The sequence below is a fragment of the Epargyreus clarus genome, unplaced genomic scaffold, assembly GCF_041222505.1.
Source record: "Epargyreus clarus isolate Ecla_fem2 unplaced genomic scaffold, WU_Ecla_fem_2.2 ptg000009l, whole genome shotgun sequence".
In the NCBI taxonomy this organism is placed as follows: domain Eukaryota; kingdom Metazoa; phylum Arthropoda; class Insecta; order Lepidoptera; family Hesperiidae; genus Epargyreus; species Epargyreus clarus.
Window position 1 is genome coordinate 2,813,425 of NW_027332217.1, and position 144,179 is coordinate 2,957,603.

General features: G+C 35.5%; 1 protein-coding gene across 2 annotated transcripts; it reads right to left on the reverse strand.

Annotated features, from left to right (window-relative positions):
* Nucleotides 1-2,824: 2,824 nt before the first annotated feature.
* Nucleotides 2,825-84,442, reverse strand: LOC140744765 (uncharacterized). Of its 2 annotated transcripts, XM_073076418.1 has the most exons (10): nucleotides 84,279-84,442; nucleotides 83,688-83,839; nucleotides 53,315-53,602; nucleotides 33,519-33,619; nucleotides 20,598-20,803; nucleotides 15,299-15,439; nucleotides 14,175-14,377; nucleotides 8,873-9,057; nucleotides 6,901-7,024; nucleotides 2,825-4,907 (listed from the first exon to the last, which is right to left on the reverse strand). In XM_073076418.1, the coding sequence occupies exons 3-10, from the start codon at nucleotides 53,501-53,503 to the stop codon at nucleotides 4,797-4,799; spliced, it is 1,260 nt and encodes a 419-aa protein (XP_072932519.1). In that variant the 5' UTR covers nucleotides 53,504-53,602; nucleotides 83,688-83,839; nucleotides 84,279-84,442; the 3' UTR covers nucleotides 2,825-4,796. The 2 variants fall into 2 exon arrangements, with proteins under 2 accessions (XP_072932519.1, XP_072932518.1); XM_073076417.1 differs by lacking the exon at nucleotides 83,688-83,839.
* Between the last annotated feature and the right edge of the window lie 59,737 nt (nucleotides 84,443-144,179).

Below are 144,179 nucleotides of genomic sequence, written 5' to 3' on the forward strand. Positions count from 1 at the left end.
AACTTCGGGAACTTTGGTCACGAAACATCATGGCAGAGTGTCGTTTGTTGGAAAGTTTTTATGCCTAAATTCTTTATGAGACCCATCTGTATTTCGTCGCCCGAACTTTTAGCTAAGGGAGTCGTCAGCTACAAGATGTATTATTTTTAACAACATTGTTGTATTTTATATTCTTATTTCTGGTTTCTTGTCTTATAATAATGGTAGAACTCGTCGTGTTGTGACTATGTCATTTTGCAGGTCACCATCATCAAAGAATATCAGTCTACTGCTGCACACACGCTACTCTCAAGGTGCACCACTGAGCCCGATCTTCTTATTTTCTCGTCCAGATACTGACGCATCTCGCTATGTGTTCCAGATTAGCAACACAGTTGTGACACACCAATTAGGATTTCTATTCTGAATTAATAAGAACTCGATAGTGATCACTTACCACAATTTATTACTCTGCCGAAAAAATAGTTAAAGAAATTAAATATGTGCTTTTCTGGATGTTTAAAACTCAAAATATTATTACGAGATCTAGAAATATTTTACGCTTATTATTACGAGATCATAACTCAAAACCCCGTTATAAAACTTTTGCTTATTTGTATGGGCTCAACTCAAATCCCAAGCGAATGAATTTGACAGGATTTTTGCAAGGAGGTAAATCAGATTGTTATGAGGATTGGGTTGAGGAAACTCATCAATGCTAAATACAACCGTTTTTGATATGATTGAACTTAGAAAAATCTTTTATGAAATATATTATGTACGTTAAATGAAAAAGTCGCTGAAAGGATTTGGCAGGGGAAACTGTTTGAGGAGCAATATAATACCAATATTAAACCCATAACATTACTCAAAGGCTACCGTAAGCTCGTAATATGAGATTCATAATACTAATATCCCTTTGACAATATTTGCCGAAAGCATCATTAGGTGGTATCCAAAATCAAAGCGTAAGAAATGTATTTTCATCGACTTTACCTTCATCCTGGCTCGTTTTAATCGGTAAATTATTTGGATTTTGTAAAACATTGGCAGAATATGTTATCTTTTCATCTAATTTTTCAAGTGATTCATTCGAGCGACGTCGATTTGCCTTCACAAGATCACAATCTCGCCGAGAATTCCAATTATGGGAAACGTGCGTGAGAAGAATGAGGCTTACCATTTTGTTTGAATGAACGTATTATGGAGAGACATTTAGACTGAATAGAAAGTTGTTTCATGGACCATTATCATCACATATTATAATCTTGTTTTCCAAGAACTTATTAAATATTCAGTTTCATATGGTATTCTCTTCATTTACAAGATCGATGTAGCAAACTTATTGATTATGAAGTTTACCTATTACGAGTCATTGAAAGCTACAGTTGTCATAATCCACACTCTTAGCTTCCCTTATAATTATAACTTAGAATAATTTTTCTATAATTAACTACATAAGGTAAATATTTGAAGAGAATGGTAATGACGTCACTGTTGTCAAACCACAAGATTTCAACATTAATCAAATTCACTATTATTAGTAAAAATAATTCTCAAGGTCATTCCTTTCGCCATCTATATTCAAGACCAAAATAATATATATTAACTGCTACCAGAGGTCATGCCAACTCCTAACTATTTATAACTGGATTCCTCTAGAATTCCACAAAAGCCTACTAAATCTGCCCCGTATTTATGCCGCGGACGTGCTAACAACCGCCGCGTACGGCAATTTGTTGGATGTCTGCTTAAGTGCATATGGAGGACATAAAACCTACCCGCGGGATCTCATAAGATTAAAACAATAGGAGAGAAACATTTGGCTCTTTTATTGTATTTTGAATTTATTATGTCTGACTTTTTCTTGGAGTTCTTGTTCGTAGCTTGTAGCGACAATGAGTTCTGGGGTTTAGATGTAGAGCACACATATTTACTACTTTGAGTATCTTACATAGACAAACGTATCTTTAGCCTTAAAAGATTCCCTACAGTTGCATTTCCATTTGTAAGCATTTCCTTGTTGGCTGGTTAAGACGTGCCTCATCATGTGCCTCTGCAGTCAGCGGTTACTTTCCTAAGGTCCTCAAACCTCGACTTCTTGACGACTTTTCTTACAAAATAAATCTACATTATAGTAAGCATTAAGGATTAAAAGTGTTTTTTACTTATTTTACGAAATCACCTCTTGGGCTCGCCAACTATTACTCATTTTTCTATGGTTACATGTACGTTCTCCATAATGATTTGAAATATATGTGAAGTTTGCTAATCCGCTCTTATAAAATTGAATTACGTAGTGTGTAACATATAAATATATAGCATGTATTTACCACTGTTAATACAACTATACACCCGCATAATGGTTTAATAGATGCAGTGAACCATGTTATTGTATGTTGAACTTTATTACATAGAGCCCGCATGATGCTCGGATCGTATAAATATTTTTTGTCTCTTTATACAACTGTACCTATATCATATTTTTTGTAACATTCAGAACTTTTCAACTGTTTTTTTATTATGAATAAATTGTGTACTTTTATTAAGCTTTTAGATATTTAAGATGTTAAGGGAGGTGCTTGTCAAGTGTAGATCATTTAATGTTTTGACGTAAAACACAAAATTTACATGTTATCGTTATTAAGATAACTAAGTGAACGTTTAACAAATTTGGTTCAATAAATTAATAAACATACTACTTGAAACAAACTGCCAAGTAGGCAAAGTTAGTTAAAAATCATTTGCAATAATTTTCTTGTACCAAATTAGTTTTTCTATATTTCATTACATTTTCAACTAATCCGTAAGTAGGTATATAGATAGGTGATAATAAAACATCAAACATAATTATGTATCGTCTTTATTCACTTATTCAAGAGAAATATAAACAACAGTTCCTTTATAACATCGTTGAAACAAAAATAGTACAACACTAAGAGCTATACTAATTTTAAACATTGAGATCCTGAAAATAATCACAGATAAAAAATAAGTCCCACGCTATCGTCTGGAGAGGTAGATTTCGAAAATTTGTGATTTTATTTTTTGAACATAGCGAACAAAAAAAATTTTTTTTAGAAAAAGCTTTCTATCGCCAAATTGTCTTCACACATCCCCAGGGGATGCTAGGGTTTCAATACGTCTTTTATGTTTTACAATAATTTTATCTAAACATGCTATTTTCGGGCTGATTCTAAAAATAATAAGCACATTAGCATATACACGTATTTCTGAAACCTTTATACTAACTTGCTTGACATTCGATATGGTGTGAGCTGTGACGGTAAATTTTGGAAATCTACCTAAAAGTAGCTAAACATTGTCTGACCACATTAATTTACAATACTTTGATTTCACTTACTTTATGAATATAATACTAAATCGTATTTACAGTAGGCCAACTATTTTGTAAGAAACACTATCATTAATCAAATAATTATTGTACTAAAAACGTTCAATTTAACCACAGATTAATAAATAGTTACTAAGTCCGCAACGAAAACGTACAGTACATTTTCATTATAGGTACTTATGACTTTACAAGAGAGCTTGCATCAGTCATTGTGCGTACGAAACAAAGAGGCCAACACAAACATTGTCGTACGACCAAAATCGTGTAGTATGTAAACAGCCACATGCAAAAGATGACAAGAAATTCATAGTAAAATCCATAGATCAACATGGTTGCACAACCGAGAATTCTGACTTCTTATTTAATTCTTCTCGATTACCGCAATATGATAAATAAACAGTAAGTTTTCGGTACAATAGCTCTTGGTGTTAACTATTTCTACTATAGTTTATATGCATTTTAAATGTACACTTAAGATCTTATCATGGAAAGTGGCGAACATATTCTGACACTTAGTCGTAGCGATCTGATGAATGACCAACCGATAGAAGAGGATATCAACAAATTAAAACCGAAAAAGATTTTAAAAATTATTGATAATGTTATTGAATATTTTTTTTTTTCTTATATTCTAAATCAATTATTATTAAGGTGGTATTTGTTACTGATCAAGTACAATTAAATAATACAGTAATAAAAAGCATTTACAAATCAATAGCAAATAAATATTCTACAATCTGGAGAAAATAATAAATATAATATTGGATGTTATTACTATTTATGAAAAACACACAAATTTTATCATACGGTTTGTTCGGATTATACTTTAAGGCTCTCTTAATCAAACAATATTCAAGTAATACTGTATCATAATTCTAATCTAGGTTACATTACCCAGTTATTTGTATTTACAAATATCTAAAATTCAAAATAAATGTAATGAAGATGATTATGTAAGTTACAGTACCAATAATTTCCTTACAGTTAGAAGTTTCAAGTATAATTACAATCCATTGCTTACAAAATTTACGTGCTTTAAACAATTTTCAATATTGTACGCCCGTACTCGTGAATTCATCCTTTGCAGCCTCTTCCCGATTCGCATTCATATGGCACGCATGACAGGAAAACGATAAGATGCAAGTAGCAGGCTTGTGAGTGAGATATACGTGACAGGAAACATGTCCTTATAGTTTTTGTTAAAAATAATATTTCATTTTTTTTTAATAATATCTCATTACTGATTAGATATTAATAAACTTACGCGCATACTATAGACAAGTTGTATAGCGTCTGCTGTAAAGTAGTAAAGTCGTAGCATGATAATGTTTGACGTAATATTATAGCGGCTGTGTTAATTTTTAACGTGGTAACGTTTGTCGTGACGTTGGAACTTTTATCATTAAATAACTTTAATTAACTGTTTGAAAAACAAAATGATCTTGATGATGATGACAATATTCTACGTGTCCTTCAGTGTTACATACGGTGTCGCCAGTCCAGTCACTTGACTGGAGCACTGCTTGTGGGCTTGTCCTGCTTTGGGCACGAGTACCAGCTGTTCAAGATCACCCTGTTATCAAAATAATTTATTCATTAGTCAACTAAATATGTCAGGAAACTAGTAATATTATCAACTAGCATATGTGCGCTTTTCTTGTCGTGCGTGTTTAAGCCCACTCACGCGTCCCACCTGCGCTCTTGAATTAACTAGCTGCAGTCTCTTAGCAGCCCGTTTGCATTACTTATAAAATGATTAGGATGCACGTGGCATGCCTAGAAGTGGGATATGCGTACAGGCGTAAACACGCGTGACAGGGAAAGAGCCCTATTAAATGGTATAATATGGCTCAATATAAATTGAAATATAATCTAATTGGTGATTTTTTTTTCACCTATTGTTCGTTTTTTATAAGTCTTGTATAATTATTATATATAATGTATAAGTATGTGGCCGAACAACATATACGAAAAATAATATTTTCAATTACAATATTTACAAGTAATAGCAAAATGGGGAAAAGTTAAACAAGCTTCAAAAAAATTTATAAATAAATATCTATATGTAAAGGCAGTAATACTTTATTGTAGCAATGTAGCGTTACTGATTTTACTTTTCTTCAAAATATATTTTGTGTGTAAACTCAGCATTTTATGGCTCTGTGAAAAAACAAATAACGCCTCGGGCGTTTGAAAAGCTTTTTATTTCAATATAATTCGGGCACAAAGAAGCATTGTGTACTTACTTTCGTAGTATGTTTATTTACTACGCTTTTTTAATAAATATGAATTACCTTTTTTATTAAATGTGTTTATATCATGCAATAAATTACAATAAATTTTAAATCAGGATTTATTTTATTTGTATGAAAAGTTAAAATTAATAAATATGCAATAAAAATGTCAAATATTTTTTGAATCTGCAATAATTGGCGTAAAATCGAAGACATATCTCGAGTAACTTGCAATATCAAACGTAATGGTAAGTGGCTACTACTGCCCATGGACATCAGTAATTAACCCCAAATAAGATTAGGTTCCTACCTAAAGTCGAACCAAAGTTGTGTGGATACTCCTAAAGACTCTGTTGGATCGCCTCTGGTAAGTATGTTTCCCTTATCACATTAAATATCGTTGTTATTCAGTACAATTAGATGTACTGGTGGTGTCTTCTGAGTGGAATGAACAAAAGGTTGTACTAACTTCAATTATTAATAAAGGTACAAAGTAAGAACTTTGATTTTCCTTATTTTGTTTTTTGATATTGCACATGTTCTTATATTTTAATCACAAGCGATAAAACAAACGAGTTTTTATACTATCTCATTTTTTATGCTCTGAAGTTTCGCCAAGTTTTTTTTTGCAACTATAAATTTCACACTGAAACCGCGTTTTATGGCCGTTCTGGGACAAGTTATAAAACGAAATCCGCGGACACTACTTTAAAAATATCAGGTTTATGAACTTTTACATCAGTAAAAATAATCGGTGTTACTGAATTATTACCTGCACAAGAAATATAAATAGGAATTACACCTATCATACCGACAGAAAAAGTACATATCAAGAAAGAAACATAAAAATTGCGGTGTACGAGTAAATGGCCGAAATTATTGGATGAAGTAATATTGTATGCATTGGACGTAAAATCCCATTCCATGTCCATTAATATTTTTCATTAATAAAAACAAATCTTCTTTTTGAAAATGTTTTATAAAGACATATTGAATGGAAATCTTTTAAAATCCACAAACATTTATCCGTACAAAATGTTAGACAAACGATTGAAAACGACACAAAACAATTTAAAGGACAAGAAACAATTTTCACGTACACAGGAAAGCAACAATATTTTTCACAATACCCAAACCGTTCATCCTTCATAGAGCCCGCATATCAAACGCTTGAAAATACAATTTCAAACGAGAACGAAGAAAAAATAACATGCAACAAAAGCGTCGACAGACGTGAGAGAGTATTGAAAAATTTATGGGTCCTCTGTAAATATTTGCGATGTCCCTTTTTTCGGTCCGCTTGAATTTCTATTTAATAAAGCTACCACTTACCGAGAAGAGATAGCCTATAATGAGATCAGCATCCCTTGGAGTGTCCAAAGCGTCCTTTTCAAGGACGTCGGTCCTCAGCCAACGACAATCTACGTATACCCGCACGGTGTCATCGTCGTGAACGCTAAAACAAATGGGATTTGGATTAATTTAATGCTTTTAAAGGTTCTTCTAACTTTTATTTTATTTTATCAACTGATCACTGTTAGACTTTTTAAACGGGAAACCTAAGTGCTATTATTAGCAAAAGAGTATCATGATTAGTATTTGTCACAATTTAGACACATGATTGTCACACGTGTTTCATACAATTTTTAAGTTTTATTTTAAGCTAAAATTAGTGAACCTATTTTGCAATGTTTTAGGTTGATAAAGAAGACTTTACAATACAATACAATACAACACAATACAATACAATACAATACACTACACTACAATACAATACAATATAATACAATACAATACAATGGTAACGTCGATTTTGTCAAGGTTAGATTACATTTAGACCCAATTTATAATCCAGAAATGATGACCCTTCAAAATCAAGTTCTATTTATATCTGCGCGATTACTTAAAATAGACGAACTCGTAAAATTTCTTTTGAAGACCCAATAAATTCAGTGGATACTAATGGCCTATTAAAGGCTCTAAGGGTGTTTAAACGTTTAGCATACTTTGATTACAATCCTTGTAAAAGTTTCGAACTTTGAAAACTTTCGGGTATCGGTAAAGCGCGAATAAATCCATAAAAATAACTTAATTTGCATCAGATTTCATGTTTCCAAGAATAATTTGTTTTCCTCCATCATATTGATTAAATCGATGTGGGTCAGGACCCATATCAAGAAAGGGTTGGATTTCCCAAAGGATTTGCTGAGTCTTCGCCAATGCAATATGTGGTTGCAGGTCCCTAAGGGTAATCTGAAGAATCTCTTTTTGATTGCTTCAATACTTAATCAGCCATTTTTGATATTAAGAGTATTTAAAGATTATTTAACGGTGTATTATATATTTGCATCAAAATTTGTTGAGAATATAGTTGATAATTACTATTACTTAATTAAGATTATTTTACCATCTGTTTCACTATGGTCTCTTTTGTAATTGATTAAGTAATACTAATACTTACTCCTAATTCAATATGTACGTCGTTTACTTCGTCTAACAAAGAATAAACGTAATAAAGCAATTTTGTTTTTGATGTCTCCTCAACTTCACGGTACTCTACCTTGTGTCTGAAATTAGGCAAAGGCTTTCTCTCATGTATGCTAATAGGCGTAAGTACGCGAACGCACATTATACTCCTGTAAGGGCTTTAATTAAACATCGCGAACAGTTTAATTTTCTTTCATGTTGTCAATTTCAGTCAGCTCAAGATTGAATTATTCTCATGACTGATTCGTAATTGTAAAATGGACTTGCGCGAACTGACATTTAATCTATCGTGAAATTAAATTGCATAATATGAAAATATTTAATTTCGGGCAAGTCAAAATGGTCGCTTCATGCTGAATAAATTTTATATTCTGGCTTCTTGGTGAATTAACCTTTTGGAGAAGAGTATCAAAATTTCGGGTCAAAGTAATTGAGCCTCGAAATAACTTGTTCATTTTTATTTGTGAAGGATGGTTTGTCTTTTTTTCTTTTTATGGACACTTTGTAAAGCTAATTTAGTTGAATCTGGGTAAGTTATTTCTGGATTACAGTATTCAAGGTCTTTTTTATTCGTTTCGAGTTGTTGCTTTTCTCCTCATCATGATATTATATTTTTACATCAAAGTAAATTTATTTATTATATCAACATCAAATGAAGCTAAAAAAATTGAAGTAATAACACAACTTAATCTAGCTAATAGCAAAGTAGAATCTTTTGTAATAAATATATCGTGATATGGAAAATAATAGAACATATAGAACGAAATCTAGCAATTAGGCGTCATTTGCAAAAAATGGGTTTATAAAACCAACATACCTGATAGCAATATGATGCCACCTAAAGTCATAAAGTGGTACAGCCAGGTATATAGACCGAGAGGTGCCTCCGCCAGCGTGCACCAGCCTCGCAGCGCCCCGACCAGCAAGCTCCAGGGAGAGAAAAGACCCGGAACGCCGACGGGAACGTAAGGAGAATAATGTGCCTTGCCCATAGCCCCCACTCTGAGGACAAAAAATAAATGTTTATAAAAACAATTGTTTGAATAGTCGTACATCTGATCACCCGATCTCCATGAGGGTAATATTTTCAAAACATTAATAAAAAAGGACAACAAAATAACAAAAGAGATATGAATTGGATCAAACCCAAAAATTGTGATTCCTAACCTAACGTTTTCTAAATGGGATAAATCCTTCAAGGTTTCGACTTCGCTAGCATTACTATTAGGTATATGATATCCTACTATTAGTATCTTATTGTGTTTAAAGGAGTTCTAAGGGTAAGACACTAGGAATTTCCAACTTAGCCCTTTCTATAAGTAACAACGCATAAATTGTACTCGTATACCTACAATGTAACTATTACCTTTACTTTACTATTTGTCCTCTTTTCATTTGGGTATGAAATTCATTGGGGTGAAAATGAATTAATGAAATATTATTTAGGTCTAAATGGAAGTGTAATTAAAAAGAAAGACTTGCTAACTACGTAAACATGCTTCAGCAGACTAATGTTTTTATTACATAATCACATTATGAAGGTTGACCTCGTCACATTTTTTAATTAAATTTTCATCTTAGTAACTAGGCCAGTTGTACTACACAGTCGGTACAGAATTACAAAATTAATTGAACAGCTTATAACTTATGTCCAATTTTCAGGGTAAAACTTTGACATTTTGATATAAAACGTAGTCGACTGTCTGTCGTTACAATCGTGGTAATATTACTAGACATTTTCAAGAGAATCATGACTAAACCTTAATTATGATTTGGTAAATCCTTAGAGACTGTCTAAAATTGTCTTCTTTATTCGCATAATTTTATTGATGTCTAAGATAGAACAGAGACGAAAAATACAATAAATGACGTTGTAAAGCGTTTCTGTATACAAGTTTAAAGGACGTCCTGAGTTATGGAAAACGTTCCAACATTATTCCCTAACAATGCCTAACAATCCCTATATGAGGCTGATTTCTATGCAACAACTCTGCATGCTTATTTGCCATATAAAAATAAATTTACGATACCTATTAAACTCTACCAACTATATAACATCACATTATTAAATAATGTGAGGTGTATCCTCAACATACGGTAAACATCAGAATTTCGGCTGCGTCGTAACAAGAAGTCATATCTAGCGATTAATGTTAGTGACATAATGTCTTACGAGTCTACATTACATTTGATTAAAACAATGTCTAGACTTCTTGTCTAGATTAAACTTGAATTATGTAGACAAGAAAATAGTTGGTAATGTTAAACCAGCCTAATGTGTCATACAAGGTCATATCATAAGTTCTCTAAGGAAAGATCTATCATAATCTACTTAGACTTGTTTAGTTGAGTAATAAAATAGTTAATAACTGTTGGAGTTATAAAGATCTTAATATACAGAAAACATACTTGGTAATCCCAGACACGTAATATGGCGATAAATTTATTTCAAAACTTCGGGAGCTAATCTCATGGGATGTTGTGTTATTCTAAACTTATCATTAGTATTAATAAAATAAATATATACCTCTAAGGACACTCTGGTCACATTGGCTTGATATACAGATAACCTAAGTTCGTTTGCCAGCAACGCAATTACCTGATCAATTTAATGCCATGGGTCACAAACGCTAGTGGTTTTATAAATTGGAATGTTTGACGCCATCAGTCAAATAAGCAACGCCAAGTCAACAGTGCTACTTGGTAACTATCAAGACCCATTAAAATTTTGATACATCATAATTTCTCAGGTATCCTCCGAACAAACAATTGATTGTTTAATTTTCGGAATAAAACCAGAGTAGCATTTAAGGATCAAATGGAGAAGGAAAGAGTAAGCGAAAATTGGAACGAATTGACGGTCGTTTGTTGTCATGTTGCTAGTTTACTTCTATCACACACATTTCCATTCCTACCCAGAACAACTGCTCGTTAATCATGGATATGGCAGTCGCCACTCTCTCTCTACTACTCTAACACTCACCGTCTCTGCCACTTTTCAAACTATTGTCTCAACAATATAAACTCTGGGCATAATTCAGGATACCTTCATATCCCGACAGACAGTGCTACATCTTCCGAGCATGTTTAAGCAGTAATTAGTATTCCCGGTTTCCAGCACTACATCCTCAAGTTTAGATTTGGCTTATGTCTCGCAAGCCCGAACACGTAATACTGCTAAATTAATTCAGAACTTATGATTCAGATCTCATTTCAAGTTTTGTTAACGTGAACTTGGCACCGCTTCTTGTCCTTGAAGTATTTATGCTTAACAAAACTTGGATGAATTCTGGTTATTCTGGTTATGAAATATAATATTAAAGCACGCTTTTTTCTTAACCTACAGTGGTACAAATGCCACACCGGTTTTTTAGTGGTTGTAAAAATCCAATTTGCATTCGTGATAGTAAGTGGTCACTTTGCTCGAAGGACGCAGATTGTTGTCCAACCAAATGTCTAATAAATCATATCACACTCATCCAAATTGTAGCTACATTGCTAGTAAGATAGAAATTGGTATCATGGAGGTTTCATCATAAGCGAATATTTTTAAACTCCACCTTCCTTTTTTATTCACAAATACTTAGACTTATGGCTTATATAGATTTACTTCTGCCCCTTGTTAAAAATAAACAATCTTTTCAATATTAGCCTAACAAAGATGAAATATGACAATTTATAGTAGGCAAAAATTGTCAAACGAAGGCGAAAGATTGAATGGTTTGATTATTAAAACCGGGCATATATTTTTCAAATAGTTGATGTAACGTGCCCTAAGTGTCTTTTTACATAACCTAATATAAACCTTCATTTCAATCATACATAATATGTGTTGGGATTACGGCCAATTTTGTAACTGCTGATTAAAGCGATTGAACCGTGTTTAAATGTATGTAATTAACGCCAATACGAACTAGTGTGGTTCATTAACTCAACTAGGAATATTTTATTTTCGTTGTTATGTATACTTACTTCATGTTAATTGTTAATTAGTTAGTTAAATACATTATTAAATAATACAGGACAAAAAGTATTTTTTCATTTTTGTTTTATTTGTATTAACTCCACAAAGTAGTTTTTCAAGATCATTAACAATGCATTTATTACAGACTCATATAGATTCAAATTACATAATTATGCAGGTCAATATTCATTATTATTAACATTAGAATTATGAATGTATTACAACAATAATTATTCGAATTTATCATACAATTTCTTGCCATTACTTAGATAATTATCCAGAAAAATAAAGTAACTAAAATAATGAAAACAAAGGGAATCGACAACCCTATACAAAAGTACCGTTTACCGTATTCAAAGGGTTCTTTGATATTTTTACACAAAACCACCCGTACAGTATCTAAACGTACGTCAAACACAGTAACGTTATCTTTATGTAAAACAATTTATCATTAGCCAATTTTGTTACAATTAGGATCTTGTTTTACTGAAATTGAACAACGACTAAGAGTGAAATGAGAAATTGTAAATTTATAGAAGTTGCGTTGTGTCGTACATGATATTAATTTACTCGCTTTAACAGCGATGCAAAAATATTTCTTTATGATGATACAGAAATATGCAAAAAAATAAAAAGGTTTTATTTTTACAAATTGTGAGAATCCTGAGAAAGTAATGAGAAAGTGTGACAAGACTACTAGTCTGTGTAAAATGGAATATAAATAAATGAAGGGGTAAAAGCCCTAGCCAGAAGGCCATATTAATTACTTGGTGCACCCCAGTTAATACCAAGATCTAATAATACAAGGGATAACATGTTAATATTAGAAATCTAACTCCTTCATAATCCCTTTTAATCCAAAATATATTTAAAACTAAGTAGGTCTTGGCACTTATTTTCATAAAACATGTTTCATAAAAATTGTACTTGTTAATTAAGCTATATTAATCACTTCTGTAGCTTTTCGCCGAATATACGACAACAAGACATCGTCACTAAGCAATTTGGAAGCAAAACGGCTACAACAAAAAACTGCTCATTTCATAAAAGGTTTTCAATTACACCGTCCGCTGTCTGTTTTTTTAATTTTCAGGGTAGCCTTAGGACGCTTTATCATGACGCGTTTTTTTTTTTTAATTTTGAGCGTAAAAATACATGTGTGTGTATGGGCATATATAGTTTGCGTATGTGAGCACGCGTTTGTTTGCGTGATTGTCTTTTTACTTATTTTTTATTATTGGTCATTATCTCCTGGCCGCATTATATTGGTCTGGCATTCAGAAAATTTAGACTAATCCAAACCAAATTTACCTTATAAGTAAGAAAAACGTTCTCTTTTTCAGTTGGATAAAAACACCGCTTTGGATTGTACTCTCTAATAAAATAAGCTCTATAAAGATAACATATTGGAATTAAGGTATTAGCTAAGGTAAGGTACTAGGCTCTTAATTTTAAAGAACCCATTAAAATTACTATAGCGTTCCAAACGCAAATTTGAAAAGGGCCAAATCATTTAAAATTACAAAGCGTATTTACCGAAAGTAAATTCGCCGAATCCAAAGCAATATATTACAAAGCATTCTTTGAATTAAAGCAAATTGTTTTCTGTTTACTTAATTACTTATTAAGCTACGGCGCCATCGCGAGCTTAATTGCGTTTAGGTTTTTTAATTACTTTCATCGCTGAACACGGAGCTTTGCTCAGGTCATAAAATAATAATAAAGTATTGTTACATTTTATTAAATTTAAGTGGCAGTCGAGCATACCTGCTGATAAGTGGTCATTGTGATCCACTAAACCCCAATGGAATAGTAGTTGAATTGAAGTTGAGGAGTAAGTTGGAATGCCTTGTGTAAAAGTAACTATTGCTAGTGATAGTATTGTTATCTTAAAACCAGAACGTACCGCACCGGTGGTGCCTCTAAAGACCATGATGTAAATTCTGATAGAAGGCCGATCTCGTGTACGTTGCACGAAGGACTTAAATTATAACGCGGCAATGTAGTAAAAAAGACTGTACTACATTCTTCAAACAAGAGAAAATACTTTTTTTTCTGCTATTTTGGTCTACTACTTGGTAGACCAATTTGACAAGTATGTTACTTATGATGTTGAATCTAAACTATACATTACTTACGATAAATATACAATTACCTCTGGCCGTAGCCTCAATGAGATGAACAACGTAAACTCCCTCGGGAACGTCTTCCCGGCTGCGAACAGTTCGGATGACGCAATCCAGATGTAGGAATTCGGTTTCAGACTGAACGCGTGCAGTCTGTCTGGCACCGGGCCCCATCGGGCCTGTGCTGGGTGGAAGTTGCGTCTGGCCCCTGGCGCTAGAGGGTTGATTGCACCTGAAAAAAAGGGATTGGTTACCAAAGACAAGTACAACAGTAAAAGTTATGATCAAAACAGTAATGTAGACAGTTTGCAAATAGATGCAATAACAAATAGAGTCTTCGAGGAGAATAAAATGCTGCATGATTCTGTCGACCTACTAGGTAATTTAGTTATTAAGCTACTAAGACTTAAAACTGATAAATAAAATCTGTGACCATCATGCGTAAATTCTATGACTACATAAATACTTCTAAAAGTCTTCGCTTATTTATTTGAACTGTGCTTATAGATCTCCATCAATTTGAGCTAAATATTATTCCAGGTTTCGCCACTTGTGTGGGAAAATCAATGCCCAACAATAGGATATGAAAACAGTCCAAAATACTGGAATTATGGTCACATGACTCACATGATGGCACATTCCGGCTATCGTCCAGAAGAATATATTCAATGAAGCTAATACAATATGTAAAATATAACAAAGCAAGTAATATGATAAACGTCCTACTCCGCTAAAGATCCTCGTTTATTCAAGCTGTAACTTAGGTCACATCTGGTGCGGCACAATTTATTGGAATAGCATAAGAGAGTCATATTAGATTCCAGCCAGATTTGTAGTTCACTAACATTTTGAATGCATGGTTTAGCTTGAAAATATAATATTCATAACATTTTGGGTTGTTATGAAAAACATTCTGATATTTTTGTCTTAAAATGTATATTAAGCCCGATCACTATAAATAAATCATTATCCCTTGAGATTAAATATTTAGGAGTGAAAAAAATCCAAATCTTTTTTCCTTTCTTGCATCCTCAATTCGGGTAGACCTACGATATATTCCGCTACACTCCACCATTATGTTGAGTCATTGATAAAATTAGTGAGACAGATCACTAAGCAGTGTTTTGTTTCTGTCAAAAAACAAAAAACTCACCTTCACACTCGAAAGAGTTACATGACCGCTCCTGTTCTCCAAAGCCTTCACAATTGCCTTTAGAGCAGTATCTTCGTCTAGTCTGTTTTCCTCCCCCACATGTTCTGCTACAAACACCCCATTCGCCCCAACCTGCCCACCCTGTGAACAAAATTTAACGTTCAATTCAAAATCTAAGAGCAATATTTGATCCGGGTACATCGCAAATTAAATACTTTTTTCGGCATTCAATTAATATCAACAAATATTTAATCTCTCTACTAGGAACGGGTTTCCTGTACGAACAAGAAAAAACTTAAGGCACGAATAATCACATAGGCGAATGCCTTACATTATGGAAAATTCTTTGACATACAAGATTTTGCATTGCAATTATTTCAAAGTCTAATATTAAATCCTCAAAACTGTGTAATGAAGTGACAGGCGCCTCAAGAACATGCCTGGACTACATTTACAAAAGAAAGAAACCTTAGTTGGTCTACTTATGGTAAAAGCCAAGCCAATATTTCACAAGGGTCACATAATAAAATGTTGCTCTTTTAAGAACCAAGCACGATTTCTACTATAGTAAAAATTGCGAAATCCTGAAGTGGCAAGGTTGCAATGTCACTGCAAGTGTAGGAAATTCTAAATTGGACACTTCCGCGAGTTCTCATGTATTTTATTGTACCATTGCAATGTCCTTTATTATTGCAACTATTTTGTGCGACTGTTGGCCAAGCACGTTAGACCAAATTTTGCGTTACAAAAGTGAATTTTTACTCAGTAGCAATTGTAATTTTATCGTAGAGAATTGTAATTGCTGTAAGTTTGATATTTAGTCAACTGAATTACGCATGAAGAAGATGTAATATACAAAAATCTTTTATTATTAGACAATTTCATTTCGTCTTTTTTCTCATTAACTTGTCCGTCTTAGATAAAATGTATGTTTAACACGTTCGCTGCGTAAAAAAAAACAGTAACTTTCAGCTAGTGCGACGGCAGTCCAAAAATGCATCCACTTGACTTTCTTATTGTGCGTGGCAGGCCTTTTCGACCCGACACCTCTGGGTGGTATTGAAGCCCTATTATCTTAGTCAAGGCGCATTTTACATTATAAATTTTTATACTTTTAAAATCCTCATGAATCACTTGTCTATACATTAGTCCCGCCCCTGGCTCCTCCAAATAGAAAATTAGAAATTAGCAATCAAAAATGTCTGGTCGATAAGGCCCGATACCGCACTAGAGTGTAATTTCTGTAGTGATGGGATAGTAAAAGAAAAGAAAATATCGAGTCATTAATTTTATTAAATTTTAATAAACACAAGCCGAGCCTTTTTAATGTGTTACACATAAGTCAAAAATAGTAATTATAAAGGTAGACCAAAATTTTATATAATTACAAAGATTTTTCTTAGGGATTTCGAAATATGAACCACCGTATTCTTCTTCGTTATCACTATCATTTTCTAGTACTATTTTGTTTTTACAATGCGCCATTGTAACGAAGCTTGCAGGAAACCGAGTAGCGCGAGCGCGTCCTCCTCTCGAAGCTAGCACAACACTACTAGCGGGTCAACGCGTACGCATCTGCACAGTGCGGCAACAGGTCGCGAGCGGTCATCCACCAAAACAGGCCTGCCCCCGCACTGAGATAACTTTTTTTACGTTCTATGCGGCGGAGGTCGAAAAAGGCCTGCCGTAAAAATACCCAAGAAACAGGTTTCGCACTAGCGAGAAAGACCTATTTTTCCTGTGCGCATATTGGTTTGGCACCGCGTCGGGCCGATTGTGGGTGAACCGCAGTGAACGTGTTAATAACAACATAAAATAATATTTCAATTCTAAGAAAATTTTGTACATTTTGAATCTTATGTAAAACATTCAATTTAATTCTATAACACGTTTATCCCTTTGTTAGTTCCAGTTTATATCTTTACTGAAGTAGCAACTTTAGAATTTCAGGGAGAGAGCCAAGCAGAATATTCTAAGAAGGCAAATATTTAATCCCGGCTTAAAGTCGTTGCATAGCACTCGTCCCCTCATCGTGTTAAGAATTGCAACAAGTGAATATGTGGCAGTGGACACTTAATATTACGAGGGCACGCTTGTTTTCTGCTTTCGTTATGTAAGAATACACTACTTATGTAAGAATATTGAAGGTGGTAGAAAACCCTTTGTGGGGCGACTCCGGCAGCACCACCGCTACACCTATTTCTACCTAATAACAGCAGTGTAAGACGCTGCTGTGTTCCGGTGTGAAGGGTGTGGTAAGGGAGACAGACTTTTCCGAGGCGTTCCAGCTTAGTCCTCAGGGGTAGCGGCGCATCTGTGGCCGACCTCAGGTAGGAATATCTAATCCTATCTGGGGTTGATTACAGATGTCCATGGGCGGCAGTGGTCACTTACCACCAGGTGGACTGTATGCTCGTCTGTATCGTATACTCCAATTTATATTGTAAAAACAAAAAGAATAACCTCATTTATTATTCGTAGAGTTGTTTTAATTGCATGACCAATAAATACATATTCGAAAAAATACAAATAATTCAATAGCTATAAAAACTAAAAATCATCTCATTTTAGTCCAGAGTGAGTTATACGAAGTATTTCCAATAAAAGAGCAACGAGGAAATGATTCAGCAGTTAGATAACGTGATCCGAATGCGCGGATCGCAGCCTCCATCCGGTATGAGCACAGGCCGGAAGCCGTAGGTAAATAGCGGAGTATTGGGTTGTAAGCGAAATGAACTCTCGGTTTACGGATGGGATTTTCGGTTACACTATTCATAAGCGGAGTACTTTACTGAAAAAAATACATTCAGTAGACGCGGATAGATGAAAAGCCAATAGTGTTCTTTTCAATCTTCCTCCCTGAAGCTGTTTATTCAAACCTCAACTCTTTTAATTTTTCGAAGCTGTTTGCGTTTTAGAAATAAATTATAACTTTCTTTTACGGTAAAAAAAACTTTCTTACATCCCTATCCATAATGTTAAAAGAAGTGTAAAGTTTATCAACCCGTACTTGCCGTGGACTAAAAAATAAAATCCTACTTATTTTCAAAGCAGACTCGTGCCAAACAGTAGGGTAGTCATAATCTGGTGATAAAAAATTACAAACTTAATAACGAGTAGTAAGGATTTTTAAATGTAAAACAGCGGATAAAAACCTACGCTTGTCTTTTTATTGATGTCGATGAGTCTTATATAAATACAAATTATAAATATTTGGAAATAAAGAGAATATTCGAAATAGAAGACCGATCTATGCTAAATTATTTATTAGTTAGATAATAATCCGTTATAAGCACAAACTGAGAGCGAATAGATATAAGCGAAATGAATTTTCGGATCAAATACGAAATTTCCGGTATGCTAACAACGGTTACTGCTAAACTACTGCAACCTAAACATTATATAAGCTGTCATATAATTATACGAGTATCATCGCCCCGTTAGTTACACTAACGTGTTTATATAAGTCGGCACTGACTTATATATAAAAAAACTCCTTAAAAAGTACCAAACTATTTTGAATAACATTTTAAAAGTTTTGCATTATTACCATGAAATCAGCTAAATTAAAGTATTGTTAAAGCGAGTCAAAAAAATACGCCTGATTTATACGAATCGATTGTGTGGCACTTACGTCTCTGTAATAGCAACGGTACGATATTTTCTTTTCATGATGTTAATACTACTAACGATGGCATTAATGATTCTACTCATTTTTCGACCTTGACATGCATTGATCAGAATTTTAGAACCAAAAAGGGACTAAGACATTTGAATGATTTTCCGGAATAATTTAGATAGGCACTATCATAACATACTTTAGCAAAATATTAATGGCGTGAAAGCTGATCTGAGTATCTCGTTCAATGTTTTTGCATAATTCCCGCATTCACTAAAGTCAGCGTCAATTGTTACTCGTATGCTCCTGGATACTTTATTATCTGCTATGAAAAGCGCAGTATTTTCAAAAGACAAAGATTGCTTCAGATTTCAAAGCAGATTTTATTTCCGTTCTCAACTTTCCCCCATTTCCAGCGGGTCCACGCCCGGGGTCCGGCAATATTGATAGATGAGTCTCCCCACACCACGGTTATTGCGATAGTTCTGCAGTTGTTCAGTAGCCTCGAAAAGTTGCGGATCGCCAATCAAAATGGTCGAACTCCATTACTGCAACTTTATTTTGCGAGGAATATTTTTGTGTTAATCCCGAAATTTTGTATCGTTCTATTGATATTACACGATCACTCAGTTTTCAACTCTCTCAGGGCACAGTGACCTTTATCATGTGTAACGATAGATACTAATGGATAACCGATCAAAAATAGCAAAATTCAGAGCAGACTTCAGAAATTCAGAAAACTTCATTCTCCCGATTTTACTTGAAATGTCAAGTACATTATAAACTAAGTTGAAACTTGAACAAGACAGCGACAGCAGAAATATGGCAGTGGTTCTTCTGCGGTAAGAGCTCTACTGCTTTCAAAAGTTGACTAGTCTGTGAGTAATTAACATCACTTTGTCTTTCTGTGATAATTGTTCAAGTGTAGTTTTACTAGCAAGAGAAATTCTCTGCCGTTAAAACAATTTTCATAATAAATAGCGTTGTTGGAATCTGAATAATGCAGTGGCGTAATCATAGCGAAATTATAAATTTTCTGCAATGTTCGTGCGTCAAATGCAACGTGCATTGTTGCTTTGAAAAATGACATAGTTATAATCAATATAGTATATAATAATAATCAATATAATATATAAGATGTTTTCTTTCTTAACGTTTTTAAAATCATTTTCAGTTAGAATAATAGTCAGCAGGCTGTAAATCATAACGTTTCTTCAGAAATCCATTTCAACTGTTATATTTTTAAACAAGTACTAATAAATTTTACTTAATTTATAAAAACGAACTTCAATACTTTTCTGATCGTTTCTATTATATTTTTTAGACCTGTTTTACTTTCTATGTATGGTTCTAAAATAGCGAAGGCTTGATTCTGCAGGTGTATTTTTAAGAATTTAAATTTCACTTAATGTAAATACTTAAAAATACGACTATTAAATATACTTTTCATGTACTGAATCTTAGATGTTTTCTTTACATTAACATCGCACATAAAAATTATTTAAATAAGCGACGACAATTGACATATTTTTGAACAAGATGATTTGTTAAAACACTCGTGGCATTCTGATAATCGGAAACATTAATTTGAAACTGGAACTGCCTTCGGAAGTTTAATGATAATAATAATAGCGCCCAATATTGGGTATTGAATTTCAATCCAAATAAATTGATGCTTACCAACAGCATTCCATATAGCGATGTCGACACCCACGCTCCAAGGCACGGCGGCTGCTGTGGCTTCGAGCCAGGGTCCATCTGGAGGAGTTGTCTCCAGGTCCACTGCTGGGTCGCTGACCCTCGCGAAGACCACCAGCTCACTCTGCGGCGCCATGCTCCAGTTAAAGCAGGCTTCCAATTGTGAACTGATTTTTAGGTTCACCTGTCTGAAGATAAGATAGGTTAATTTTTGAAATAGTTTAAAAAGATAATTCATACTTTTAATTCGCTTGGACCAACACTTTAAAATATTATGATTTATTTGTGATAGGCAAAAATGACCAGTCTATATTTGGAATACTGTTACTAGGCTATTTATATTAGATAAGCACACATACATATTTTTGCTATACGACGAAGTGGCGACAGCTACGTTAAGTTTGCCAAATATGGTCATTTCCTACAAGATATTTTGCCATTGTCACCGCGCTTCAAGTTGCTTGTAAGGGACAACTTTACAATAATTTCGGACGATGCTGCTGATGCTGTTCATTCACCTTCAACGCTACCCATGAGATAAAAGGAGGAAGAATGGAAGCAAGGTAGAGAACGAAATAAGAGCAGAAAGAGAGAAGGACAGACAATGGGACAAAGCAATCGAGCTATAAATACACGCAAAGAGCGAGAAAAGGAATTGTATTATTCTAGAATATCATACGGCTCATGTATTTATCACGCTATGAGTTCTGGCATTTATTCTAACAAAAGAAACGTATTCAAGATCTATTTTGTCCTACAAAAAACCTCAAGAAAAGCAAATAGGTATTAACATAGTAAAATATTGTAAGGAAATGTGCACGCTAACGATAAAAGCATGTATGTGTAACCCGTCAATCTCACGCGAAACGCTAATGCGAAATACTTTTATGGCTGCGAAAGAGAAAAGTTCACTGAGTGACGCAAATGTGTTTGTGTGTGGTTAGGTGTGTTGACTTCGTATACTTTGTTCGAGTAAAATAAATTAAAGAGCCCGTCTATTATATACATTTGTTTATAAATTGAAAAAGCTCATGAATGTTGATGATTTTGTAAGTGGAAACACAAAGACAAGTGTTAGTGGATGAAGATAAAAATCTATGGAATTTTAGGACATAATAAAATTAAAAAAGAAGGAGATACTCGTAGAAAGAAATTGCAACATTTTAGTTAAACGATATTATAAATAGACTAAAGTAGAAAATGAACCTACAGTTCATCTGATTGATGAGATTGAAACTGAAACCATGGAAACCATAGCATGGCGATAAAAATGTCTATGATCGAAACACGAACATTTCTATTGTCATTTCCCAACCTCACCTTTCACTTTATAACAACAGATGGCGCCACATATCCTGAATCATTACCGAAGTTTTATTCACAGCCTCCAAATCGAGGTACAAAAGACCCTTCTAATCCTTCAAGCGTACCGTCATATAAATTCATTCCAGTCTATTTGAACACGTATCAACTATTTTCTGAATTAATCGGATTATTCGACCCCGTGCTCCTTTACAAACACCGATATCCAATCAAAACAGAACATTAAAACGAACGCACAGATGTTCAGGATTACCTTCATCCTAATTCAATAAGTTTTATGGCAAATTGACGCTGCCTTAGTTTTGATAGCGAATTGAGAGGGACTGCTAATAAAGTTTGTTTAATTACTTAAAATCTCACTTTAACTTGGATGATTATCTCAATAATTCTAAGCTGATAAGTAACCTTAAACATAACTGAAAGTCATAAATATCTCCATGGTTAATAGTAAAGTTTGCTTCAATAATAATTGATGGTCTTGGTCTACTTTATACAGTAAAATCTATTTTTTTCCGACTTGGTGCTGCCGTGCACCAAGATCTATTCTGCACACCTATTTCTGCCTAATAACAGAAGTGATAAGCGCTCATAGTGATGACCATTTTCACTATAAGTTTCATTGTCTGTTCTATTTCCGTAATCCATTTCCGTAACTCCACTAAGCTTTAAGCCCTATACATAAACCTTCATAGGATGTGCCGATTACCTTCGTCCTAATTCAATAAAAGCTTTTACGCAAATTGACGACGCTGTTGTTTCATTAATGAACTGAAAGGGATCGACTAATTGGATTTGTCTAGGTACTCGATTGCTTTCATTGTTTACAATTAATAATTAAACACCGATTCTGCTTTTAAGTGGTCTGGATAACTTTCTCAAACGAATACATTAATAATGTGATGTTAGGGCAAAACATCCATTAGCCACTTTTTGCTTCGGTTATAAATTGTTTTTGATGAGGAACAATAGCACAACCAGTATTAGTTTTTCTATCCATAACCTTGTAAAAGTCTTCGCTAGACATTGACCATCATTCAACCAAATAATCAATGTTGACTCTGTATTAAAAGAAACACTGTAACTCGACATGCCATTTGATCTAAAAATATTTTTAAAAGGAAAAAAAAACGTAAGTTCCGTGAGAAGAAAGTTTGGTACTTTCTCTTTGAAATAATTTAAAACATTAGACCACAAACATTTGATCATGTGCGAAATATTTAATTAAAAAATGGCGGGCACTTAACTGCCATCCTAATATACTCCATTTGCCATGACATTACAACTCATTGCATAATGTACACGTACATTGTCAGCTTCAGTAAGATACGAGTAATGTCAGCAAGAGATAATATTTCAGGCCATTTCCTCAGTAATGAGATGGCCCATCCAGCTAACGATAGAAGGATGTGTTTGCACTCCATTTTCATTATGAAAATGAGGTTTCCAACTTGAATTTAATTTTTTAGAATATTTATAACTATGACATGAGGTCCTATGTAGTATGTTAGCAAGCAATCTCATAATACATTATGAGACATATATAATGTTAAAACCTTCTATTACGTCTTGAGTAGAAAATCCTTACTTTATTAATAAGGACTGGCCACCTTATTCAAAGGAATAGCTACCAATAAAATATTTATTTTGTAATATTTAAGTATCATGCAATCCATGTAATGGTAAGAATTAGCCTCCGCCCATGAACCTCCATCATTGGTATCCTTGAGACTAAGTTGGAATGCCTCACATGAGTGCATCTTTCTTAGCGCAACAAATGTTTGAGGTCTTCAAGTGTTCTGACACTTTAGTAGATTTTTGAGAAGTAGCAAGTAGCACAAGAGCCTACCGCCCATAAAAATCTGTAAACAACACCAGATAAGATAATATTCCTGAGGTTAACCACAGATGCATTGCTAGCTCTAAACACTAAGTTGGAACTCCTCGGATAAGTACTCGTATGTCTGCTTTACCACAACTTTCAAACCGTAACACAGCAATGCTTGACACGACTGTTATTAGGCAGAAAAAGATGTGCTGGTCGCCCGGAGGCCACCAGCACATCTTTTCTACGGAGAGTCTTGACGGTTTTTCCACCTTTAAAGGAATAGATAGGGAGATAGGTTCTATAGGACAATGCTTGAAATGAGAGCATCCTTACCACGCAAATGTTACGTGTCACTAGGTCTTTCGACACCTTGTCCCTGTAGTACCGGGATCAGAATAGGGCTACGGTATCCCCTGCCTGTCGTAAGAGGCGACTAAAAGGGGGCTTCCGGGGTTGCGGGCGGCAAGAGTGGGAGCTCGAACCGTCCAGCAAGCAACCCCGGGAAGGACGACGGTATGTGTGGTCGCATACCGACGTAAACACCAGACAGTTTGGGAGGAGCCAAAAGTGCTCCCCCAGGGCAGAGCCCGATCAAAAGGGCAAAAAAAAAAAGGTCGTTTGACACCTTTGTAAGATATTTGTAGTTTTATTAATTCTATAAATCTACCGGGCAACTCAGACCAATATAATTTACATAACGACTATATTGCCACGTTATTCGTCAGTAAATAGGTCAAAATAACGCGTGAATGTAATTCGGGTTTCATTTGCATATTCTGAGGTCACTATAGAAATAATTATATGGAAACGGCTGAAATTTTAATAACTTCTAGGGCTGGTAGGGGATTAATGTTAGTACTTTTTCGTAATTACTTTTAACCCTTTTGTTTACTGTGAGGTAGGGTAATACTGTGGTACCGTTTTAGGTACAAAATGTATGCCAAAATTAAACTACCTGCTCTCCTCTAAATTACAATTACTTTTGTAAGGCATTGACCAATTATTATAATATGATTAAATATTCCACCTAACAGAATTCTAAGAAAACTTTGAGAACTCAAATTTAGAATCTGAAATTAAAATTAGGTGAGGCACTTGGTAGGAATGGCGATCTGAGATCAATTCATCGAAGAATCGATTTTTTTAATCGATCGTTCATCCTAGAAAATCGAAAGTCGATCTTTTCGAAGATTGAATGTATTATAGACATTATTTTCTTGTCCCTGTTCCGGGACCAAAATAGGTCTACGTTATCCTCTGCCTGTCGTAAGAGGCGACTAAAAGGGGGGTTGCGGACGGCAAGAGTGGGAGCTCAAACCGCCCGGCTAGCGACCTCGGGAAGGAAGGCGGTATGTGTAGTCGCATACCGCTATGCACACCAGACGGTGTGGCGACCGTCAAGCTCACCTGGGCGGAGCCCGATGGGGCAACACGCTAAGAGGACTCCGGTTGCGTTCCTTTAGAGATCCCGGAGTCCTCTACGCAGCGCCGAGGACGGCCACCGGAGGGGTTTTAGTGCGGTAAGAGTCCGACATAACCCCGTATCGCTCCCACGGCACCGGGTACCTTTTGAAGGTTTCCCCCTCGTTAACAAAAAAAAGACATCATTTTCTGACGGATGCGTATGCACTTTTTAGCCGAAAAGATCGAAGATCGATTTTCACTTCGATTCGAATCGATTCATGAATCGATTTATTTCGGAAAGAATCGCCATCCCTAGCACTTGGTGAGACGAATAAACTAATCTAAGCTTACATTACAAGCGTATTTGATTATACAACTCCTAACAACTAGATCAAAGAACTTTTCTTCCCGGAACAAGAACCTTTTACTTCCAAATCGTATTTGCGCGGGTCTTAGACGAGGTAATCAAATACACTCCAATTACATGACACACTTTCTGGTTATATGAGTCGAATGGGTCCAGTAAGTTTCAGTTCTTTTTTTCTTTTCACGCTCTTTTGTGATATTGCCTCTCCTTTAATCCTCTTTACTTTTTCGTTATAAAGTGTTAGGTAATAAAGGCTTAAAATATATCCCAAAAGAGACTTTACGTTTTGTATAAACCAACCAACTAGGTTTTGTATAAAAAATGTTATGTCGTAATAGTATTTCCATTGCGGTTAAATATAACCTGGCAATAAAACTGTATAATAATACAATTATATCATATTTATATTATTGTTTTTAGTCTTAAAAAGATTTTTTATTTATAGTTAAAATTAAAATTAAATACATAATAATATTCTTCGCTTTTTTAAATTTGTTTTTAATTGTACTACGTAATTGTATTTTTTATACACTACTGTCTTTATATTTTAAGTATTCGAAAGTGAGCGTGCCTGTTTTTTAAGTGAAAACTTCTGTAGCAGCGTTGTGCGCGTCAGGACACGAGGCCGGATCGAAAAATCGTAAGACGCAAAGAAAACTGCAAAAGTGAAAAATATATATGTGGAGTGTATTTCCTTCTTCGTCAATGGCGACGCGAATGATGAGGGAGCCGCGAGTTGCGTGGCGATTGATTAGCAAGTGTATCATATACAGTACATTCACATCACGCAGTACTTTTGCTAAGAAAATTTAATTATACGGACCGCGATCCCGGCAAACTTTGCCCGTTTAATTGAGTTTCACACTAATCTTTAACTTGCTTCCAACGCTTGTTGTGTGGTATTGCGTACGAGCGATAAGCGAATAAGTGAACGTAATTAAGCGATTTTATTTTGGCACTAATATATTAATCACCTAAAATATACACAGGTTTTTTTCTGCCAAGTGAGGAAAAGTCGAAAGTATTACAATTTAACGCCAATACCAATCAAACCATATCAGTGTTATTATCAGAATTTTATTAATTAATTGAGGCAACAAAGCCACAAAATTTTGAGTTCTCAGATATATCATATTCTCCAGAAAAACTCCTGTACTCCTCCTCCCAATCTTCTTAAGAGGTTTGTTAACCTTTGCGTATTTATATCCATGTGATATCATGTTCAAATAGAACCTCTTATTTTCTAAACGTGTACGCCGTAGCTACAAGCGCCTAAATGGGCGAGGCTTTACATTTGCCGAGCGTACTGACTACAGCAAAACCTTGCAATGGTAGGTACATCCAGTCGGATTCATAAGACCCGTTGGTTCGATTAACGTACGAAACAAATGTCTAAAGCACCATTACTAGCCCATTTTACCCTCATAGAGGCACACAAAGATTGGTTGCCATGACGCGGGTGCCATGAACACAAAGAAGAATACACAAACACCCAGACCCAGAAACTCAAATCATTTTGATATCTTAACGACCGAGCAGCTAATCCAGAACCTTCTGCGTGTCAGATCTTTGCAGTCCTTTGCACTTTCCTTAACTGTGCTACTGGCACTGTGCAAAAACAAACAAAATCGCTCCCACTCCTCTCTTGTGACACAAGTGTTTGAAAAGTTGTGTACCCAACACTCTAAGCGAAGTTGAGCGCTTTCAATACCGCGACCATCGCCATTGTTGTTCCGCTAACTGTTTTATTTACTCGTAGGTACACCTTTTTATCGGATGGAAGTGGCAAACTTAGTTCTTAAAGATGGCAACTTATATGTTCAAGTTTAAATAAGACTCTTCTTGTATTTAGAGATTCTATGACATCGTTATCAACTTATTATTGACTCGCTATTGAGAATGAAAGCAGCGATAGTTTAGTGCTAGTGATTTTTCGAAGTTATGTGCGTATTAGAAATTAATTATCACTTGCTTAAATGATGAAGGAAAACATCGTGAGGAAACCTGCATACCTGAGAAATCTACAAAAAAAAAAGTGTGTGCGTGTCAGCTACGACGCACGATTGGAGTTTACTCCTTACGAACGATAATTATGATATATATCGAATAGAAAATACCAATTAACCGCATCCATGTGTTTTTTGGATTCTTCTTCATTATCATCTAAATCAATTTCTTGCATATTTTCAAATATTTTTTCAACTTTAATCACTTGATGATTTGTTTAATCCTTACTAATATTATAAATCCGAAAGTAACTCTGTCTGTCTGTCTGTCTGTCTGGTTGTCTTTTCTTCACGCCTAAACCACTGTACCGATTTTAATGAAATTTTGTACAAAGATAGTCTGAGACCCGAGAACGGACATAGGATAGTTTTTATCCCGGAAATCCCACGGGAACTAGGGATGGCGATCTAAGATCGATTAATCGGAGAATTGATCTTTTGGACCAAAAAGTCGATTATTTTAATCGATATCCTTACTAATCCACTAATATTATAAATCCGAAAGTAACTCTGTCTGTCTGTCTGTCTGTCTGGTTGTCTTTTCTTCACGCCTAAACCACTGAACCGATTTTAATGAAATTTTGTACAAAGATAGTCTGAGACCCGAGAACGGACATAGGATAGTTTTTATCCCGGAAATCCCACGGGAACTAGGGATGGCGATCTAAGATCGATTAATCGGAGAATTGATCTTTTGGACCAAAAAGTCGATTATTTTAATCGATATCCTTACTAATCCTTACTAATATTATAAATCCGAAAGTAACTCTGTCTGTCTGTATGTCTCTTCTTCACGCCTAAACCACTGAACCGATTTTCATGAAATTCTGTACAAAGTTAGTCTGAGAACCTAGAATGGACATAGGACAGTTTTTATCCCAGAAATCCCACAGGAACTAGGGATAGCGATATTAGATCTATTAATCAGAGAAACGATCTTTTTGACCAAAAAAGTCGATTTCTTTAATCGGTCTCCGGTAATGGATTCTACCTACGTTTGTGAGTCTTTTGGCATACTCTAAATAACCAATAGTTTAATGAGTTCTTGCAATCGGAGACGGTTGCAACATTATATTTGTTTATATAGATTTATTGGAATTATTGGAATTATAATAGGGGTGGCAATTCTTACCGGAAAAGATCGATGTTTGAATCGATTCGAATCGAAGTGCAATAAATCGATTCACAAAAAATCGAGGCCCTAAGAATCGTCCTACTTCGATATTTTTTCGAGGTTAGCAAAAAAAAGGTTATCAGGATCAAACAAGCACTGAAATTATGTATCCGTCAGCAAATCCTTACTTCCTTACTAATCCTTACTAATATTATAAATGTGGAATTAACTCTGTCTGTCTCTTCTTCACTGGTGTAGCCGTGAACCGATTTGAATGGAATTTTGTACAAAGATAGTCTGAGACCCGAGAAAGGACATAGGATAGTTTTTATCTCGGAAATCCCACCAGAACGGATTCCAGTAATGGATCGATTCAGTGAATCGATCTTTCAACCCAGAAGATTGAAATTCGATTTTCGATTTTACCTACAGTTACTTTGACAGTGTCACTTAGCGATTAACCGTCGTAGAGTCAACTTACCCTGATGATGCTCCGTTTTGGAGCGAAACACGTGTTGGTGGTGGTATGTATGGTGGTGTATATTTTTAATTTTTGCATCTGCATGCATCCTTTGAGGGAGGGAGGGTGGTACATACTGCATGGTTTAAAATATATACCATCATACATATTTGTAGCGGATTGTTGCGAAGTAGTTTTAATCTTAACTTAATTACAGTTACTTTACTTATCCATTAGTTGATCATGTATCTATTGATATAAAAATGAATATTTGTCTATATACATTTTATAGAATCGGAAACTATGCATTTGATCAAGTGATGATCTTTTGCAGAGTTGTTGTCCAAGAGCCCACGAAGGTTTGGGAGTTGGTAAGACTATATTTCGACAGATGGCACCACTGTCATTCCAATGAAAGTACGAATTTTCTGTTTTATGTATGTCATATTATATCTTTAAAATGCGGGCGAAGCCGCGGGCACCACTAGTAGTACATAAAAATACACGTATAAATGCATAGAAGTACAAGAAAACTTTAAAATCAAAACATTAAGACTTGATGGTTAGGTTGCTGTTTATGTACGTTGTATATAGATGTATATATGGGCGCATGGGTATAATAGCGCCATCTAGTGGCAAGTTTTATAAATTGTAAGTTTGCAAGTTTATCAATCTATGTATTTTGGTTCCAAATATTATAATGGTAACTTAATATAATTGTTTATATTAAAGTAAATTTTAATATAATATAATTATTTATATTTAAAACTATGTTAAACGTTTTATAACTTAAAACTTAATAATTATAATTTCTTTGTCATCTATAAAATATCCTTGTTGCAATTTACGGATGCAATTTATATGAGACTCAATAAACATGTTATTATACGTAATTTGGATTGTTTCTGAATGTTTTATAATTCTAGAATTCATTTAAAACGTATTGCTAATTTTATATACCTTATTTTGAACATAATTCATTAGCAATAATTCTGTAATAAATATTAAATAATACTGTTTCGATTTTGCCCTTCATATCGTTGATAGATGGTGCTGATCAATAATGCATCCATTTAAATAAGTTAAATTAATATATCAGTAACTTACAAAAGCCTCTTTATGTTAAAAACTTATTTTGCTAATATTATATCTTGTTCAATTGCTTACTGATTTTTTATGTTACTCTTCTTTAAAAACGTTCTTAAAAGATTGTTAATCATATTATGGCGCCAATGTTCATATTTTTCACAGTGTTTATAAATGATCAAACCTATAACTTAATTTATGCAAAAATGTAAACAAATTAGTTAATGACGTTTTAATGTTTTATATATTGCTAATTATTTTTATTGTAATAATTACTTTCATATGGGATTTGAACTTACTGTATTTTAAATTAATAAAAGCACTCTTGATTCATATTTTGGTAAAAAACGCTACTTCCTTTTTGAGAGGATATGATGATTGTAATAAAAAGGAGGGATTGTAATGGATCATTAATATATTCGTATTTGGCTTATTTTAAATTATCTATGTTTTATTTGTGGCTAAAAATACTTTTAATATGTAGTCTGTGAACCTATTTTACCGATACAACGCATTCCTTCACGTCACTAGTACAAAAAAATAAAATTATGACATTTCTATTCAGTGACTTCACTGGTGTTGCGCGTAAAGTGTGTGTTCAATATTCAAATTTGTGTTCAATATTCAAATAATTTGTATATGATAGTTCCGTAATATTAAACTAGATGGCGCTGCTAAAACAGCCGTTGAATCACGCTGTTGAGAACCTTTCGTAGATACTATAAGAGGCCCCTTGTAAATTTATTAATATATATTCAGTGGAACATATAAGTGTGTTTTTTATTCAAGTGTGGTTAGTAACAACCCCTCAGCCCCCTCACCTCTCTCCGAATTCGAACAGTGTGGATATATATGTTTGTCTCTTTCTACGTTACGCCTCAACTTTTCGTGTTACACTTGATTTTACTCCTCATAAAATTTCCGTACCGGGCCTTATAACTCAAATCGTTTCTTAAGGAGAAACTCCAAAAAATTCAAAGGTATGTGAAGTCTACCAATTCGCACTTGGCCAGCGTGGTGGACTATGGCCAAATCCTTTTCATTCTGAGAGGAGACCTGTGCCTATCATTGGGGCATTAATGGGTTGATGATGATGATGATGATATTGAGAATGGGTTTCTTCTTAGAATTAAAAGGTGGTAATACCCTTCATATTTAGACTTTGACATTACCGCTATACCAGTTCCCGCATATGCGCAGTGGTAAGCGCTACTATAATTATTTCATGAAATTCAAGTAACAGAAGAATATGCAGTCCTCTTGGTGGCAACCTGTTTTTTTTTATAATATAGGTGTAGCAGACGAGCATGCAGTCCACCTCATGGTAAATAGCTACTATCGCCCATGGACATCTGTAATCAACCCCAGATCTACCTGAGGTCGGCCACAGATGCGCTGCTACCCTTGAGGGCCAAGCTGGAGCGCCTCGGAAAAGTATGTATCCCTTACCACATCCTTCAAAACGGAACACAGCAGCGCCTAGCACTGCTGTTATTAGACAGAAATAGGTGTAGCGGTGGTGCCGCCGGAGTCGAACCACAAAGGGTTCTACCACCTTTATTGATGACCCTTGGTCATCTATAAAAATGAAGCCCAGTGTTGAAGTCCAACCTGAGTTCACTCACATAATCATTGCTTGAAGACTAAGTTTGGAATCTTCGATTTAGCGCCCTCCAAACCAAAACATAGCAGCCCTTACCATGGCTGGTATGAGGCAGAAATAGGCAACGGTGCACGTGCACTAAATTTAATATAATAAACTATATCAAATTTCTACACCAATTAAGGTAAAACCCTCATAGTTTAAAAATAAAAAGTTCACAATTAGTTTAAAATTTCAACAAATATTGAAATTGATAGCTTTACGTATTTCAACTGCCAATAGCTTTTATAATATGACACGCGAAATAAACTAAAAATAGAATAGAATCGAAATATTAATTCGAAATTCCACGTGTCATTGCCCATTTTGAGCGGCATAAAACAATTAAAATATAGCCTTCAGCACTACGTTATATTTTTACGGTTGAGTTTCTACAAAAATAGGTTGAGTTTTTAATTGATTGATGTTTGGACGAGTCAAGAGTGATCGCAAAGTGAGCGTTCGACAAACGATGCGTTACATAAATTCTATGAATGTGTTTGTATGGAACCAATTCAAAAGCCATATTATATTTCTACTAGCCATTGGTTCAGTTTGGCTTTGGAAATTTTATCGAAAAGTACATTTATATTGAGCAGGGCAACCATGTTTGCAGTGAAAAAAAACCGGTTAACGGTATTTACCTAAATATAACAATTCTTACGGAAGGATATAAATGTATCAACACAACAACGATATAAATTACGCAAGGGCATTTACATCGACTTCAGAAATATGTACTAAACCAACATTTGTTTCAATTATTTTTTACTTAATAGTGACATAGAAGTCGGTTATATTTTTCTGCAAATTTTTTTACGGTTGAGTGTCTACAAAAATAGGTTGAGTTTTTAATTGATCGATGTTTGGACGAGTCAAGAGTGATCGCGAAGTGAGCGTTCGACAAACTATGCGTTTTCATAAATGCTCTGAATGTGTTTGTATGGAACCAATTCAAACCCCATATTATATTTCTACTAGCCGATGGTTCAGTTTGGCTTTGGAAATTATATAGAACAGCACATTTTTATTGAGCAGAGCAACCATGTTTGCAATATGGAAAACGATTAACATTTTTTTCTCATTTCAAAAAAATGTTAATCGTTTGTAATCTATATAATTCGGTAAACATAGTTCTTAACTATGTTTACCGAATTATATAGATTACACCTAAGTTTCCCTTTTTATATTATAGAAGTAGCATGCAGTCCACCTGATGTAAATGGTTACTGCCGCCCACACACATCTTTAAACAACCTCAAATAAGTGTGTCTCCCTTACCACGCCCTTCAATCCAGAACACAGTAGGTACAGCGTATAGGCTATATTTTTTGGCAGTCATGTATTTAGTTTTCATAATAATTACATAGTTTCTGTTATTTTTGTTTGAAGATAACTTATGCTATGCTACCTATGCCTATCCCCTCCTAGCAATTTGATGAATCCACCGACACATCCAATGTTTAATTCCATCAATCAAAAGTGGTAAAGAATGGGATATACATATGCCACAAAAAAACATTACGCTCCTTTTGAGGCTTTCGGGTAAAGACTGGTGACAGACAGCTTTAATTAGTAGAGTGACTATATTTTGTATTAGCACTTAACATATTACACACCACACACACCACAATAAGATTCCATCAGTAATTAATGTGTACTAAGTAATAACTTACCTATCTGTAGTATTGTAAGGTGAACCGGAGTACTGACTGACTGATGCCAGTTCCATGCCCCCTCTGTATATAGATACTAGAGCTAAGTCTAGTGTTTTACTCTGAAACAAAGAACATAATAATGTTACTTCATTAGCTTTAACAATGTCATAATAATGTCGTTACTTTATAGACGGCCCTTACAACTCGGCCATGGATTTGGGCTAAGTGACGAGCGGAGCGACAAGCGGCGCGATTTTTAGTCGCTCTCGCGCACGCTCATTGGGCGCTTCTTTATTGGGACGACGACACGGCACGGCAACGGTAAATCAACACAAGTGTATGTACTTTTGGTACTAAAAGGTATTTCGCGTATCAAAACGTAAACCAAAGCTCTTATAGATAACAAATTGTACAGTAATGTACAGTCTGTTATTGGTTTTTTTAATATTACCTACTATCCAAAGTGGACTTTATTATAGTGGTCACAATTTAATAGGCCCATTTTGATACATGCCATCCTAATGGAAAATGTTTTGGACTAACTTTGTAGTAAGCAGTTTACAACCATTTACGGCTAGAACTTGCGGTTTCAAACCATTCGGAAGCAACCATAATCAAATAACTTTCATATAATCGAAACATAGAATTAATTATTCATCCCTTTTTCATCAAACAACATAAAATAATCGAGACTATGTTACTTTTTGAATGATCAAATGAAAAAAATAAATACAGGTTACGATACGAACGATGCTTTGATATAAGATTAACTTCTGAAAATGATTACAGTTTTAAATTACAGAATGATTAATATTATTTTCTTCTTTTTATTAAATCTTTAGATGATTTAGAAAAATATTAAACAAATATTCTGTTTACAAAATATTCAGTAATCTATACAATACGATACGGAGTTGTAATCGATTTGTCGTAAAAATCTGTTTCTTTGGTTAGGTATCGATCTGTATATCACATGCTTAGTGCCGTAGCGATGGCATGTGTCAAAATGTGATGACTGTAGATCGATGCAATGCTGAGTATTGATTAGAGTTTTCGATTTATCTATCTCTCTAAGATATTTACAAGATTTCAAGACATTCGATGATTTATCTCAGATAGTTCTCCTTTGTAAGATCAATAAGACAAAAAACTGGCACGCTTGATTTCATACATATACGTCGTTTTACAGGTTAGTTTTACATCTAAATAACTTTGTGTCTACAGCTGGCTCTGACAGACCTGACAGTTCTGACAGCATCCGTACCTTGTCGTACCGTTGTCGTCCATATAAATAAGCGTCCAGAAGTAGCATATTATTATAATCTTTTAGTCTAACTTATTTCTTAGTAGTGGCTACAATCCATAAAATATTTATACAATGATACAACAAAAGAGCTTAAATAATTCCCACTTCAGTCAAAATAGACGTCTTCACAAAATAAAATACGAATAAAAAGAAGATAATATAGAGTTCTTCAACTACAAAACCCTTCGAAGTAAATAAAGTTGAATTTATTGTAACAGTGAACGTCGCATTACAAAAAGGAGCAATTTATTTCACAACTTCGAAACCCTTACTTACCGCTTGGTCTTTTGTACCCAACAAAGAAATAAACTACACGGTAATATTACTGTAGATAACGGAATATAAGAACAGTGGAATCCGCAAGCGGAAAGATATTAAATATGTGATGCTTGGCGTATCTGCGATGGTCGCGTTTAACCGCTAGCGAATAACACAAAAATCTAAGTTGTGGGTACTTTGTACCCTGGATGGAAACAATTTATAAAACGCTTTAGAAGGCATATTTAGCAAGAACGCGGTAATCCGTTCTCGAACCACTTTAAGCAATATTGGGTGAAGTCCTGCCCACAGTGACCGCCAGTGTCTAATATACGCGCGTCCATATTTAGTAGGTGCGTTTATCGGTTATTTTCGTTTTTACCACAATTGTACCCTTGTATTATATATGCAGAGAACTTAAAAATGTCGCTGCCTAATGCGACTTAAATACATTCGACACAATCAGTGGAACTCTTTTCTCTCCATACCTCCTCCACAATACATCTCTATCCTCAAAACACACCTCCTGTCGGTTATGAGAGAGAAAGAGATCAACATCCAGAAATGTAACATAAAAAGGTTGGCAGCAAGATCCGGTAAAAGAAATATTTCAAAAAGTAACATGTGGTCTCAAAAGTAAATTAGGTCTACATTTTCGTCAGGGCTATCCACATTAATGATGAACTTAATTATCCATTCCTGTCTCTACAATTATCTTTAGATTAAATTATGGCAGGACGGAAACTGATTGACAAGTACTGGTGATAGATTTATCTATAGACCCTATGCCTAGTTCGTTTTTGTTTTTTGTTCATTTTCCAACGGTCAATATGTCATCGGCTCCTCCCGACATCGTAGTTTCATCGTGACCACGATCAATGCAGCGAGTCGAAATATGGACAATAAAGAAACGGTGTATAGCAAGTATAGATTTTTTTTTAAGGTGGTAGGACCCTTTGTGGTTCGACCCAGGCGGCATCACCACCACACCTATTTCTGCCTTATAACAGCAGTGTTAAGCGCTGCTGTGTTCTGGTTTGAAGGGTGTGGTAAGGGAGACATACTTTTCCGAAGCGTTCCAGCTTAGACGTAGATTAGCGTAGCGGCGCATCTGTGGCCGACCTCAGGTACGAATATCTAATCCTATCTGGAGTCGATTACAGATATCCATGGGCGGCAGTAGTAGTTACATATTAAAATATGTAGTATTTGTATGTAATAACACCCACAACACAGTAAATCTTAAGAGATGAGTATAAATCATTAAACCAGTATATTACCTTTCTAATAACTAATAACAAAGAAGTCTTAACAAGTCGTAATCATATAATATTCGGCTCGGAAAGCCACATGTGGGCAGATATTTAATATGAGGGCGAAACATTATGTAACATTCGGTAGGGTTGGTGAATTGATGAAGGTCGATCTTACCTTTACTTAATGCGGAATTTAAAGCGATTCTTATTAAATTTATTTCTGTTTTGCACTAAAGTTGTCATGGTTCTTTATAGCTATCGGTGGTTACATTTGTTACAATAAATAAATGGATACTTCTCTTAAGTAACCGTGCTTGTCCTTCAATTCTCTGTGTGTGTGTTTTGGATATTTTATTAAAAACATGTGCCGATACTGCGAAACAGAATAGTAATATAATTCTATATTTTCATTATCATCGCTTAATCATCATAACATCATTTTAATTCCCCACTGCTAGACAAAGTTTTTGAGAATTTATGGAATTATCTTAAATATTTGTTATTTCCTACACCAGTTTGTCTGTAATTAGTTATTGGATACGGCGTATGTACCTAACTTTAAACAATAGGATTTCCTTTACAGAATTTGAATCCCAGACAAAGTGACTGTTGTCTAATTCATCATTAGATCTCATTTTATCTTTACCGTATCGGAGAACGAACTTGGAATCGCCCGCGTAATAAATCCTTATGATGAACTTATTCATAAGTGTTAAGCTGATGACGTGTTTAATACTTCAAAATTTTTTTTGTTACGCAAATAGTTATAATACCTCTCATAAATAACTAGTTTACGTTCAAACAATCATTCCGTTAGTATGAATATAAATCGAATGTATTACTACGCGAAAACACAATACAGCCCATTTACGCACGATCAATACAAATTATACTCTCATTCAACCAACCTTAAGTAGAACTGAAAACGAAATAAAAAATATATCGAAGACATCTTTATTTACGTCGCACATATGAATAATTCAATCAGCCTCTCTAACCCACATCTTTGTCAAATTGAACTGACAACCCTGCGTCATATGAAGTTCTCGTTACGAAACACCCGAATTAATATTTCCCGCGTCCCTTTTAGTTAGGGTAACGAAGCGTTACCTGACACGTCGATATACCTTTCTAACAGGTTTGGAGGATGCATTAGTGCGGTACATAGTGTCACTATAAAGCTACGTTATTCTATATATGTTTTAAAGGTAGAACCCTTTGTGGTTCAACTCCGGCGGCACCACCCCCACACCTATTTCTACTTATTAACAGTAGTGTCAAGTTGCTGAGTTCTGGTTTGAAGGGTGTGGTAAGGGAGACATACTTTTCGAGGCGTTCCAGCTTATTCCGCAGGTAGAAATATCTAATTTTATCTGGCGTTGATTACATAAATTCATAGGCGGCAGTAACCACTAACCATCAGGTGGACTGCATGCTCGTATACTATATGTCTTATATTGATATAAAAAATGTATTATTTGCTAGATTTTTATGTTTTGATCATACATTAATGGAAATGGCTTATGCTAGATTCGGTTTTATAAGAAATTAAAGTAGCAATCAGGCCTGTAGTCTTCTTAATAGCAATTAGTAACTGCCGTCCGTGAATATGACTTAAACAACCGGGAATAATGTTAAGGTCATTTCGGACTGATGGGTTGGAATGCCTCATATCCGTGTGTCTCGCTAACAAAAACCTTCAAACTAAAAGCAGCGTTTGACTGTGCTATCAAATAGACTCTCGGAAGGCAAATCATGAAGGATTCTATCATATTTAGACACACCAACTTTAATTATAGAACTATATCTAGTTATGATGTCATTTTATAAATCTGCATGCTAACCATGTACCAAGTCCATACCCACGACATAACTTCAATTTAATTAAAAATGTTTCCATTTGCCTGTCATATTTTTCTCTGTACATTGGAGACCTACTTACATTATTATTTCCAACTCAATATTACATACAAAAAAGACGTTGCGCTCTATTTCTCACTCGACTCAGCGAAATAATAAATAATCTTACGAAGGTTTTATTATTGTGTCAAAGTATTGTAATTTCGTTATTGGGTTCTTACTCAGCTCTCAGTATGTTCTTATTCTTACTTTATATGTACTTTTCAGAGACTATTTTTGATGGTAACGGAAAACAGTAAATAATGAGAAAACAATGAAATTCGCTTCACCCAATGAAATTTTAACAAGATGACAACAAAAAACATGGAAACAAAGAACAATGGTAATATACAAAAAAAAAAAATTTCTTATACAAACATTTTGTAATGTTTTAGACTTATTTGATTCCGCAATAAGTACCTTTGAAGTTTTTTAATTCTATGAATAAATCCGATTTTTTTATTTTAATCAAACATACATTTTAGTTAATATTCAATAAATAATAATCTCCACTATATTTTGATGAAATAAGACCTTTGTACATACACGTGCCACCTTCTAAATCTGCGTGCGTAGTGTCACGTAACGGAAAGGTCTCGTTACGTAAGGACCCACATTAATATTTCTCAAATCTCTATTACCTACGCACGAAAAAGATCATATTGCTTTTCTTTATGCGTCCTGTACATCGTGGCATAACGTGACAGTATTTAAATGAATGTGCTTTTTATTAAACTTTTTATGGTTTTACCCTTTTTACTCGACTGGGGAGGGCAATGTTTCTTAAGCGTATCTTATCTTATTCATTGACATTGAGTCTTAAAGCCCAAAGAGTTTGCAGATTTTAACAAATTATGAGTTGTCGTCTGAATTGTAAGAGTAACTATTATCATGATCTAATATAGTTAGTGCAATCTTTAGTAATATAGTTAGTGCAAACGTTAGAGTAACATATGCTATGTTTTTAAGCACTCAGATTTTTCTTGTTTTTCTTTTTACAACAATTCTCTACTTTATTACTCATCCTATTGAAGAGACATACTTGGAAATGAGTATTTTAAAACCAGTGACACAATATTTTTACATTATGTACTTATAGTTTACTCTATAATTACAAAAACTTCTGGGAAAATTTTGACTCTTGCATAAATTTAAATTAATTAATTAAAATTAAAGTTTGCACTAACTATATTAGCGATACAAATAGTTCTTTTTAAGTCAAAATAAGGTGTTGTAAGCTTGTTACAAACATTTCGAAAACCAGTTGAGTCAATTGTGGCGGACTTTGCACACACTTAATATGAAATAACAAGATCAAAATTTCCTCTGTAAAATTTCAAAAACCGCTCAAAGAGGTACACACGTTTTATCAAACGTACTCTTTAAGGCTTAGGTCTTTTTTTATCAAACTCTGCACTAGTGGGCAAATAAAGGTTTTGTGCAAACTGCGAACACGATGGCCGTACGCTTTTCAGTGAGAAAATTATATCGTACAAAGCCGGGGCTTGCTGTGGTCCATTGTTACCGTTGGATGTATTTTTTATCGTACCTTCCTTGTATCTTTCTTGTTTTTCGTGAACATTAAGGTGGCTTTGTTCCATAATTCCTCATACTTGGTTTATTTAAATGCCTGCTCTACTGAAGTTTTAAAGTACTAGTAGATCATGATATTACTTGTATTAGTAATTAATCATAATCATATCAAATTATTAGTAAGTCAATTTTATTGTTTTACGGGCATATGCACAGCGATTTACTATGAAACTACACAAGTGGTATATTCTAATAAAATATACAATCTCATACATAAAGTTAATAGAAAATCAAGACTAAGATTATGTAAAATTAATTAGTGGATTTGGATCTGATATTTTTTTATTAAAAATCCTATATTTTTTTTGCTTTTTTTGCCGATTTGCATTCATGTTGCATTCGTAACGAAATGTGCATAACGCATAATGCTATATATTTTAACAAAACTCCCCTTATTTCTACCTTAGGTATCGAACGAACAATTTGGTGACCATTGGTGATCATTCAGTAAATAAAAAAGTTTTGTAAACTCTCCAACAACTGGTCGGTTCAGAAAATTATATTTTGTATAGGGGTCGGGCGTGTGGTATTGTCACATGTGAGCTCTGTTAGGTGCGTGTTTGTTTACTCCGAGGCATATGTGGGCTTTATTCCGCGAACATTTTACGTTATAAAGAATTTTTAACTTTGCAAAAGTGTATGTAGAAATACTGACGGATAAATGGAACACCTGAAAAACACTGAACACAAGTGATCCTTGTCGCTAATTGAAATATGGACATAATATAACTTATGGGCCAAACATGTGTCACTACCCTTGAAGAAGCCCGTTTTTAATAATCAATCTATCCAATGTTTTGCTTATCAAAATTTGACATTTAACTATTTCTACTTACGAGCAATTGTCAAATTTCGGAGCAAGTCGGAGCTTCTGGAAAATTCTCTTCTTGTATGTAAATGTACCATAAGATGTAGGTTTTTGTTATTACAAAAAATCATACCACATAGATATACCAAGTTATTTTACCCTTGAAGGTTTCGCATAACAACGAAATCATTCAATATGCAGGTAAAAATAACAGTGCATTTCAGAACCACAAATAAAAAGGATAAAGCCGACGATTAGATACGATTACTTTCCCGATCCTTTCGCCACCATTTTAGAATTATTTTCAAACCAAGTACAACTCGGGACGAACCGCACTGAAAACTCGGCTTTTCAACAAACGCTTTTTGTTCAACCCCAACATGTTTTGTACCACTCTTTTGAGGCTCTTTTTAACAAACACTTCGTGCTGAGCTCAGTGGGATATGTTTAACAAAAAGTTCATGCGACTAAAGCGAGGTGGGTTTACTGAATTATAAAACTGGTACATTGTCACGGTGTTTGTTTTGTTTTGAGTTTTTTGTGTGTATTTGTTTTTAGTGTTTGAGTTTTGTGTGGACACTGAGGAAAGGCCGTAATTTCGCTGTTTACCTTGTACAGTAAGTGGTAAGCAGCTCTTAGTATTTCAACTCAGTGGCAAGACTGCCACACCTATTTCTGTTTAATAACATCTCTTCAACGTTATTACATTCCGGTTTAGAAGGCATTGTAATAGGCCATACTTATCCGAGGTATTCCAACTTATCTATGTCTGACCTCAGATATTACTCTAATCTTGTCTAGGATTGATTTGAAATATCCAAGTGTGGCAGTCACCACGTCGAAAAGCAAAGAATTATTTTTAAATGTCCAAGTTTAACTCAGGAAGAACCGCAGTGAAAACGTGCCTGGCTTTTCAACAAACGCTTTTTATTCCACCCGAACATGTTTTGTACCACTCTTTTGAAGCTCTTTTTAACAAACACTTCGTGCCGAGCTCAGTGGGATATGTTTAACAAAAAGTTCATGCCACTAAAGCGGGGTGGGTGTACCGAATTATAAAACTGGTACATTGTCACGGTGCTTGTATTGTTTTCAGTTTTGTGTATATTTAGTTTTGTGTTTGAATTTTGAGTGGACACTAAGGACGTGTCGTGTTTTCCCGTTCGCTTTGTATATTATGAAGGTGTAAAACTTTTAGTGGTTCAACTCCGGAGGTATACATATATATTTTTAGCTAATACCATCATCGTTTCCACTTTGAAGGGCATGGTAAGGGAGACGAACTTATCCGAGACGTCGCATGTCTTCAGGCGTAGCAACGTGTCTATGGCCGACCTCACATAAGTCTCTAATTTTATTGGGAATGATTACAGATGTCCATGGATTGTTGGTTTGCTACTTCATTATTATAAAAAAAAATGTATCAGGTGTATTCTAGCGCCGCGCTAGGGCGTTAGCGCTAGGAGTAAATCCTGACGCCGCCGAGTTGTATTGTACTGAGTTACTAGTAAGCAGTCACACAGAGCGCGTACGCCTACGCGCGTACTCGTGTGCCCGCGCGTAATTTTTCTCATACAATGACGCTTGTACGCAAATCTGTAAAAAGTACAACGCCCGGCGACAAGAACGCCGAGCGCCGTATGACAAGCGTACGAGTACGCGTACTCTGTGGGACCGCTCAGTAATAACCCAGTACAACACAACTAGACGCTAGAGCGTGACGTCAGGATTTTCTTCTAGCGCTAACGCCTAGCGCGGCGCTAAAATGCGGCGCTAATTATGTAATTTTAATTTTGATGATTCCTGTATGACATATATTTGACTTTCCATGTAATAATGAACAAGATACATAAATTTTGCACGCCCAATGTGGTAGAACATAAGACAATTGTTATAGATTTAAGATCCTTGTAAAATACTATGTTCTTGCATAGATAAATGATTTGATTTGATTTGATTAAAATACGCGTTCTGTTTGGCGGGGCCTTTAGTGATTCAACTCCGGTGGCATCAGACTGCTCTACCCATTTCTGCCTAATAATATCGATGTCAAACACTGCTTTCTTCTATTAGGAATACCCTAAAAAAGTTATGAGACTAAAACGAGAGGTGGGCATACCGCATTATAAAGCTGGGGTAAACTGTGGTATTGTCACAGTGTTCGTATTGTTTCGAGTTGTTTTTCTGTTTGAGTTTTGAGTGGGCAATGAGGACGTGTCGTATTTTCCTGTTTGCATTGTAAATGAAGGTGGTAAAACTCTTAGTGATTTATAACCACTACATGGCCGTATTTCACTCAGCCTAATATCAGCAGTATCAATCATACATTTTCATTACTTTTGTATGCAGTTTAGAAATAAACACAGAGGTTACGTAAAAGTGTGCAAAAAGATTTTTTTCTTTTTACCAACGCACCTTAGCAATATGTTATTCTTGGAATGTACATTATTTAATTTTGGCAAAAAAATGTATGTTCAGACTTTCTCTTTTACATAGTACTCAGTTTATCTCATGAAAATGGCTGAATTTTAAATTACTATACAGAAATAATAGAAACATATAAATCGCTACGCTATCATTTCAAGTCTCTCTAGCTAGGCACAGGCTATAATTTTCTAGCCGCATTCGAAGTAGAATTTGTGGTCCTCAGTAGAGAAATTGCAGCGTAGCTTCAGGTAATGTTGGTAATACCTGAACAAATGGCTTTCCTAAAATCCTAAATAAATTGCGTTTATAGCCAAATCCATCAACGATGTGCCAATAAATAAGAATCTAGAAGCTTGGACCTGCCCATTTATTGTAGACCGAGATATTGAATACGTAGCATCTATATAAATTGTGATAATAAAATTGGTTTCCAAAACGGATTCTTTGTGTGTTTTTCGATTGCATGATTGTTTTCGTCATAAACCCTTCATATTTTATTATGAATTGACAGCACAGTCAATTCGGATTAAAACATTTATTGAAACAAGTTACGCCGCTCTTTGTTCTGGGTATGTGTGGCATGCGCTGCTGTTTTCTTGTTTGAATGATAGGGTTAGAGCAATTGTCCCTGTAGTTTCGGGACCAGAATAGGGCTACGGTATCCCCTGCCTGTCGTAAGATGTGACTAAAAGGGGGCTTCCGGTGTTGCAGGTGGCAAGAGTAGGAGCTCGAACCGCCCAGCCAGCGGCCCCGGGTAGGACGGCGGTATGTGTAGTCACATACCGTCGTACTCACCAGACGGTGTGGCGAGCGCCAAGCTCACCTGGGCGGAGCCCGACGGGGCAACGCACTAAGAGGGCTCCGGTTGCGTTCTTTTGGAGATCCCGGAGCCCTCTACGCAGCGCCGAGGACGGCCACCGGGGGGGTTTTAGTGCGGTAAGAATCCCACATAACCCTACGTCGCTCCCACGACACCGGGTACCTTTTGAAGGGTTCCCCCTCGTAAACAAAAAGAGTTAGAGCAATACGCTTGCTTAAAGCTTAGTCCTTAGGAATAAAGACTCAACTGTGACCGACTGAAGCTAGAATTTCTGTCCTTTTTGGGATTAATTACAAATGTCAGTGACCACTTACCATCAGATAGAATTCATTCTCGTTTACTACAGTTTTGATCTACCAAATAGGTCACTTTTAATAAAATGTGTTGTTTAAACCACTTCGTATTTAATCAGATATGTTGTTTCATAAATTGAAACAAACTCCATTAGTTCCCTTGCCAAAGATACAGTAATGTGGCAAATGGGTCTTTTCATGTTAAGCACTGAAGTTAACTTTGTGATGTAATTGCGGAGCGGAATAGGCAGTTAAGCTTGTCGCTTGGTTAAGTGCCAATATCTGGTTTAAGAGCAGTTACGTTAAATGTATAGTTTCATTTACCAGGATTTAACTGCAGCGTTGTTAAGTGCTGACGTTAATTTCAGATGTGGATAATATACAATTTAAACAGTAAAGGAGATATACGAAGCATGTTAACTTAAGTCGTAAAGAGAAACAAGGCATCTATACCGAACTCAACCAGAACTTAAATCCTATGTTGAGTGGATTATGGACATAAACACTGGTCACTTTCTGTTAAGTGACCTACGTGATGATGATACCTATTATCATAGGTATGAATAAGTAGAAATCAAATAACTTTCATGCTATCCATACATTTTTAAAACCAGCACACAGTAGATTAATATCACTGCTATAAGGCATGTACGGTGGAAGGGTATACCGCCTGAGTTACAAATGAAGCGGGAATCTTAGTCTTCAGAAATAGAAACCGCACCCGAAACAAAAAGTGATAGGCAGAAATGCTTCGCGCTTGATGGGTAGTACTTCCTTGGACAAATTGGTTCTACCACGTTTAAAAAAAATATTGATTTTTTAAAAAGATATCTGAAACTTTATTCAAGAAATTCAGGTATAACATAAATTTAGGAATTCCTCTTTGAAGGCCTTAAATATAAGCGTGTTTCAAAGCTTATTACTTCATAAATAGTCACCAAAGCGACCCGATCAGCTATAAATAGGAAATTCTGGGAACATAATCCGTTGTGACTTGAACGTTTATTATTACGAAAATTGTTATTGGCATTTTGAGGCGAATAAGTGAATTTTGAGGCGAAATAACTTTGAGAAAGTCGACAAAATTACATTCCACTGTGTACTCACAATATTTGCAACAGAATTTCATTAAGTTACCAAAATTTGATCGTCTTTTGTTATGGCATTATCTGTGAACTATGAAAAATGTTTTGTTTGCGTATGTTGATATTTTAGGGCAAAATCGATATAGTTTATAAAAATGTCAACCATCCTTACCAAATTTTACCAACATCGTGCTAAATGACATGGGATATGGCAATTGTTACGAAATTAAAGAATCTTATGGTCACCAAAAGAAAAAAAAAGATCGTACAAAATGGTTATTTCTGAATACAATGCATAATATTCCGCTAGTAATATAATATTAGGAGTATTCTGATTCGGCGACAATTGGTGCAATTTAATTTCTACCTGGAAACGTATGGCTACTAGATTTTTTTTTTTTTGTTGACGAGGGGGAAACCTTCAAAAGGTACCCGATGCCTTGGGAGCGACACAGGGTTATGTGGGACTCTTACCGCACTAAAACCCCCCCGATGGCCGTCCTCAGCGCTGCGTAGAGGACTCCGGGATCTCCAAAGGAACGCAACCGAAGTCCTCTTAGCGCATTGCCCCGTCGGGCTCCGCCCAGGTGAGCTTATCGCTCACCGCACCGTCTGGTGCGTACGACGGTATGCGACCACACATACCGCCGTCCTTCCCGGGGCCGTTGGCTGGGCGGTTCGAGCTCCCACTCTTGCCGCCCACAACCCCAGAAGCCCCCTTTTAGTCGCCTCTTACGACAGGCAGGGGATACCGTAGCCCTATTTTTGTCCCGGAACTACAGGGATAAAGCCGTTGCCCTAACAGATACACTAATAATGACAAGGTTCTAATATCTTGCTTCAAATTATTAAATAATAAAATATTTTTACTTGATCCTCAATATCTTTTATAACAAAAATTCCCAATAACCAAAGTAAATAAAGTCTGTGGTTCTTCCATAATTCATACTGCGAAAGTTTGTGAAATCTATTAATCCGAACTTAATCAGTGTGCTGGAGTACGGCCTGGATATTTTTTGTCCTGAGAGAAAAACGAGTTGATGATAAATTTTGTAGCCCAGCAATATTTCAATAGTGCTCATAGCTACATTTATTTTATCGTCATAAATACAATTAAACTATAGTTGCCAATAATATCACGAACAACAAGTTTTATGGCCAATTCACCAGCACCTTAAGCTTTAAATTTTCTATTTAAAGTACTTACTTTCTTCTTTGTTCGTTCTTCGATCTTCTTTTTTCACTTTTATCTTTCTTTATTGATTCGTTCAAAAGCTTTCTTAGAATTTTATTCTTTCCTTTCCCTACTTTCGGTTAACTTCCGCAGTTGTTATTAATTGAAGTTCCATTTCACTTCCATTTATTCCTTCTTTGGAATTTTGTTCCAGAGAGCGGAATAAAAGGTGATAAATATCTTCGCTTCGTGTCAAGTACATTATTTAACAGAGCGATTTAAATCGTGAGATAGGTCGAGTAAAAAATTAAGAATTAATTTTTATTTTCGTGCATGCATTAAATTAATTTTGATGTAGGTAAACTCTACATAGAACGCATAACATAACGGTTAATGTCGAAAAAGGCCGAAAGGTTGTTGATAAGATTTTCTGATGAAATAGAACTATTACTAATGACTTAATTCACGTAGCATAAAGTCAAGACAAGTATAAGAAAATGAAACACTAAATATGTTTACTTTTTGTAAACATGTAAATGATAAAAATGGAACCCTCAATTGATCTATACTATTCAATACACGGTATAGTAGAGATCAATTAACATTTTGTTTAAATTTACATTTACTCGTATTTGCCAATTAATGAAGATTATTGATGGTTCAAATTGATAGAGTAAGCTAAGCTATTTCTGGTCATATATTTAATGCATGTACGGAAATGTGGAGATTGACAAAGCTTAAGATACAATAGACATTGATGACAATGGGAGACTTAGTGCTCTGTGACATGTGGTAGAAAGACAGTTTCATAATGGACGAGTGACTATTGGACAATGAAGGAATAATGGCAATGGAAAACCTTGAATATACATGGAAATTAATTTTAACTGGGCGTGGATGGTCAAATCCAAACTTACAAGTAATATCAAAAATGCTTAAAAGAGTCATAGAAGAAATTTTGATCAACGTCAAAAATATATGATGCCATCTAAAAAATAACTCGTTATAAAAAACGTGCAAGTCTCACAACTTAGTATTACTACCGTAAAAAGTTCTGAGATCCATGTATTATCAAGTCAATTAATTTATTAAGTCCCTGCTAAGGGACCTTCTGTCGTAAATTGTCATAATTAGTTAACCTAACAACATCTTATGAAACCATATCAATATTAAAAAGCCTTTTATGATTTAAATAAGTAGATTGACTTCGCAATACGTTATATCAATCATGTAAAACAAATCCAGTTCCAAAGGTGTTGTAGATTTTTCATAAAAGGGATTTAAAGCATGCAATATTTTCGAATTATAGAAGGCTTGCTTCGTTCGCCCTATTAATTACACGAAACGTAGTTTGTGTGCGCCTGCGATATCACAGTAAAACCCAAAGGTTGCCTGGAAGAAAATGGCCGTCTTTCTGTGATGGACGGGAAGCGCGGAAGCCGCGGCGAGGGCAATCCACCTCCACTGGCCACGGTTGTGTTTTTTAGTGTTCTATCGTTATAGCAATTTCAAGCAATTTAGTCTAAATTTGAAGTTTCCATGTCTGCTAGAAGTACCTGGTTCAAATTGAATGAAATTTGAAATATACCGTTTTTGTGCAATGCTTGCATAGTTCCTTAAAAATTAAGCTTTTAGCTTTACCCAGAACGAAGTTGGAGGGGGTCGAAAATAGCCTGAATTGCTTCGAGAAAAGAATGCTACGGCCGTGCCGCTTTTTTTTTTTTTGTTCTAATTGCGGAGGCACTGCCGTGTCTCCAGATTATTATATTTTAAAGTAATCTACATATTTATAAAGTAATACATCGCGACATCCCATAATTTCGCTTACAAGGATGTAATTGTGGAAAATAATGGTATATAACAAAGTAAAAGAAAAGGCGATTTTTCTCAAAATACTATTTACCTCTCAACATGCATGGGAATGTAGGAAACATAAATTAGACTAATTGTTTTCTAGCCAATTTTTCGATATATTTCTCATTATTTTCTAAACGTAAGTGGGTGTTAGGATTCATGACTGACAGGGTTGTCCATACATTCAGGGAAACATACACTACTAAAAGTATTCGCAATATTTTCGGTCATAGGCCAAAAAGTTTTATAAAAGATAAGTTAAAAATTTTATCGCCTGTTTCTATAAAATATTCAAGACTTATTTAAAGCAGTCGAAGTGAAAACTCGACTTCGAACCTCATTCTCAAGTAGCGATGAATAGACAATCGACAAAACTATTGCCAGTTCATTTTGCTCGCTACTGAATAATAGAAATTATTATTGAAGTATTTATACGCATACCAGATGCCGTACCGTAATTAATCATTGGTGACTTCAAGTGACCTTTCTATATTATTTAAACTTGATTACTTTTTATGCAAATTACACAATACATATTAATTACACCCATGCCCATATACAATATTAATTACACCCATGTTATATTTCTCCTAGATATACAATAAATGAATGCTAAGGCAGATTCATCTTGATAAGTTGCTGCCAATGAATTCCCCGTGTTTTTAGATTACTGAACGCCCTCATCTTTAGGTACTTTCTCGTTGATTAAAAAAATGATTTACTTCAAAATCTCTACTATTTTTATACATTCATATCTTTTATGACATTCTTAATGTATTTTACTTATTACATCGTTTATTAGTCATTACTTAATTATTTTATTACTAAATTTTAAAGATAAAATATGCGAAATACAGTATGTGTGTTCTAAATACAACTTGCAGTAGATAGAGGTTCAAAACGACCGTTAAATATTATTTTCTATAAAAATTAAATATTTCACACTAATTTACATACACTATACATAGTTCTCTATATGACTTGTAATATAAATATATTCCATTTGTGTATATTTTTATTCCTAGTATATGTTTATTATTATTGAATGTATAAATACCGTCCTGCATATTTTCTGTTTTACCCAAAGGTTGAGTGGTACAGAATGCTTCTAGCATTAAGTCCGCCTTTTATACCAATTTTTGTGGTATAATAAAGTTCTAAATAAATAAATAAATAAGAGAGATGTTTCTTAATGAGATGTATATTTACAACTTTTAATTATTTGTCATCATTGAAAGAGTAATTTTAGTTCGCAGAACTTATTTACAGAATTATGAGAGTGTCTTTAAATAACATCACCATGTTGGCGTAGAAAAATTTTCGACAATTTCGGTTCCTGTAGCACTACCATGAGTTCACAAAAGTATTACTCGCTAGCGACTGCGTAAAATAAATGTATGAAAAATTGTACAGCGCCTCTGGTGGTTACTCGTAGAACTAAATTCCGTAGTGTGAGCCACTCGTAACGTAAAAAACCTATCGAAATCAAATCGCTAGCGATTGTCATTATGATCTATTGCCATACAAATTCGGTCCCATGAGTCATTAATTTGACAGACGTCAAGAAATACCGTAACGATAGTAGTTATGTTATTCACTAGCAAAATGACAATAGTTTTCTATTTACAATTTCTATAGTGGCGTTTCTATGCCAACTCATGGTAGTGCTACTGGTATGTAATTAAAACTTCATTATTAGTGACGTTAATGGCGTCAGTTTAGCTTTTCATTAATTATAGTCGAGTTTATATTCAAAAAGTTTTTAAAAGCTAATAAAATTTCAATATCCCAATCTCAATATGCAGGCAGCTTACCAATAATATAAATTACTTTCTTATTTTATTTTAAGCTGTTTTGACTTTTTTTTATAATATAGGAGTAGCAGACGAGCACGCAGTCCACCTCATGGGTAAGTGGCTACTGCCGCCTATGGACATATGTAATCAACCCCAGATAGGATTAGATATTTCTACCGGAGGTCGGCCACAGATGCGCCGCTACCCCTGAGGACCAAGGTGGAACGCCTCTGAATAGTATATCTCCCATACCATACTCTTCAAACCAGAACACAGCAGCGTTTAACACTGCTTTTATGAGGCAGAAATAGGTGTGGCAGTGGTGCCGCCGGAGTCGAACAACAAAGGGTTGTGGTATGTAGTGGTGTAGCGGTAGTGCCTACGGAATAAAACCACAGTGGGTTATACCAGATTTTCGCAGCATTTTTTTCCTTTCCTTGCACTAATACAATTCAGACAAGGCTGATAATTTCAATCAGTGTTTCAAATTATTTGCAGTGGACCCAGGATATTACTGTTCTATCATAACAACGCCGTGATAGATTTAGTTTTAGCCGTCGGGGCTCACTAATTGGGTCATTTACCTATGTGACCTAATTAATTCAGTTTATATGTAGCCAGTTTAAATTGAAATAAACGCAGAGTCGTCCGGAGTGTGTAGGTCGTAACTGACAAGTTAACTAAGTTAGCGACTGTTAATAATCAATCTATCCAAAAATTAGCTGCCAAAGATCTTAATTTAATTAACGCCTTCTACACTCACAGCCCTACACTACGATTCCCTGTATCGTGGGTGCTATGTACACACACAGAGACAAATACACAAACACCCAGACCCAGAAACAGAAATCTAAATTCATCATTTAGAAATCTGTCTGGCCGGGGATCGAACCCGGGACCCTCTGCGCGTCAGACCGGCATGGTGACCGTTCCGCCACGCGGGTCGTCAAATTTATTACTCTACTAATTATTGTACTAGGCAGAAAATATCTTATTTTTATCGCCGAAAGCACCACGGCTAAATCTAGGCTCAAAATGGCTCAAATACCTGTGGTAATTTCTTTGATATCCATGTCATAAAATACATAGCATACTGGGGTTGATTACAGATGTCCATGGGCGGCAGTAGCCACTTACCATCAGATGGACTGCATGCTCGTCTGCTCCTATATTATAAAAAAACCTACCAGCAACGCTAAGCACTGCTGTGTTTGATTTTAAAAAGTGTGGTAAAAAGACATGGATATAATACGAGGCATTCCAAAGTAGTCGCTAGGGATAACAGCGCATCTATTATCTGCGGTTCATATCAGATGTTCATGGGCGGCAGTAGCCACTTACAGGTGGACTGCAAGCTCGTCTGCTACTCCTATATTATAAAAAAAAATGGGCGGCATTTACCACTTTCCGTTAAGCGGACTGTAAGTGTATCATGCGTTCTCCGGTTGTGGAGGAAGATTCAGTAGTATGCAAAAAGACTTGTACCCAATTAAGTATTAAAGTTTGTTGAAACCTAATTCAGCAGGAATATATCAATGTTCGTTTGAATGAACCCCCAATTAATGCCACAACAACAAAATTTAAACGCCATTCATGTAGACAAAGCCTGATTACTCAACAATTATTTTTGTATTGTGGTATTTTATTGTATTGTATTGTACAGCAAACAATAATCCACGCTCATTGGAAATTATTTCACGCTGAATTGAACGCACGCTGATTGCATTTGCATTGGAGTCGCAATAAAATTTGTATTGATTTTCAATAAGGACTTGTACTACTGCTTGAGCGAACGATTCGCGAATAATGAGATTAATTTATCTAAGCGTCCTTTTGCTCTTAAATGTCAAGTGCCATCCTTGAACTGGAGGTTTTATAATAATCAGCTCTATAATGTTTTTCTCGGCGGATTTGCTATCCATGTATTGGAAAATAATATTTTTTTTGGACCCAATTGTATGTGTAGGAGAAAATTGATACTATTGAAGTCCGATATTTAGGACAAAAATATTTCAAAGAAAAGACAAAGTAAGTCTCAAAATAATTATACATAATAAGAACAGAAATGTCTATTAGTTTGTCTAAATGGTAAGATTGATATTTCGATAATTAAAAAAGAACAATTTGGCCAAAGCCTTTCATAAAAATGTTTATTATTATTAATAATTATTTATCTGATAAGGAAGCTAGTATTTTATAATTTCAATATGTTGAATAGATTTATTTACAACATTTTCGATACATAAGCGATATTTTATATCACTTATCGCATAATCGCTTACAGTGAGACAGACGCGATACTGGAATGAATTGCGGAGGTAACTCATTTCATCCGCTAATGAGTACACGGTTGAGAGCTCGCGAAATGTGTTGCAGATTGTTGCAACCCCTGAAATATATAGTTATAGTTTGGATAACTGATTTACGATTTACGACCGCCTGGTTTTTGCTAAAACAAAAGAATATCTAACAGACTGATCATTCTATATTTTAGCTAACTAGACGGATCATTCCCACTAGTTCAACCGTTAAACCAGTGAGACTTTTTCCCACTATTGCAACCATATTAAGGTCCAATATCTGGGTAAGCGTCTTCCCATAACTAAGACGGCTCTGAGAATCCATCACGCTACTCGCATGCAACCTGTATTTAATGATTTTCAATCTACTACGAGCTATGATAATAATTGGTACCGATGTCACGTTGTGTTCTCCAAAGGGAGGAAGTGCGTACATGGCTATGTACGCACTTCCTAGTACTAGTGGCTACTAGTGATCGCCCATCTATCCTGAATACTCCCGACGACGCTCAACTTGTGGATCGGTTACAATCTACATAATTCTTCAGGCTATACGAACCTTTGCCCCTGTAGTACCGGGACCAGAATAGGGCTACGGTATCCTCTGCCTGTCACTCCCACGGCGTCGGGTACCTTTTGAAGATTTCCCCCTCGTCAACAAAAAAAATATGCTATATGAACTTTAGGAATAGTGCTTTAAGTACAACAGTAGCCCATTGTTTTTTTTTAGGATATATCTCTCGTCGCTACCTAATACAAATCTAGCTGTTTGTATCACTGATAACTTCTTCGTTTTCTTCTGATTACTTTTTAAATGGCATATAAAATTTAAAAAAACGTGAAAATACAACCGTAATAAGCACAAGTAGAAAATAAATAAATGCTTATTATTATATGTATTTAGAAGAAAGTGTTAAATCTTAATTATGTATTCAAAAAACTCACCAGATAATGCGTCTGTACAACCACCGCCCTAAAAACTATGGAAGCGTCTTGTACTCTCGTTTCTAGCGGCTTCCCAGCGAACTTAGGACACTGACTGTCACACACTATTGTCTGACACAAGAACAGAGCGACCACTAACAGATCCCGGTTGTACACTCTGCCCATGATTGAGCAAAGTCGCCACGCCATTTTGACTATAACCACTTCAAGTCACATTTTCCCGTAGATTCAACATCTCAGAGAAATCTTCGCCCGTCTCTTCCTATGCCGTTTCCTGCTTTGCATTCTCTGGAACAAAAAACATCGGTTATTCTGTGGCAACAAATTAGGGCAATTACGTTTCTTTCGAGTTACTAATGATCGTAGTACGTTTGATGTTAATCTCAAAGGAATTAAGGAAATACTCGTACTTCTAAATTATTTTTATATACATACGCTGTTGGTATTTTCTGTTTGAATATTTAATGCAATTTGATTAACCGTATCATATGGAGTTAGTTACAGATGTCCTACATAAATATACTATAAATATAAACACGATAAGCCATAAAGCGGATTAAAAGAGGAATCACTGTTAACACAATATAGTCCCACTGTCGGGCACGGGTCTCCTATCAATGGAGGAGGCTTAAGCCTTTGTCCATTACGCTGGTCAAATGCGAATTGGGATATTTCACTCGCCCATGAGAACATACTTTTTTAGATACAAAAGAGAAATGAATATTGAAAATAACGTTGTCAGGTTAGAAATGAAATGTCAGCAAATAAACACACTAGCTAGGTACATAAAAATCAGAAAAGGTCTACGATTTGAACCAAAAGAATTGTTTTATCACAGCTATTCTAAGGGTACGTGTAAACTGAGACCTAATAATGAAATAAATTGCGGTGCCTATTTAGGTACGTGCGGTTCCTCACGCCTTTCATGCCCATCGGATATTGAATTAGTGTACAAAAACACAAAATTTACAAGTTTCAAATAACGTGTGATGTAATCAGCCTCCATCCTTGGAAATATTAGTAAAACAATTGAGAAAATATGCTTGTTTTTATGGCCACTCTTATATCAATCTTCATTTATTTTGGTAGGCACGGATCGCATGGGATTCATAAATAATTAATCAGTAGGTATGCAGTGGTTTTCCAAAATATTAAAACTTCCAAACGCCACGCCTGGAAAGAACCCTGAACCACGACTAAACCTAGTATCTTAGAAATATTTTCCGTAAAATATTAGTAGTAGTAATATTAAATATTATTAACAGTATTATCATTCCTTATTTTAAAATCATAGCATCAGAATTACTTTAATAAAATATAAGCCCTATCAAAATATATCCATTAACCTTAGGTTATTAGTTGGCACTCGGTAATGACCGAATCGACATACGAACTTCAGAGTACTAAGTAAAGTCACATCCATTAGACCTTACTCTACACTAAATATATCATAACATGACATACTCACGAATTACATAATGTTTTGACGAGTGTCTCACCACAAGCGAATAAGCGATAGATTTTTAAACGATGTTTGAAGTTCTTTATAGCTTAATACGTATTTATTGGTGTTGTGTATATGGACTTTATGAAAGCATGTCAAAATGCTAAAGCAGTGATAGGCTAATGGTTAAGAAACTCGGCCTCTCGAACGAGGGGTCCGAGGTTCAAATCCTAGGCCTCTGATTTTTCAAAGTTATGTGCGTATTAGAAATTAATTATCACTTGCTTAAAACGGTGAAGGAAAACATCGTGAGGAAACCTGCATACCTGAGAGATTTCTATAAAAAAATCTCAAAGGTATGTGAAGTCTACCAATACGCACTTGGCCAGCGCGGTGGACTATGGCCTAATCCTTCTCATTCTGAGAGGAGACCCGTGCCCAGCAGTGGGATAATAATGAGTTGATGACGCGGAGGCATAATTCACCTCCATACTGTCTCAGTCTTATAATGAATGATATCATAATCCTCGACGCTATTCAGCAGCGCGTTGATCCGCACGCATTTACAAACAACTCAATTATATAGGAGGACATACTCGTATATTATTTTTCTTTGACTTAAAAGTTTCCGGGATTTGAATTGCAGGATCGCTTTTAAATAAAAATAGTTATATGGAGAGTTTAGTACTTCATATTACTTTTGTAAAAAAAAAAAAAAATGAGTATTTTATTCACAATAGGTCTGTGATTTTATTTAAATCGTTTAGTCATAAATTTTGCTATTTTTCTACTCTCACAGTTGAAACATCTCTGATAAACTGTGATCTGAATAAAACATGTTTCTATAATATTATTCTCTCTTTAGGTACTAGCTTCTCGTTACTCGCTCACAGTCGTGCCGGTTACTCCTACGCCTATGAGCTATGACTAATATATCATAATAATATTTAGTAAGCCTCCCAGAAGATTATATATACTTCCACATTTATTCGCTTTCATATGTTAGATTAGGTTCTTTGATAATATTTGATGAGTATCAAGTATCTTCCTTCTTTATGTAAGCCCTTATTAAACGATACTTCCTTGTTTTTACCACGTTCTTATTAAAGGCCCTTTTGATCTTGTCTGTTTGAATGGAATTTTGTAATAGAACTGATATTAAATTTCTGATATTCTACATACTTAAAAGTCGTAAAAAGTTGAACATTCGTTTCTCATATTCGGATTAAAAGACAGAAAAATCTTGACTTTCTTAAAAAAATGATTGTTTTACGTCTAAAATATATCAAATACTTTTTCTCAGTTACATATACATGAAAAACTTATGAAGAATTCCTTATTCCTTACAAATTGTCATAAAAATACCCAAAGGAATCTCAATATTAATTTGCAAGATTAGTCGGGAATCGAACTTGGAACCCAAAGCAAGGCAAACCTTGATCATGGCATCAAATGTAACCACAAACAAAAGATTACCACAACATAACACAAAGACTAAAGTCCGTCATATGCACAGTATGCTCTACTTCACAAGGGACGTAAATAGAGCATAGTTAATGTGATTACTCAGTAATCCATCAAGCAGAGCCTACTTAAGTCTCACATCGTGTTAGATTAGCCCCAAAACATCTGGGAGATTGTGATAAGGTTAAATACTGCTTGTAGTAATATAATTATTAACTTTTAATGAGCAATACCTCGTATATTATAATACTCGTACATATCATTAGTATCCTCTCTTAAAAACGCTGTAATGATTTGATTTTAATGGCATATTTCTTATTTAGGTAATTTTGCCTACCAAGTTTAATAATAAAATAGTACATTACAATACGAGGACGAACAATTTTTTTCTGACAAGTGTGAGTTTGCAGGCCGAGCCGCAGGCGAGGACTGCAATCACACGAGTCAGAAAAACATTTTTCGTCCGCGTGTTGTATAAAATTTTATATTACGGGGTCGGAAATGGGGGTTTTGCGCACGCGAAGCGTGCGTAAAACGTCAATTTACGCACGCCGTGATATAAAATATATTTTTTTCATCATATTATCATTTTTTATAATACGCTCTTTAAAACTTCCTCTTATAAAATATCAAAAAAAAAATTTACACACAAACATATGTAAATTGTAAATTTCCCAATGTATCATACAATTTAACTAATAACAGGGCTAGATAATGACTACAGACTAAACACAATCTTCTTAAGTAATAACAATAATCTTTAGAAACTCAATAACTCTCTATAATATGATTTAGGTTAGAGTAAGTTAGGTTAATTTCAATGAGCAATATGAAACTCTAACCTAAAACTAACATACGCAAACATTTTAATTGCTCTTTATTCAGCATACGAGTTTATACGAAAATGTTTAAAACCTGCACAAAGGTATTGAAATACGAGAGCACTAGAACTAATTAACGTACGTAACTATTGAGCAAGTTTTTGCTAGCAACAGCGGATTTCAGTAATTATCCCGAGAACGTTTTAATGAAACTCACACGGTGTAGACAAAATTAAGGGATTTTCGTTATTTCAACGTCGATGAAATGATGAGATCCTTTTGGATACATTTTGCGAGAAATATTTTAAAGGTTATTTTGAAATATATATTTCAAACTGAGCTGTGTATTGAAAGAGATTAAATATAAAATGAATAAGGATTATGATATTCACGCATGTATTGAATATATTCGGATAAACCTATTGGATATATGCATAATTGCAGTACCAGTAGGGATTCTAAGCTTTTGGATATTTCTAGAAATGGGTGTTAATTGGAAACTAAAACCCTGTACAAACCTCTGTAAATCTGTTTATTCAGTCGAATATCAGTGAGTATCAAATAATTTGAATATTCCACTATTTTGTGCTGTTAGTCAAAGGAAAATAATTTTCGATGACATAATTATTATGATCAATATTTAACACCTAACAAGGGACATTTAGTTCCACTGTTGCACTTAACGATGTTATCCAAGAAGCGTTTAGCACCCTCGCTGCGCTCGGGCGCTAACTTCACGCCGTGCGAAAATAGGCTACTTTGGCCACGCGTATCGTAATGTACTATTCTAGGTAATAAATACAAAGGTTAAAATGAATGAAAAAAAGGCATACAAACGTTACTCGTACAAAACTTTTACTTTTAGCGCATATGCAAAAATTACTTAAACAGTTGCTAATTTATAAATCCACGCCATATTTATAACCACAATTACCATTTAACCTACATACAAGTTAAAAAACATAACGCCTGACATTCAATTATTCACTTCGTAATCGCCAAAATAAAACCTACGAGGCACGAACTCATCAGCAATCGGAAGGGTTGCGTGTCGGTCAAAACAAACGGGCGTGCTCATTAGGCCATTACACCCTCTATTGTGTTAGTGCATGAATAAAATATCGTACGAAGTTCAAATTTCATGGAATCGTGCCTCGATATCTCCCCTAGGTACAGTTAGCATCATTAGTCGGTTTTTATTAAAAGGTTTTAGTTAACTTGGTTTGTTAGTAGCATTGGCATGTATGTGAATGTCGAATCTAGCGAGTTAAATGTGACCCAATTTCCGATATCAGATTAAGCTAAAAGTTTAGACGACAATTTCTAACTATCTTAAATCCAATATGGCGGACATATGATGGCGGGTATATTATTTTTATGCACCCCATGATAACGGTACCAGATAAAAGGAGTTTTTGAGAAAAATATGAATATCAAATGACGTTACCATAAAGCTGTTTTATAAACTTTCTCTTTTAAATTATTTAATTTTTCCGTGGGAAAGGGTACTCCAACGGTTTGACGTTTTTTTTTTATAATATAGCAGTAGCAGACGAGCATGCAGTCCACCTGATGGAAAGTGTCTACTGCCGCCCATGGACATCTGTAATCAACCCCACATAGGATTAGATATTCCTACCTGAGGTCGGCCACAGATGCGCCGCTACTCCTGAGGACTAAGCTGGAACGCCTCGGAAAAGTATGTCTCCCTTACCACACCCTTAAAAACGGAACACAGCAGCGCCTAACATTGCTGTTATTAGGCAGAAATAGGTGTGGCGGTGGTGCCGTCGGAGTCGAACCACAAAGGGTTCTACCACCTTCAATAAAAGCGTAAGAAAACATCATCAAAAAGTATAGTTGTTCTTAAGATGGATGTTTTGCTGACCGTACCCGCATGTGATTTGTTACCCGTATAATTGCGTAGCCGACCCACGCGTTCATGCACGCTTCATGAAAGGTCAACCTTTGTTTTCAGTCCGAATATTGGCCCTCTAAAATAACTTCTAACGTGTACTTATTTATTTGGAGACCTTTTGACGTTGTATTCATCTGAAGTCCACAGCTTGACTTTAATATCACTTTAAAATTAATGGAACCACGACCACGACCACGGCCACGACTATATCTGTTTAAGAATAAAAGTGTTAAGTGCTGCTACGTTCCGATTTGAAGGGTGTGGCTTACCACAATCCAATCAATCTCTTAAGAGAGACATTCTTATTTGAGGCTATCCAACTTAATCCTTGTTACTTATTACCGGTTCAATTCTGTCATTTCCTACGACGTCTACGGAAAAAGTGGTGCTATTCAATGCCGAAATCAAACGGCACATTTATAATTTAAATATTGTAATATTTTTCATTATCATCAGCAGCCCATACGTATCGCATGTGTGACGCTCTGCAGTTTTGGGGCTTGGAAGATATTCCACTTCAATTGTCGATTACCGAAAGACGATACAGGATAGTGGGCAAACCGTATCCAATGTTTCCAAACCGGCCATAAGATCTCTAATAAGGTTCAACGACTGTTGCACTAACCAGGATCGAGTTTAGCATGCCCTCTGATGCATGGAAACGGTATGTTTAGTTACTATAGGTCACCCAGCCCCTAACGTTGCTTAACTTTGAAGATCAGATAACAAAGACACACCGCAGCGTGTCAGCCAAGTTTAAGGTGTACAAACCTCGAGGCTCACTTCAAGTATATTAATATGCATGATTTTAACAATATATTAATATTAATGCGCTATATTCCTTGATAGCGCAAACTTCTGTACTGTAGTATTATGATATCTTTGACGTCAAACGGTAACTTCGCTCATTTGTCCGCTTAGGTATAAGGGTTTCGAGACGAGGGTGCAGACGCTGGTTTCAAAGAGCTTTTGATATATTACAACATCTTACTCACGTCGTATAGAATGTACGCAGGAATAAATTATATTTTCCTTGATTTGCGAATTAGTAAGCGTTGTATTTAGAAATATGGTCAGTGTTCTTGATTTGTGTGAACTTGTATTTATGTGAACTAACTGTGATGTATTTATGATATTAAAATAACAAATGTATATGCTTATTTGTTTCAGATGGTGACAAGTACTTTATTGGCGTTTAAGGATGTCTTTAATTAATTCCAAACAAAGTTTTAAATGCCCATAAGGTTGGCCAAAAGCGTTGCTACCATGTAAGTACACATTCGAAAGCTTCGCTTAGGGATATTTTGTTTAGCCTTACGGTTAGCCCTTTTAACAAAAGTTCGAATAAAAAATAATTTCACATCTTTAGCCTATGCAGGTTGGAAATCAGTGAAATATTTTTTAAGGAAGTTGCATGCAAAATTTAAAATAATTATGAACTTTACATAGAAATAATTGAAATTTTATATCTCAATAAGAAATCAAACAAAAATATATAAAAAATTGCACATGTTACTTTTTCACACAAAACAACCCACGCATTGCTTCATGCAAAATCAACCCGTTGTATTCACAGTCAATACAAAGGAATTAAACAAACAAACCGACCCAATAAAACCCAATCTAATCCAATAAAATTCAATCGGTGTTTGCTTGTGTACAGTTTATTGTTAAAATATCGATGTTTTCAAATTGTCGTGTCATACGAATGGACTATGGTCGCTATTCCTTTCACTGTAAAATGCATTGTTGGTAATATTATTTACTAGCAGAACCCGCGGCTTCGCCCGCGTAAATCAATATTATATGACATACAAATAACTGTAATCGTAAATTTGTACCTAACAATTTTAACGATAAAGAAGCATTAATATTTAATTAATAAAAGCTTTTTTTTCGTCACTGTGTACATAAAATTGGTCAAGCTTTCTTCAGAAACATACACAAAAACTCTAATTAGTGGACTGTAATGAAACTTTCTTTAAAATATAAGTTTCATGTAGGATACAATAATTATTATTTACACTATTCCATAGGAACCGTTCATGTTATATGGGGCCTTACATACAGCGGTTCTTTCCAGGGTTTCTGGCTGGGCGGTTAGAGCTCCCATTCTTGCTGCCCGCAACTCCAAAAGTCCTCCTTTAGTCTCGTACGACAGGCAGGGGATACGGGGTAGTCCTGTTCTAGCCCAAAAATTTAATCCAAGGTCTATGTATCTACCACATAACCATCACTAATCCAGGCATAACCATAACCATATCCCACGGCAGGACAAAATTTTGGCACGCAGTGTGTCCAAAGTAGTTGCGATGTACCTAATCAGTGTACCAAAATGTAGGCTAAATTGAATAAACTTACGCATCATCATATATGAAATTTGCACCCCTTCAACGTTGTCGTATATTTGTCTGAATAGACGTTATCTGAAATTTCACGTTTCTAACTTCGAACCTAAAAGATTCCCGTATACATACATATAACACTTCTTTTACCTCCTTAGTAGAATTTCAAAAACATTCCTATGTACATAATCATCAATAGATACTTTATCAGCAAATTTCTGAAAGATAATATTCAACACCAACGGTCGGCAACCCGACACCCACGGGTGGTGTGTGGCCCGCGACTTTCCCTTGTAGCCCGCGGGTCTGCGCGTTACTAATAATTGGCCAAGTGCAAGTCAAACCCGCACCTGGAGGGTTCCGTAGAACCAAAATTTTCATTTTTTTTTTAATTTCTAGTATTTAATGTTGCAGCAACCATTAAAGTACACACATTGTGAAAATTTGAACTGTCTACCTCTAACGTTTCAAAAGTTAGTTGGAAAAATATCGAATAGCAGTTTGTGTTGTATGGGGACCCCATACAACACAAACTGCTTTTTGTGTTCAACTTTTTTTATTTTTATTATTTGTTGTTATAGCGGCCACAGTTATGCATCCTCTGTAAGAATTTCAAATGTCTATCTATTACAGTTCCAGAGATAGAACCCTGTGACACACGGACAGACGAACAGACAGCGAAGTCTTAATAATAGGGTTCCGTTTTTATCCTTTAGGTACGGAACCTTAAAAAACCGCTGTTCTGCACTTCAGCACGCGCAATACATTCCCATGTTAAAAATATATGTTACGTCGGCCCGTGGAATTTCGCCCTACACTAAACTTTTCTGCTTTTTTCTTCTATGTTCTTTTTTCAGACACGCCAAAGGAAATAACTTCAATAACGGTTTTTAAAGAAACTTTCTTTACTAATAGTACCCTAATGGGGTTGATGGTTGAGTTGCTAAAAATGCTGAAACAGATGGGTAAACAGAAAGGCATAATGCATACACCATTTTATAGCCGTCTTAAGGGTTGATCTAAAAAACAGTGACTCGGATGCTTTATTGAGTCTAATGATAATTTTTCCTAGTTGTTGCTTCCAAATTAACTGATTATAAAATAAAGTTCCAACCCCTATTTAACGACCTTAAGGGTTGATTTTCAAAAAATGGAAAAATAAGTGATATATTATTTACAACCAGAAAGCAAAATACCAATTTTCATAGACTTTGCTTCAAAATCTGCGGACTTCTAAACGAAGTTTCTACCCCTATTATACCCTCTTAAGGGTAGATTTTCCATAAATGGTGTAAAAAAAGTTCTATCATTCCCAACCAGGAAGCCAATTACCATTTTTTACAGTACTTGCTTCCAAATTAACGGTTTTTTAAATAAAGTTCCATCCCCTATTAAACGTCCTTAAGGGTTAATTTTTCAAAAACGGTGAAATAGGTGTTCTATTATTTTCAATCAGAAAGCAGAATACTAAATTACATAGAATTTTCTCTAAAATCTGCGAAATCCTAAACGGAGTTTCTAGCCCTATTTTATTCTCTTAAGGGTAGATTTTCCATAAACGTTGTTAAAGAAGATCTATTATTCCGTACCAGAAAGCTAAATCCTATTTTGACAGTCCTTGTTTCCAAATAAACGGAAATTTAAAATAAAATTCCATACCCTATTAAACAACCTTAAGGGTTGATATTCCAAAAACTGTCCTAGGTGTCCTAGTATTTTGAATCAGAAGCCAAATAACAATTTTCATAGACTTTGCTTAAAAAGTCTTTATTTTACCTTCTTAAGGGTAGATTTTCCATAAATAATGTTTAAGAAGATATATTATTTTGAACCAGAAAGCTAAATGCTATTTTTACAATCCTTGTTTCAAAATTAACGGATTTTAAAATAAATTTATATTACCTATTAATCGAACTTAAGGGTTGATTTTCCAAAAACGGTAAAATAGGTGTTCTATTATTTTCAATCAGAAAGCTGAATACCAATTTTCATAGACTTTGTTTCAAAATCTGCGGACTTCCCAACAAACTTTCAACCCCTATTTAACCCACATTAGGGTTGATTTTCCAAGGACGGTAGAATTAAAGTTCCACTATATCTAACCAGTAAGGCAATGACTAACTTTCGTAGTGCTGGCTTTCAAATAAGCAAATTTTAAAATATACTGTCCACCCTTATTTTACCAACTTAAGGGTTGATTTTCCAAAAATGATGAAATAGGTGTTTTATTATTTTCTATCGAAAACCCAAATACCGATTTTCATACAGTTTACATCAAAACTGGAGGACTTTCATACAAACTTACAACCCTTATTTAACCCACATAAGGGTTGATTTTCTAAAAACGGTACAATTAAAGTTTCACTATATCTTACCAGTAGAGCAATGGCTAACTTTCATAGTGCTAGCTTTCAAATTGGCAAATTTTAAAATAAGCTGTCAACCCTTATTTAACCAACTTAAGGGTTGATTTTCCAAAAATGGTGAAATAAGTATTTAATTATTTTTAATCCAAAACCCAAATATCGATTTTCATAGAGTTTACATCAAATCTGGGGGAATTCCATACAAACTTACAACCCTTATTTTACCCACATAGGGGTTGATTTTCCAAAAACGGTAGAACTAAAGTTCTATTATATCTAACCAGTAAAGCAATGGCTAACTTTCATAGTGCTGGCATCCAAAATGGAAAAATTCAAAAAAAGCTGTCAACCCCTATTTAACCACCTTTAGGGTTGATTTTGGAAAAACCCTTAGATTAGATTTTTATTACTTTAAATCAGAAAGCTAAATACCAATTTTCATCCAGTTTGCTTTAAAACTGACGGACTTTCATACTAACTTTCAACCCCCATTTAACCCCCTTAACGGTGGAATATCAAAAAATCCGTTCTTAGTGCGCATCTACATTATAAAATGAAGCTATGTTTCAAATTTCATGATTGTAGCTTCAGCAGTTTAGTCAAAACCTTGATTAATACGTTTTGAACGTGAGTATCTTTTCGCTTTTATATATATATAGATAAGTTACTTTAATAGTAGAGTCTCTTTAGTTTAGTAGTTTATTAAAGAAAATAATTAGAGATCTTTCGTTCAAGAATTATCATACTAATTTCTTAGAGCATTTTACAACAACAATAGAACAATTGAAATACTGCTGTTTATATCATTTATTGAGTGATTGAGTATTAACACTGAGTTATAAAAAATATTAAAATTTGAACGAGTTCCTTTTCTTGCCCTTGCCTTTTTCTTGTCACGCAGGTCTACTCTGACACGCGTGTCCCACACGCACGGTGGAATTACCTCACTGCAATATGTTAGTGACCTACACGTGTGTGTGGCATGTATTACAAGAAAAAAAATATGAATGAAGGGTACAAGTGGCTTCAGTGTGGGTAAGACACGCATGCAGGCGAAAACACGCGTGAAAAGAAGAGCGCCATAAGCATCACGTAGTTATAACCAAAAGCCACAACCGCAATCCAAGAGAATTTCTATAATAAATATTATATTTCATTAATACAAACCACAAGCGAAAGCCACAAAACCAGATATAACAAATTACAGACACATTCCAATGATTAATAGTACCACATCCGCCCATTAGTAATACACGAAATAATATACTGCATCAGGCCTTAACAAATGATCTTACAAGGTAGGGAAAGAAATTTATGCTGTATTTCAAGATTACGAGTATAACATAACTTGTCAGACTATGGGCGGTGACCGATATTTTTCTGCCTTAGTAGCCGGTGGTGGTGCTTTGTTGTGGCGTAACTGGCACATGAGGCGATCTTACTTACTCCTTATCGAAACAAAGGTTTTTTTTCAAGCATATTATATGATCTCAAAGTTATTGTGTGAGGTTTTGAAAATGAATAATAATTGTAATTGTTCCCGACTTTTTCATAATTTTGGAGTTGGGCTAGTAGAACCCTTTGTAGTTAGATAGTGGAAGCCACTAAAGCCACGTCTTTATCTGCCTTATAAAAATAGCGTGCTTAATAAATTAAGCGCTTCTCTATCCTCGTTTGAGAGATGTGGTGGGACATAGGAGGCGTACCAATATTTTTCTCCCCTTGTGAAATTTCTTCATTGTTCACAATTTTGCTTGATCTTTCAAATCACGGGTATGTCCCGTGATTTGAAAGATCACACACATCTTCACAAGCAAAATGACATAGACTTATCGAGTAGATTTTGCCACAGTGCACGTGGCACGTATCACCCCAATTAAAAAATAATTCGCCAAGTACGAGTCGAACTCGCACATGGAGGCTTCCGGACCAAATGTTCATTATTTTTTGCTTATTTTTATTCAATTTATTATTTTGGCGATAACAATAGATGGCGTTGGGGTGATGATGAATGATACGTAAACAACGTATAATAAAATTAAAATAAGTATATTAAAATATGTTTTATGGTTCTTATTTGTATTTATTATAATAACAATTATAGTAGTAAACGGATTGTAAAAAATTTAATGGTATCCCTAGTATGTTTTAACAATTAGATCGAAAATTGACGAAAAATACCGGTTTGTATGTATGTAGCGGCCACCGTTATGAATCCTCTGTAAAAAGTTTGTGTCTGTTACGGTTTCGGAGATACAGCCCTGTGACAGACGGACAGATGGACAGGCAGCGAAGTCTTAGTAATAGGGTTCCGTTTTTACCCTTTGGGTACGGAACTCTAAAAAAACAAAAAAAAACATTGTATGTAAGATTTATTTTTAATTACAATTTAGTCCGTACTTCAAAAACTTTTACCACATACGCCACCTACGCAAATATTTAACCCCAATCGCCGCTGCCATGACGTAACAGGGCTATTAGACTCGTTATTCGAATTTACGGACCTTGCGCCAGGACCTGAGGGCTTACCAGCTATTCTAGATGTAGGTTTCAGATAAAACGTGTAGGAGGTTTCCAATTGCGTAATTCGGATTCCGAATACGATTTTCCTTTGATGTAATACTATTAGATTTGTAAATGGAATCTTTTGTGTTTTTGCTATTCCAATTCTATTTTATTTTATCATATCTATACTACTTATAAGTCTTTTGGTGGTTTGTTGGGATATAACGCAAACAGTTCTGAGTAATGTAATTATTATTTATTTAAAAGCTTGATATATAACTAATGGTAGAGATAGAAGTCGATACATTGTGAATCTATCTATCTAGTTTCATTTTTTTTTATAATATAAGAGTAGCAGACAAGCATGCAGTCCACAGGTAAGTGGCTACTGCCGCCCATGGATATCTGTAATCAACACCAGATAGGATTAGATATTCCTACCTGAGGTCGGCCACAGATGTGCCACTACCCCTGAGGACTAAGCTGGAACGCCTCGGAAAAGTATGTCTCCCTTACCACACCCTTCAAAACGGAACACAGCAGCGCCTAACACTGATGTTATTAGGCAGAAGTAGGTGTGGCGGTGGTGCCGTCGGAGTCGAACCACAAAGGTTCTACCACCTTCAGATCAACCTTAAGGTCGGTTACAAATTTCCATCACTAGCAGTAGCTCCTTAACGTCAGGTGAACTGCACACTAGTTTGCCACATGTGCCTATATTATTTATTTCTAAAAATGTCAGCCGATGACAAAAGACCAGTACATCATAAACGCATATCAATCCACAGATGTCAAAGTTCGAATTCAAACAAATCCGTGTCGGTCCTATTACAGTTAGATTGCATTGCATGTATGACAAGTCATGCATCAAAATTGAAAAATGGACCTTTGACGAATAACGTTCCACTGACCCATAGTTATTGTGCTACGGCTTACAACGATTTGTAAATGTACCGTTTGAAAACCTATATTTTTATAGATTTTGGGAAGGTTACAAGTTTGAAAAATGTTTCTGGTAGATATGAAGATGGGTTTGAACCCTATGTACCCTAAGTAAATGTATCCTATTTGAAAGCATTATCTTTTGTGGCAGAGTTGAATATGGTACATTTGAAAGACCTTATTAGAAGGACGTTAAAATGGGTGTAATATAAATCAGAATTCATCCTAGAATATTTTTCGGGGAATCTAGTTTCATTATTTTGCTCAGATATTTGATCAAAAAGCAGACAAATTCCGTTTTCCGTGCTAATTAAGTTCTGAAGTGTTATTACATTTTTTCATAGACTTGAAACTCTCTTGTAACAATTAAATTCAACAACTTAATTTGTTTCTTGTATTTCATTCAGACACATGTGATCACTTACGATCAGGAGTATTTCTTACTCGATAGCCGATTCTATTAAAAAACTTTTGTAGACCGTCTGGTCTAGTTGACTGTCTAGTCAAATGTTAAAACAATAAGTACTATGTAATAATGATAGGAAATAATTGAAGATTAACTAAATAGTAATATAATTTGAATAAAATACTTGTATTTGGCGTGAAAATATGATAACCAAATAACAGGACAATCAAATCAATAGAATATTCGATTCTAATTTATGTCAGACAACAATAGAGGGCGTTGTAAACATTAACAATGACGTTTATTAACGGTCAAAATTACCTTCAATATTAATGTAAAACTATTTGTTTCTCGTACAATTTCAGACTGGGACTTAGAATCACGATTTTCTATTAGTATTTGAGTTGGAGGATTGGAGGTCGAAACTAGGGCATAATATCTTATATATACAATATCTTGTATTTTGGATATTAGATAAGTTATTTGGTAAAGATGTTACGTACAGTAGTTACAGTATTTATATTTGCATTGTAAGTTAATTATGTTTTCCCTACTAAATATTGTTCAATAAATGATCAAATTGATCATCGGTGTTTACAAAAACTTAATATTAGTTCCTTTTTTTAGATTTTGTTTAATTATCAAACTTGAATAATTTGAATTCTTTGAAAATCAGATTTGGTTTTTTTTTCATAAAATCAAAGTAAGTAATGATTAGGTACACTATCCGCTTGGTGGTAAGTAGTCACTGTCACCCATTAATATAATAATATTTAACTTGGTTAAATTCCTGCGTCAGCTCAGCAACAGATGCGTTGCTAAATGACTGACTAAATCTTTCAAATCAGTATCCTTACCATGAGTTTTCAAAACATCCCACAATTTTACGTTACGTTTACTCAATCCATTATTCTGTTCCGTTTGCTTCAGTATACGGAGTAAACGTAACAATAAGTAAGTGTTCAAGTCTTTTCGTCTGCTTCACATGTTTGCAAAAAAAGAGAGACAAAATATAAAGCGCCATTATGTCAATTTAGACATTTAATGTTACGTTATTGACACTATAGTTCTGATACAATCCGCGAGGGACGCTGATTGGAAATAATTGTGAAAAAAGCGTGGAGTGCTCCACTTATTAATTTTCGAAAAGCACCCCACACTTTTTCCACAATTATACAATTTACTGTTCCTTAAATTGATTCCTAGATTGAAAATTATTTTCTACTTTTTAGTTGATTTTATCATAAAAGCGTGTTTTTTAGTTTTTTGAACTATATTTATTTTATTAATTTTTAGTATTTTTTGTTATAGCGACCATCATTATGCATCGTCTGTAAAAAAATCAAGTGTCTATCTATTACGGTTTAAGAGATAAAGCCCTGTGACTTACGAACAGACAGCGGAGGGTTTCGTTTTATCCTTTGAGTACGGAATCCTAAAAATCATTCTAAAACATGGCATTATAGATATGTTTCAATACATTTGAGTTATAGGGAAATAACATTATTATTTTTCATAGCTAAAAATAAATCTAGTAACTTTGCCTGTACGCTCCGCTCCATAAGGCGCTTTCTCTCGCCTGTAAAAAAATCAAGTGTCTATCTATTACGGTTTAAGAGATAAAGCCCTGTGACTCACGAACAGACAGCGGAGGGTTTCGTTTTATCATTTTAGTACGGAATCCTAAAAATCATTCTAAAAGATGGCATTATAGATATGTTTCAATACATTTGAGTTATAGGGAAATAACATTATTATTTCTCATAGCTAAAAATCAATCTCGTAACTTTGCCTGTACACTCCATAAGGCGCTTTCTCTCCCCTCGAAAATCGTTAATCCTGAGGATGTTGATAAGGACAATGGTACAAAATTATTAAAATCGTGTATTGTCATCGGTTTTTGATAATTCTTTAAAATTTTGAAATAAACTGAACGTTCAAAGTGGATAAAAATCGGGCTCAAAGATTCCGTTACTGTTACATAAATACATACAAACGTACAACCCAAGCTAATAAAAGCGTGTTAAAAATTATATCTTTCAATAACTTTTTTATTCAAACCATACCAAAGAGCTAATAAAATAGAATCGACGTTTTTATGAAGTTAGTCATGTATAAATATAGTCACATATACGGTACGAAGTAACAATATTACAATTACACGTAAGTAAGTACACACTAGTGATTAGAGGTATTATAGCTATATCCCCGTTATTAAACTGTTCTTGCTGGAGTCTCCGACCAGAATGCCGCTCTCTGTTATCTCGAGCGCCGCCATGATATCATCCCCACTTGACATCCCCACTGCATCTGTGTTTGAACTATAGTAATCAAATGAGTGACTTATTATTTTAAAGTACTATTATAAATATGCGATATTGTTAATATCCAAGCTTCGTATTAACGACGATAACAAAAACTTATACAACATCATTTTCAATTGATTTAATAATTTAATATTTTATGTCTAAATATTCAAAATGTGAATTGAAATGTATAAAGTAAAATTTAATTACTTCTCGCAACGTAATTATAACTCCAATATTTTATCCATTGTTATTTCGTGGGAACTAGTAGCTTGAAACAATACCTTAACTTGAAATATTGGATTGGAATTCAAAGTTGAGGTTTTGTATTGTATTCTGTAATCTGTGGAATTGTTCGGAGCCTAAAGGGAGGCTTGACTTTGGAGAAATTATTCGAGGACGCAGACTAAAAAAGCCAGACAACGCCTCGCAGAACATTCCGTTTAAGCGCAGCTTGCACGTACATACGAGTATATAAGCCAATAACGTGGTACATTTGTTGAACGTTGTAGCAGCGAAATCTTTATTGATTTGGAGTTAAAGGAGAATGCCCATTCTTGGTACTGATTTTTACTGCGTCAACATGAAAGTAATATTAAAATGATTTCTTGATTTTTTTACATCTTTTGTTGATCAGAATATTTGTTTTGAACGGGGATTCAATTTAAGACAAAATAAGACGAAATGTTGATTGTTGTTCTTAAAAATTAAAATGGCGGTGTTTTATACTCGGAATTTAATAAGATCTATTAGTGTTGTGACTAAACAAATACTATTATTAGAATCTATAATCGATTTATTAAAGCCTGTTATTAATAAGCTATCTATCAAATATCTACCCCAGGTCGAAATTTAACAATGTTCACTATAGCCCAGATCTACATTACACTATTTACACTATTTGAGGTTGAAATGTGGCGAAACAATGAATATATTGTTTATTAAATATCATATATTAGTGACACACAATGGCATTTAATGTCGTTAATTATTTAATATCATACAAAATGTAAGTCATTCCAGATTCTGCTTTCCACGAAACGCAATCAACGTTATTGTTATTTGTGCGTTGAAAATACGCAAACGGGCAGAATTTGGTATTCCTTTACATTTTGTTGGAGAGGCGAAGTCTATCTTTGTGCCCGAGTTCGAGGGCAAATATTTGGCGACCCAAGTTGAGCATATTGTATACCTTGAGTATTCATAATTTTCTTATGATGACTCAATTTTAACATTGGGCGATGAATTTTTGGTACATTTATTTTTTACTTTAAATTGCTATATTGATTTAGTGTTATGTACGGTAGTGGAGACTTGCAAACGCCTGAGTCTACTTATTGTTAAGTGATCACCACCGCAGTACATGAACATCTGTAACCAACGCCATGTAGAACATGGGTTCTACCTGATTCTTAATTGCTTTGCCACTTCTTAGGATAAAGCAGCCTCTCATATATCATATCTACCAGCCGGCATCCACGCTCTACCACTAAAAGACAGAAATGCTTCACGTTAGAAATAGGTGTAGCGGTGGTATTTCCCCGATCCAATTTTATTGGTTCTACGACTTACCTGATTTTAAATTACATATCAGAATCTTATGAAAAGAACACTTTCGTGGCACTACCGAGACAACTATTTCTGCTCAACAACACCAGTAAGCCCTGTCGTGGTGAAAACTTTTAGTACAATTTTGTGAAAAGTCCTTCGAAAATAATTGTTCAATCGTGAGAGTCAACAGTTGATGGTTTAATTAGTTATTCTGGTTTTGACGTGCCCTGTGACTTGATTACGGAAATTGAAATTTCTAGTGTGGTATTTAATAATTAAATGTTTGATGGAGGCTGCCCGTTCAGTTCTAATAACAAAAGCGTTTTGTTCGTTAATTTAATTGGGAACATTCTTGGTATAGTTAATTGTTTTTGTTTTAATAAACTGGGTTCTTATTCTTATTGTTGGTTACTATGAGGGTTGGGACTGAGGGTAATGTTTTTAAAGTGTTTTTTTTTTTAATATAGGAGTAGCAGACGAGCATGCAGTCTACCTGATCGTAAGTGGCTACTGCTGCCCATGGACATCTGTAATCAACCCCAGATAGGAATAGATTCTTACCTAAGGTCGGTCACAGATGCGCCACTTCCCCTGGTGGCTAAGCTGCAACGCCTCAAAAGTATGTCTCTCGTACCACACCCTTCAAACCAGAACACAGCAGCGCTAAACACTGCTGGTGTTGTTGAATTCGTCTAAGCTGTGAAAGTGACTTTTTTGTTTCAAATATGTGGTAAGACAGAGACAGGTTCACGAGGTTCCAATTTTATTAGAATGGTAGCAACGTATTTGTGGTTGACCTCAGGTAGGAATCTAATCACATTTGGGGTTGAATACAAAATGTATGTGCATTGTCCATGAATGCAATGATTACTATGTGTTTTATTTACTGGAGAGTAGAGTCAGTAACACATTGTAATTATACCTAATTGTGGAGACTAATGTTTAATTCTTTGTTACGCCTTACAGGCTTAATGGCTTGACGGATTTGAACATTGAGTTATCGTTAAATTCGTTAAAATTTTGACAGTGACGTCATTACTCCCTTTTCAGTCAATATATTTCTAATAATGAATGCTAAATTCACTGATTACTAATAATGTTACCGATTTATCACCTACGTCGTTCTATATTCGTATATGATGATATCACAATATTGGTGATGTTATGAAAGTTAAAAGAGTAACTATCATCAGGGAAACTGTATGTACCTGTAAGATGTAGGGTATTCGTTTGTTATAACTACAAGGAAGTCTAACTTTATAAACACAAAGTGCTCTAATGCTTGCTAACTCGTTACAAATAAAAAAGTCTAAAGAAAACGTGAACAAATAACAAAACTATTCCTATTCGGAGCTACAAATCTTTTACTCCACTCTATTCTCGGCTTTGTTTTAAATCTATCGCCTGAAAACCAAACAGAAAAAGTAAAATGCTTACTTTGTTTTTCAATTAATTAAATTACTGAGTAATTGGATTAAGCATCACGCATAGTATTTAATATTGTTATAGTTAATCTTTTAACAATCTAGGGTAGTGAGAATAGATAATCGTCATCAACCCATTACTGTCACTGCTGGGCACGGGCTCCTCTCGGAATGAGAAGGATTAGGCCATAGTCCACATAGTCTCTCGCCAAGTGCGAATTGGTAGACTTCACATACCTTTGAAAACTTTATTTTTTAAAGGTTTGTTAGATACCTATGCAGGTTTCCTCACGATGTTTTCCTACACCGTTTAAACAAGTGATAATTTAAATATATATAACTCAAAGGTGACTAACTGAGGTATCTATCAACGCACAGCCCAAACCACTGGACGGATCGGGCTGAAATTTGGCAGGCAGGTAGATGTTATGACGTAGGTATCCGCTAAGAAAGGATTTTGATCGATTCTACCCCCAAGGGGATAAAATAGAGGATGAAAGTTTGTATAAATCTTCTTACTTAATAATATTACTTCGTTCGTTTATAATACGCATATAGCTTGGAAAAATCGGAGGTGTGTGCCTTCTTAACCACCAGGCTATAACTACTTTTTATTCTATATTACCATTCTTAGATAGGTACAACTATGGTACCTAGAGAAATGTCTGCTATTTCTTCTGCATCTACAAAAAGAATAATAGTGAAATAAATCTTTTAAGCGTTTAATTTCTTAACAAATTACACAAGTAGTTGCTAATAAATAAAACAAAAACCCTATTTTCGTTTCAGTACTATAAATCTTACATCGCTCCTGTTGTACTTTTTGCACTTCGCTATAAAATTTATTGTCTGTACGGAAACGAATTTAAATCTATTACACCGTAAAGTATAAATAATTTCTGAGCTATGACTCTCCCTCGGCCAAACTCAGTAGTTTTGTGCAAAATATTATTTATAAATTTACCAAATATGGATGATAGGTATAACGAATAATTTGTCCCTGTAGTACCGGGACCAGAATAGGGCTACGGTATCCTCTGCCTGTCGTAAGAGGCGACTAAAAGGGGCTTCCGGGGTTGCGGGCGGCAAGAGTGGGAGCTCAAACCGTGCAGCAAGCGACCCCGGGAAGGACAGCGGTTTGTGTGGTCGCATATCGCTGTAATTACCAGGGGATGTGAGAGGAGCGCAAATTGCTCCCCCCAGGGCAGAGCCTGATAGATAAAAAGGGCATCACGGTTCCTACCGTGACTCCGGTTGTGTTCCGTTGGAGATCCCGGAGTTCTCCACCAAACGCTGAGGACGTCCACCGGGGGAGTTTTAGTGCGGTAAAAATCCCACATAACCCGGCGTCATTCCCATGGCGTCGGGTACCTTTAACTCGGGTAACAGGACAAAAAAAAGGAATAACGAATAATTAAATGAATTTCATGCATTTATAATAAGTGGTTGTTTCATGAAATGCCTAGGTAGTTAATATGAATCTGTCTATGTTTTTGAGTGAGTCGCATCTTGATAGTGTTATTTACGGTAGTGTATATTTTCTTTTGCATGTGCACGTATATGGAATATGGTAAAGGATACATACTTTTCCGAGGCATTTCAAGTTAGTCCTCAGGGGTAGCGACCTAACCATGGCCGACCTCAGGTTTACTTATTTTACCAGGAATCGATTACAGTTGTCCATGGGCGGTAGTAGCCATATACCACCAGGTGGATTGCATGCTTGTCTGCTACTTCTATATTATAAAAAAAAATATGTATACTGCATTTTTTCAAATATAATCATGCCATCATACATAATGGCGTATTGTTGCGAAGAAGTTTTCGATTTATATCATAAAAGGCAACGACATCCAGTCACATCACAATCAGCCGAGTTCTATGTCTAGACGACAACATGCATTCGGCAAGCAATTACAGCATGCACATGTGAACCGACCTCAAATTAATGCCTCGCCGGTCCGAAGGCAGAGTGCTACGTATTAAGTATATGAGCATGTGTGTAGGGATATAAGGTAGTCTTAGCGCCAGTTACCTAGAAATTACCATCGGTTACAAATTTTAACTTCTTCTACCTTCGCTTTGAAGTTGGTCAGTTATAGTATTAAAGATATTAAGAACGAAGATAAGAAATAGAAAATTTTACTGTCAAATAAGGGTGTTAACTAAAAAGGGGCGTATAAAAAGGCGCTGTAGATCGCTCATTAGGGATTCCATTTCTGATTGTCGTAAAGGACGTTACTCTGCCAATTTTTTTGTCGAATATGTGTTTATTGTGCTTACTTGTTATTTTATTAACTTAGTAAAGTGAAGTAAAATATTCTCGGTTTATAAAAGTTGTTTTTAAATAATTTCCTCACGAGTTACCTTAGATAATATATATATAAGGCTAATAGATATATATAAGGCTTGGAACTCATTAAGCGTTTTTTCGACTTTGCGTGTGGAAGCCGCAACGCTAACAGAATATAAAAATGTAGGTAAAATAGCAATATATCGAGTCCTGTCATCGAGATACACGTGCCACCGAAACTCAAGATCCGTTTTACGCTAGAAATAGTGGGGGCGGTCTTAACGCTCAGACTACAGGTTCCTGTATAGTTCTGTTATTTTTAAATACCACTCTAATTCCCTGTGATATAAAATAAATATCAATTATATATTATGAAGTCCATAGCTCAATTTACAAAACGAAAAGCTTATAAATGGTTATAGCATTTGGGACAAAATAATCCTTGGCTTTTAATATTATTTCAATAATTATTTATTGGTCACATAATGATATATTAAATTTTATTGTGCGTTAAAATAATAGAGCCCGGTGGTATACACAATAATAGAGTCCCAATTAAATGTACTACATTAACAAAAGCCGGTTAATCCGTGGAACAGACGCGTGGTCCCGTAATTTCGGTAACTGGGTTTTGGGTAAATAGTTTCCACCCTGGATTCTCCTATTGAAATATGATTTGTTTATTAAAATTAATATACAGTACCAAAATATTAAGTTAAAGTTTTAGTATCAAAGTTGGGTGAAGACTTCGCAATTTGGAAGCACCACCACTCTTGTAATGAGTGAAAATGTGCATGGAGTCCACCTGGTAATAAGTGATCACTGCCGTACCGTACCGAGCCATACCGTCCAAAGATATCTCCATATATACCCGTTTCTTGAACTTGAAGCTGACCACAGATACGTTGCTACTCCTGAGGACTAAAATATAGTCGCTTCGTAAGTAAATCAGCTAGCATCCACACCCTTTGTACAAAACGCAGGACTTCACACTTGAAAGAGGTGTGACGGTCGCGAGCAGTACATCTTATTTCCGACGTTCATATCTTCGAGAACACGGTTAATATAAATAAAAAAAAAAGAATTTTATTTTTCTAGCAATCAAAATGTCTACTAATAAAATAAAGGAGTCTGATATTTGTCCGATTGGATAGAAAATATATTATACTGCAGGGCATTTCGAGTTTTCCGCACAAAAAGCTACAAAGAAAGATTTAAGTATTGTTTTCCGCTAGATTTAAACTGATACTCGATACAACTCTACTGCGCTCGAGGCATTGTTCTCCAGTACAGAACACATTTTAATACAAAAATAGAGAAAAGTCTTACACTGTTCTTTCAAGATTTGTGTATCGAAAGGCCATACATTTTTGTGTAAAGATGTTGAAATCTATCTTATTGTTATAATGTAGAAATAGTTAACAACTATGGAGTCCATCTGGAAGTAATTGGCGTTTTCCATGATCATGTATAGTTATAATCTACCCCAGATAGACAAATTAGAGCTAAGATCGGTCACAGATGAGTTAATACCCGCGAGGACCGGATGAAACGGAACAATTATGTCTTCCTTAGCACACCAAAATAATTTGACGTTTACAGCACTAAAGTTTCTCTTACTATTTCTACCACATAACAGCAATGTTACCTCTGTCTTCTACTTATTTGAAATTTAGAAAAATGAGGATCTTCAACACATTACATCTTCATCTACATTTCAACTGGTTGACATCAGTTAAAACTCCAATCTTATTTGGTCTTGATTTACAATAAGACGGTGACCGAACCATCAAATTAATTGCATGATATTTACTATATTATTTTTAAAACAAAAAACATAATATGATCCCAGACATGCTGTTGACACATAGGAGGCAAGAGATACGGGCGCGATATTTTCACGTTTTTTCAAGTTACGTTTCACTGCAATCCTGAAACGAAGAATTGAACTATCGTAGCGACGAGGTTTTAGTAAAATGTTTTGAAAGAAAAATATTAACGTCTAAAAAATATTTGTTATGTTCAACAAGGTTGTGTTTGTTAAATTGTTATTATGTTATTCTTTTTATTTTCCAAATATAGATAAACATAATCTTACTGGGATTATATTAAAAACTTCTTTGATAAAACGTGTCAAATAAACCGACCTTAATTCCGAAGTTGGAAACAAAGCTTAAAAGATATTTCCTATTTGTTGTCAGACTTGAGATAAGCCTTCCGTAAATTCCTCGAAACGAAACTTCGGTGACCGAACAATAATAATAAAAATGAGATACTTTTCGCAAACTCACTTTTCATTTCTCGACGTGTTACGAGTGTGATCTATAAAATGTGTTAAGATCTGACATAAATCTGTAAACAAGGTGAATGGTAAAACATCTTTAAGAAAACTAAAGACGTGAGATATTTTCATAATGTTTTTATAGACACAAGAATTCTATGAGTCCTTACCTGGCTAGTATATTGATACCCTAAATAATACGTTTAAACCCTTTTCAATCTGAGACAAGACCATGACAAGCGGGTGAGCAAAATGCTGATGATTCTCGGACCATACTTCACTACATTGTTTCAAAACCGTCTAGAAGTCGACAGTGTCATATCGTAATTCTTAGACTAAGTTATCTGTAAAGTGATAACAATCGGGCACACTACCTGCCCTTTGAGATACATAAACTTAAGGTAATGAAAATTTAAAACGAAAGCACAAAGTAATGCATATGGTAGTGTCGTTAATAATTCGACACTATATTGTACTCTGTTTTTCATAGTCCAGTTATCCTAACCAGTGCTCCTTCAACGAGCTCTGAGCATTCGGAATCTATCGTTCACAGCTTTCTTCTCCTGCATTCCTTTTACTCCACCGTGCCCTCCATTTAAAAACTTTCCTTCCCCTTCCTTTATCACTCCTACGAACGCTGTAGCCATCCCTAACACTATATTAAACTTAAAACCGGCTTTTCTACATTGTCAGAAACAGTATTCAAAAGCTTTTAGACAGATCCAAATAAAACCACCTTTAGAGAAAATATAAAACGTTAAGCCTAATACGAAATAACCAAGGCACTTAAGTTTCACATTTTAAAAAATACTTTTAGCATCTTTTTTGAGTCTGACCTCGTAAGTTCGCGTAGAAGAGATTTAATTTTGTATCGAAGAAATTTTCTTATTTCCTTCTAGAATAGTCTGACACTATTTTTTATTACAATCGAGTCTTCTTCAGTTGGTTAAGGATTTTTCAGTCCTAACTTTTGCACGTGGTTTCGCTTGATATAAATTTTTGCCTGTGCAATACCAATTTTCATATCATGTAATACTGGTTTAGAAGAAACAAGACATTTATATACTTAGACGATATTTATACATTTAGACGATAGACTCAGAATTGAACCTGTTTTATTTTTGATGTTAAAGCTGCCTATCAGCGGCTTTATTATATACGTCAGTAGAATTGCTTGTTTGATTGGTAAAATAAATAAAAACATTTCGTAATTTTTTCTATCTAAATATCTTTTTTCTTCCATTGGTGAGAGTTTCGCGACTTTGATTATAATCAAGGATTGAACTTATTAATTAATATAGATAGATACTAAAGAAAATATGGATAGTCACGTAACTTTATTTATTAACGCAGTGCGGTAACGAAAGTTTTGAGGTAGAACTCAAAGAAAGCTTCAATAAATTAGTTATAGTGAGAAAGATAGTAAAAAGTGCTACTGAAATTCAATTTGTTGAGCATGAATTTAAATAAATGGGCGAAATGTTACTAGAATAACTTCTCACAATATTCGAAAAGATTTTTGCTTTTACTGTATGTATTTTTACTGTATTAAATTATATCTGATACAATTCTGGAATAAAACGCTGAGCCATTTTAATTGGACGTAAAACTGTTTTAGCTGCCTGCCTAACAATAACATAGGAGACCAAGATTGGTCTTACCAGACATCTTTTAATGATACGAGTTCATGTTCTCACGGTAGACTCAAATAGACATTCCTAGATGACTATTAATTTATCTTAAAAGCCGTAAACAATGATATTTCTTTTAGTAACCAAAAATGTTTTTATGTCTTTTGCCAAAAATCCTTACATAAGCCCTAAAAGTTCTTTGCACACCTGCATGAAGACAGGTAGTGTGTGTAGATATTTTGGTGTCGAAAAATTCAATTTCGATGACTACCAGAATCTTAAGATATAAATGGTAACTATACTGCTATCATCCTAGTGCTTATTAATCTTATCAACTCCTACGGTAGTCAACTATTCTCGGACAGTCAAGTTAATCAATATTGCCCTATCTCTGTAGAATTAACTATGCCAATGCTATTCTGTTTGGTTAGCTATGTTTAATGCATTAGCTAACGTCCGGTCGATTTCACGGGAGATTAAAACGCTACTAGGCTAGACTGGGTCGGGCCTGATTAATATAGAATTTTAGAATATCTGGATTTTAGGAACAATTGACAAGTTGCTACCTATTAAAAAGTACGTCTCAGAAAAGTGTGTCTCCCTTACCAAACCAAAATACAGCAAACCTTTAAACTAGAACTAGAAGCGCTTAATACTGTTGTTATTAAGCAGAAATAGGTGTGACGGTGGTGCCACCGGAGCTGACCCACGAAGGGTTCTTCTACCTTAATAACTAATAAGTAACTACAGTAAAATTATTAAAGAATTATTTAGAAAAATGTAAATAACTAGACATATCAGGTCGTAGATGGCGTAAAGCAATTATGGTACGAATGGAGATAGAAATAGATAGACATATGATGTCTTAAAAAGCACAAAGTTAACATAGAATACAAAAACGTGATTTGAAATTCAACAAATTAAAAAATAACGCAGAAGCAAACTGAAATAAGATCCAAGAAGAGATAAAAATGAAATTCCAAGGCTTGGATGAGGAAGAAGGGAAGTCCCAATAGAGAATTCAACTTGAAGTCGGTCACAGGTGTTACATTACGATAGAGAACTAAATTCAAACACCTTATGGAAGTATTTTTATCTTGAAATCCACATTCAGAATCTTTGCAGCTACTATAATCAACCCCAGATAGGATTAAATTCCTATCTGAGGGTGACCAAAAAAGCGCCGCTATCCCTGAAAACTAAGCTGGAACTCCTCGGAAAAGTTTGTCTCCGATATCACACCTTTCAAACCAGCATCGCTTAACACTGCTGTTATTAGGCAGAAATAGATGTGGCGGTGGTGCCGCCGGAGTCGAACCACAAAGAGTCCTGCCACATTCAATTACATGTGCAAATCAAAATCCTTATCGATATTTGCCTCACATCTTCATTATCTGTCTTACTTTTGTTTGCTATTCAAGTTCTTGTTTGATTAACTGTGTTCGGTCAACCAATCGATCCACTGTTCAGCCGACTTCACTCAGTGTTTCGCAAGTACTTGTTTGAACAGCAATGTTCGATCGACTACCCAGTCGACTTCATCTAGTGATTGGAGTTCCCATGGTTAATTAAAAAATCCGATTGATAGAGTGAGGTAAATTATGAGATTAATGAGACGTGACGGTAATGGATTTTTGGATTCGCAAATCGAACTTTTTTTGTATTACTAAAGTAGAATAGGTGTATGCAGTCATCTGATGGTAAATGGTAACTGCCACCCATGGACATCTGTAATCATCCTCAAAAAGGATTATAATCCTACGATGGAACTAAGTTGGAACGCCTTGGTAAGTGTATGTACATTACACGACCATTTAAACTAGAATACAGCACTTTAATTATTACTACTTATTTACTTGTTAGAGGTGTGACAACGGCACCTCATGAGTCAAATCTCGAAGGAGTCTTCCACTTTTATAAGATAAGTAAGTAATATGATACAATTGTAAACGTAGTACATTAATGTGAATAGCACGAAATCATGAGATAAACTCCAAGGATATGACTGTCGCCAATCTAATTATTATGTGTTGGGAATTCGGGAAATGCTACATAATTAATTAAATTTCGTTACAATTCTCCTAAATACCCTTCGATCACTAATAAGAAGATAAAGTGGCGTCAAACGTGTTTATAAAATTCTAAGCGACGGAATCTAAAATTAATGCAAAATCAACCTTATCACTATTGTTAAAGGTGTTTTTAAAAACTGCTTACCAAAAGCAAAAAAATATTACGACATAAGCTAGCTGTCATAAGCTATCACTTTGACAGGTTTGTTCACCCAAATGTCTATTTGGGTGCTCTTTTCGTCGCGCCGTTTTTTTGTCGCTGATTGTGTATCTAGTTCTTATTAGTGATCGAAGTAAATACCTTATTAAGGTAGCGTTCTATTCAGCTCCGGCTTAATTTTGATGTAGAAGCAAATATATATTGAGTGCGCCTGTTTCGCTACGTTTGACTACTTAATACCGTTGATATGCGATATTTATAGCATCAGTTATAACACTGAACTAAAAAAATATAAAAATGACAAAAAAATTAGCCACTTAAAAATATATCCCACGATCCATAGGTCAAACAATTTAGACGAATCAAACAACAGCTCATAATTATAATCCGTCAAGCCGTGCCAAAGAATGATACGCTCGTATTACATTAGTCTCTGCAGTCCGGTAAAACCATGGCTTATTATTCACTCAAACATTATTTAATAATATTTTTCAATTGTATCTTAACTTTAAAATGATAAGAAAACTGCAATAATACTGGTTTTACAAAATAACAGAAATCTTGAGCCCAAGACATTTAGTTCGAATCCAACTATTCCGCCAACTATCCCACATAAAGTAGGCTTAATACCTAATACCCTCGTCCTATTAAAGCTCTTGTAACGGCTAGTTTTACGGAACTTAAGTACATAATCTGTCGATTTATCATTCGCTATCGGGAATCTACCCTACGTCACAGTTTTTGCGAATGGGGAAAATCGTGGAAACTATGATGTAAGTTTCACGCGTAAGAAACATCCGAAAATATGATGGAAATAAGTTGATTTTTGTGAAAAAAGTATACGCGACGAATAGGTAACTTATTTTCCCTTGGGAAGTATATTTACTTTAGGAAGTAAAAATAACAAGAAAGAAAAGCAATGCTAACTAGGTAATATAACTAGTTCTACTTTTAAATTAAAAGCTATAGCAATCTCTGAAATTTGTCGGCAAAAATTAAAAGATGGTCTTTCTGTTTGAACATTTTTTCTTTCCTTACCTTGTATGGGGTAGAAAAGCCCCCTCATCTCACCCCCATTAACTACCCATGCTCTAAATACCAGTATTACATTGGAAAAGCAATGTTAAATTAAAGATATTATTTCCTTCATTCTTTACCCGGCTACTGCAGATTTTATTCATTTTAACCTCGTTTGTATCTAATACTTCTGTATCCTGAGAGTAGCTTAGAGGTGAAGTTAAGCTGTCCTTTGATTCAATATAAAGCAGATAACGGTAAAAAATTGATAGGAAGAATGCTGCTTTAGTATCAAGAAGTTAAAAAATGTATGTAGTAAGTCTGGCCCTTCGTTATGGCTAATAGCGCTTTTTTATAATTTAAAACAAGTAGACGAGCATGCAGACCACCTGATGGTAAGCGGCTACTGTTGCTCATGCACATCTGTAATCAACCCCAAATAGGATTATATTCCTACCTGAAGTTGGTCACAGATGCGCTGCTACTCCTGAGGACTAAGTTGGAACGTCTGGGAAAAGTATGTCTCCCTTCCCCCCCCCCCATCAAACCGAGATACAGCAGCACTTAATATTGCTATTATTAAGTAGAAATAGATGTGGCGATGGTGCCGCCAGATTCAAAGCACAAAGGGTTCTGCCATCTACAAATATTTGCTTAGCTACGTTTAAAATAGGCTTATATACCTGAAGCCAATCAAAAAGATATTGCTATTTTTGAATGTTAAGAATAGGTGAAATCCTTGATTTTATCCTGGATGTGTATTAAAACATCATTAAATTGTCAAATAAAATGTTAAAGACAGACACAATTATTAAATTGTCTCTGTCTTAACACGCCCTTCAGTTCAGAATAGAAATGTCGATATAAATGTTACCTTGTTTTCATATTTTATAAAAATAGTAAAAAATTGTTGCTTTTTATTATTGCAAAATAATTGTTATGTTGTGTATTTTGAAGTAAAATTTGCGAGTTTTGGTTATATAAAAGAGAAGAATGTTGTCCAAAGTAACTTTACTGTTGATGAAAATCGCCAGGGCTTCATCTCATGGATCAAAAAAAAACTAATAGTTATGTAACTATTGCTTGCTACCAGTAACCGAATATATCGATTTAATAATATTTTCTGGCACTAACGGTCCAATGTTCAAATCCCAAGCACGTACCTTACGCATTTTTCAACGGTATTAGAAATTAATGATCACTAGTTTCAACGTTAAACGAAAATATTGCAAATAAAATATCTACAATTATCAACTCCTTATAAAATCCTGTAATGTGGTTCGAAGTCTTCTAATACACACCTACCCAGCTAGATTAAAAAACATCTAATTAAAAAGGAGACCCGCGGCCAGCAGAGGAAAGATAATAATGTAGTGATTATGATTTCTTTTTCATAGTTTAACCTAACGATAAGGCAAACGAGCTACCTGATGGAAAGTAGTCAACACCGCCTATGGACATTTGCAACACCAGAGGAGTCGCCAATGCATCGCCGGCTTTGTATGAGAGCTCTTTTTGCACCTTTTTTTAAGAGCCCCATGTCATAGCGCTCCGGGAATACCTCAGGAGGAAGCTCATGCTGATGAAACATAAGTTAAGATTTATAAGGTCTAAGATATTCATTTTGCGTGTAATTGTCATAATATTTATAGCGCAACCATAGATATAGGATGTCCGAAAAAAAATCTAAGTCTATGAGCACAACACAGAGATATTACAAACCAGACGTCGAATATCGAAAATTACATAAATCTGAATTTACTTCCTACTTGATGTGTAGTTTTCAAATTTTAATTTGAATATTACCAATATGAATATTTTGTTTAATTTGTGTACTCTTTTTTTAATTACATTAAATGAAAAGAACATTAATTTGTAGTGGTGTATCCATTAATTAAAAAAAGTACTCCTTATTTAAATTTACCTACTTCGTTAAAAACCTAAAACAATTATAATTACGCAAATCTTAACAACATATAATTACTTACTAATCAAAACTTTAACATTAAAGTACTTACAAGTATCAAAACAAATTTAGAATCCGATTCAAACTAAGCGTCCAGCACAAAAGTCACACAGACACACACAAATTTATGTATCTACCCAAACGTCCTTACATTAGCGACGTTAAGTTTCCATACAGGAATTATTTCAGCGCGCGAACAACACGTGCGCTCTCCGCGCCGCCTGAAACAGTACTGATATTTCTATCCTCTGGTTTCGATACGTCAACTGAATATAACGGTTAACGAGTGCGACGGTGTTCTATCAACCCTTAGGAGATTATACAGGCATTAGCCATTCCATTACACTGGATATTAATGACATACGGCTTCTGTTCGAGATTAAATAGTTTATCGTATTTTTAATCCACGTGTTTTGCGTTGAAAATCAATCGACAATATTGTCTTTGAGTTGAGAGAGCAGGTAATATGCTCTATGTTTCCTCCAGTTGTGAGGAGAAATCCGCGTTTTATAGTGGAATACGTTATAGGCAAGTACTATGTAGTCAAACCATTCGTAATTTTTGTAGAGATGTGAAGTTACAGGGAGGTAGGGAGGACAATTACTATTTGGTTAGGTCTAATGTCTAGATTTGCCTTTTCAAGAGTGCCTCTGATTTTTGCCTAAAAACTTTATACTTATATAAAGTTTAAATCATCGTGTCGTGGTAACGTTTAATTAGACGTAGATATTGTCGCTCCTCAACTTTTTTCCAAATACAATTGAGTCGTTCCCAAGATCGGTTAAAGATGCGTCTTGAATTAAGACTTAGTTGCACTCTCTTCTAAGTGTCTTTACCTTACGTTCAAAGCAGCGCTTAATATTGTATTTTTAGTAAGAATTTCCTATTTCTACGGTGACTTTATAGCTGAACTCTAATTAGTTCCTCCACCTTATTTAGGAAAAATGTAAAATGTTTGACTATTGTAACGCTCGTAAAAGTATGTCTTACCACACTTAGAAAACCAAAACAGACCAGTGCTTGATATTGTTGCAGAAATAATTGTGGCGGTAGTACCTCCGAAGTCAATCCAAAAAGGCTTCTACCACCAAAATACTCTCAGAAAACTACCAGTACCTTAAGATTTTTTTTATAAAATATAGGAGTAGCAGACGAGCATGCAGTCCACCTGATGGTAAGTGGCCTCTGCCGCCCATGAACATCAGACACCAGATAGGATTAGAAATTCCTACCTGTGGTCGGCCACAGATGCGCCGCTACCCCTGAGGACTAATCTGGAACGCCTCGGAAAAGTATTACTTACCTTACCACACCCTTCAAAACGGAACACAGCAGCGCCTAACACTGCTGTTATTAGGCAGAAATAGGTGTGGCGGAGGTACCGCCGGAGTCGAACCACATAGGCTTCTACCTACAAAGTATTCGTACAAAACTACCAGAATCTTAAGTTGTAAGTCACATAGCTAAGCCATTTTACGTAACTAGTTTCGTTTTTAGACGGACATAACTTCAGTTGGCGCCTCGTTTGACTTAATTACAGCTATTTGGCCAACTCCCACGGTATGTCGGTTTCACTCGAACAATCTCAAGACTTGAGATAAACACTGTTTCCTAAGTATTACTATTTATTTAGTTCAAGTTTTAATATAAGAAACCATTTTAATATAAATTGTTTGTATAATCTATGTTACTGGATGTTTATAAAATTATATTGTTCGGTGACTGATGTTCAAGTAGAACTGAATAAAAACATGTTCTAGCTGAAAAATATGGTTTTAATATACTCCGCGAATAATAATTCTTCAAACAACTTCAAACAAAAGTTTTATATTTTATTATAGTGTTTTTAAGGCATGAGGCATTCCAACTTAGTTAACCTTAGTTTAGACTAAAATTATATGAAGTGTTGATTACAGATGTTTATTAGCGGTAGTCATTTACAATCAAGTGGACTAAATGTTCTTTTACTGTTTTTTTTTTAAACATTTGAAAGCTGTTTAGTTCTACTTTGTGTTTTAAAGGAAAAAAACTAAACCAACACATTCATAGACAGTTTTAGCAAGTGGTTATATATTTCACTATCCAAACTCGGAAGTCCCGTTACCAAGGCACTTTGCTACGGAACTAGTTGCATTTTTAGGTGAACTTCACTTTAGTTAGCGCCTAGGTTGACTTAATTACAGCTATTTGGTTGACGATTCACATAGCCGTCTTCTGGACTATTAGATAGTTAATTAGTTAATTGTATCAGGCGTTACTTTGCGGAAATCCATGCTATTAAGTTAAGATTAAAACTACTTCGCAACAATCCGCTACAAATATGTATGATGGTATATATTTTAAACCATGCAGTATGTACCACCCTCCCTCCCTCAAAGGATACATGCAGATGCAAAAACTAAAAATATACACCACCATACATACCACCACCAACACGTGTTTCGCTCCAAAACGGAGCATCATCAGGGTAAGTTGACTCTACGACGGTTAATCGCTAAGTGACGCTGTCAACCTAATGCATGCCTTTTATAATGGTATCCAACCCTCCCCTCCACAATGAAATGTAAACAACTGATGACAGTTGTGTGATAATAAGGTTATAGATTGGTTAGATGGTGGATAATCTTATCCGTAAGAAGCGAAGTTTGATTGTGCGTGATCAATTGTATGCGGCACCAAGGGATGTGGTTCCTCTTAAGTATAGATCCAGTTTGACTTATCTCGGTCCTATTTCAGAGCGTATTGCTAAAACACTTCGGCGTCATAACATCAGCGTTGCCTTCAGAACAAACAATAATATTAAATCCATCTGTAACTGTAAAGAAAAAAGAGGTAGACATGATCAATCAGGCGTCTACAAAATTGTTTGTTCTGATTGCAATGGCGTTTACGTCGGTCAAACTGGGAGAAATTTCAATATTCGTTATCGCGAACATCTAGCCGCGTATACAAGTGGTCACGCAGACAAGTCAAATTTCGCTAAACATCTAATAGACGCGGGCCATAATGTGCCAAGTAACCATACGTATGAAATTTTACACACGGGTGACAAGGGCTGTAGACTTAATATATTAGAACAACGGGAGATTATTAAGCACAATAACAACAGTAGGATTACACTGCTGAATGAACAAATCAATGTATCCAGCTCTCCTTTACTTCATATTTTTACCAACAATCAGTAAACAGATGATTATTCGCAGATTTAATGCGAATAATTAATCTATAACCTTATTATCACACAACTGTCATCAGTTGTTTACATTTCATTGTGGAGGGGAGGGTTGGATACCATTATAAAAGGCATGCATTAGGTTGACAGCGTCACTTAGCGATTAACCGTCGTAGAGTCAACTTACCCTGATGATGCTCCGTTTTGGAGCGAAACACGTGTTGGTGGTGGTATGTATGGTGGTGTATATTTTTAGTTTTTGCATCTGCATGTATCCTTTGAGGGAGGGAGGGTGGTACATACTGCATGGTTTAAAATATATACCATCATACATATTTGTAGCGGATTGTTGCGAAGTAGTTTTAATCTTAACTTAATTCTGGACTATTGTTTAAGTTTTACAATTTCGATTGCTTGTTGATTCTTGTTAAGGATAAATATTATTTGTATTTGTATATTTTCTTGTTAATCATTGTGAAAAAATGTAAATTTTATTTTTAAGCAATGGAGACGTATAAAGTTGTGTGTTATTCTACCTTAACACGAAAAAATTAAAAACAAAAGACCCGACTGCTTAGAAATAATTAAGTGAGCAGAAAATTACTTAAAAATAAATGATCCGGTACTTATGTTAAATATGTCACTCCCACAATTTAGACGAATCCAACTATTTGTCAATGTATTACATAGTAATATTACATTGTATTACATAGTAAACGGTAGGGGACACATTACATTAAGCGTTCGGGCATAATTCTCAGAAATGGCTCATCATTATACTCTTGCCAGATTTAGTTGCGTTTTTAGGCGAACATTAATTTAGTTGGCGCTTCGTTTGACGTAATTACACCTATTTGGCTCTGATAGCTTACAATCTTAATATTTCCGTGTAACCTATTATTATTTTTATTAATGAAGTAGTAAACAATCATGTAAGATAATCATCAACCCATTACTGTCCCACTGTTGGGCACGGGTCTCCTCTCAGAATGAGAAGGATGAGGCCATAGTCCACCGCGCTGGTCAAGTGCGTGTTGGTAGACTTCACATACCTATGAACTTTTTTTTTACAAATCTCTCAGGTATGCAGGTTTCCCCACGATTCCTTCACCGTTTAGCAAGTGATAAATCATTTCTAATACGCAAATAACTTTCATAACGTTCTCTTCATTTTCCGTTATTATATTAATTGTATAATCTTTATACCGCCTTCGTTTTTTGTGACTGCCCTAAGGTCATTAGGCAGAAAATGCTTTTAGCAAGAATTCTTACTTTGATGTGCGCTTTTTGTAAAAAGCGCGTAATTTAAAAAAATAAATTTTTTGTTACAAGAAATATTTTTTCAAATAGAGAAAAGTTGCAAGTCTATTCCTTAAACTCTTAAAGTAAACAAACTTGGGTAAAACATTTACTAAAAACGTACGTTTAATATGAACAATATGTATCAAATCAGATACAGTGAACTAGGCCGTTAACACTACGTCTAAGTTGTGCGTACAAAGTCGGGGATAAAATATAATTTTGCCCACAAGCTGTAGTTGGTAATAAGAATGTAGATGTGTTAATAAATAAATTTAAATCATAAATAAAGAAACAATATTACTTACTTACTTACTCGTCGACCCGAAGTGAGTCTTGGCCACGACGAGAAGTCGCCATTTCTCCCTCCTGTGCAATTTCTTGCCGGTTGTGTTCTCTTAGCTCCCTGAGGTCCCTGATTGCTTCATCGTTCCAGCGGTAGTTAGGCCGTCCAACTGGCTTTCGCCCGTCAGGAACACCCAGGTATGCGCGCTTCGGGGCTCGATCTTCTCCCATTTTCTCTACCTGTCCGAGCCATCGGAGCCTGCTTGATTTCATTTCTCCTATTTCGTTAGGCTCGGAGACTTGTTTATTTTATTTATTTATTTATTTATGTTCTTATAGTTATGTTCTTTCTTTCCACACAAAGAAAGAAACTATATACCCTACTTAAATTAAGAGCTTAAGTAAATACCATTTAACGTATTAAGTATCAGATAACGTGCCGAGTAAATTACCTAGTTTACAATTAAAATAATTAGTTCGGTTAATTTGGCAGCTATATCGTAGGAACACACACACAAAACATTCAATCTTACAAAACAATTATTCTTGCGTTGGATAAAAACTACAGTACCAAAATGGCCGACATAACTTCACTTGGCGCCTCGTTTGACTTAATTACAGCTATTTGGCTAACTTCCCTAGTCCGTTGGTTAACTCCTACATCCAAGAGTTTCTATTAAATAAATATTTGTATTGGTTTTGGAAGATGAAGTCAACATGTTTGTTAACAGCCAGAAATAGAAATGTTTTCGTTATTACGTGCCTACTCAGTACTATGTGGAATATTTTTTGGGTAATAAATATATGCGTAGGCTAATGTTGTTCCATTTTATTTTATAACCGTTGAACCCGGCATCCCTTACTATTTTTGGATTCGACACCCTTCATTTTACCATTGACGTTATTCAATAATTTTTCAAACGAAAATGTCTAACGCTTCCTATTATAATGTAGCACATGGTATTATGAAATAGAAATATTACACATATTATCTACATAGGTACGTCTACAAAGTGTTCTCGAGGGTCATCTACAATCGAATAGCTCGCAGGCTCGACGACTTCCAGCCTCCCGAACAAGCCGGCTTTCGAAAAGGCTTTAGCACCATGGACCACATACACACGCTGCGGCAGGTAGTACAGAAGTCCGAGGAGTACAACCTGCCGTTGTGCGTGGCTTATGTGGACTATGAGAAAGCCTTCGATTCTATCGAGACGTGGGCGGTATTGGAGTCACTCCAGAGGTGCCAGATCGACTATCGATACATCGAAGTGTTGAAGTGTATGTATAAGGCAGCCTCAATGACGATCCGATTACACGACAGAAGTACGAACCACATCCAAGTGCAGCGAGGTGTGAGACAAGGTGACGTATTGTCTCCAAAACTGTTTACCGCTGCACTGGAGGACGTGTTCGAACTGATGGAGTGGAAAGGATTCGGCATCAACATCGATGGCGAATATATCACTCACCTTCGATTCGCAGACGATAGCGTCATCATGGCGGAGTCGCTGGAGGACCTCAATACCATGCTCAATGACCTCTGTGGCGCCTCTCAACGGGTAGGTCTTAAGATGAACATGGACAAGACGAAGATCATGTCTAACGTCCATATCACACCCATGCCGGTCGTTGTAGATGGCGTCACACTCGAAATTGTTGACGAATACGTTTACCTGGGACAGATAATCCAGATGGGTAAGTCCAACTTCGAGAAAGAGGTCACTCCTAGAATCCGACTCGGTTGGGCAGCGTTCGGGAAATTGCGTGACATCTTCTCATCCAAGATACCTCAGAGCCTGAAGATGATCAACCAGTGTGTGTTGCCAGTGATGACGTACGGTGCCGAGACGTGGTCTTTCACTGTGAGCCTTATACGAAGACTCAAAGTCGCTCAGCGAGCTATGGAGAGAGCTATGCTCGGTATTTCCCTACGCGACAGAATTCGTAACGAGGAAATCCGTAGGCAAACGAAAGTTACCGACATAGCTCTCAAAATAAGCAAGCTGAAGTGGCAATGGGCTGGCCACATAGTTCGTAGGACCGATAACCGGTGGGGTCGGAAGGTCCTCGAATGGAGACCACGTCTCGGCAAAAGGAGTACAGGACGCCCCCCGACCAGGTGGACTGACGACCTGAAGCGGACGGCGGGTAACCGCTGGATGCAGACGGCCCAAGACCGGTCTGAGTGGCGTAGACTAGGGGAGGCCTATGTCCAGCAGTGGACCAGTAAAGGCTGATGGATGGATGGATGAGGTACGTATAAGGGAATGCTGTAGACAGTACCTTATAGTAATAATAATACGAATCTTGCATAAAGAACTTTCCTACTGTATTCAATCCAGTAGCTACAGAACATTCGCATAACAATCATACGCTGTAGAATTTGATGCAAATAACTCTACGATTAGTAGAGTCACCGAAGTTGGAAGGAATGTTCAAGCGATGGTTGCTTGAACAATCCTCTGTGCAACTTCCAACTTTCTGCTAGTGCAAGCAAGGCGACTGTTACTAATGATTCCAATTATGATTCTGATGTATTCTTATATACAGGATGAATTTTTCAAACGGGCCTTCAGGGCCAAATCCCAAACTATAAAGATTAGCGAAAAATGTTGAAAGGAGTTTTTGATACGAGGCCGATTTTGATAAAAAACTAAAACTGCACCATTACTTTTTAACATATCTTTTTCCCTAGCCAGGAATCAAACGAGTTCATTTTGAAAAAAATACACCCTCTATATTATTCCACTATCTGATAGTGTTGCTTATAAGGATTATTTTAGTTTTTATCAAAATCGGCCTTTAAGCTCCTTTTAACTCCTTTCAGCATTTTTTACTAATCATTATAGATTCGGATTTGGCCCTGAAGGCCTATTTGAAAAATTCACACTGTATATCAGAATTATTCCTAATAAGAGCAATGACCCAGTGTAGACGATCATATATAGGTGAATCCGCCAATACAATTATACAACAGGAATAAGTAAATTGTAATTAGAAATTGCATCTGACACGTCGATAAAGTAATAGTCTAATACACTGCAATACATAGTCTTAAGTGCTATTGTGTTGTGGTCTGTACCCATACCATGAGATTTACGTTTGACAAATATGACTGTTTTGGTATTTGTTTACGTATTTCCCCATACAAATTCCAATCAGCGCCCCTAGCGGATTGTATCAGAACTATAGTGTCAGTAACGTAACATTAAATGTCTAAATTGACAAAATGGCGCTTTATGTTTTGTCTCTCTTTTTTGCGAACATGTGAGGCAGACAAAAATACTTGAGCACTTACTTATTGTGACGTTTACTCAGTCTACTGAAGCAAACGGAACAGAATAATGGATTGAGTAAACGTAACGTAAAATTGTGGGATGTTTTGAAAACTCATGGTAAGGGTACTGAAGGATGTGATAAGGGAGACTTACTCTTTCGAGTCAATCCAGCTTAGTTCTCAAGGGTAGTGGCGCATCTGTAGCGAACCTCGGGTAGGAATATAATCTTCTCTGCGATTGACTACGGATGACCATGGGCGTCAGTAGCCACTTACTATCATAAGGACCGCATGCTCATCTGCTACTCTTATATTATAAAAAAATATACATACACCTGAAAACTTCATCCACCTTGTTACAAGTTAAAAAGAACATGACATAGATAAATATTTGTCTAGTGATTTGTACGAAATCAGAACATAGATAAATATACTTTTAGTAGCAATAACACAATCGTTTTCTCCACCGGTGAAATAAGTATAAAAGTATTTTTATTACAATCTCCATAATATTTCCAACAAAATTCCAACTGAGCATTCCGGTTCCATTCCAACACGGTTCCGCTGCTGAGATATTTCAATTAAACGATTCCTTATAAGATTATGAAATTGTATTACAAAAAGATATTTTTGTATTATATCCGCCCTTTGGCAAGAGCGGTTTGAAGTATTTTGGATATTTCTTTGTTCAAAATTAATTTTGATGGGTGAAATATAATTTTAATATACAAGGTACCTTTGTAATATTTTTTGTAATATAAGGTGCAAAATATCGTGCGGTCTCCTGATGGTAGGTGGCTACAGCCGACCATGAAAATCTGTAATCAACCCCAAATAAAATTTGTTTCTGATCGAAGGTTGCTCACTGATGAGTAGCTACCCCTGAACACTAGTTGTAACGTCTCGGATAAGTATGTATTCTTCTTTACACTCTACAAAACCTTTAACATTGATGTTATAAGGCAGAAATATTTTTTCTTAATTATTATTATTGTTTTGGGTATAGGAATAGTTACACTTAGGTATGTTTTGTTTCTTAATAGATATAAATAGACCAAGCAAAAAGTATTACAAAATACATATAATACAGGAGGGTATTACAAAATAATTACATTAATCGAAATGTGTTTAGATTACTTAAGAAATTAATTCAAAAACTTGTTTCTATTTTATCAGTTCATATAACATTAGATAACCTTTAAGATCATATACATAGATTAGTAAAGATTACTCACGCCTAACAAGAAAATGTGCCCAGTTTTGAAAATTGAAATAGTTGCGTAAAAAAGTTTTGCCACGTCTCCGTGCTAAAATGTCCCTAAAATATTTGAAATAATTATTTATTTATTACGTTAATTACGTAATTATTACGTAAATTAGTTATTTATTCGTAATTTTTCTCTAAAAATGATTTTATTTGTCAAGGATTCAAAAAAGAACTTACTAAAATAAGCCATTTGTGGCTTCATTCAATTTCAAGGCGGCGAAGTATCTTTACTAATCTATGATCATATATAAGAAATGAGATAGAAATGAGATAATGGATTAGTTCTTCTTCTGTAGTATACGTACTATCAAGCTTTCGAGATGAGAGACAAAATTATTATATCGATGGGTCCTACGTAAAATGGTGCAAGTTTTCACAACTTTACAGTAGAGCGATTTGAATGTTCTAATACGTGTAACTTTAACATTATTTAACGTACATAGTTAAAATTTTAATATGGTATAATCCTTTTGAAAACTTTTGAATCCTTTTGAAAACTGCATTTATAATTTTTAATTAATTCTGAAACTTTGAAAAATAGCTGTACTTGCATTTGTGTAGCTTGTTTTTCTTAAAGTGCCACAACGCGTATACTGGCATAAGTGGCACTTACACCAGTTTACACTGTTGCATGATCTATTTAAAATTATGATTTTAAAGCAATAAATCATTACTTGAAATATTTTATGCTCCATCGTGTTAACGTGGTTATAACATTAAAATTTGAATATACTATTTCTTTGAACATAGAATAAAAATCAACCCAAACTCTTTCCACTTACAGCAGTGTGACGCGTGCGCGCGGTAGCGTTTTAACACGCTTACTGGTGTAACCTTCACTTGCACTCGAGCGTCGCGCAGTTCGGGACGACGTAGACTAGTATAAGGGACTTACACCAGTATTCACAGTCCTTTAGCGCAAAATAGTATTATTTGCACCAGTTTACACATTTTTATCTCCGAAACTTATTGATTTTTGGAAATTATTTTCACGCTCATGGAGGGTTTCGTACCACCAAATTTTAATTTTTTTTTTTTAGTATTTATTGGTAAATTTATTAATAAATGCATTCTGTAAATTTGAATTGTTTATTAGGGTTCAATACATGTAGCGAAAATGCCGAAAAATAGCACTTACCTGTACCGCGACCCCCATTATTTTCTAGATTCTCTTATTTTTACTCTGGACTCTGTGAATTTCAAGAGTCCACGAGAAAGAACTCTGTGGCAAAAGGATAATCACAGGACGCACAGTAATAGGGTTTTTATATATTCTATAGGCGTTCTATATAATAAATCTGAAATTTCGTGTTAAATAGTAAGTAATGCTTAAAACTATCTAAACGACCATCATATCTATCTATATCAAGAATATCCATATCCACGGTCTACCATATTGACGAAGTATTAATAGGTAATTAATTTATTATACATATATTCGAATACCATTATAAATAACTCGAGTGCATATAAATTAGTTCAATTCATTTCCTCCCCCATAAATCTAATTAATTATTTTTATGCGCACTTAACTTCGAAAATCATCGGAATATAAATTACTAAAGGCTTAAATACAAACATTGGGTTTCTATATCGGACTTATGATCTTTGATGAATTTAAACGTTCATTGGACTGTACAGAAGCGCCGGTTGTAAAGGCAGGATTAACCTCATGCTAATTAATGTTCTCGCTTTAATATAGCAAGGATCGATAACATTTATTTATATTAAGTAGGTCAGTAGCTAATTCGATTTTACTATGGTTTTAAGGGTATAAGAACGTTGCTTTAAATTTTTTTGTGCCAGAGTTACAATAGTTGCAAGAAAATTAACGTTAGTGTAGATACATTAGTGTAGATTTTGAAGGTGGTAGAACCCTTTGTGGTTCGACTCCGGTGGCACCACCGCCAAACCTATTTCTACCTAATAACAGCAGTGTTAGGCGCTGCTGTGTTCCGGTTTTGAAGGGTGTGGTAAGGGAGACAGACTTTTCCGAGGCGTTCCAGCTTATTCTCAGGGGTAGCGGCACATCTGTGGCCGATCTCAGGTAGGAATATCTAATCCTATCTGGGGTTGATTACAGATGTCCATGGGCGGCAGTAGCCACTTATCATCAGGTGGACTGCATGCTCGTCTGCTACTCCTATATTATATAAAATAAAATATACATTACTAATTTTACGGTGATTAAAACTTTTTGTTACTAATTTTACCCGACTGTAGATGTTTTTTGAACGTACATAATAGAATGTCTCATTCTTTGGCATTCATTTTAACGTATATTTTTTGTTTTTTGTAATAATTAGATACTGGTTTAGGTAACCCATAACAACGTATATTCTACGAAACTTATCTATTTCGCTTTATAAACAGACAACTGTTGTACTCATACTCTTTTGAAGATCAGTATCATATTAACTTCTATCTTAAAAAAATGTTAAAGCTAGAGAAACTTAGGAACCACGAGATTTTTTCAAGATACACTAGTTTCTCTTTTGATTCTTAGATGTCCTGAATATATTTCTTCAACGTTTGAATATTTATTCGGTTTTCTACTTACATAAATAAGTTTTCTAAGAAAAGTATTTTTCATGCTTGTCACTGAGATTGATCGGGTTTGTGTTTAAAATAATTCGGAAAATGTTTGTTTTCTTGATAAAATTATACAAAAATGCCTATTTTTTAGATAAAAGTGAGTTACATAACTATTAATACGACCATAACTTAAAATCTGGTCTTCCTAATCATATTATTTGATGATATACCCTGAAGATGATGATATCTTACTGAAGGCAGGGGGTACCTTAGCTCTAATTTGATCCCAAAACTACAGGGAATTAGCATAAATATGAAGCATGTTCACGATAAAATATGAATAAATATTACCTCCATCAGTCAAGTCATCCATAAAACACACGATCAATAGAACAAAGGTTAGATAACATTAATAATATTTACCTACAATACATAAGTTTCGCGAATTCTATCTCAATCTCAAGGGAGCAGGAATCGACATACAGGGTGATCCATCTTAATCTCATTATTGTTGCGTGGAGTCGCGTTAGGGTTGCACATTGACAGTATAAAGGACGATGCACTTAAACTGTTACTGGCGTTGAGTGTGAATAATGTGTTATATACAGAGTGATGCTTTTAATGTAATTGAATAAAATAAGCTTATAGTTCAGCTGATACAGTGTATTTACCTACTACCGCTTCATCATCATCATCATCAACCCATTACTGTCCCACTGCTGGGCACGGGTCTCCTCTCATAATGAGAAGGATTAGGCCATAGTCCACCACGCTGGCCAAGTGCGTATTGGTAGTCTTCACATACCTTTGAGATATTTTTTTAAATCTCTCAGGTATGCAGGTTTCCTCACGATATTTTCCTTCATCGTTTTGGCAAGTGATAATTAATTTCTCATACGCACATCATTTTGAAAAATCAGATGTGCGTGCCTGGGATTTCAACCTCGGACCCCTCGATCGAGAGGCCGAGTTTCTTAACCACTAGACTATCAATGCTTTTTACTACCGCTTAGGTACTACAGTAATTTAAGGTTTTGTAAGAGGAGCATCTTACTATACCTAAGAGGAAAAACATTATCAGGAAACCTATGTAGGGTTCCTCACAAAGTGTGTACTTAAGAGAACTTAAAAAGGTCCCAACGGTGTGTGAAGTCTACTACAGCGCACTTGGCCACAGTGATAGATTTTTAGCCTGACTTCTCTCAATCCGAGTCCCACAACTGGGCTCTAGTAGAAGACCTGTGCAGTGGAATAATATTGGGTAGACGACTGTTGCTTACAACTACCATAGCCCACTTACTGCTGCAACATGCAGTCCAATTACTGTTACTAACGTGAACATCTATAATACACCAGTAAGATAAAAGTCTGTCCGGTCGGATATAGTTGCAATGCCTATCTCATGTAAGCGTATTTTATTTATTACACCTTTTGGCACAAAACGCAAAACTAATCACGTTGGTATTATGAGGCAGAAATAGACATGGCAGCGTTGCCTGTGGAATCGAACCACAAACTAGTCGACCTTTCAGTAATTTGAACTCAGTTAATGTCTTAGAATTCAAGACAACTCAGTGCTGACTCGGTAGTGCCATAATGTAAATGGCAAAACTAAATAAAGTGTTGTCATCGAATTTAGGACTGAAAGGGTTATCATAATGACATTTAAAAGGATAGATTAAGAGAAAATTGACTAAACATTCATTCGGTTCATAAACTCACAGGTTTATTTATTTATTAAATGTTCAGAGACGTAGCATTGATATTTTAGGTTTCTGTATAGAAAGGTCACTAAGTATACGCCGTTTAAAATGCATAAGATGGAAGGATTCTTGGTCTGAGTCCGGAAAAACTAGCGATACTCCTATTTCTGCTTAATAAGTACAATGTTAAGTGCTGCTATGTTATGAAGAGTGTGGTAGAATATGTGGTTAACCTACAGTAGGAATAGCCACTTACTGCCAAGCCGGCCAAGTTTGAGCCGGTCTTGCTCTAAGAATCAACAATTTAATGACGATAAAAAATATATTCTACTATAATTAATCCCACCAGAATTATTATGCCGTGATACGGAACTCATAACGCGTGAATCCGACTCGCACTTTGCCAGTTTTTTTTTCAAGTAAAGTTGTTAGAAACAAACAGTCATTAATTTACAAAAAATGTAACTCTCCATATAAATGAAAAAATATTTAAAATTCCATTAGCACAGTAAAAGTACGGCTGACATTTTTAATTAAAACTTGTTAATACTTACATTTCAAATGAAATTTAAAACTAGTGCCGCATTTGGATATTCAACTTTAGTATGATAATTACAATAAAAGTGTTATTAAGTGGTAAAATAGACGTTATATTTTTACCATGAGATCAGACTATATTACAATTGAATAAACATTATATAAGTTAACACAGATTTTTGTAAGAAAAAATGCGGATTTATATTACATTTTTTAAATTGCGTAGAAAAATGGAAGTTGAGAGCACATTGTCCGTGAAAACATAATGAGGAAATCTGTAGAAAGTTATGATAAGTTCTCAAGTGTGTGAAGTCTACCAATTCGCATTTATCTAGGGTGGAAAACTATCGCCTAAATCTCTCTCATTTGAGAGATTTGTCTAGCAGTGGTAAAGAATTGACGGCGAACCATTTGTGGCTGAACTTAAGAGACTCCTCCGTCTACCTTTTCAACCTTATTTTGGTTTGAAGGGTGTGATTATCGAGAAACAAGTATACAGAACATTCTGAATTACTATATAAAACACCACACATACATTCATTGTTTCATAAAGTAAATGAAATTGTTAAACCTGATTTAAACTCTATACAGTAATAAATGTCTCATTATGAATTGAATTTATCATTCCCAACTTTCGCATGTAATGTTAATTAACAAGTTTTAATTTAAAATGTCACCCGCCACTTGTGACGCTGATGGAATTTTTAAACACTTCCATCATAAATATAGTATACGAGTACTTTCTGTGTTTTAATATCAAGCGAATTATCGTTAGCTTATCCTTTTGTTTATGTATGTATATGCTTATAACATTATCTGAAGAATATATATTTAACATATGCCTGTCTGTATTCAGAATATAATAAAATATTATGCTATACTGTTTTATCATATCGCAGTGTGCGACACGCCACAGTTTACTACACAACGCCACGCCGCACAACGCCACGCCACACAACGCCACGCCGCACAACGCCACGCCACACAACGCCACGCCGCACAACGCCACGCCGCACAACGCCACGCCGCACAACGCCACGCCACACAACGCCACGCCGCACAACGCCACGCCGCACAACGCCACGCCACACAACGCCACGCCGCACAACGCCACGCCGCACAACGCCACGCCGCACAACGCCACGCCACACAACGCCACGCCGCACAACGCCACGCCGCACAACGCCACGCCGCACAACGCCACGCCACACAACGCCACGCCGCGCTACGTCAAGACGCATCACGCCATGCTGTATTATAGTACGTAAAAAATACTCTCATAATTAATTAACCCATCAGTTTTTATAAAACTTCGTAAACATTTTATCACTCCATAGCAGTCGCTAAACTTGTTAGAGACCTTATAGCCGGTGTAGCCACGGATTGGCCACAAATCCGTACTTCTCTCTTCTAGCCACATAGGGCCAGCATACTCCAGTCCTCCCCCGAACCTTTTTAGGGAGCACCTTACACTTTTTTAATAAAGCCATTGAGAAAAAAGCTGTCAATAGAATCAACACAATATTTTCATTAAATAAATTTATGTCAACAACCAAACCAAGGCTATATTTCTAAAACAATATCACGAGTTAATTGCGTAGCTATTTAAAAAAATACTTACAGAAACGGGGGATGATGTTTTAATTAAAAAACTCATTTAAAATTACGCGTCCTATTACTGTGAGGAAAGCTGGTTAATAAAATTTAATACTATAGCGTTTAGCCGACAGAGTATCTATCTTGAAACGTGTAATTACTTTACTATTATAAAAGGGAAAGTTGTACATTAGACGTATTTATAAGGCGTTAATTGGAAATCAATTTATAGACCTTATATATTGTTATCGTATATCAGTCTGATATTAATTTATTAATACTTACATAATATTTTTTAAAATATAGGAGTAGCAGATGAGTATGCAGTTCACCTGATGATAAGTGGCTATAGCCGCCCGACATAATTATGTCTCCCTTACTATACCCTTCAGATCAGAACACACCAGCGCTTAACTCTGCTGTTATGAGGCAGAAATAGGCAGTAATAGTGATGTCGCCGTAGTCGAACCACAGAGATTTTGACATACATAGCTGTGTTTTAGTTAAAAGTGGCTAATGAACTATTGCTCTGCCAAAGTTCCTAAATTTGATATATTTGCGTAAAAAAAATATTTGCGTAAAATAAAAATATTAAAACAAACTTTGAACATAAAATATTTTTCTCCTGCACTAAAATTTATGTTAGAAAAACTTAAAAGAACTTGATTACACTTCGCTTTGCAAAAAAGCACAGTTTCGCTAAAAAGTTCAGTAACTTGAGTTTGAATACAGAAATCTTAAATAATCAACATAGCTCTGCATAATGTACAGAATTTTAAATTTTTATGCAGTTGCATTAATGTATGACAAACGACTTTAGTTTAATAAATATGTACTTGCCTGCTAGGATATCATACACTCATAAACTGTATCCATCAACAGATCATCACTCTGGGCATGGGTCTTATCGTAGAACGAGGAGGGTTCAGGCTTGCGTGTACTGCACTTTCAAACACATTTTCAAAGTTTGCTCTCATTTTATTTCACTGTCAAACCATATAGTGGTAAAATTGGTTCGAATTTTGACCGCACTAAGGGCAATAATACAAACCCGTACGGCGCCGTAGAATTGTCCGTCGCGCTGAACGGCGTCGTAACGTAAGTTTTTTCCGGCGCCGTAAGTACCACCGACGCGATTTAATATAGACGCCCGACGTATTTTCGGTGCCGTAGACTTTCACGTCACGGTACGCTTTATACGTAGTCACGGCGCTGTTAGGTTAGGTTTCGCCATCATGCCGCGGAAGTTTGCGGCGCTGCGGTTCAAAATTCCGTATCTCATAAATTCAAAATTCCGTATTCAATAAATTTATAGCACGGCGACATCTGTCATTAGCTTCAGGTAGAACCCCTGGGCGGCATTGACCAAGTACCATCAGGTAGACTGCATAAAAGTGTATCATAACACATTGATGTTATGTTTATAAATAAATGAATATAACAAACAGGAATAATAATTGTTAGGTCTTTATTAAGCTTCCTAATCCTAAGCCGTACAAACGTCTTTATTTTAGACAATGATTAAACATGATAATAAGTATTATCCTGCGCAGGGATTATCTGCTAATCTGAAATTAATTTAATGGAGATTACAATTTGTAATCGCTGGAAGAATATCAACAGATATTTACATATTAAGAGAGGATTTAGCAGGCGTAATCATATTTTCAATAAGATCATGTGCCCAGAGAAGAAAATCATATCCAAAAACTTGTAGACTCTACATGTGGACGTAAGTAATGCAAAAGTGTGCTTACATAAAATAAATATTTAATAATGAATATTTTTATCGTTCCTTCTTAAACTATCTCGAAAATAACTATATTATAAAAAAACTAAAATCTACGCTATTTTAGTCAATCAAACTAAAAAGTAATAATTGTTCCAATCTATTAACTTTGCCATGAACTTTCATAACTCGCTCTTTAACACTGCCACAACATATACATGAACATGATAATGAGAATAGGAAAAAAAATTAAAATCGTGTTTTGTCACCAGTTCTTGATAATCGTTAAATGTTTTGAATTAAACTGACCGTTTAAAGTGGGTAATAATCGAGTTCAAAGATAGAACAACTGTTTCGAAAATTTCAAATTGTTATTAGTAGTTTCTTATTCCTAGAGTTAACGTGCCCAGCAGTACGATAGTAGGTACATTCCACAACTATTCTCTATTATAATTATTGCCAAATTATTGCCATCAAACCATTGACTGATGGCAATAATTTGTCAGTGAGGACATAGATAGCCTGAGATCGATATGAGCACAAGTAGCTTATATAAATAGCATCGAACGGGCTCTACATTAATTAACTTGGCCTCGTTAGTAAGTGGCTCTCTAAAAACAAAGCTTCAGCATAATTATTAGCGGTGACAACCTTTTTATATCCCACAATTAGAAAGTTCTGGAGCGTATCTTCATCACGCTACTTCAATACGGTTTGGTGAATATTACGAGTCACATCCGTTATTAATAAGCGATCTATCTAATCTGTTGCCTACCAAAGATTGCCATTGACAACTTCTGTGTACTCGTACCTACTAGAAATTATATCTGTTTTCAAAATTATAATCCTTTCGACAAATTCCGACGACAGGCCGATAAACGTCCAATAAAGCCACCCATGGTCACCCATGGTCACCCATGCATCTTTCAACCGCGCCTAAAGTCGTTTAACTTTGTTGATCAATTAAAATTTCCCCAATCTAAACTGTGCGCACTTTAACTAAGTTTTTTTTTATATATAATGTAAGGTTAGCAGACGAGCATGCAGTCCACCTGATATGTAAGTGACTGCTGCCGCCCATGGACATCTGTAATCAACCCCAGATAAAATTAGATATTCCTACCTGAGGTCGGCCACAGATGCGCCGCTACCCCTGAGGACTAAGCTGGAACGCCTCGGAAAAGTCTGTCTCCCGTACCACACCCTTCAAACCGGAACACAGCAGTTCCTAACACTGCTGTTATTAGGCAGAAATAGGTGTGGCGGTGGTGCCGCCGGAGTCGAACCACAAAGGGTTCTACCACCTTAAGTAGAATTAAAGTTAAATGCGATATTAAAATTGCATGAACAAACATTGAAAGCTAACATTCGATATAGAGATTATAAAATCCCTGAAGCAGAATTAAACTTAGTAGTTTAACTTAACTAAGTTCACTTGCGGAGTTAACAATTAACTTCGTTAGGATTAGCAACCCATAAAATATTAATAAGAGAACAGCGCAGGTGAATGCAGACTTTCGTACTTATTTAAAGTAGTTTCTTAGAACTTATTTAACGGGATGTTTAAAGTTATGAAATTTTAATGAAATGTTGTATTTACTCTTTTAGGGTTCCGCACTCAAAGGGTAAAAACGGAACGCTATTACTAAGACTCCTCTGTCTGTCCTTCTGTCCGTCTTTCACAAAGCTCTATCGCCTAAACCGTAATAGATAGACACTTGAAATGTTTACAGAGCATGTATAAAGATGGCCGCTGTAAGAACAAATACTTAAAATAAAAAAAAGTTGAAAATACAAGCGTCTTCACACAAGAAACCGTTATTTCGCAACGTTTTTCGCTTTATTTATTAAACCGTAATAGGTAGACAGTTCAAATTTTCACAATGTATTTACTTCTGTGGCAGCTATAATATAAAATACTAAAGATGAAAAAAATATAAAAAATGTTAGTGTTATGGAACTCTCCGTATGCGAGTTCGATTTGCACTTGGCCAATTTTTTTCCTTATTTACCGAAATTTGTTATTTCTTGCGTATTTGAGGTGATATCTTATTGAAGGGCATGATTTAAGTTATGAATGTTTAATGAAATATTGTAATTTTTGGCCTGAATTTCTGGAAACTTTTAACAAAGTTAATTTTTAGAAGTTGAAGCAAAAAAATGTGAGCCGTCACGGGACGCCTGGCAGATGTGAAATATCGACATTATTTTGTAAAAGTAATATGCAGAAAAGAACATATTGTGATAGGAACTAAATATGTCATAATGATAAAATAAAATATTACGATTTTTTTCCAGATAACGATGACTATTTATTGAATTCGATTGCGCATGGCGACGGGTCGCCACACCGTACACACTACTGCATATAGACTGTATATATATACCATCGTATAGCGTGGCACGGCATGCGGCATGCGTCGCCACGCCAGAAATCGGTTTTACGTGCGGCTATAGTTGTTTCACATCAAAAAGTCCATCTGATGGCAACCACTGTTGCATGTGTAAATAATGTTAAGTTAGATTGAAGCCTTGTCTGCAATCGGCCATAGACGCTTTGCAACCCCTAAAGAATATGCAGAAACAACGCTAATTTTATCTGGTGATACATATTTAGAAATTTTTATTAAAATTTATTGAGAAGAATGCTCCACTTTTACACTTTAGTTGTTTTTCCGGGTATTGAACCCGGAACCTTACGATACCTTACGACAAGATTAAAGTTACTCACTAAAACGTTAATCCTCAATTCTCTTAGCAATCACACTCTGTGAGTCTTAGCTTAACAACTCTAAGACAAACGTAGTTAAACATCATGTCGTAGTATTCAGTGTTAAGCTATAAGAGAGTAAATCCGTTGTAGTTGTTAAAAAAAATCTTGCAACAGTGATAGCTTAGTGGTTGATACTCGGCCATTCGATTGGGGATCCAAGGTTTAAACATGAAGCTTGTATAACATAACTTTTAAACATGAATCTTTTAAAGTTATGTTATACAAATTCATAATCACTTGATTAAGAGAAAACGTCATCTTAACCTCTCAATTTAAAACAAAACCTGTGCCCAGCACACACAGAGCCACAGTAATGGGTTGACAACGAAAACAATTTTCTATGTGGTAATTGTAAGATTAATATTAGATATGACATCATTAATAGATATAACATTATTTATTCGAAGATACAATTCGTCGCTCGACAATCCATCAAACGCTTGTAAAACAGGCGCCTTACATCCTAACAAGGCGTTGCTAAGGACATATTGGTTCCTAAGGTGGATTGTTTCGCAGGGACAATCGAAATCCAATCAATTTGATCTCCAATCGTGTTAGCCGACCTTGTCGTAACAATCTAGATGGATGATCCAATTTCTTGGGTCATCTTAATTGTGTTCCCGTAAGTGAGACCAATCAATCACTTATAAAAACAAGAGTTTCTTGCGCAGGCTGTCCCAAGATTAGACCTTTTTTAATAGCGATCTGACAACGGAGCGATCGGTTCAATTTCGTTTGGGTTTTAAGGATTGTAATATTTCTGCGTTTTTTGTAGTGTGTGGATGATAGTTTCACGTCTTTTCAATGTGTGATAAGGGAGATTTTCCAAAGACCTAATATTTTGAATGTTATAATTATTATCAAATTATTAAAATATCATGTAATTCACTTGATCTTAAGTCATCTCTGTTATCCATGGGTATTTGTAATCAACTGCGTTGAGAACAGGAATTCTTGTAACCACTGATTATGAGCAATATGTTTGTTGCCTCGTTTGTAAGCCAGTAATTAACAACTTTACACAGGTCCATTGAACTACATAAACCGCTTCACGCTACAAGTGAGTACCGTATAATAATCAAACTTAAAAGTGATAGAACCAGTATGGTCCTAAAACTTTTCTATTGTAATCTTCACATTTGAAAGAGGATTTTGAGACCCATTTCAATTGAACTGACCACATTACGACCACTTAACTAACTCATGAAACCCACGCGAACGAAGTCACGAACACAAGCTACTAAATTATATTCTTACCGTTACAGTGGGTAAAATAGTAAAAACTTAATTAAAATTACTGGAAAATAATTGTACAATAGCAAAACAAGCTCTTAATTAAAACACGGAAAAAGATAAACAAAGTAATAGAACCAAAATTAGAACAAAGAACACGACATGAATAGGAATGAAACGGATAATCTAGACTAAATCTAGCTAAGCTAGGAAATAGCGAGTACTAAACACTGGACTTAGGATTTAAGGACAACCTTTTGTAAACTTTTCAAAGAATTGTTCGCTACATGAGATGTTACAATACAATACTTTTATGTATTTATTATTTTTGTATAATGTAGAAGTAGCACACGAGCAGTCCATCTAATCCGGTTAGCGGCTACTGCTGCCCATGGATATCTGTAATCATCCCCAAATAGTATAAAAGTCCTAGAGGAAGATTGAATTAATTATTTTTTTGTTTTTTGCCGACAAACTTCAGGCATCATTTATTGACGACAACAACTTATTATACAAGTAAGGTAAGATTTTGTTTTCTATTTTCACTGCTCTGCTATTCGATCCCCCACTTACAGCCATGGGATCATTACGAATATACTGGGCGGCATTGCCCACTTAACTCCAAGTCTAACCATTACATAAAAGTACAAAAGAACGTCTACAAGCGGCAGTACGCACAGATAAAAAAGGTTGGCGCAATAAAGCCTTCGTATAATCTGCCTCACTTTATATCCGCCGCGTCAGCCAATAGCGGTAGAGATGGTAGAGTTGACAACGTTTAATGTCCCCGCGGCTCTAACAGTTGCTTTAATCAGAGCTATTACTCTATTTTTCGGTTTTTATAGAACAAAGAGATATGGACTGACTGGAGGTTACAAAAACACTGTTGGAAGAACATTTAAAGGGTTTTCAAAATGTATGTCATTTAATTTCTTTTTTTATATAATATAGGAGTAGCAGTCGAGCATGCAGTCCACCTGATGGTAAATGGCTACTGCCGCCCATGGGCATTTGTAATAAACCCCAGATAGGATTATATATTTCTACCTGAAGTCGGCCACAGAAGCGCCGCTACCCTTAAGGACTAAGCTGAAACGCCTCGGAAAAGGTTGTCTCCGTTACCACACCCTTTAAAACGGAACGCGGCAGCGCCTAATATTGGCTACTTGACACTTTTTGGGAAAGTGTTTTAATGAATTAGTATACGTATTATATATTACATGCTTTTCATTGATCACTTTTTCGAAAAAAGGGGTATTCATTAATAAAAATCGAACTTTCTTTACGGTGAACGGAACGTCGCGTTAAATCAGGCGGTCAAGTGTCATTTTGTGGCGGAACGTCATTACACTGTAAACAAACAACGCTTATAAGAAAATTGAGAGTTATTTAGCTATTATAACTAAAATTTAAATAAATGACAAGTTATAAGACGTGTGCAGTGACGATGTGTACAAGTACGAGTACGATCGTAACAAATTTGCTTATAGAAGTTCCTAAACCCAAATCTCATAAACGTTAAAGAACTTGCAGATTCTTATATGTTTAAATCCTCTGTTTGCAAGCAATGACATTTTATACTATCTATGTAAGAGAAGTATTATTGAAAAAAAGAAATAAATTTAGTAACTCTCGAGTGATTCGTCAATTCCAAATCATTGGAACGGGACGTAATCAAAACAAAACAGCAAGTGGAAGTATTCATATATTTAATATATTATATAGATGTCTATGATAAGAATAGAATTATAAGACGTCTATGAGAATTCTATTTTAAGGGCCCATTCTGTAATTAATAGGACACAATTAAAATATTTCATGACTGTGTTATTATTGATGGTGCATGTGCACTAATTACGAGTAAGTTCATCATCATCAACCCATTACTGTCCCACTGCTGGGCACGGGTCTCCTCTCAGAATGAGAAGGATTAGGCCATAGTCCACCGCGCTGGCCAAGTGCGTATTGGTAGACCTCACATACCCTTAAGATTTTTTTTTTTTTTATAAATCTCTCAGGTATGCAGGTTTCCTCACGATGTTTTCCTTCACCGTTTAAGCAAGTGATAATTAATTTCTAATACGCACATTAATTTGAAAATCAGAGGTGCGTGCCCTGGGATTTGAACCTCGGACCCCTCGATCGAGAGGCCGCGTTTCTTAACCACTAGGCTATCACTGCTTACGATCTCGAGTAAGTTACAGGACTGTATAATTAAAAATACATGATTTGCTAATATTAGTAACCGATTTCTTTGTTTATTTGGTTTATATGGTTCTATTAGTGAGTACACACAGTAGAACTTTTGTATATATTAATCATATGTTACAGTTACAATAATTACTACAGATCACCTAAGCTAAATTTTTGTGCTGCTTGCGTGTCTGCTTTTCTTCATTACTAAAATTATTTTCCGTAACAAATGGATATATATTTTTATCACTGTCATTTTCAGAATTAAATTGCAATGCAATAATAGGAACTGTATGGTCACTTTTCTTCCTTCATCTTGTTGGGTAGGTTACGCAAGTAAAGAAGTACCATTTCCCGTGTACTTTACTTTATGTATTTCAGACTGGTGCCCACTTTCGAAACTTTTGGCTCCTCACTTCTTCTAGGCAGGACAGTCATCACATTTTCATTTTCATTGATGTACCTTGCTTTTGTATCCACGGAAGTTTTTGTATCCATTTTGATTTATTGTACTGCATATATGGATCTTCTTTAAGCAGGTTCACGCTATCAGCTTTAATATAGTATGGCTTCATTTCGGTTCACAACATAAATTCAAACAACTCTAACAGCAAACGATTTAATTATTATTTGTCTTGTTTGGTGTCGATGTAGTGACGTCACATGACATTTGAGGCAGCACTGTCGCCGTTTTGGGATTTAAAATCCACAGATAAAAAATCTAAAATTTCTTTTTAAAAATTAAAATACTTAGAACGTATTAAAAAATAAACGAAATACTGCATAATTTATGTTTACTTATAAGCTATCATATCCAACATATTTCATATTTTATTGTTATAACTGTCAAGTACCCAATAGGTGTTATTAGGCAGAAATAGGTGTGGCGGTGGTGCCGCCGGAGTCGAACCACAAAGGGTTCTACCACCTTCATAATCAATATCTAGTCCAAAAGAAGCCTTGCTATGGATATATTTTATAAACTACATAGAATATAAGTTACCTAAGTTAGTTTACAAAAGCAACCCTTGGACTAACCTGGAATGGCTTAAATAAACATATAATATACATAATACTATGCTCTTGAAACCAAAATAGAGAACCAATAATTGTTGGTTTAGTTTGAAGGTTAAATAATACATTAATACTCCATTTTATATTTAGTCCTCGGGGGCTATTAAATATATGTCGTCGACCTCTATAGTCCTATTATATTGCCATTAATTACCCATGTCCTTGGGCATAATGACTTACCATAATACGATTAAAAAATAGTAACAGGACAAAGCTATTTCTACCCCCATTATCTGCTACAGTCTTGGGCTAACATTTTCGATAGAGTATAAGGTCTTATGTTACAACATTAGACTTTGCAAATAAAACTATACTTTTTCTGTTTCAATTACTTTTTACTTCAAACAAACGTATTCCAGCCAGACGAGACGTATAATAAATCAAATGACGAGTTAAATTGAGATAAGTCGTTCGTTGGCGTTCACTCACACGTACCACGACTACAACACAACCATGACTTTATCACGTCATAACTACAACACAAGAAACTAAGAGTCACAACTACAACCTAAGCATGAATATCTACAGAAAAAATGTATTTGCTTTAATATTTTTATTGTCTTTGATTTCAATACTTTTCATTACTTGTTTTTATTCATGAAGTTTGATTTACTTACATATAAAAAAAGAATTTTGCAAAAGCAATATTAATGTAGTTTCTCTTATTTTTATATATATTTTTTATTTATTTAATAAGGTTGTTTAGTGTATTTTACAAACAAAATGAAACTAAATTTGAAAGTAACATCATTGTTTCTTTCATGTCCACTAGATAATAAAGATCCCAACTGCGACATAACCATGACACGATCACGACAAAACCACAAAACCATATTCAAGATGTCACTTGGCTACAAAGCCACAGGCTACGTAGACGTTGCATTTGGCTTCTTCATTCGATATAACTATGAGTACGAGAACATTGCTTATAACCATCATCTCCAGATAAGATAAAACTATAAAAGATGAAGATAGCTTATAACTATATACTCTATATATTTATTCATCGACGAATATCAAAAACTGTGAAATTAGTGTAAATGACATAACATGGAAGTTTTTCTCAAGCTGATTAAATGCTGGCCAGTCGGGTTAGTACCAAGATTTTACCACAAACTGTGATTTTAGTTACTCTCCTTGATAGTAAAATACCAAATGGTAAGGGGTATCTTAACCACCTACGAGCATCGTTATAAGAATATACCCGTTATTACTGTGGCGCCCTCTACTTTGTTAGTATAAAAAGGAATGAAGGCAACTTTAATTCTTGCGTTAATTACTAACGATTGCTATACGTTAAAATAAGAGTTTACAGTCCCTTGGACAAGTGAGTGTAGTGAAACATTTATATAATAACTAGTGGTGCCCGCGGCTTCGTCCGCATTTTAAAGAAATAATATGACATACATTAAACGGAAAATTTGTACCTGCATTGGAATGACAGTGGTGCCATCTGTCGAAAATTGGTCTTACATACTCCCAAACCCTCGTGGGCTCTTGGACAACAACTTTGCTAAAGATCATTACTTGATCATCATCTTAGTTTTCGATTCTATAACTACTTACGAATTAAAAATTATTTAAAAACCTTTTCCCACGGACTAAATTGTGAATCTAAACCATTCTCAAGTCCCCTTGAACACACACAACAAATTTCATCAAAATCAGTCCAGTCGTTTAGGAGGAGTTCAGTGACATACACACGCACATAAGAAATATATATATAAAGATTTTAGCGCGGACATTTTAGAAGGCGAACATTTTCTTTTTAAATGAAATAACGAAGCTGTACGTGTGAGTTAAGACCACATCGGAGACATCTGCCGATCGCTATGAATCATTCCGATAACTTCTTCGACACATTAGGGATACAGAAGTTTAATGTTTGATTTCGGTGGCAAAAGTTACTTTAATTTATAGGTATTTTACTATCTGATTCTTATAATAAATTTTCGTTGGAATTTATCATGTTTCTCAGACATAACTTTAATTAAAAAATATTAATTACTCATTAAAATAAGAAGTGACTGACATATTTTTCAATGTTCTATGTGAGGTTTAAAAAATATAACCTTTCCTTGGCAGTCGGGTAATAAAAACCATAACGGAAACATTTTTATGTCACAATGCTGGGGATCGGTCTATTCTTTCAGCTGGGGTAAGCCTAAACCTTAGGCCACTATTTCAATGCGTATCAGTAACTATAATTTAAGATACTTAACTAAAATGATATTACAATAATTATTATCATATTTCGTATTTTTAGCTTCACACTAGATTTTTTTGTATCGTAGGAACAAAACATAAAGTACACAAACACCCAGTTATTTAACAGAACTCTAAGTTTACAAATTTTTAGCCTGTTGGAATCGAACCCTGAACCCTCTATAAAGACCAGTATAACCGCTCCACCAACACTGTTATAAAAGAAATGTAAATGTAATGAAATGTAACGTTATAAAAGTAAATGTATAAAAACCGTTAATTAAAATGTAATTAGTGTAAAAGGTCGCAATGTTCCAGAAAAGTTATCTTTTCATCAAAACGTGTTTCAAAGTAACGTGTATATTTGAACGCACTTCATTTCTTAAAAATATATTCGAATTTAGTTTTAAACACTTTTCCTTATATAAACTTTAACCGCTTGCTATAATGTCACACAGTACAAACATTAGATAACAGACTAAACATATAGTGAACAAAAAATTTGAGTTATTGGTAACCTAGCCTCCGTACAATAATTCACAATAATAGGGCAAGGAATAATTTGTTTTCCATACACAAATCATAGATCTGTATATGCACACCACTAGGCCAGTCTTTCTCAAAGTGGGCCATAGTTTCCCTTTATTGCTTTCATCAGGGTACGCTAAAGGGTCGAGTGAAAATTAAAAGTTTAACGGGTGCTAGTTGATTTTTGTTTTTATAATATGTAAAGTAAATTAATAATAAAATTAATTTATTAATACTTAAATAGTAATATATTTACTCACATTTATTAAGTTCTAAGGGAGCGCTAAGACTAAATTGATGCTCAAAATGGGCAATAGACAAAACAAATTTGAAAACCTCCACCCCTGGCTATATCTGCCTTTAACCAATGTATAATATATTTCCACTTAATTTATCAGATACAGTTACTCGTTATTGGTCAAACCACTATTTAAACCGTAAATGAACCCATCATTCCGCGTAGTGAAAGAAATTACTTTGAAATCACGCGAAATTGTATTCTGCACAAATCTGCTTATGACCTCTACATTTGACGTGGCATTGTCGGTTGTTTATTCACGGGGGAAATCAGGGAATTACAAATCAACAAATCGTAAGGTCGTTGATTTCCCCCGCGATAAAATGTGAAAACGATTTTCTTGAACGCAAACAGCGTTATGGAAAAATGCTCTGTTGTATTAGTTTCGTAATTGGTAATAGAACTTTGTTTTCTAAGTTAAATATTTTTTAAATAAAAGTAATTTTTTTAACAAACTTTGTTGTATATTTCTCGGCCAACTCTTCTATTAGTTCTATTTTGGGAAAGGGAGATCTCCCGCCGGGCTAGGTGATCATCCGGGGAGTGGCCGTGCTCCGACGGTCTCAATTCGGAGCTTGTATATATGCAAGATGTTTAGAAAACTTCGATAGCGTGATTCAGCAGAGACATCTCTTGGCGGGAAGTCACTACACTATCATGGGGGTGGATAAGGAAATTATTTGTCAGCCATCCGCGTCCGTCTTTTTAAATATACAGGAACATAATTTTGGTTTCGTATGATTCTATTACATATCCATATCATATGAATTTGATGAGTCGATGGTGTCTTCAGAATCAAATCATGAAAGTTTTCTGGTTAGGCGGTCCTACAATTTCTGTCACGTTATTTACTATCTAACTACTCTATCACTCGATTCAATACGTATATGATGTTAATGTATAAACAAAATTCCCACCGAATAGCGTTATACATTCCTATATTCTGCTTTGTCACTACAGTATAATTCCTAGGAGAGGTTCCCCAAATTTTTTTGCTTTTCTGTGACTAATGGCGACGTAGTTCTAAAAAGTTACAAGTTTATAAACTTGACTATTACATTATTCACAGCTTGATCGCAACAACTATAAATTTATAAGTATGTAAAACGTCTAAAATATATTCAAGATTAAAAAAACTTAGAACCACCTTTTTATAATTCTTGAAAATTGTTCAAAGTTTCCACCTAATATTCGAATATTTGAACTCGATATTTACAATAAAAATAGAGTTCAAATATTCAGTTACATATCTACAACAAAGGATTCTATTACTTCAGTGTTACATCCATTGACACATTTTAAGTGTTTACAAATTTAATATTAATCGAAATAAAGCCGCGCTCACACTGTCCTCCGGCGGCCATTCGTTACAGTTGTGTCGACAGCACAATGCATAGAGAGTAGGCGCTTTCATTTTGAACCTTTTGTTGACAAAATTGTAAATAATCCAATTTACACTTTATGACAGTAAAGGTTCTTTGAAATGACTTACTGCGAGTCATTAATCTCGAAATATAAATCTTTACGATATACGAATGTATTTCACCCTTAGCTGCCTTGATCGATTTCTAGATAAATACGTTTCAGGCAAGATTAAAAAAACTCCGGAAAGTAGATTTCATCATGACTTTTACATTTGTCGTTTAAGGGAGCTAATATCTAAGCCTCAGTCCAACCATCCATTAGCCTTTCATACAGTCCCGTGCCCTTTTAATCTAGTGGTGTCCCGCCGTCTTTTTCAATTGGGTGGCGTGCTGTCCTTTGTGCTCCTTAGCGACAACCCACTATCGGTACGTCAGCGACCACCACAACGCAGGCTGTCGTGTGTACTCTCCCTAAGGAATTAATATGCACATAAAATCTTAAAACTCCAGATGCATGTTTGGAATTCGAAGTATAGACACCATCCACAGATGATGCAAATTGATACCATTCTCCTGCAGTACTGAATAAGAAGTTTCTTAATCTGCATTAGGCCCACGCAAAGAATTGGCTTTTAGGGCTCACGTAGTTAGAATGACAAGGGTTTACCCTTCTCATTTTGAGAAGAGTCGTACTTAACACCATGACAGTAATCCTGACAGTAACCATAACATTCATCAGTTTATAGATACTTAAGGTGGCAGAATTGCTCAGAGTTCTACAGGGCGATATTATGGCACCACTATTTATACATATATACTAGCATCATGCATTCACTGTGGTATAAAGCCCCTGTATTCTTTCAAATTAACTAATACGAATATGAGGTTCCAATCCAGGGCTCAGGAGTTGCAATGTATCTGAGATCGATATTATTAATACTCTTGTTCTATGTTGTCCTATGTTCAAGCTTTACATATTAAAATAACATAGTAGTATTCATACTGGCGTTATAAATACGTAATAACAGTATTCGTAGTGATACTAGTCCACAGAGATTATTCTGGTTTTACTAAAAGACAATGCATAGATATTAGGCTTATCCGGCGCGCGAATAAATTTTGTTTTTGGCACCTACAATAAGGCTCCATCTCCACTATCACTTTCTATAAAGTAAATTGACCAGATGGTAATTATTTCTTTCGTTCGCAAGCTATCAATGTATCAAAAACAGAACAGCATTCACTTAATGTAAGACAGATTTACATATTTAATTATTAAGATGCATGTTTAAATGATGAGGGATCGAACCACAAAGAATTCTACCACTTTCAAGTATTGCAAGGTTTACATTATTAATGTAACTATATAATAAATTAGTAAACATTAATGTTTATAGCAGCTTTGTGTTATTTTTAGCTATTTTTAGTTGCCAAGTTGCGAGTGAACATGCCCGATAGTGTGGAACGACCTTAATGTGTGGGCATGCCACATTTATTAGTCTTTGTTCTCGATGTGAAAAATAATTGGGAATTCAGGAGTTGGTGACAGCTTAAATAACTGCTATTTATTTTGGGGCAGAGTTGTCTTTTAATGTTTAGGTAGTAGGTAGTAGTACATACTACAGTAGTAGTAGTAGCGTTCAAACTTAAAGGGAGTAGACGTGATTTAAAAGTATACACATTCAGAACGACATCAAAATAAATTGCCCGCCACACAGGAGAAAATATCTGCGTTTGTTTTGCTTATAATATAGAGGTAACAAACAAGGTGATGCATTTGCCGCGGACATCAAATAATGCTAGATTCCTATCTGAGGTCGGCCAATAATGAGTTGCAACTAGGTATAAGTTAAAACGCCTCGGAAAATCTTATCACATCCTTCAAACGAGAACACAGCTGTTATTAGGCAGAAATAGGTGTGATAGTGATGACGTCAGAGTCGAACCACAAAGGGTTCTATCGCCTTCATGAGTTCCGCGGTTCCGCGTTCGCGCGTAGACGGAAAGAGCTCCGTCTGAGCTTTAAACGAGACTCTAGGCAAAGACCGCTCAGGTGGATTGCATACTCAATATCGAATTATTTTCTCTATTACATAAATAAACAACGTGTAATAAAATATACCGTTATACATACTCTGTAAAAACAAATATCTATCTATTATGGTTGAAGAGACCTGTAACAGACAGACAGAGAGCGGAGGCTTAGTAGTACAATTCCTTGTTTACCCTATAGGTACGGAACCTTAAAAGATAGTTGAAGATAAATATTTTATAACTGTCAGAATATTTTATAACTAAATCAATATTATGATATTGTTTAGAGCGAAATATTCCATTTTTATAAAAGAAACATGATGGCCTCCGAGAACCTTTAGGGATTACAACACGAAGCACTTTAGTTCTCAAGAACCTTTTTACACGTCTCACTTTACTTAGGGCTGATGCTTGTCAGTATTGTTTTAAATAAAAAAACTCGTATATGGATCTTATCATTCTTTTTCGATAATGTAATAACTAATTTTATTACGTAGGATATAAATGGTTTGATACAAAAATTGTATTAAAATTGCTAAATGAAATAGAGTTAACTAAGTTCATTATCATAATCAATTGACTTGTCGGCATTACTGTCCCACTGCTGGGTACGGGTTCTCTTTCACGGTGAAAAGGATTATCAATTACGGTTCAATATATAAAGGGAATAACGCCTAAAATAGCGGTTTCTTTTATGATGACCCCTATTTATTATTATTTTTTTATTTTTAGTATTTGTTATTTTATCGGCCACCATTATACATATTCCTTGAAAATTATAAGTATCTACCTATTACGGTTTCAGAAAAAGAGCCCTGACTGACAAACAGACGAACATACAGCGGACGCTTAGAAATAGGGTCCGTTTTTTTACCCTTTGGGTATGGAACCCCGAAAAGTTTACTCCATGTAAGTGTGCTACCTCAATCTCATTAAGCAATATTTAGGAATCTCTACATGGGAAGGAGTCGCCGCGGGCGTACGTAAAGGCCCCCGGTGCTGTGTCCCTGTAGTTTCGGGATCAGAGTAGGGCTACGGTATCCCCTACCTGTCGTAAGAGGCGACTAAAAGGGGGCTTCCGGGGTTGCGGGTGGCAAGAGTTGGGGCTCGAACCGCCCAGTCAGCGACCCCGGGAAGGACGGCGGTATGTGTGGTCGCATACCGTCGTACGCACCAGACGGTGTGGCGAGTGTCAAGCTCACCTGGGCGGAGCCCGACGGGGCAACACGCTTATAGGACTACGGTTGCGTTCCTTTGGAGATCCCAGAGCCTTCTACGCAGCGCCGAGGACGGCCACCGGGGCGGTTTTAGTGCGGTAAGAATCCCACATAATCCTGTGTCGCTCACACGACACCGGGTAACTTTTGAACGTTTCTCCCTCGTAAACAAAAAATAAAAGAAGGAATCTCTACATAACTTTTATAAGAGACAACAAAATTCTTAACACTCTACAAAGAACGACAGCTCAAAAATAATCTTAAACTACTAGAGAACGGCATTTTAAGATAAAATAATACTCTTAGTATTACCACGGCTTGGCACATTTGATACGTGGCACAGATTAAAAACCTGTCTCTGTCACAAGACAAAGCCTTCGACCCCGTTCGCTTTTAATCAAAGCCTTTCCGCGAAAGCCTCGAAGGAAGCTCCAGACTCGAAAATTAAATTCCTCTCGAAGATTTCTCGAGATACTAGTTCCAAGTTCTGTAAGATTGAAAGATACGTTCTGTTGACTTCCATTGTATTAACTTCATTTCGTTCAGTATTTTTCAAACTGCAACCAAAATATACAAAGTTTAATTAAGATTTGTATTAGGTTGTATTTGTTTTTCATTTTTTGCTTTAAATTCCGCTCCAATATTTCTCGAGATACTAGTTCCAACTTCTGTAAGATTGAAAGATACGTTCTGTTTACTTCCATTGTATTAAATTCATTTCGTTCAATATTTTTCAAACCGCAACCAAGATATACTGTTTAATTAAGATTTGTATTCTTTTTTTCACATTATTGTGTATTGAATTACGTTTTGTTTTAACGACAGCGACTGTATTTTGAGCTTATATGTATGTAAGTGTGTGTATTTTTTATATGCTCTGCAGCCGAAACGGTTTGACGGACATTTTAGGTATCGTTGGATTCGTCTAAATTGTGGGAAGGACATAGTAATTCTCTATGTAGTTTCTCGTTTTATTTATATTGGAGTAAAAAATCAGAATTGACCCTCCCAGCAAACTATGTTAGTAACCTTGTCTGTCAACGTCTCAATTCCAAGCTCTCAAAATTCCGATATTTTCGTAAGTATATATGTAGGTTATTAAATACTTATTATTAATTTGTTTAAGTTTTTTATGAGTTGTCGTGTGTTCATAATGTTCCATAATTCTATGGCTAAGATCTTTTCCTCTGAGAAGGAATTAATTAATAGAAAGTAATAAGCTAATAATGGCATTGTATCAAAATATATTTTGCAAAAATTTTATTAATATCGATAAAGCTGAAAACTCAATTACGAAATTAATATCATATCACAATTTACTTTAAGTGTAAGTAAACATCTTTACAGGATGTTCTTGACAAAATATTGAAATACAAAATTGATATGACTCGTGACAAAGCGAGGTACGACAAACAATAATTGTTAGAAAAACCGTACAATTTTCTGTGTTTACATTGTTTCCATCAACCGATTTCCTAACGTAAAACGACAAATTAAAGATTTTCCTTTGAATCGAATACTATTGTTGTTCGACAAAAAACGTAATCTACTGGAAAGGCATTCCTTTGTTACTTGATTAGAAAATGATTAAAGAAAGCGAAAAGTAAGTCAGTTGTAAATGTTTTCCGTTTTAATGCATTATATAAACATTAATACAAGGAAGTAGTTTTGTATGTGTTAAATCTTTCGTGATTCGACTTAGGACGCAACACCGTCACATCTATTTCTGTCTTATCACAGCAGTATTAAGCGCTGTGGTCTGTTTTGAAGTGACATACGAGTACTTTTCCGAGGCGATAAAACTTAGTCCTCAGTAGTAGCAATGCATCTGTGAACTACAGCAGATAGGACACTAACCTTATCTGGGGTTTACACGTGTCCATGGGTGACAGTAGCCAATAGAAAGTACTATCATCAGGTACATTGCATGCATGCATGCATGGATGAGCATGAGCAAATGATTGCTACCTCAATATTATAAAAAAGGCAATGTTTTATTGAATTAATTAATACTCGTTCCGCATTGGTTTTAGGATGTTTTTCTGCTAGAGACATGCAAGGTATCTAAGCGTGAGCTGGATCTAGGCAACGAAACAATTTCACCGATTTCACTAAAACTAAGTGCGAGTTTGACAAATATGACTGTTTTGGTGTTTGTTTACGTATATGCCCATACAATTTCCAATCAGCGCCTCTAGCGGAATGTATCAGAACTATAGTGTCAGTAACGTAACATTAAACGTCTAAATTGACAAATGGCGCTTTATGTTTTGTCTCTCTTTTGCGAACATGTGAGGGAGACAAAAAGTTCATCTTCAATTGAGCACTTACTTATTGTTACGTTTACTCAGTGGTGCGCTTTCGACAATTCATTCTGCTGAAGCAAACGGAACAGAATAATGGACGAAGTAAACGTAACGTAAAAATGTGGGATGTTTTGAAAACTCATGGTTAGGGTACTGTTTCCACCAGTTTTAATCTAACGTTAGTAACGAAAATCAAGCAGTCCTATTGGTGGATTTGATACATAATACATATCCATAACTTAGCTATCTTTTCTTTGGTGAAATACCTCTAATTTTATGTCCACAAAATTATTTTCTGTATTGTTTCAGAAATCTTTAATGAAAAATATTTGTACCAAGCATTCGCCTGTTTTATTAAATTTTTACCCTTCGAAGCCTATTATCTACTTCAATATTTTAATCAAAATTTTCCAGGCTAATATAATCCAGGCTTAAAAGATTGAATTTTGTGGCAACTTCTAAGTAATTTCATCAGTATTTTATGATGCATAGGTTAAATAATAATGAATATTGTTTGAAGGAGAAACTAAGTAGGGAAAGTGGTTTGCAATTAATCGCTAGCAACTTAACTGATTAAACGGTTACTATAGTTCAATTTCATAGGACAGGAGCCTCAACGTCAACCACAGATGCGTTACCCCCCTCGAAGACTAAGTTGGTAGTTGGTAGGTTAGTAACTAACGCATTATATTAACTTATATTATATTAACATTATAATAACTTATATTAAATGAGAATATAGCAACACTTAACAATGTTGTTATAAGGAAAACCACAAACCGCGAACAGTTCTACCACCTTTAGAGTCAACAGTATAGAGAGATTCAGATTCATACCATCATATAATATTTAAACTTTTGGATCCCTGAAACTCGCGATCACAATACACATCAACCCATTACTGTCCCACTGCTGGGCACGGGTCTCCTCTGAGAATGAGAAGGTTTAGGCCATAATCCACCGCGCTGGCCAAGTGCGTATTGATAGACATCACATACATTTGAGATTTTTATTTTATTAATCTCTCAGGTATGCAGGTTTCCTCGCGATGTTTTCCTTCACCGTTTAGCAAGTAATAATTAATTTGTAATACGCACATAACTTTGAAAAATCAGAGGTGCGTGCCTATGATTTGAACCTCGGGTTCCTCGACCGAGAGGCCGGGTTTCTTAACCACTAGGCTATCACCGCCATCGCTATTTTTAATGTAAATCATAATCTAAAGTTCTTGACTTTCTTGTGCCATTTATTTATTGTGTGATAAGTGATGACTAAGAATGATGACCATCACCAACAATTTAGCAAGATACAATCTTATATACTACGCGATTACGTCTGAATAAGGCCCAAAGATGTAAATACAAATGTTATGTAAAATTATTACATTAGAGAATGCAACTGACTTTAAATCAACTACAGTTTACGTTACAAGGGATTTAATATCCTAAATCTCGCCTAGCAGCCGTAAAACAAATATAAAGATAACCGAACGAAGAATTGGGGAAACTGTGATGAAATTCAACTCGTAAAATGAATAGACTTAGCTTTATGCTCTCGTAAACTGTATACGGGACTGTGGCCACACTCAAAACAGGGTATATAAATTCATTATTAGACGGTGTTTTGGAATAAAAGTTATTCAGGTGGGTCGGAATTTCTTGATCTTGGGTCTCCGCAAAAAAGGGTTCAAGCCATTTCGTGGATTAATACAGTTAGACTTGAATAACTTTATGTATCACATGTAGTTAATGTAGCGTAATCTTACATTTAAGCCTTTTTATGTAATTCATTTTTGAAACGTTATTCAGAAACGTATAAAATATATACTCGTATGATTCGTATATTTGCAAACAAAACAATTTATTATTTTTATTTGTAACATAGATATAATGGTCTACAAACTTCATCCAGCTTTTATACTTAATTTTTAGAACATTGTTGATTTACATCAAGATGAAAACATCTCAAAAAGTACTCGGATAGCTAATTACAAAAGGCTAATTAATGATCTTCATTTTATTTCCCCAAATAGAATAAAATAAATACGCAACAGAATATTCTAATTAAATGATTCTTGCCTCGACTTTAAATAAGCCGAACAGCAGTTTACGTTCAACTTTTAACTAACCGCTTATTCAATTCGAAACAAAACTGCAACTGGAACTAGCAATTATTTTCAAACTTTCCATTCCAGTATTCTATAAAGCCAGAAAGTCCTGGAAGTAACTTTATCGGTGAAGAGCAAAAAGTAGACGAGGCCAAATCCTCTAAAGTTATTCAAATGAACCAAGCCACAGTTCCGAATAAATGCATATTGAATTTGTTTACGTTTGCTGAAACCAGAGTAGAGATAGACCATACTTCTCTATTTAAATTTTGTCCTACAATCTACATATTATTGCTTCCAACCTCAATATCTGTTCCTTTGTTTAAATTGTCGTTTCAGGATTGCTTATTTTTTATCTTATCTCTCGAGGGCTTATTTTCGAGCTCTTTGTCTGGTCCTTGTTCTTTTGGAGTCATATTGACTATTTTATGAAGTACTAGGTATACCCACCCAGCTTTTGTATCGTAATCGAAGTGAAACCACTCGTCACCACTCGTGGTAATTGTTATTGTTTAACATTAAATCTTGGCGGAGGTCTAACTGGAATATCATCAATCCACATTGTACAATCAAATCATACACAAGTCAACTCCAAATGTGGGAAAACACCCTTGCTTCGTAACAAATTGCAACCATTATAAATCTTTAGAGTCAATCACTTTATTGATAAGAGTTCCTAAAGAATTAAAAAATCCTAAAACGAAGTTCCTAAGACTGGGTTGAAATATCTAGTCCACAATGAATTGTTATAACCGTATTCATATTTAGATTTGCGTTACAAAATTATTTTCTGTCATGAGTCACCAAATTACAAAGTATATCTAAAAATCTGAGTTTATGATTTCATCAACATAAAGTATCTTTTTAACATTCCTTTTATTTCTTGAACATAATTATTTATCGAAAATATGACTCCTCAAGTCGGTTTTTGCGTAATACGCGGCTTTGTGTTTGATCTTTCTTGAGTATAAATTGTTGTAAGAACGTTATACGTTTATCTTGCTGTTAACATTTTTATTTTATGTAGAACATGAAACCACTTTTCGACGATGTTATATTTTATCTTGTAATAAAGAGAGAAAGGGTACAGTGGTGTCTATAGCCAAAGATTAAAATAATATATCGTTGAAATTTAAAGTGATAGCATTCGACATGGTTCTATTAAGGAGTCACCTCCGCTTCACCTATTATTTTCATTCTTTAAGAGATTCTCTGTAGTCTGTATAGTATCAAGTGTGCAGCAACACAACTATCACCAATATTCGTTTGGATTTTAATCCTATTTGGGATTCATAACAGATATCTATAAACTTCTTGACCACTTACCACCAGATGGACTGCATGTTCTTTTGCTAATTCAGTGTGGTTAATTCAAACTACCACAATTTCTACGTCTTCTATAGAACAGCAACAGAAATTCTAATGTTGGAGGAAGGTACGGGTTATGTAATATCTGAGACCAACGGTTTGACGTGCCTTCTGAAGCTCGAAAATGTGCATGCAATTTAGGTACAAGTAAATTTAGGTACAAGTGGTCACTCATTCGAATTCCGAACCGTTACAATGGCAAGTAGTGATAGCCTAGTGGTTAAGAAACTCGGCCTCACGATCGAGGGGTCCGAGGTTGTCCAAATCCCAGGCACGCACCTCGGATTTTTCAATGTTATGTGCGTGTTAGAAATTAATTATCATTTGCTAAACGGTGAATGAAAACATCGTGAGGAAATCTGCATTTCCGAGAGATTTATAAAAAAAATCTCAGAGGTATGTGAAGTCTACCAATACGCACTTGGCCAGTGCGGTGGACTATGGCCTGATCCTTCTCATTATAAGGAGAGACCCGTGCCCAGCAATGGGACACTAATGGGTTGATAATGTTATGGCCATCGCGCTTAGAGGGCTGCGGATGCATTCCTTTGGGAATCCCGGAGTCTTTGACGAAGCGCCGAGGGTGACCACCTGAGGGTTAGTTACTTATATTAAGCAGTAAGAATGTACCTTTTGAAGTTTTCCGTTAAAAAAAAGCTACGGTCACAATACAAGCTATGGAGATATGCGAATTAAAAATACAGTACAGTAAAATACAGATTATATTGTATACAAACGTTAATAACGATTTGGATAACGTAAACGGGAAGACAGGCAAAAGTTTTGATCACTTAAGTACTTAAGTAAACTAACTAAGAAACTCAAGGCAAGAGAGAGATGGAACTAGGGGTGACAGAGATAGAAACCGAGTGGGATATAATCCATTTTATCGAATGGTACTGAGCTATGTAAACACCCATTAAAGATAGGTAAAGGTTTGGTTTCAGATGCAGCGATTATAGCGATATTTAACTGTCGTGACTTTCACAATACCTTTTCGCAACTCTCATCTACGTTACAACACAGAACCCGTTTGCAACAGTATGTATTATCGTATATGACTTATGAGTGACATTAAATCACTGAATAGTTTTTTTATGATTTCGTCTATCGATTGACACATGTTTTTTTCAGACTGGTAGCCAAAACTCTTTTTCAAAATTGCGGATTATTCAGATATGGCATTAAGGTTCTGTGGCTTTTCGTTCTTCTAGAGCTCAGAATTAATAATAAATACTTTATACTTACACTGATTTCTAATCGGCGAGGAAAATCCTGAGGAAACTTACACACCTGAGAGTTTTTTTTAAAAACCACATTCTCAAAGGTATGTGAAGTCTACCAATTTGCAGCCAACACGGAGGACTATGGCCTAAGCCCGCTCAATTTGAGAGGAGACCCGTACTCAGCAGTGCAACTGTACTGGGTTGACGATTGTGTGGGACGAAACCAAATTGTGCGACAAAATAATATTCTTAAGCTCGCTAGCAGTGAGACCCAACGGAAGCAAACCATGTCCAAGACAAATTCCCTAACGTGCCTAATTGTACTAACATTTACTTCCTTAATCACGTACGATTAATGGCTGCTATAAATATCAACGAATCTACAGAGAATAGTAAATCTTCACTAAATGTTCTGGAATCTTTGTTCGACGTTTCTTAATGTGTAATATTAATTATGTTCAATTATACGTTAAAAATAATTAAAACTTTTAAGAGCATAGTGTTGAAAATTGAATTATGTTCTAGAGAATTTATTTTAATGGTCTTGGATGTTTAATTGATGATTTTAAATATTTACTGAGTGTTCTTGAATCTCAGCTTAAAGTTTATTAACCGTGCCGTGCTTATTTTATATAATTTATTGAATTGAGCTTAAAATGACACTCTTCTACATTGTAACAGCAGAGTTAAGCGCTGTTGGTTATGTTATTTTTTTTTAACGAGGGGGAACCGTTCAAAAGGTACCCTATGCGTAGGATTCCTACCGCACTAAGCGCTGCCCCGCAGCCCCCCTCCCCCGTGGCCGTCCTCGGCGCTGCGTGGAGGACTCGCGCGTTGCCCCATCGGGCTCCGCCCAGGTAAGCGTGACGCTCGCCACACCGCCTGGTGGGCACGATAGTATGCGACCACACATACCACCGACCTTCCCGGGGCCGCTGGTTGGGCGGTTCGACCTCCCACTCTTGCCGTCCACCCCCAGCAACGGAAGCTCCGTTTAGTCGCCTTTTACGTCAGGCAGGGGATACCGTAGCCCTATTCTGGTTCAGGAACTACAGGAACAAAAGGAGACATACCTATCCGAAGCTTTCCAACTTAGTCGTCAGGAGAAGCACAGCAACGTATATTTTCTGGCTGACCTCCGGCAGGAATCTAATCTTATCTGAAATTCATAACAGTTGTTCGGCAGTAGCCACTTATCGTCAGGTGGACTGCATACTGTAATACATAATGTATCCGATAAAACATTTCATTGATTTACAAGCACTTTGCTGCAAACTCCTACACGTACAAAGAATCCTACAAATAAGAAGGAACCTCTCCATTGAGTATAGCCTTAATAAATTATGCTATGCGATTGTTTTTATCGCAACTTTCTTGGAAATGAGAAAAGTTTCATTAACAGTGAACTGGGCATAACTCAGAAGAATAAATTGTAGCAGATTTCTTCCAGCCTCGATGTAGACGGTATTTGTAATAAATTGTTGGTTGCAAGATATGTTTTGCTTAGATTTATAGAATTTTTTTTGCGGTTTGTAAGTAGTCATAAAATGCGATTTTAATACCTTTTTCTTGTTTCGTCAAAATGTTTTTTGTCACAGTTAAAGAAAGTGATAATTAATTTCTAACACATAACTTTGAAAATTTTTAGGTGTGTGTCTGGGTCTTGAAACTCAGCTACTACGATAGATAGAGTTTCAAACTACTAGCATATTACTGTCTGTCAGGGACTGGATGGTTGTGGACACTTTTAATTGTTATATAGACTTGAACCAAACTATTCGATTCCGATTCTCTTTCCCTATCCTGGAATTTCGGGATCATCTATATTTAATGCCGGAATACTTGGATAGTCTCAGAATTGTAATGAGCTAACTAAAATCGGAGTAATACGAATAGATAAATATCACCTTTTTATACAAGATTTTTAAATTTTACCTTGTGGAGTTGAAAGTTTAAAAAGATTCTATCTCATAAGGTTTAAAGGATTTGATCCCAGGATTCAGAGATTTGAGATTTCAAATCCTCTACTCGTAATACGTGACTATGGATTCCAATCCTGGTATAGGCTGATCATAATACAGAAGCCTAATATATTCACCCAAAATATCAGAATGGGTCAACAAATAAATTGTAACAGATTTATTCCAAGTGGACATTTCTCGTAATAAATTGTTTGTCTGAATATTCTTTGTCACAGTTACAGTTTCGTTTAGGTCGTTATCTGAGGGTAAAATATGGCTCTATTAATAAAGAGTATTCTCCCTCCTAATGGATTTTGATGACGAATGGTCACATTAAATACTCGCGCTCTAAGTTTTGTCTTTGTCAAATTTGAAGAAACTCAAGTTTTGCAATCTTCAAGCTAAGCTAAAGTTATGAAATTTGTAAGCAACTACCTTAATAGGTTAAGTTTGCAAGTTATTTTGTTAAACAGCAGTTTACTTCAAATTTTAAATAACATAATCTTCTAAAACTTTACGATGATTATAAATGGATACTACTGCCCACTGACATCTGTAATTAATACCAGATAAATAACTACACAAACAGTTGTAACTACACAAACAGCGTTGCTAACCCTGACGTCGAAGTTGAAACACCTCGAATAATATAGTATCCGTTACAACTGGAACACTACTTTACAATAGCAGAGTGTTACTATTAGTAGGCACTACAACATAAGCCTTAGTAACAACTAAGGCGTATCACTACTATTATTAGGCAGAAATAAGTGCAGCGTTGGTGCCTACGGAGTCAAACCTCAAAGGATTCCATCTTCAAATATGTACCTAATCATGGCATCTACGACACAGGAAAATCCTAGAATGCATTCAAACCATTATAAAGCGTATATAATCCAACTGTTAACATTTAAAATCTAAATTCTATGCGAATTTTTATTAATTTTAATATAAATTTTCGAGTTGATTAAGATTATTTTAAACTGAAAACTGCACTCTGCCATCTGAGCTATAAGCTATATTGACATAATCCTTATCTCAATTCACTCTGCGAATTTGCAGTTTGAAAACACCTGCGGCTTTACGATGCCAATGGAATAACATTATTATATTGAAGCGAAAAGAATTTTCATTTTAACATTTTCATTAAATTATTACGAAGAATATTTTGGGCATATGAAATAATAAACAAAGGCATGTGTATTGCAATTATATTAATTGAGAATTTATTTTTATTTTTCAAATGTTGATATTTGATACCAGGAAAAGCCATTATTATCATACATGTAATATGAATAACTTTTTACTATCAATAATAACTATTGTTTAAATACAATTACAGACGTCGCTTTACATATTTTCGCAAGTAATAGGATTATTTTCTGACCCTCAAAATTGCTGTTAAATTTCTCTTTAATTATTAAACATGCTAATAAGATCAAAATTTAAGATAAAGTTAAAATTCTGCGTTTCAGTGTGAAGGTATAGATGTCGGATGTATTATATAAGGCAACTATCCTTGTCCTCAAGAGTGGCAATATACCTGTGATTAGCTTTAGGCTATCTTCAGATTTTTTTCTTCTTGGAGTTGATAATAGACATCCATGGGCTGCAGCGACGAATTTCCATTAGGTAGACTGTTGTCCTTTGCTGGTTGATTTATATAACAAATTTATTACACATTTCATAGATACAAAATTAATTTAGAAGTAACAATCCTTACAAATGCAAGATCTAATTTAGTGAATTGCATTGAATCATAAAGCGGAGAAAATGATACGGATTTCCAAACGGCTTAAACGGTAATCCCTTTTATCTAACGAAGGAATAATTCTAATTCTAAGTGAATTATTAGTAAGCTGGCCATAACTCGAACGGTCCACTTTATACTTGTCACATCGCACAGGAGTAGCTGGAAGCTTTAATAGGAGTACGACATTTTTGCATTTCCTACTAGTTTATTATTAGCCCTAGTTTATTGTTGATATTACCGTGTATATAGACGTGCATACACACATAACATAAAATATCATGAATATCGTGATGATTTTATCTCGCCGAATATCAATCTGTATTGTAACCGCTCTATCCCGCGAATGTGTTATGTTTTTTGTACTTACTACTAGAAATTGTAAAATTTCAGTAGGATAAACATTGGATAGGTTTTTTTTATGTGTGGTCGCATACCGTCGTACAAACCAGATGGTGTGGCGAGCGTCAAGCTCACCTGTGCGCAGCCCGACGGGGCACAGCGCTAAGAGGACTCCGTTGCGTTCCGTTGGAGATCCCGGAGTCCTCTACGCAGCGCCGAGGACGGCCACCGGGGGGGTTTTAGTGCGGTAAGTGTCCCTCATAACCCCGTGTCGCTCCCACGGCACCGGGTACCTTTTGAAGGTTTCCACCTCGTTAACAAAAAAAAAAAGTTTTTTTTTATATAATATAGGAGTAGCAGACGAGCAAGCAGTCCACCGGATGGTAAGTGACTACTGCCGCCCATGGACATCTGTAATCAACCCCAGATAGAATTAGATATTCCTACCTGAGGTCGGCCACAGATGCACCGCTACCCCTGAGGACTAAGCTGGAACGCCTCGGAAAAGTCTGTCTCCCTTACCACACACTTCAAAACGGAACACAGCAGCGCTTAACACTGCAGTTATTAGGCAGAAATAGATGTGGCGGTGGTGCCGGCGGAGTCGAACCACAAAGGGTACTACCACCTTCTACTTAAATACTTACTTAAAGGTTGATTAAATAAGCGTTAATCGAGGAAGTAATATACAACATTGCCTGATATTACCCAAGTTTTATATAGGTGCAAGCAATTCCATTTCTAAATACGAGTATAAGCAAACGTCCATCATAGTTTTTTCTCAAGGTTTCTATGACTTCAGAAAATCGATAAACTAGTTTATCGCTTATAGCTGACAAGCTTGCAACCGGCTTAGATATTGATGTAGATTACTCTCGCATTTTGCAAAGTGAATTGTGAATTCGTGGAGTGAATTAAATTGAGAATTTTCAGCACAAGAGCACCTGTGGTTTTGATAAAAAATTGCTGAATTTAAAAATGTTTTACTTACAAGCTTTTATAGCGTGTGGACTGCGCGATACCCGCTAGCCCGTTCATAGATTTTCAACTTTTATCCGCGAATTATATATATTTTAGACGTAAAACTTATGTACCTTTGAGTTAAAATTTCATAGAAAACTAACTTGTTTTTAACACGCTTTTATTAGCTTGGGTTGTACGTTTGTATGTATGTATGTAACAGTAACGGAATCTTTGAGCCCGATTTTTATCCACTTTGAACGTTCAGTTTAATTCAAAATTTTAAAGAATTATCAAAAACCGATGACAATACACGATTTTAATAATTTTGTACCATTGTCCTTATCAACATCCTCAGGATTAACGATTTTCGAGGGGAGAGAAAGCGCCTTATGGAGCGTACAGGCAAAGTTACTAGATTGATTTTTAGCTATGAGAAATAATAATGTTATTTCCCTATAACTCAAATGTATTGAAACATATCTATAATGCCATCTTTTAGAATGATTTTTAGGATTCCGTACTAAAAGGATAAAACGAAACCCTCCGCTGTCTGTTCGTGAGTCACAGGGCTTTATCTCTTAAACCGTAATAGATAGACACTTGATTTTTTTACAGACGATGCATAATGATGGTCGCTATAACAACAAATACTAAAAATTAATAAAATAAATATAGTTCAAAAAACTAAAAAACACGCTTTTATGACAATCTGGGAATCAATTAAGGAACAGTAAATTGTATAATTGTGGAAAAAGTGTGGGGTGCTTTTCGAAAATTAATAAGTGGAGCACTCCACGCTTTTTCATATTTATTTAATTACACAAAATGGTACTGAATAAGTGTTTTATATTGTACGAGTAGCACACAAGCATGCATTTCATCTGATAATAAATGGCAACTGTCGCCCATGGACATTTTTAAATCCCCAGGTTACAGACGCGTTGAGATTCCTGGGGACAGCCGGTATCAACACCCGTACAACGTAATGCAAGAACTGCTTCACACTAAAAAGGGTAGTGTAGTGTTCCCGACTCAACGTCGGGATAGTAGTATCACTTAAACCCCATTTGGCTCGCTGACGCACGAACACGCCCGTCCTCACCGACGGTCTAGCATGACTGCCCCCACACAGTCCGCTCTCATTCCGTGTCGTATGCGCTCGAAACAAACTACCCACAATGTAATACACTACAGCCAGGTAAAGCGGTAGTACCTCCCCGGACAAACAATATTTGTTCTACCATCTTTCAACTATTCACATCTTTCCCACATGACACTAAAATTCCGCATCTTTGAGCTTCAATTTCGTATAGGCAAACTATATTTTCCAGTGATCCTGTGTAAGCTTAGACACTGACCGAGCAATGGATAGAGTTACGGCACTTCTACGTGCCAGAATCCGTTACAACATAGCTTTCAGGTTTATCGAGATGAAGTGGCAATAACTTGACCACATCGTGGGACAGATAAAGGGTCAAAATGCAATTGAATGGAGACAATACTAGGTAAAGGGAAACAAATCTCTAGGAAACCACTTAATTATAGAATTGGGTAGAAGTGTGCAAATACATATACATGGAAGGATTCATCTCTTTTTATCATATAGATATAACAAACCAGCACTTCACCCGTTGGTAAGTGGCACCCAAAGACATTGGACATACTTATCCTCAGATAAGATTAAGATCCTATTTGAGGTTCGGATTCTTACCGTATGACTCCATTACCACACCCTTCAAATCAGACCACAGCAGCGGTTATCACTGCCATTATTAGGCAGAAATTCGTATGGCAGTGCTGCTTCCGGAGTCAAACAACAGAGAGATCTACCACCTTTAAGTTATGTGTTAAACTAAACAGCATAATTATTTATTTTTGCATAGTAAAATTCATGTAAGTTACCGTTACCGACACATTTGGTGTGATTTAATATTTATTAGAGTTCATACTCTAAGATTCTGCTACGAGTGTTGTTTAACGTCGATAGTCGCATCAGGAAACGCAATAGTCAGGAATCACTGAGCCGGATCGAAAGGGGAGTCAAAGTGACGTGAACAACTGAATATCCGGCATTTCTCGGTAATTCTCAGATATACCTCGTATATGTGTGTAGCTTGCCGGTCAATAGCCTGAGCTGTGCCGACTTTACGTAAGGCTTATGCCATACTAGTGACATGGATACGGACAAAGAGACAAGCAAAGTAACCGACTGATTAGAAGTCGATTTCATATGAGTATATAAAAATCAATCGCCGTGTGACAGTTTCGTAAAAACACAAAATCAATTTGAAAGATTTTTAGTATTGTTTGTCTTATTTCAGGGAAGGGCTAGGAATCTGTAAAGTGAAAAATCGAAAAGAACTGCTGAAAAATAAAAAAGATTCCAAGTAGCTTATTTTGTATGAAAATAAATACTTCGGATTACTTACATTAACTTAACTAGCATGATTATTGATTAGTGTGCTAGATATATTTAGGATATTGGTAAGCTTCAATATTTTGTTCGAAAATTTAAACTCTAATAATCTTTATAGTTTAAGATTCTACTACGAATGTTGTTTAATGTCGATACCAGCGTTAGGAAACGCAATAGTCAGGAATCACTGAGCCGGATCGAAAGGGGAGTCAAAGTGACGTGAACAACTGAACATCCGGCATTTCTCGGTAATTCTCGGATATACCTCGTATATGTGTGTAGCTTGCCGGTCAATAGCCTGAGCTGTGCCGACTTTACGTAAGGCTTATACCATACTAGTGACATGGATACGAACAATTGAGGCAAGGATAGTAACCGACTGATTAGAAGTCGATTTCATCTATTTATAAGAAATCGCCGCGCGAGCTTCACAAACACCCAAAATCGAAGGATTTTAGATTTTTGAAGATGGTAGAACCCTTTGTGTTTCGACTCCGGCGGCACCACCGCCATACCTATTTCTACCTAATAACAGCAGTGTTAGGCGCTGCTCTATTCCGGTTTGAAGGGTGTGGTAAGGGAGACAGACTTTTCCGAGGCGTTCCAGGTTAGTCCTCAGGGGTAGCGGCGCATCTGTGGCAGACCTTAGGTAGGAATATCTAATCCTATCTGGGGTTGATTCAGATGTCCATGGGCGGCAGTAGCCACTTACCATGAGATGGACTGTATGCTCGTCTGCTACTCCTATATTATTAAAAAAATAATCGAAACACGACTTGGGTTTCAGCTACTAGCGTGGTGCCGACGGAATCGAACCACAAAAGGTATACCACGTACAAAATCAATAGTTATTGTAACATATGTAACACTTTAATTCTTTTAAGATGAAGAATTCAAAACGTAGTTATTTCATTGCCATATTTGCTGTCCTTTTGAAGTACTTCCCAGTGCACTCAATAACTTGCTAAGTCCAAGCTTAGCCTACCAATCCATAACCGCACCGGCTGTAAACAGACAAGACGCTAGGTACAGAGGAACAGGTACTAATGGAGAACTCGAGCTAAGACAGATGCGGTCGTGCAGTTAATGGTTGTAACTGCGCCTGTCGGGGGGTCTAAGGTTGGAATCCTAGCATGCTACTCTAATTTTTTAGTTATGTGTCTGTAAGTAATTTATTGGCTTGCTAAATTGGTGAAGGAAATACCGTAAAGAAGTCTATAAGCTAAAGAGTCTTAAAAAAGTTCTCAAATGTATGTAAAGTGTATTAATATGAAAGTGATCAATGCGGTAGATTAGGACCTAAAACCTTTTTACTTTGTGAGGAGACCGGTTCCCAGCAATGGTACAGTAATGTGTTGATGATAAAGTTTAAGAAGAGAAAACTTTGCTTTGTTAGCTATAACTATATAAGCTGCCTTTCGAACAGTTTCCAGTCCGCTTTATTATTTGCTAAGGCCAAGCTTAGCCTTCCAATCAATAACCGCACTGGCTGTAAATAGACAAGACGCTAGGTACAGAGGAACAGGTACAAATGGAGAACCCGGGCCAAGACGGATGCGGTCAAGCGGAAACTTCTCTTGTTGAATATATGTAGACGTGCTGAGTAAGTAACATATGTTTACGAAATGGTTAGGTTTAGTGGTTAGTTAAATAGATTTTGCGGGCTTTAAAATAAACAAGATGAGTAGTATATCTACTATTAAGATTAAGTTATACCAGCTCAAGCAGCTGTGATAGCCTAGTGGTTAAGAAGGTGGTGAAGAAACTAGGCCTCTAGATCGAAGAGTCCGATGTTCAAATCCCAGGCATGCTCTGATTGTGGTGGACTATGGCCTAACCTTTCTCATTCTCAGAGGATCCCCTTGCCCAGCAGTGGGCAGTAATGAGTAAATGAAACGTACTCAAAAGTAGAAATAACATTGATAGGTCGCCCCACCCCTGTCTGGTCAAGCCATTGCTGTCGCATTTCTGGGCATTGGCCTCATTTGTAAAGTAAGAAATGTGTAGGCCATAGTCTGTGGCGTTGGCCAAATACGGTTTAGTAGACTTCACATACCATTTAGGATTCTTAAGAACTATCAAATTTTCAGTTTTTACCTTATGATCTTTTCCTTCACCGTTGTAGGAAATTATAATTAATTCCATGTGTGTGTGAACTACACTCATGTTACGGATGCCTGTGGTAGATTACTACTTACTAGTCTACTAACTACTAACCTCTAGTGGGACGTCTCTGCAGGGGAAGTCGGCTTACGACTGACCTGATCAAATTCAGTCGTAATATTCAGATGATATTGCGAATAGACTTTGTAATACACACACTGTGGTTCCAATAATTACGATACATAACCATCATATAATACTATGTACTTATATTTTAATCCCAATAGATAACAACGTCTCCATCGACAACTGAAAGATAGTTCAAAGTATAAATTATTTACTTTAACAAACATAAACTTTAATGATTTCAAAGTTTACATTTTGTTAAAAAGTTTTTAGGACATTCAATGCCACAGGGCAACAAGACCCTGTTTACGAGAGTATATTACTATTATAATTTGTCTATTAATACAAAATTTAATAGGTTTCTAAAGCAACAAATTAAGGTACATTGTAACTATTAGTTTAGATTTACACTACCTAGATTGTCTTACTAGAATCTGAGATCGCTTGGAGCATAGCAATTAATAATGGATCCATTCCAAGTCAAATTTAGATAACCTAGATTTGTATGTCTAAGCGCTAAGGTATATTTAATACCTATCTTATGATCAACTAAGCAAAAACCTCCTCTGAGAATAAGGAAAGTTTAGGGCAAAAGTACTAACTGGTAGTGTTCACACATATTTAGGAACCTTATGGAGAGCTCTCACGATATTTTTGTTTGCCGTGGAAATAATTGGCCAAGTGGAAGTCGAACTCGCACACGGAGGGTTCCGTACCAGGTATTTATTTTTATTTTTAGTATTTTTTATCATAGTATGAAGTAGCTTCAATTGTAAGTATATGCATTTTTAAAATATAAAGTGGTGAATATTAACTAAATTTCGCCAATATTAGATCCATTTTCCTGTTCTCTCCAAATATACAACAATTACATCATCATCATCAACCCATAATTAGTCCACAGCTGGGCACAGGTCTCCTCTCAGAGTGAGAAGGATTAGGATGTAGTCTATACCGCGCTGGCCAAGTGCGTATTGGTAGACTTCATAATTCACATACCTTTGAATTTTTTTTATATATTTCTCAGGTATGCAGGCTTTCCTTCGCCGTTAAAGCAACTGCTTTCCACTTTTATATTCATCTTTTTCTTATTTTTAGTATTTGTTGTTATAGGTGCCCACGATTTATATACATTGTAAAAATTTCAAGTGTCTATCTATTACGGTTTGCGGTAGAGCCCTGTGACAGACGGACAGACAGCGGAGTCTTAGTAATAGGGTTCCGTTTTTACCCTTTCTGTACGGAACCCTAAAAAGGGATTATTGATATAGTAGAATGATATTGGAAATATCAGAGATATCTAGAATTCATATAGCGACACCCAATTTGTTTATTTATTAATGATTTAATTAACTTAAACAAAATGTTACAAAAAGGAGTTTTAATATAGATAAAAGCATGTTCTACCGACCTCTGGGATGACAATTTAAGACGGTTGTACCATATGCCTACAGCTGCTTTCCTTTTTTTTTAACGAGGGGGAAACCTTCAAAAGGTACCCGGTGAGTTGGAGCGACACAGTAACCCTGTGTCGCTCGTAATCAATATGGGATTTCTACCGCACTAAAACCCCCCCGGTGGCCGTCCTCGGCGTTACGTAGAGGACTCCAGGATCTCCAACGGAACGCAACCGGCGTCCTCTTGGCGCGTTGCCCCGTCGGGCTCCTCCCACGTGAGCTTGATGCTCATCGCACCGTCTGGTGTTCACAACGGTATGCGACCACACATACCGCCGTCATTTCGGGGTTGCTGGCCGGGCGGTTCAAGCTCCCACTCTTGCCGTCCGCAACCCCGGAAGCCCCTTTTAGTCGCCTCTTACGAAAGGCAGAGGATAGCGTAGCCCTATTCTGGTCCCAGAACTACAGGAACAGCTGCTTTCCTACCAACCTGCCTACCATTCCATTCATATTCCATTGCTTAAAAATAGATTAAAAGTAAGTAGGTACATGTCAAAAACCGACCCATGCTGCGTATTTTGAGCCCCATAAGTTCTCAAACTAGGTTTAAAGACTTCTATTCATAATATTTAATAGATAATTAGAACTATGACCTAAGTATTTACCTAAGTGTTAAAAACGTAACCTACTACGTTATACATATAATTATGAAAAATAAGGTTATTTAATAATAATTATTTTTCCGATTCCAATTTCTGATTCTCATTTTCTGTAAAATGATGGACTATACCTCCAGAGTAAATATGTTAGAAATCATGCCAGTAAAAACTGATGGCGTATACCCATATTTCTTTTTAATCCTTCCGATATTTCCAGCGCCGTATTACTGCTGCACCAATTAGAAGTGTGTCGTTAGCGAGTAATTTACTGTCACGATCAGACAGCGAGGAATGGAAGGTGGTATTACGTGTCATGGAGATTGGAAGTCTTAGCAAGTACGTATGGTTTCACGAATTTTTTTCCTCTTTGGTTGACGAGGGGAAAATATTCAAAAGGAACCCGATGCTGTTGGAGTGACATCAGGTTATGTGTGGGATTTTTACCCACCGGAAATATCCTCCGGGGTCCGTCTTTAGCGTATGTATGTACTGGAATCCTAGACATTTGGAATCTCCAAGGGAACACAACCAAAGTCCTACTAGCACAATGCCGCTACTATCCAGGTGAGCATTTACGTTCACTACACTTACGAGTGTTTACGACGGTATGCGGCCACACGTATTTTTGTGCTTGGAAGGGTCGTTGGCTGGGTTTCGCCCACTACCCCGGAATCCCCTTGGCTTAGTTTGAAAAACCTCATGGCGGAATGATCGCTATAACATTGTGGCATGCATTGTTCCGGGTTCAATCCCCGGCCAGACAGATATATAAATGATGAATTTAGGTTTCTGTTCTACGTTTTGGTGTTTGTGTACTCGTCACATACGGAAAAAAAACCTAGTGTGGGCTATGAGTGTACACAAATTTCATATAGATATTGTGTATGTGATAGTGTATTTAGTGCAATTGCGCTGTTAGATATAGACATTGGCTAAATTCATTTAGAACAACATAACGTGTGTGTTTAAAGGATTTCATAGCCATTTTATATACGTATTAAGGACCTGTTAACAGAACCAGTGAAGCAGTGATTCAGTATCCTGTAAAAGTGAGGTTATGTTCGAGTCTTACGGTAACCTACATGCTTATTATATCGAATATTGGTGTAAAAACTATATAAATCTAAAAAATACAACTTTTTCAAATAATACGTGTAGATGCTATTCGAATGTTCAAAATAATTTTGTCCCAAATGGTACCTAAAAAAAGTTATCTAAATACCATTCAAAGGTAATTAACATTTCATTTAATATTAAAATGAATACCATATCTAAAGTTAAAATTTCCAGATTAACCACTATCAAGGGTCATATAAATTAAGTTACTGACTCGTTGATTAAAGAAAGTGCAAATAAGATTAGCCCGATTTTAATTAAGACCTTTGAGAAGTAATTCATTTGAAGCGAGCATTGACTTCTTTAAATTGAGATAAGGGACCAGCTTTAATCAAAAATTCAAAATTACGCCGGATTAATTACGATCCTTATATACTAAGTGCAAATAAAGATAAAGTTGGAAATAATTATCTCTATAAATCATAGTAATATTTTATATCATCATTCTTGATCAGAAAATTATATTTAGAACAACCTTCCTCTGTAAAATCAAAGGTGTTACTACTTGGTGCTGAATCACGTTGTCAATGTTTTCTTCAAATCTTTCATATACAAATCAGGGAAATGGTTATTATGATCACCTTTCTCTTTAGCCTTTGTTGTTATAGCGGCCACCATTATACATACTCTGAAGAATAAATTAAATGGAGTCTTATCTATTACGGTTCAAGATATAGACTGAGAGACAGATAACTTAATAAGTTTCCGATTTAACCATTTGGGTACGGAATCCAAAAGAGAGGCCGCAGCCACGTGAACTGACAAATCTCGATGCCAGTTTTTCGTTTGCAATCTCCAGAGACGTGGCGTCTTCAGGGGCCTTCTTTAAATCTCAAAAACCGACAAGCAAAGGAAATTTGCATCCAAGCACCAAACAAGCCATCCTGTCGCAGTCCGCCCAATATCTTATTCAGTTCGCTCCTGCAGCGTCCGTTACAGATGTTTATGCAACAACTGCACACAGTATGAATAATTCCAGCGAAATTCCGGATTATGTTAATATCTGGAATCAGTGTGAAGAGTTTCCGTGAAGCACAATTTACAATACAGAACAGAACAGAATATAGTTACGGAGTTTCCAACTGCGCTATGCTTATACGATGGAGCGTAAAAGTTTCAAAGCGTTCGCATAATGTTATAATGCTCTGCATCGTAATATTGACTCCGGATTGCTTTTATTGGCTTCGATATGTTAAATCGCATGCACTTTAAGTCGTCAATATTTATTTTTCATAGGTACGTTTGCTTTTGTTTTTTTATTTGGTACCTTGGATTATAAACAGATATTAGCGGATCCAGGAAGGACGGCGGTATATGTGGTCGCATTCCGTCGTATACACCAGACGGTGTGGTGATACAAACTCACCTGGGCGGAGTCCGACGGGGCAGTGCGCTGCGAGGACTCCGGTCGCGATCCTTTGGAGATCCCGGAATCCTCTACGCAGCGCCGAGAACGGCCACCGGGGAGGTTTTAGTGCGGTAAAGGCCCACATAACCGTGTCGCTCCCACGGCACCGGATAATTTTTGGAGGTTTCCCCCTCGAAAAAAAAAGATATTAGCGGATAAATTTAATATTAGTTTTGTGAAAAAATATCAAAGTATTAAAAGTTATTGGATGTATGTACATCGTCCATCCCCTGATTTTTTTTGATCATTTAGCATTAACTTCATTCATCTGTAATGTGGTGTAAACATTACTTCGATATTATAAAAAAAAAAAAATACCAGAAATTGTTATACATACTAATACTCGTGGGTTAAAGATTTAACAGTGACACATAGCACAAACTTATAAGTATAACATATAACGTGAAACCCAAAGCCTGTAAATCTCGCAGTAACGATGACACATTTCCCGATCGTTTCCCACTAAGATATTCCCCGGGATGAGCCGTAAGCCGGCGCTGGAACGTCTGGGGATCAGCGACAGAGCGGTGATACGTGCCACGTGACGCACTGACACACGATAAGATCACTTAGTATAGAATTAAAGAAACTCTTTACATTTCTTATGGAATACTAGTTTTTGCCCGCGGCTTCGCCCGCGTTTAAAACAAAATAATATGACATACTAACATACATAAAACTGAAAATTCGTACCTTCATTGGAATTACAGTGGCGACATCTGGCGAAAATTGCTCGTACCAACTCTGAAACCTTCATGGACTCATGGACAACAACTTTGCAAAAGATCATCACTTGATCAAATGCATAGTTTACGATTCAATCCTTACTAATATCGACTTTTTGGTCCAAAAGATCGATTCTCCGATTAATCGATCTTAGATCGCCATCCCTAGTTCCCGTGGGATTTCCGGGATAAAAACTTAGATCGCCATCCCTAGTTCCCGTGGGATTTCCGGGATAAAAACTATCCTATGTCCTTTCTCGGGTTTTAGACTATCTTTGTACAAAATTTCATTAAAATCGGTTCAGTGGTTTAGGCGTGAAGAAAAGACAACCAGACAGACAGACAGAGTTACTTTCGGATTTATAATATTAAGTAAGGATTAGTTTGACTATGACGGCTCGAGGATGCAGTCCATCTGGTGGTAAGTGACTACTGTCACCCATGGACTCCGATCAACTTCATATAAGATTATATTCATATTTGTGTCAACGATGTGTTGATACCCCTGAGTACTAAGTTGGAAGTCCTCATATTATTATAAGTATTTCTCCCTTACCACATCCTTTAAAAAGAAACGCAGCAGCGCTTAACACTGTTGTTATTAGACAGAAATAGAAGTTGCGGTGATCCCTGCAGAGTCAAACCACAAAGGGCTTTACCGACTTCATATATAATCGTATAATAGAATTGATAAAAAGGCCTAAAATATATTTTCTTTAATATTTGAGTCTTAAAATGGAATATGTTAAGCGCAAATGTGTTAGGCGCTTAATCTAATGATGTTCAATATTGAGAGGGATCATTATCGAATGAAGGTTTAAGGTATTTTCTTATCGTTTCATATTTGCTTATCTTTCGCTTTAGTATTATGAGGGGATCACCGACAAAGTGTTACGACGTGAATACGTGAAGCGGTAACGTAGACCAAAAATATATAAAATTAGTTTGATAAGAAATTTTGAATTATTTTGAAAGTTGAGTGTCTCTAGTATCTTTTGATTGGGTATCTGTAGTAAATTTATCTATACATTTTAAAGCTAAAATTCGTAAAGCCGGACTGCAGGGCAAGTCAAAGAATACTTAGGACGTACAATACACTACACAATTCACACGTACGTAAAATACTTTTGACGCGCTAGTATATACCTACTTGACACTTTGCGATGTTACTCTAATTACGACGCTATGTCTGTTAACCGACTTGAACCCTTGAGTGTATACCTATTTTTGAAATCTTAATCTGTTAATCTACTATTGAAGCTGACTGTACATACGCTTGAAAAAAAATCCCTCTGCAATCGGGTTACTTAGCGTACATTTTCAGTTTCAAATTTACAGTTATTATTTTTCGTTTCGTATTTTGACGAATGTAATTACTCGTATAATCGTTTTAGGTACTTGGTAGGTATCGTAAGAACGGGTATCCTAAATACATGTAATATTCACTGTAATAATACCGATAGGCGTCACTAAAGACTTTAGTTTTTGCTCATTTACTACTTCAGTTAGGTAACACAGCTAGGCAACGCTTTCTACACTCACAGCCTCACACTAGGATTCCCTGTATCGTGGGTGCTATGGACACAGAGACAAATACACAACCACCTAGACCCAGAAACAGAAATCTAAATTTCTTCATTTAGATATCTGTCTGGCCGGGAATCGAACCCGGGACTCTCTGGCGTCAGACCGGCATGGTGACCGTTTCGCCTTTGCCTTTGGTTAAATTACGCGTGCATGTTTTTTTCAAAGAATCTTTTACCATTCAAAGCAAACGATAATGAATTCGAATGAACAGCAAACAATGTAACTTCTCAACTGCACACTTAACATAATTTACAGTTACAAAATTAAAATTCATTAAACAAATTCCACTCGAAACTCGCTAAGTGTAATAAAACACGGTTTCGCAATGAGAACAATAAAGTTCACTGCAAAAACAGCATCCCGAATTTGTCTTTAATTCCCCCACTAAACGCTTCTGGGGGCCGCTAAGTTCCGACAAAGATAAATGGCACAAGAGGTTTTTGCATCGCGATAGTGTTATAAAGTTGCTCACTTGCCCCTTTAACTTTGTTCGCAATTTTGTTTGAGTACAGGGTACCTTGGGTTGCCCAAGGACAGCGATGGTGATAATTTTTTATGGTAGTTTTTATGTTTTTATATTTTTGTATTTCTTTTTTGTATATGTGTACATTTTGTAAATAAGTTTCTATTAGTGTATAATTTAATTATTATTTTTTAGTTCAATTAGTATTTAGTTTTATTGTTTCGAATATTGTAGGTTGTAGAGTTTTAGGTCGCTGGTTTCTAATCCGAAATATAATTTGGAACCCTTGTGCGCTAGTGACGATAGTGTAGGTGAATAAATGTATAAATACCGTAGAACTGTGCGGTGCTCCCTTCGGCGACCGATCGACCGTGATGCACACACACTCGCGACGTCCAAATAGGTCCCCAGGACCCCCGTAATAAATATAAATTATATTATACGTCCCGTGACGAAATCTGAATACCGACTGTCCGTACAATGTGTGTTATGACAGAAACGTCAACCTTTAAATTTTGAATTTACTCCTTTTATTTATAATCAGTATTTCGACCAGTTCTAAATACTGAACATACCCCCGCCCGAGAAAGGCCAAGCCTTTATCAACCAAAATCCAAAAAATAAAACCTTATACCGATCATAAGCAAACATAGAATAACACAAATAAGTTTGTGACAACACAATTCCGAAACCAGCCTACTAAACTTAACCATAGGCCGAATAAATATAACCGATGTTGTTTTCAGTTTATCCGTATAATACAATCTTTCTCAGGCAGTAAATCCAAGATCCAAAATCCGTCCTAATATCCGTTTTAAAGAAAGCAAGTTTTCTTCTTTTAAAAAACTAAATCCCCGATTGTAGGTGATCCTCCAGGTTAAGTCCATTTACATCTAGTTTGAAGCGAGTGAAGATATTAAATTCTCCATCTTCTCCAAAATCTTTGATAAAGAGCTTGCGCCAATTGACATCTCTTCAATCTATCGTTTGGTAAATCCGCCAAGTTATGTTCCAGTTCCAATAATAAGGATTTACCGATAAACCATGAGGATCTTCCGTTACCGTACATAATGGTCTAAAGTTGAGAACTGCTTCCATCCAGGTAAATACAGTTTCCAGCTCTTCATAAATTAAAACAAGTTCCCCGATTACTCGTTTCAACAAAGTTATTGCTGACTTTACATCTTGTTTTTAATCTAAATGCCTTCTTGCATATACATAATTTGTCCCACAGTCGAACCGAATGACATGTGAAAGACCCCGCCGAGAAGTAAATGTAGTTAATGCTACAAAAAAACCTTCCGTCGTCAAATCGTTGACACTAAATGTTCATTGTACAACCTTTGCACAAGAACAAACAAAAAACCTGCAAAATATAACACCCTAATGTTTTAGGATTCCTTAACCGCGAAACCCTAAGGATCTTTAAAACAAAAGAAAAGCAAAATCCGTTTGCAATGTGAAATACCCCGGTGGCATTCACCCTATCCGTAGGTAATGAAACCATTGTGTCAATCCATTTGACCAAAAACAAAATTAAAACAAAATATCCTACAACGAAGATAATATACCTTTACCAATAAAAAAGAATTGAATTAATTAACAACATAAAAAAATATATCTAAAACCGTAAAACCGCTAAATCAAATTAATATCTTTTTCCGAAATTTATTTACCGCACGCTGTCTTTCCATGATAGAGAACCGTTTTCTCACCGATGAAAAGGGACTATTTACCGTAAACGTATCTGGTAAATATGGCGAACCTACCGCATATCGCCGTGTATCATCCCGGTGATGATAATTTTTATTATAAATTTTATGATCCAAATGTCTTGGATCCGCAATGACGCTAGGATTATCGTTAGTGTCCCTAACTTTATATACAAAATTATCCGATTGTACGTTTGTAAATGTTTGGCAAACGTTAATATTCTGGGCACCTTCATCATTATTTACCGCGTATGAAAAAGGCCCCGACAATACATAACCGAAGATAGTTTCCATAGCACAAGGCAAATCATTGTTTATTTTAATAATATCCCCGAGCATAACCTCTCCTAATAAATCCGCACCGATTAAAATATCAACCTCCCGACTAAGGTAAAAATATTCATCCGCAAGGGGTAGTCCTTTGTAATGACTACAAATCTCTTGAGGTAAATTGAAACTAGGCAACTGATTAGTTATTTTATTTAGAATAGTAGCGGTAGATACCAATAACGGTCGACGTGAAAACCGCGGTCGAATCGTTAAATTAACCACATTTCTACCAATATCCACTGGTATGCCACTCAGTCCCGTGACTGTAGAAGCATTCGTATTAAACCGCCTCAAACCTAATCTATTGGCACAACCCTCCGAAATAAAACTACCTTGACTACCGTTGTCCAATAACGCACGCGCTTCTTGATAGTGACCATGTGCATCCTTAATATGCACCATGGCCGTAGACAAAAGAACCGTACGATTAAACATGTTAGCTTCAATCATGTTAGAAGTCAACGAAGCACCACCTTGATTCGAAACCGTAATACTTGCCTTGTTAGATCCGCTAACAGATGCAGTACATGGATTATCCTCCGCCCTATCCGCGACAACATTAGAGGCATGTGCCTTACTGTTACCGGTCACAGTAGGTGTCGCCGCCGACCTTGCACTGCTCGATGCTGTCTGGTAGTGAGGTAAATCCATGTGAATAAGATGATGATGCTTAGGTGACTTACACTTAAAGCAAACCCATGAAGATTGACAGTCCGCTATCTTATGAGAGTTAAAACATCTAAAACATAGTTTATTTTCTTTAATAAAGTCTTTCCTAAGACCCACCCTTAAAGATAAAAATTTATTACATTTGGAAAGATGATGTATTCCCTTTTTACAACATTTGCAGCCTACCTGCCTACTTTCCTGAAATGCCGCATGAGTTTTAGTAGTGCCACATGTCCGATGTGAATCACCACTTGACTCCAAAATCCTAAGTTCATTTTCCAAAAACTTTATTAAATCCTTAAATTCCGGAAACTCCTTTCCTGTAAACCGTTCTTCAAAACCTTTTTTTAGACTATTATCTAATTTTTGAAAATTAATATAAAACAATAAATGAGTCCACTGATCAACCGGAAAATTCATCTTTTCTAGCGCTTTCGTATTTTCTAGCAATGTATTTAAAAATAATTTAATAGAATTTAAATGTTTGGTGACATGTGAAATATAAAACAAATTATAAAATAGTTTATCTGCTAACAATCTTTTATTATTATATCTATTGTTCAATAGATCCATAGCAACCGAAAAATTATCTCCCGAAATAGATAAGTGTTGCAATAAAACCTTTGGTTCTCCAGCCAATGAACCTAATAAGTAATACATTTTCTCCGAATCAGATAAAGCATTATCTTCACATATCAATGAATTGAATAAATCCATAAATGAAACAAATTCTTCTATTTTTCCCGAAAATGTAGGAATTTGAATCCGTGGTAAAACCACCCGCTTCCGCTTGTCACCATCATCCATTGATCTGAACTCCGAACCATGTTCAGTCTCCGAAGATGATATTTCTAAAAACTTCCTCTTGATATCATAATATATTCCATTATATTTTTT

Coding starts and splice junctions, on each gene's coding strand:
- LOC140744765 (XM_073076417.1), bottom strand. CDS start 53,503: ATGGCGTGGCGACTTTGCTCAATCATGGGCAGAGTGTACAACCGGGAT. Junction 15,440..20,597: donor CGCTATATGGAATGCTGTTG/GTAAGCATCAAT, acceptor TTTTGTTCACAG/GGTGGGCAGGTTGGGGCGAA. Junction 14,378..15,298: donor TAACTCTTTCGAGTGTGAAG/GTGAGTTTTTTG, acceptor CCTTTTTTTCAG/GTGCAATCAACCCTCTAGCG.